Genomic DNA, 130,357 nt, shown 5'->3' with positions numbered 1-130,357 from the left:
AGCTGTCAAAGTCAGACTGTCCTTCACACAAAAACCGGTGGTAATATCGATTTCCAAAATATGTAGCATTGATCTATGCATCACATTTGTAGAAGGTGTGTTCACGCTAGGATATTATTTATCATAATATGGTAACACATCTATTCAAATCAAACCATTCCCTGTGTGAACACGACAGACGCGTCAGTATAAGCACTCTATAGAACAATGACAGTTCATACATAGACAACAACAGGAGAGGCGGAAAAAGTAGGACCAGTCATTGTGACGAATGGCCCCGTACATAATACACTATACGAATTTATAATACGATTCTGTATGCTTTGCGGAGAATCGCGAGGGTCATGCAATATATTAAATTCGTCAACCTTAGATGACACGCCAATGTAAAAAGAAATGAGTCACAATTGACAAAAACTTGAAGCCGGAAAGCAAATGGAAACTCGGATAATCTCATACTTGATGGAGGGGAATAGTAAATTGGACTTGACCTTGGGCGTACTAAACTGGAAAAAGAAGTATTTATACAGATATAGATGGACGCGATCTAGGGAAGGCAAAGCCGAAGAAAAGCGGATGCGCGCTAGAGCGACCAAGTGAAAGAGCTGACTGTGGGCACCATTCATTCTGCCCTGAGAGAAGCGGAAGATCGAAAAGGATGGAAAGTCTTGGTCGCTCAAAGAATGGCAAAATTGAAAAGTGGTCACGATCCTCAGGCCTGAGTGTACGGCCAAGAAGAGAAGAGAGATGGAAGGAGACGCCGAAGGAATCCAATATCCACTTATGACTGCAGCCCTAGAATGAAGAAGATTAAGAGTATATTATAGTATTACGTATGTATTTATATATGTCCTTTGTCCATCTTCACATCATATTTTCTGTTTTGTGACACTTCTACCGATGAATGACAAACATATTATGTAGAAACAATGTCCTGATTTGATGTTAAGATTAGTTCAATTCATACTTTTAAAATTTAAATTTACTTAGGTACTATTAAAAATTTCTGGCATATGGATGGGTTAAAAACATTAAAATAAGATTCCATCCATAAACTGAAACCGTATGGTTCGGTTCAGAACGGTTCAGAACCATGTACCATACTAAATTTATGATTTCTGTTCATGAAAATATATTTTCACTAAGTTTGTGAATGTAAGTGAAAGTACAAACAGATAGGATCAGATGCTTATAATATTATACTTTGTGAAAATATATTTCCATGAACAGACATCATAAGGTTAGTATGGACACACGGTTCTAAGCCGCACACGGTTTCAGTCTATGAATGGCCTCTAAACCAGCATTTTCTTGTAATTCCTCCGCATCTATTTTATACACAAGACTGCTATTAGCCGCTATCGGCAGCTAACGAGGGTAGTTTTTATTGCACTTATTGTAACAATTATTACAATAAGTGCTATGTTTTAACAGCACCTCTCTTGGCTGTGTTAAATTTAATAGCGAGGTAGAGAGTTTTGACTGCTTAGACAGCTTACTTATTGTAATTGTTACAATAAGTGCTAATCTTCGATAAAAAAAATTAAAAACTCCTCTCGATAGCTGCCAATAACAGGCTTGTGTATACAATAGATTCGCTGGTAGATTATTGTTAAGAAGAGAGACCACATTAAATTAAAAAGTAATTGTTAATAAATTACAGTATTACAAATTTGTAGAATGTTTTCCGCGGAGAACTAAATAATTGAATTTCAGACCACTAAGTAGCCCAAAGACTAGATGACAATGACTTTTCCGACTTTTTTATTTTCTTTATTAGATGGAAATCATACATTTTTTTATTAAAAAAGATGCCAAATTGTTTCATAGTAATATGAGTGATTACATTTTGTTTCAGGAAATATTAAAAGTAAATACAGCGCATTTGTAAAGTATCTATCCTAATGTCCAGCTGACTTTGTCTAAGATCCCATTGCTCCATATTTAATCCGAGATTTTACATAATAAACTATAATTGTATGTAGATACCTATATCGTAGGTAACAATATAATGTAAAAAAAAACACTTAGTAATATTATGAAAGGCAAACTACAAGACGTATAATTTATTTAAGACCTTTCTAAAAAACAGTCAATGCATTTATGTTATGTATTATGGATACTTGAACTTTTTTATTCTTTTTTAATAAATATATTGTTACATTTCCAAATAGTCCCCATTTGGGGATGTCTCTGTGAATCTTTGTGAGGCCGAAATCGGTATCAAACCAACAAATAGTAAGGGTTGATCACGAAAATAAATAATAATAAAGCCGGCAATGCTGTAAATCGCGGCCGTTTAAAAATATCTGCAACGTCGCCATTGACACCGTTTTTCGACAGCGCTTTCCGTTGAAAGCGAAACAAAAATGGCGGACAATACGCGGCAGACGGCCAGACAGTAAACATTGTTAATTCGCGGTACGCATAAAATAAAATATAAAAAGAAAACCATTAGTAGATATTAACCTAAATAAAACTCGTCATTTTCCACCACAATTCCGGAGTGTTATTTGTCCACCTCCAAGTCCTGAATCCAGAGGAAAACCATAAAAGAATAAAAGTGACAGCGTGCTTTCCACTTTCGAAAATGGATGGAAGTGACAATAACCATACCTCTTGCTTCTTAAGCGTCAATAATATTGAGATACTTTACAAGCCGTTTGTTGCCGAATTAAAAACGGGCGATTCAGCTACTGCGATTGTAATGATGACACACAAAACTTTCCATTCGCTGAGAAGCCAAGAAGCTAGCGACTATTTTGACAGAACGTAGTTCGCTTTTTTAGCGGGAGGTCGCTACTACGCTCTACTGCGCAGACGCAGTAGGCCCACACGCCGGCGTGTACCGTGTAAAGTTGATCGGCTTTCAACTTTTCTCGGTAGATTGCTTACAATCTGCTTTTTAGCTTGTTCTATGATGATACTGGGCGACTTTACAGGCAGATTGCAAATTCGCCAACAAGCAGCTCGTAAAGTAGCTCAATGTCATTGACAGTTTAGTTAAGCTTCAAGTTTCAAACCCAGATGGTGAATAATAGTACCTAAGTACCTACCTATGTCGTAAAATTGATAACACTGCATCATTTAAATGGTAATCAGAAGCACAGAACTGATTATTAAATAAAATGCAGATAGGCTAAACCCCAATACACTACATTTTGAAGCAGGGTTTTGAAAGTGTGAGTGCCCTACGAAAATGAGACACATTATATACGTGCAATAGTGTATGTACCAATCGTGGCCCCTACATCCTGAAGCGGGCACCCAGGCTAGGATCTTTGACGGCCCCCTTACCTATCGCTAAAGATAAAGGCAGTGTGACGCTCTACAGTAGCGTTTTCCAAATGGTGTATGCGGTATATTAATGTCTATATTTAGTGTTTTTTGTATATTTGAATTCATCTATTTAAATTATGGAGTTGTCGAGTATCGATACACGATTAAAAATTGTATCGTACAACCACATAATTAAGATCAATAACTTTTTTACTATTCCAGAGAATTTGTGATGTGTGTTTATACCACTTATCTGGTCGATTCGCCACGCCGGGCCCTTCCTGAGCTCGGGCCCCCAGGCTAGAGCCATCTCAGCCGCCCTTTGTGGGGGCCATGGTACCAATATTAATTGATCGTCAGTGCATAAGCCGACAGCAGTTTTCAGAACGAAGGACAAGCTTAGAATGTAAGTATTTTTGACACGTGTTTAAGTTTATCCCACATTCTTCCACACTCGATATCGGTTGCCTGTTATTCCACACCTGTAAGGTATTTCAGTTTCCATTAATTCTGTGTTTTCTCATTGGAAGTTTTAATACGTCGTGGGTACATGGATTTCTCCTTTTGTTTAATAACTGTAATTTCCAATAAATAAATCATATACCTAACCCGCAAATGACGCACTTATATGCTAGCGTACGGGGTGTTTGGATGGGTAGTTTTTACAAGCAAAATGTCGTCTATTGTACCAAATTGATCACCATCACATTCTAGCTTCTCCTTTACCTGAAAAACTCGGCCGTGTGCTGTACAGCTATAAAACAAACCTTCCAAGAACTTCGACCCGGTGTCGCCTATAAATACTGCGCACATCTACCTAGCGAAAGTTGCACGTAACCTACGAAACGTATAGATATATTTTGGATTCTGCGATCGGCGATTCAGTATAGGAATGACCAATGCGTAGGTGTTTGTATGCGTCCTGGCGTTCTTGACTCCCAGCCCGAGAAGCATGCAACTTGTCGATTACATCAGCAGATGTGTTTTTCAAACTAAATAGTCGCATTCAACTTATCTGCAGACTTCCATTTGGCAACGCAAAATTTTTGTGAATAACGGTGACGTCACATCGACTTGTTCGACACGCTGCAGGTGTACAGCACCGCGATTTCCTAACTCTCGTCTCGTGTGGCACCAGACGAGATGACGTAATTGTGACGTCACGCTCGAGGCATGCCGACCGCGCACAGAATAACCATAGAAAATTTTATTATGATACACCTATATGTGTATGGTGACAATGAATAGCGCCGCTGTCTGACCACTCGCTATTTTCTCGAATGCTATTATCACTCCGGTAGTACGTCATAATGATGTCATATGACGTCATCTCGACCAGGAAGCTTGCACTCGCAAGTTCTAACATAGAGCCCCAGGGGCTCGATTTCCAAACTATCGTCTCGTGTGGCACCAGGGGCCCGATTTCCTAACTATCGTCTCGTGTGCCATGCCGTCCTGCCGTCATGCCGCCCGCTCGAGCGAGTATTGGCTGACGTCACAATTACGTCATGTCGTCTGGTGCCACACGAGACGATAGTTAGGAAATCGGGCCCCAGGACGAGTGTTGATCCCGCCTTAGATCCATATTATGCTAAATATGCCAGAAAAATTATATTCACGGTTATGATATAATATTCCGAGTAAAAGAATATTATTCATTTTAACCATCGTATTATATTGAGTAAACTGAGGTTTCACGCATTGTACGCAAATGCTAGGAAGATAGGTACTACGTATTTGTAATTATCATTTTTATACACCTAGTTAACTCTTCAATATTGGTTGTAAAATAATAATTATTTATTTGGTAGGTATTCAACAAACTGGCTAGTCAACATGAGTTTTTATCGTTGGCTTGGTGTAGGTTGTCCACACAATTTAAGAAAACACTAGAAAAGATTGACATTAAGTTGTCTGGCTACCTATCATGTCGTGAATGTAACATAACGATAACTAAAAAAACACTTTTTTGTTGATAACGTTGTTTGCACTCGGTATTATTCTTCTCTTCTTGGTCGTGCACTCATGGCTGAGGATCGTGACCACATTTAAATTTCGCCATCCTTTGAGCGACCAAGACTTTCCATCCTTCTCGATCTTCCGCTTCTCTCAGGGCAGAATGGATGCTGCCCCCAGTCAGCGATTTCACTTGGTCGCTCCATCGCGCAGACGCTCTTCCTCTACTTCGCCTTCCCTGGAGGCTACACAAAACTACCAGTCTCTCCAGGTTGTCCGGTCCGCGCCTGACAATATGTCCAAAAAACTGTAGAATTATTCTCAGACATATTAACGTCGAGAGCCGTTCCTTTATACTATTATATTTTATTATAATAATATGAATACGTGTATTAAATAAGGCTCTAAGTACCAAAAAGTAGTATTGCCTGTAGTTACAAAATACCGAGTCATTGCAGTAAAATTTCATGAAGCAGACCTTATGAAAAATGTAGTTTTACAGTGTGAAGCAATCACGGCAGCTTCTATAATTTTAGGTATAAGAACCCGCAAGTGTCAACACACCATCGTCAGCTATTATATATTGAATACCGTTGACCACTGCAGTGCTACTTGCACCATTATAAATAAAACACGCCAACGGACTTACAACGTCGACAGTTTTAATTATTTTGCTGTATTTTTTTGACTTGCTTGAGGCACTTAGACTATAGTTGAAGTTATTGGCGTTGGTATGTAGAACATTTTTCTATACAAATTTTTTTGGTACTTAGCGCCTTAATTAATACACGTACCTATTCAATATGCACTATTTAAGTCGGATAAGCCTACCTCCACCCTTCATCACAGGTACATCATAATAATATGCAAATACACCAGGCACCAGCGATGAGGGCTGTACGGATGGCTATGCACTCCCTAGAGATGTAGAAATTTTTAGCGATGCATTGTGTACCTATTCTGTTCTTAAAATTCTATTTAATTTGTGTTTTTTTTAATTATTGTTGTTTTTTTTATTTGTACCTATTTCTTTTCTATAAAATTATTTTTTGCTTTGTTTTTTCTTTATTTGATTTCTTACTTGGATGTACTTTTTATTCAAAATGTCATGTTGTGAATGTCTTGAATCGATATTTTGTTTTGTGCTCAACGTGTCTTTTTTAAATAAATAAATACCTACGCAATTACTTCTGTTACTTAATATATTAATAGAGTCTACTAACTAATTAAATTTGACCATTGATTAAAATAAAAATAATTAGGTACAAGATAAAAAGAACTTTTTATATACAACGTTTTTAAATTTTCTGTTGAGTCATATAAACTTAACTTGGCTAGCTTAAACGATCAAAAAAAATGTACTTGACATATCATATTGATTTCCATAGTAACGCACGTATATATTAATAATTTAATTGCTAGGACCCCAGACCCCTAGCAACCAATAATGGTGTCGAAATAACGTTTCGTACAAAACAGAATTAACTGAAAATAAATTCAATCTACTTAAAGATGGCTAAAAGTATTAAACAAATGGATTGGCATCGTGTTCTGATATATTCTAAAAGTTTCAAATGACTAGCTAGTCGGGAAGTTAGTTAAAAATCGATTGCAAGATTTGTCCTGGACAAAGAACCACCGGACAAATAAGAATACGAGCTAGTAAGAAAAACGTTGTAAATAATAACTTTGTCACGTCGAATTTATTATTAAGTGTAGGTACTTAATTTATTTGAGTAACTGTTGTGAATTTCAGAAACGGAGAAAAGGCCGTTTGCTTTGCAATTCTTTGAAATCTTCGAAATTCTAAATAATTTTTGCTGTTATTTGGGTGATAAAAAAAAACTGGCAACACTGTTAAACCATCACTAGACGTCAGCGGGATTTGTCTATGTACGGCGCAACGAGAACCTTTCCTTTGACGTACCATACGCTGACAAACGCGAAATGGACATTAAACGAGAGCCAAACGAAGACGAGATTGACATGGATAGAAATCCTTCTGATCCTTTTTGGGTTATTGTACCCATTAAGCGTTCAAAAAGCCCGGACGGCCTTACTTATGTGAAGCAAGAGAATGATGTCAATGTCATCAAAGAGGTTAGTTATACCGTATACCACTACAGACCTACAAACTTATCTGGAGAATGAGATGTGGGAGCCACTATCAAAAACTACCCAATCACGACTCGTAACTGGAAAAATCTGACATTAGAATGACGTTTTTAATACGTCCTATGGTAGTTCGTACCTAGTTCCATTATTGGCCATTCTCCAGGTAAAGTTGTAGGTCTGTAATAGCGCCTGTGCATGGGTTTACTTGCATCAATAGTGTGTATTTTAAACTATCGCGATAATAGCTGCTTACACGTAAAAGTGATGACTGTCTCTCCAATCTCAAGCGAAACGCGATGTTGTCATTTAATGGTGCCTACTATTTGACAGTCGTGAAAATCGGATAACCTCAAAATGAGTGTGCGGTGTGGTTCGTCTTTTTCAGGCAGTTTCGACAAATATTTGACTCCATTGTGACTAGTAAACAAGACGGTTTTTAATGTACCTATTTATAAATACATTGTAAAATACGGGCCTATGCAATTAGTAATAGTTAATTAGTCATGGGCGTCTGCTCCTGAAACATTCCCAGGTCTTAACAAATGCTGATTCATCACACTAAACGTAGGGTCTCGTAATGACGAGTGGTGCGTGTGGGAATAGTTTAGACTTTAGAGCGAGTCTATTTGTTTGTGTTGCTGAACATATTATTATGTCAATACTCTGGTCAAAACACACATTGGAAAATTATATAAAAAAACAATCTAATATTTACTTTTGCATTCGGTAGTTTTTTATTTAGCATTTCTTCAGTATGTCCTGCATTGGACACATCGCAAGACGTAGAAATTTAATGTGAACACAATTAGTAGGTATGTATTGTTTGTTTGTCCCTAGCCACCGCCATCTTTAGATTATGATGCTTGACATATTGAGTCGCCCTTTCTTGTTTCAAATTGAATTATAAAAAAATTCTCAAATCAAATAAATTAACTATCATTGTTATTCATAAATAATGTACATTCCTGTTATTCATCAGCTGGCAAAGTCAGACTAGTCCTTCACACAAAAACAGGTGGTGAAATCGATTTCCAAAAAATATGTAGCGTTGATCTATATTCTATGCATTACATTTGTAGAAGGTGTCTTAATGCTAATGTATTCTATAGAACAATGACAGGTCATCCATAGACAACAACGGGAGGACCAGTCGTTGTGATTGCATCGGCTTTCTACTTGAGCCGGCAATGTCCTAGCTTGTTATACCACACTCAGTAGTGTAAGCCAGTTCCCATTAATTTTGTGTTCCCTGATAGTGATTCAGTAATATTATAAATAAATAAAAAAGTGATTTTTATACGTATAACTGATATTATTTTACACCATTCAAAAATAAACTTTGATAATGCGGTTTATTTCAGCACCCTGACATGTCTGAAACTGGCCACCAGTTAGTTAATGTCAAGCGCGAATTTGTTGATGATACAAATCACCCATTCGATGATGTAGACCCTCAACCAGGAAACTCATATTCGGACTATATGCCAACAGATCAGGTATGGTCACTTCTAATGTGTCGTCTTTTCCTGGTAGGTATCGTCCGTTTGGTTTCTGAGAAAATTGAAAGATATCTGCTAGGGACCAGTTGTATTTTATTTTCCAATATTTAATTTATTCACGATATCTTGCATTGATGATGAATAATTATTGATCTTTTCTATCAGAGATGCTGTTAAATTCACCATTTTGTTTTTTTTATTATTATTTTTAATTACTAGGTATTACACCACTTTGTGTGACTATTTATCACGAATTATGAATTATATTTGAATTATGATTTTGAGATGTGGCTGTATAGACGCATCCTCAAAATTCCTTGGACTGACCTGGTGACAAATCTTCAAGTTCTCAATCGAATAGGGAAGAACCGAGAAGTTCTACGTAGTATCAAAACCAGGAAACTACAGTTGTACCTCGGCCACATTATGAGAGGACAAAAGTACAGCATTCCCCAACTTGTCATTCAAGGAAAGATCAATGGGAAGTGTAGCAGAGGACGGCGCCGCATTTCGTGGCTTAAGAACCTCCGTCATATGTACGAGTGCAGCTCCACTGAAATGTTCCGGGTAGCAGACGACAAAGATAAGATCGCCTTGATGGTGGCCGACCTCCGCTAGGGGATGGCACAATAAGAAAAGGAATGAATTATGCAGAATACGTACATGTTCTTCTTCTTCTTCTTTGCCCATATCCGCCCCTTAACTGGAGCATATGGACACCACGCGGCGCCTCCAAGAATCCCTGTCGCTCGCCAGTCTTCTTGCTTCGTTCCAGGTCAAACCAGCATCCCGTAGCTCCGCCGTATACACTCTGTAGATTGTATTTAGCGGCCTTCCAGGACGCCGGAATCCGGTCGGCTTGAAGAACAGGCAAGCCAGGTTAAAGTTCTCTTCTGGCATCCGCAGCACGTGGCCGAGCCAGGTCCAACGTCGCCTCTTCACTTTCAGCGTGATGAGAGGCTGCTTGGTACGTTCTCTTATCTCCTCGTTGCTCCTAAAGTCATACCACCGCACACCCAGTATTCGTCGCAAACATCTATTTTCGAAGCTCAGTATACGGTTGCTCTGAGCCTTCGTAAGGTGCCATGATTCGCTACCGTAAAGCAGCACCGTCAGAATGCAAGCGTCGAATAGGCGGCATTTGGTTTTGACCGAGTACAATCGTGAGTCCCAGACATTTCGCATCGAGTTGAATGTTGCTCCAGCCATTCCCATTCGGATAGCGAGCTCTTTCTGCAAAATGCCATCTCCCGTGATGTGTACCCCCAGGTACTTGAAGCTGTCGACGCTCTCGATGCTCTGTCCATCGCTAATCAGAGGGAAATCTGGATCAGGACAGGTGCTATTGCACAAGACGTTGGTTTTCTTCGCGTTGATTTTCAAACCAACGCGAGAGGAGTTGTTATGCAACCTGTCGATTGTCTCTTGAATGCCCTCGATTGAGTTGTCGAATAGGACAGCATCATCGGCGTATTCCAGGTCGCATAGCTTCACCGTGGGGGTAACAGGTATGCCTCGGTCGGGTGGTATTGACTTCCGTAGTATGAAGTCAAAGAGAATGATAAAGAGAAACGGTGCAAGGACACAACCCTGTCTGACTCCGGTCGTGACCCCGAACCATTCCGTGACAGTGTCTCCAATTCTGACACAGCATTCGCTATTCTCGTGCAGGCTTTTGATTATGGCAATGATCTTGGGAGGGATCCCGTATGCTCCCAGTATCATCCAGAGGAAGGGGCGGTGCGGACTGTCGAAAGCCTTCTCATAATCCACAAAACAGCAGGCCATCGGACTGTTCAACTCATGGCTCTGCTGGAGAAGACATCGAAGGTTGTGGATTTGGTCTGCACACGCTCGACCAGGTAGAAACCCGGCTTGGTTTTTCCTGAGGACGTGCATTATTGGGTCCCTTATTCTCATCAAAATGATGTTTGCCAAAATCTTTCCCGGAACACTGAGTAGCGTAATGCCTCGGTAATTGTCGCAGCTTAGAGGGTCACCTTTTTTAAGAAGTGTGATGATTTCACCGTTCACCCAGTCCCTTGGGCAGCGCTCTTCTTCCCACACCTTTGTCATCAGATGAAACATAGGGTGCAGGATTGCGCTCAAGCTGTACTTGAGGAATTCAGGATGAATCCCGTCTCCCCCCGGTGCCTTTCCGTTCTTGAGCCTTTTCACAGCCGATTTTATCTCGGTGTGCGTGGGCGGGCAATCGGAAATGTCGGTCGCTCGGGGAATGTCCAAAAGTAAAGCTTCCGCAGATATGTCAAAGGGATCCAAGGGGGGTGGGCGGTTCAGCACTCCGCAGAAATGATTCTTCCAAATCTTCTTGACGCATTCTGCGTCAGACTCGATTGCTCCACTGGGACCACGAATGGCTCCGGGAGTCGGTGGTCGCCTGCCGCAGACTTCACGGGTGATTCGGAAGAGTTTCCTGGTGTCATTTCTGCTTGCTGCCTCCTCTGCCGCTTCAATTTGCCGGTTCATAAAATTGCGCTTGTCCAACCGCACGGATCGTTTGACTACCCTGTCTTGGGTCTGGTAGTCAGTCCGGCGGTCCTCGGTTCGGTCGGGGTCTCTCTCCTCGTCTCTCAGGGCTTTCAGCCTGGCTCGTTCACCAATTTCAACCCACGTTTCGTCAGACATCCACTTTGGCTGCTCACTCCTTCTGGTACCAAGGACGGTACGAGCCGACGACACAATCGCACTCTTTATGAGGCTCCAGTCCGCCTCAATGAGGTCGGATTCAGATTTGTGCCGCTCGTAGATACAATCTACACTATCTCGTACAGCAGTTTCGAAGTCGGTCCGAATTCTTCGGCGTCGGAGCTTCTCAACGTCAATTCGTTCGCACTTTGGAGGCCTCGCCTGGCGACTGAGTTTTACTCGGATGTTTCCAATAAGTAACTCATGATCGCTATGGATATCGGCGCCTCTGTAAGTACGCACGTCGAGAAGTTCCTTTCGGTGCTTCAAGCTGTATAAGAAGTGGTCAATCTGCGTCCTCGTGCGTCCATCAGGAGACGTCCACGTATATTTGTGAATGTCTTTGTGGGGAAAAACAGTGCCTCCGATTGCAAGCTCGTTCAGAGTGGCGAATTCTACGAGCCGCTCACCATTATCGTTGGGGTCACCGAGGCCGTGTCGTCCCATCACCGTGGGGCCAAGCACCGGGTCTGCTCCTACTCTCGCATTATAATCCCCCATTACAATCACGCGGTCTCTACGGGGGATGGCGGAGACTGCCGCGTGGAGAGAATCGTAAAAAGCATCCTTTGTCTGCGCGTCGGCATCCTCAGTGGGGGCGTAGCACTGAAAGACGGTCAATGAGCTACCAGGCGTCTTGAAGGAGGCACGTATCAGTCTCTCTGAGATTGGTTCCCATTTCACGAGGCAACGGGCCGCTCTCTTTGACATCAACACTGCCACTCCCTGGCGATGGTATTGCTCCTGACCTGAGTAGACAATAGAGTAACCCTCAATCAACTTTCTCCCGGCTCCTTTCCAGCGCACTTCGCTCAGCCCTAGGATGTCCACACCATAGGTGTGCATGATGCGTGTGGCGTGCAGGTCCTTTCCGGGGGTACGCAGGGTGCGAACATTATATGTCCCAATGCGCATACTCGAGTTGTTAGAGAGGATTACTCTACCTGTTTCATTGTCCATTTCCATGCAAGGTCGTCGTTTTACAGAGCCGGTTGTCGTCCGAGGCTGCTGTGTAGGTGTTATGTTAATCTGTTTCGTTTAAGGAGGCAAGGTGATTAGCCCAGCGCTCCCGAGGCCTGAGCCACGAGGGCCCTGAAGGTCGGCTCGACCAGGTTTTTCTGTCGGGGATTTCCTTCCCTTAGCCAGAAGGCCAGTTTTATGGCGCCGGTCACTCGCCCTTCGCCCCCTGCTGTTAGCTACAGCATACGCTGCATTGCCCGGAGGTCGCCACGGGGAGGCCAGCAGATGGGACTTGCTGGCAGTTTGGCATTTCCCAACTTTTGCTATGAACACATCTACTGGCGTCAATGTGTCCACTTGGGGCCGACCAGCCGTTGACCACCAAATTTTTTCAATTTCAATAAACATTTTATTTATCGCAAGATTTAAAAAATGTTACGATGTTGGACAAGACTCCTTTTTAATTTCCACGAAATTAACTAGGTACTATTTATTAGTCGTGCAATTAAAGCAGTTAACAAATCACGCTAACACTGAACATAGCTTTTGTGGGTTGAATCAAGGTACCTATTACAAGTACCTCATTTTACTTTGAGCAACGTTTGAGAATGGCATCCCTCCTAGTCCAGTCCTCTGAATTCGATTCCTGGTGAGCTCACTGTATATTTTTTACGTGATTTTCTCAGTGTTATTGTTTCACTTATTATTGTTGCATTACACTACTGTTATTAGGCTGTTGTACTTAGACTATAAATACATCTAGACGCCACCCATTGCATTGCTAAATGAAGCTGCGTGCCGTGCGTTTGGTTTGTGGGCGAGCGAACGCATTCGTACACAAATGTTTGAGACCATAGACCTTTTCGCTAGTGCTCGCCCAAAGTGCTCGCACTAGACGCTCAGAATTATATTATAATTTTCTATTTTTTTTACGTTCTATAGTATTTTTAAGCGGTCAAAATACAACTATTAAGTAAAGATATCCAAAATTTAAGTTATTTTAAAGAAACACTAGGTCACTGATATTAAAATATATAATAATATACAAATAAATTATCACGAACATGTATCAAATTAAATTACCTATGAAACGTAATACCATCTTCTTGCTTATCAGTACGGCTACCACATTTTAATACAACACACAGAACCATCTTTTCTATATAATCAACTTAAAATATTTACAACTGACTTTATGTTTAACACAAAAATATCAATTTTAGCAACACGCGCTCGCAGGTTATCGACGCTTAGTTAAGCAACAAACTAAGATTTGGCAGCGACACCACATTAAATCTTTTCACACATCTGTAAACCTTTTATCTTACTCTAGCGCGTGTCGCAGAGATTATAAGGGTGCCGAATACTTTCTCACTCGCACTTATGCATCGTTTTTGTTCAGGCCTTGCTGTTGTATTATTTTTTATACTTAGTCTTCAACGATCCCAAAACGTCTATTACGATTCGCTTATTAAATAATTCTTGTGACGTTATTTTCAGAGCTCAGCTACACGTCTAACCGAAGTTAAAACAGAGATTGATTACGAGGAACTCGATATCAAAGACGAATTCTATGAAGACAGTAATGAAAACCCTAAAGCTGGTTCTTCTAACCTAGAAACAATGCCAGTTGATCAGGTAACTACATATCATTCTGTTTACTTTATTGATGGGCTTGGTAAAAACTATCTTTTTCTTCTTCGGCCATATCAGCCCCTTAGTTGTAGCATATGGATATCACATGGCGCCCCCAAAAATCCCAGTCGCATTTTCTTGCATCATATATAGATAATATTTAGCGGCCTTTCATGACGCCGGAATCGCTTTGAATTCTGAAAACTATAGCGTACGATTAAATTAATATGGATTTCATAACTGACATGTGTACTTACATTGATTATTATATACTTTTTGTGTCTATAGATGTACCAGTCTGATTCTAAGATTATATTATGTGCTTCCACAGATTGGAGTGTGTACTGTCATTTATTTTATTAGGTATCAAATATTTCGCGTGTATTTTTGACACCGTCAGTTGAACGTCTACAATTTAACACAATGGCTCGTTAGACAGACTATTACAATCTGTGAAAGCTACTCTGTGCCAGTGTTGCCATCTTTCCAAAGTGGAATTATAGTTCAGAGCCTTAAAAATTATAGTATTTGAGGAAAAAGTATAGTATGCGTTGTCATCTGTTGAAAATATATGGGGTTTTTGTTTCTTAAAAAAAAAAAACGGAGAATTTTAGAAACTCCGAGACCCCTTTTTATTTAGGTACCTCTTCCAACCAAAAATGTTTATCGAAGAATTCAAGAAATTTCATTTGAATCCAAAGTCAAGGGATTTTTTTTACGTTTTTTGAGCAAATATTCTTTTTCCAGGTTCTCCAAATCTTCTTATATTGCGACATTATAGTACTTTGCACCAATTTATCGACCAGAAATGTCGAAATTTTAGTACTTACATATTTTTGCCGATATTCAAAATTATAGTATTTTGGGCGTACTATAGCTGTTTTATATAGTACGCAGACCAAAATTATAGTACAGTTGGCAACACTGAATACTTTGCACCAAATTATCGAACGAAATAATCGAATTTTTTGTACTATTCACACTAATTTACATATTTTTTATAGTAATAGTATTTTGGGCGTACTATATCTGTTTTATATCGTACATAGTAAGCAGACCAAAATTATAGTACAAATACTATAATTATAGTACGGTTGGCAAAGCTGCTATGTGCTGCATTTTATAGCTGTGTATGTCATCGGGCCATACTTCGAGAATAATGAAAGAGCGACCGTTAGAATCAATGACGTCCGCTATAGGCAAATAATAACTGACTTTTTGAGGTCGGTATTGAAATAATATGTTGATTTGGTCCCAAGTGAATAAAGTCACATACCATACAGACCTTCGAAAACAAACTCGTATCAGAATATAGATACCCCTTTACATTAATAAATATAAATCTAAGAATATATTTAATAATGTGGACAGCAGCGGGAAAATCGTGGCGTTGCACCTGCTCGTGTAGGGCCCTTTATCTTCTTTGTAATTATAGCTAGGTATTAGACCTTGTTACTGTTCATATTGTTAAGTATATAAAATTAAATATTGCCATATATTGCCATATATTTAAGATACCTACTGTAACTCTCAAAATGGGTATCGGTACCTACTACATATTATGGATTAGTGAACAATGCATTATATTTTGATATTGTCATATAATTGAATACAACAGATTCAATATGTTTCTAGATTTCTCCACAGCAATGTGTCACAGGACTTCACGGGGCACATGACAGTCAACTAGCCGCAGTGACATCCGATAATCCCACCAAAGATGAACTAGGAAAACCCAGCTCGCAGCGTGATTTACCCAAAATAAACATAATGACAGAAACGGACGAAAAACCATATCATTGCGATGTTTGTGTGTTTAAATGTGCGCGTCCCGATCATCTCAAACGACATAAAATGACACATACTGGAGAAAAACCACATCAATGCGCTGTGTGCCCTTTCAAATTCGCGCAACCTGATCATCTAAAAAAACATGAAATGACTCACACTGGTGAAAAACCATATGCATGTGACGTTTGCTCATTTAAGTGCAGACGGGCCAATCGTCTGAAATCACATAAAATGTCACATACTGGAGATAAACCACATCAATGCGATATTTGCTTGCGAAAATTTTCGGAGCTCGCTTATCTTAAAAATCATAAAATGACACATACTGGTGAAAAACCTTACGAATGCGACATGTGCCCTTATAAGTGTTCACAGCATGCTCATTTAAAAAGGCATAAAATGACACATACTGGAGAAAAACCATATGAATGTAATATCTGCGCATTTAAATGTGCGCAGTATGCTTCCCTTAAGGCGCATATAATGACACATACGGGTGAAAAACCACATCAATGCAAGATTTGTTCATATAAATGCTCACAACCCCGTGATCTCAAAGCGCATAATAAGACACACACCGGTGAGAAACCCTACAAATGCAATGTATGCTCATATGCTTCATCAAAATTGAATACAATGAAGATACATAAAATGACGCATACTGGTGAAAAACCTTTCAAATGTGACGTTTGTTCTGTTTCAAAGATCACTCTATCCGACTTAAAAATACATAAAATGGCGCATACGGGTGAAAACCCTTTTGCTTGTAATATATGCTCGTATAAATGCAAACGGGTCAATAGTCTCAAGCGACATAAAATGATTCACACTGGCGAAAAACCATTTCAATGCGACGTTTGCTCGTATAAAAGTAGCCGGCTAAGTAATCTGAAAACACATAGAATGACGCATAGCAGTGAGAAAACTGTTTAAATACCAGCTTTGCCCTTACGTAGGTTCACACTCATGGTACAGAGACCTTCATCGCGATTTCCTAACTATCGACTCGTGTGTCACCCGACTACATGACGTAATTGTGACGTCAGCCAATACACGCTCGAGGCATGCCGCCCAACACACAGTGCTCACCGTAGATATTAATATGATGAAACACCTATTTGTGTATGGTGACAATGAATAACGCCACTGTTTGACTAGCATTATTTTCTCGAATGCTATTATCACTCCGGTAGTACGTCACAATGATGTCATATGACGTCATGTCGACCGGGCGGCTTGGACTCGCAAGTTCTAACATAAGGCCCCTTATGTTATAACTTGTGACATGAAGTCACCCGACGACATGACGTAATTGTGACGTAACCTCAATACAAGCATCGAGGCGAGCCGCCCAAGCACACGGCTCACCATAGATATTATTATGCTGAAACACCTATTTGTGTATGGGGACAATGAATAACGCCAGTATTTGAGTAGCGTTAATTTCTCGAATGCTATTATCACTCCGGTAGTACGTCTCAATGATGTCATATGACGTCATGTCGACCGGGCGACTTCAACTCGCAAGTTACAATATAAGGCCCCCGGCTGTTTACCCAGGGTTACTGACATTATGTCACCATGGTCTGTAGTTGTATTTGAAAGAATTTATATATTTTCTGTAACAATGACATTAATATGGACGAAGTAGCTGGAAAAAAATGACACTCACTTTTTTGTCGGGTCTGTCGAATGGCATAATTTGTTCTAACGCCATTACAATAAAGGTGATATTGCTATAAATTCCCGATGCTTTTTGTCGGGTCTGCCGAATGGTTCGGTTCGAACGGGTTCGCTCAAATGAAGATTGACACTAGAAACACTGTTCTAACGCCATTACAATAAAGGTGATATTGCTGTAAATTACCGATGCGTGATATCGCATAATGGAAATTGCGAAATTTTGTCACTTGACGTCTATCTATACATGTGCGAATGTCGCTATGCGTGAATCTACTTGCTAGCTACTGTACTGAGTGCGTTGTCCATTAATAATGTCATTGATCTGTAATATATTAAATGTTTATGTTAAATGTTAAAATACATCTGTACAGCAGCTGACATACAAATGAATAAATGTGTAGGAGTGAACACCCACCTAGCAACATAATTTTGTATAACATACCTAAAAAAAATTTACAATGTTCCTAATATGTATCATTGGCGAAGGGTGGAGGTACACCAAAACTATAACCAATGGCTTGAGTTTCTCAGGGTTAAATTTAATTTTAAAAACTAACTAACACCATCTGTAAATTATTGTAGTCATATATCAATAAGAACAAATACGTATGACTGACAAAATTTAGTGTGCACTATTTATGGCGGATCTTAATAGCCTACATCCACCCTTCGCCATTGGCGTGGTCCTATTATTAATATCAAATGTAATTATTGTAATGTTGATGATAGTTTAACACGTGAATAATTCAGGATAAATATTTAATATCTAGAATCATTTTTTGTCATTCTTATAACATAACAATCAATATTTGTAAATTATAACTGTTAATGAATTATATACGTATTGAATTAAGTATAGTTTTCAATAAAATTTTCCTTTTACTTTATTATAATAGTTTTGATTTATTCGTGTTTATTCCTCTTATTTACTTTGTTAAGCGTCAATTACATTGAGCTACTTTACGAGCTGTTTGTTGGCGAATTTAAAAGCGAGCGATTCAGCTACTGCGATTGTGATGATGACACACAAAACTTTCCATTCGCTGAGAAGCCACAAGTCAGCGACTATTTTGACAGAACGTAGCTCGTTTTTTTACCGGGAGGTTGCTACTACGCTCTAATGCGCAGACGCAGTAGGCCCACACGTTGGCGTGTAGCGCAGTGTTGCCAAGTCAAAATTTAAAATTTCAGTAGATTTTGACAAAAAATTCAGTAGATTTCATAAAATTTCAGTAGATTTTTGAAAATGTATATTAGATATGATTTAAGACTAATAAGAATAAAAATAACTAATAATATTAATTTATTTTAAACAATTATGATATTAATGGGAAAAATGGCGCTCTTGGGTAGAGTTACAATGCTTTCTTCGTCAATTTAGAAGTGTAGCACATTAAAAAAGGTCGTGCGTAAATCATTTCAAGTTTATTATTAAAATAATCATCAGTCAACTTACAATTATGGAGAAACACAAATATCAGTAGATTTCTTGAATTTCGAAAAAAAAATAAAAATTCAGTATATTGGCAAAAAATATCAGTAGATCTACTGAAATTTCAGTAGACATGGCAACACTGGTGTAGCGTGTAAAGTTTACCGGCTTTCAACTTTTCTCGGTAGATTGTTTACAATCTGCGTGTTAGCTTCTTCGATGATGACACTGGGTGACTTTACAGGCAGATTGTAAATTCGTCAACAAGCAGGTAGGTAAATAAATCCTAGACAGAAGGATTGCAAGTTTACTGCCTATACTGGCATATTATGTGGGTTAATCACATGACTATCTAAAATCGAAACTGTATCCGCCCGAGGGTAGCGTTACTTTTATCACCGCTGAGCTGTCATACACAGGGAACGGGACACCTGGACGCCGCACTGTCGTAGACACGTATACAGAACGTAGACGAGGATTTTTAACCAGTTTCTGTCTACTTCTTAGTAGTTTTAATTGTATTCATTTTACTCTTAACATAACGATTTTTTTTATTGCGGATTGAGATTTACCATCCATAAGCTTTATATACAAATAAAAATAACTCTGTTTTCGTTGGAACTTATACACAATATGCACGATTAAATCATTATTTACGTGTGCATATTTAAATTCTCACCAACCTCACAACTATTAAATCATAATATAATTAAGAATATTAAATATTTTTTTTTAAAGTACCTACGTATAAGTAAGTACCTGACGTGTATTAATTTTAGAATTACGTGGCGCCCAGTTGTCCTGGCGCTAAATCGTCCTAGATCCCATACACAGGGTGTTTGCCGGAAAGCTTTACTTACCTATTACTTTGTTTGGACGCCATTTTGGTCAAAATGAATTTTGGCAGTTCGTATTTGGAAATCATGAAGTATATGTACGTAACAAATTTATTATAGAAAAATAATCGATAAACCAATGTGTTTTATTTGTAAAAGATCGTACATGGTTAAAAAAATAATGACCTTAGTGGGTGCCTACTGCGGGGATTGCATGTTTTTGACCATTGCCGACTGAAGAGGATCAACAGCGATCATGAACAAGAACCATTTTTTTTATTCAACGATTAGTTCACAAGATTGGGATAATGTAACATTCCATTATAAGTATGTTGAAGAACAAACATAATTTGAAAACACCTCAGATACCTATATAACAGAAAACCGATAGTCAATAATAACGCAATTTGGTAAGCATTTCACGTAATATGACCAACTAGTTTAAAATTGTCGCAATTAGATAGGAGGCCCGTAGCATAATTGGTTAATGCACAGTTGGCGCGATACTACTGATTATACGGGTCCAAACCCGTCGAGTATCATATTTTTTTTTCAAATATGATTTTTTTTAGTGGGTAGGTATATTAAATCTGAGATGATTTCAAGTTATGTAGGTACTTGAAGAATATGACTAAGTTTAATAGTTACGGCTGTATCGTATTAATATATAATATGTATTTGTAATATTTGAGAAAATTAAGTCTTGCATTGTATTCCTTGCGTTTTATGGCCGGGTCGTCATGAATTCATAAACCAAATTGGTCCTTAGCGACTGGCTTTTGAATTTCTATCTAATTTATCTGTTCAACATCAACAACGGCTGTCACAGTGTATTCGATAATAATATTATGTTAATTACCATATAAATAATATTATTAATTAACGGACAACGAATTGAGAATAGGATAGAATAGAATAGAATAGTCTTGTAACTCGACATTATGATATTACAGAGGAAATCAACAAGAGAATCATCTCTGCGAATAAAAATGATACTTTGGACTGTCAAGACATTTTAAGTCCCGCATACTATCTCGTCGAACTAAAAGCATTCTTCAAAAGTCACTAATTGTAAAGCCAGTGCTCATCTACGCATCGGAAACCTGGACATTAACACTGCGAAATGAACGAACCCATAACATTTTTGAAAGAAAAATTCTCCGCCGTATATATGGACCGATCAGGGACGGCACCAATTGGAGGAGAAGATATAATGCTGAGCTCTACTGGCTGTACGAAGATTACAGACTGCGATGGCTAGGTCATGCGCACCGTATGAATGACAATGAACCGGCAAAGAGAGTGATGTCCAGCAATCCAATAGGACGTAGAAGAAGAGGGAGGCCAAAGTTCGCTGATTGGATGGAGCTGCCATTCACTGCCGTATTATTCTGGGGGTACCGAATTGGAAAGCGGCCACACTGGATAGGGACAGGTGGAGGGAGCTGTTGAAGGAGGCCAAGACCCACACCGGGTTGTCGCGCCCCTGATGATGATAAACAGAGAATAAGTACCTATTTAAAAAAAAAACTCTATATAATTTGACATCTATCTAGAGCACAAAATAAACTTAAAATATTTGATAAATATTGCAAACAAATTAGGTATTATAATCGCCAATAAGCATTAATTAAATAGGTAGGTAATCAAAGAAGGGAAAAAGTCTCGAATTAATCAATACCTATTGAAAAAAAAGTAACGAAGCCAAAGTATTGAAGTATCTGTCAAAACGGCTCAAAGTATTGATACACTTAACATCACTAATGGCTGTCAGAAACCCATGAAGGTTGCGTGTTTACGACATAATAACCCAAAAATGGATGGAAAAAGCGAAACAGGCTGTTTGAATTCCAACTCAGAAAAACGGCACTGGTTTGATGTACCCATAGAGCATGTAACTACCCAGGGTTCTGACGTATATATAAAGCAAGAAGTCGTTGATGACACCAGTTGTATTTTTGAGGTTAGTTTTTAATAATTACATTTATTTAACTGGTCATATTACCTACTATATTACCTATGTAAGATGTTGGTTCATTGATTTTTTTTATGTTTTAATACCGAATCATTTAAACCTATTGTACACAATGACATTGTCATTGGGGTAAACCCTCCCCTCCTTATGTGCGTGTCTGATGTAGATAATTGATAATAATATGTAGTATGTACCTAGGTAAATTATAACTAATTTCCTCACGAGTGGTCTGACAATTAATTGGTGTAATATTGTTTTGGTTTTCAGACCCCTACCGTTGACCTGAACAAATTAAAATCGGAAATTGATATCCAACAAACTGACTTTAAGAGCGAATTTGTTAATGATAAAGTACGCCCATCATACGCCGGACATGAGAATCGCGTTACCGTATGTATTTATTCTATAACTATTACATTCATTTGGTTTAAAATAATTACATATAAAACTAACTAACTTACAAGGCCGAATTGTAATTTGTTTATTATTTTAACAAGAATTACGAATGTAACATTCGTTATTGAATATACGTTATTAGAAAACCAGCGCCATCTTTAGATTAACCCATTCCAGACAGAATTAATTTTTCAGGATCACTTAAAAAGGTACACCGATTACTAAAATTGATATAACTCATGTATTATTCATTCAATTCAAATAAATCTTTTAAATATTTATAGGTTTTGAATTTTTTTTAAGTGTTTACATTTTAAGTAAACTCTGTGTATAAGTGGAATGAAAAAAACAGGTCAAATATAGTTTTTTAGGTTTTTTTAGCCGTTTTTTACACAAAATGACATAGATAAAAAGTCCATGATAGAAGTAAATAATAAAAGGAAGATATAATGAAACTGGAGCTAAATATAATACTCTTCAAGATATTTAGAAGATGGAGGGCCATTTTATGTTTTTTACTGTCTCAAACACCTCATACCTAGCGAACTGATTATTATTTTGACAAATTTAAATAAAACTAGATTTTATAAATCAAATATTTCTAAAAAAATATATTGGACTGTATATAACTAACATCATAAAATGATAGCTATATATTATTAACTAATTTTAACTTTAAAAAAAATTATTGGCGCCGGTAGGGCGCGATGGGTAAAGCATGAGCATATCTTTTTGCAAAGCAACGAGTGGTCCAATGTTCAACTGTCAAAATCAGATCCAAGATTGCTTGACATATTGATTTGCCCTTTCTCGTTTCAAATTGAATTATAATAAATTCTCAAATAAAATATATTAACTATCAGTGTTATTCATACTTAAATAATATACATTCCTGTTATTCATCAGCTGTCAAGTCAGACTTGTCCTTCACACAAAAACCGGTGGTAACAAAGTGGGAGGTGTCCAATCTCTTTTGGTGGTAATAACGATTTCCAAAAAATATGTAGCATTGATCTAACATTGCATTTGTAGAAGGTGTGTTAATGCTAGTGTATTATTTATCATGTAACTCATCCATTCAAATCAAACCATTCCCTTTGTGAACATAACAGACGCGTCATTATGAGCACTATATAGAACAATCACAAGCAATGACAGGTCATCCATAGACAACAACAGGAGGGGCGGGAAAAGTAGGACCAGTCGTTGTGAATATATCAGCTTTCTACTTGAGTCGGCAATCTAGAAAACACATGTGTGAAATATAATTACAAGAAAAATAACCTTTTTGAAAAAAAATACGACACCTAGCGTCATTCGAAGTTCCTGACCGCTTTGTTCGTCCCGTCTTATTGTGACGAAATTGACTAACTAACGAAGCACTTTTTAAATTGCGTTATTGTTTTGGCTATCGGCCTTTGTATTTTAAATAATCAGTACCTACCTAAAAGAGATGTTTCCCTTTTTTTATAAGTGCTTGCCATCTGAACCCTCGACTTAATGTAATTTTCTGGGCTTCAGTCTTATAGACAGCAGCAGAGGTATTTTGCAATGTGGAAGTGAACATCTTCATCTGTCTTTTACCGGCATCCAAAAAAATATTTTTTTTAATATCCTGTAAGACTGTAAGTGAAGATTATTCGACCATGTCCGATCCTAATAGAGTAGAGGTTTGTATAAACAGATTTTGTTTTTTACCAGAAATGGATGGTAGCCACTTCGTCAGCTGAATGCAGAACTATTCTAACTCACATTTGCAATATTTTGTAGAAGAGTTTTTTGAAATAGCCTACTTCAGTTATTCATTATTTATATGGACAAGTGTATGCACCATTTTTTTTAAATCAATAAACCTACTAAAATATTATGATGCATCCATTTATCCATAAAGATAATAAATAATTTCAGTAAGTTGTTTCAAAAAACTCTCTCCTCAAAAATTTCAAATGTAAGTTAGAATAGTTCTACATTCAGCTGACGACTTGCTCAACCTATTAGGTCCACACCCTGACTCACACACAAATTGAAAAACAATATGTGTACTTGCCAGACCCAGGATTCGAACCTGGGACCCACGGCGTTATAGTCCAACGCTTAAGTTGCGTAGCCACCGTGGGTGTTATCGTTAAGAGAGTCCAAAAGAAATTTTTGAGACTCCTTTACTTTCGGCTGTAATGATATTATCCGTGGCTCTATCCGACTGACTATCTCTTAGGTATGGTTACATACTGTAGCTCACAATTTAGAAGGGATCTTTATTTAGCTATATATTTTTTAGACTTATACGCGGCATAAATGTGAACTCTGAAATTCTTGGTGGTGTTGGTTTGAGTGTCTCTGATAATTACCTTATGAATCGAGGGCATCCGTTGTTTGAGTTTTCCCAAGGTGCAGAACTAACCTGCCATTAGTAATGCCAATTGGGAGGGCAATAACCATGTTTAATAAAATCGCTACGGATATTGATATATTCCACTTACGTGAGGGTGAATTTAGGTGGACGTTGTTTTATCAGTTTTTAAGATAGGGTCTATCAAAGTTCACTCTGTGTGCTTCCATCTACTTTTATTTTTGTTATTTTATTTTATTTCTTATTTTATTACTTATTGTATTAATAACACACATTTCTCTGTATTTTTATTTAAAAAATTGTTAACACTTATTTTATGTCATGTCGTGAACGCTTTAAATTTATAATTTGTAAATATAATGTTCATTATATGTAAAATAAATAAATTTGATTTGATTGATTCATGAAGCTTCTTGTCAAATTGATTGGGTTTTTTGAATTATTGTTTACAGGTTAGTACGACTGACTTCATCAACATCAAGACTGAACGAGTTTACCAGTCGGATAATTCCAATGGAGATTCCGGTGATGATACAAAGCATCCCTTTGGAAATGATGATCCTGTAGCCGGATGCTCTTATTCTGAATGCCCTCCAGTAAATGAGGTATACTTATTAATATTTGATCTATCTCTTACTGATTCTAATATATTATGACTCTACGTAAGCGAAAGAAATAATTTGTGTAGTTTTATTGTTTTTGAAGTTATACTTCTTTTGGCGCGCTCAGATCATCAGCGAAATCAGATCAGAGTGTATTGTTGGCGAGTCACATGTATAATTTATTTTTTCACACGAAAAATAACGAACTCGATTGGATTCGAACCACCAATTGTTCGGTTATCACCCGAACGCATTACCTTTACCCCACGGTATAGCACTGCAATGGTGACGATTATACAGTATAAAATTATATTTTAGAATTGTTCCGTTGCCTAAGCTGCTAAATTATTGTTGTCGGCTATTTGCAATTCCTTACGTAAACAAACTATTAAACGTCATAGTGGCAGTTGGTACTTTAAAAATAAAAACAACGGAAAACCATTATATAATTTAGTAATATTAGTTAGAGTGTATAGAAATAAACAAACGGCGTCCCAGTAAGCGGTCTTTTTTCTTGAGTGTGTAATTTAACAAGATAATTTAGAGCTAGTCAAAGAATCTAGTTAATCACAAGTTTTGTTTTGTTACGTCAAAGAAGTATAACTTCTAACGCGCGTACATAAGTACAAACACCGATTTTTTTAAATATTGTATTAAGTATTATTTAATCATAAATTGTTCACCATAGATAAAACTTATGATCAGTAAATTTTCTGCAAGCAATGCAAAGTAAAAAGAAATTCAAATAATCAGCAGTTATATTTGATAATTATAATTTTCCAAATGTAATGTAGGTACAGTAGAGCCTCGATTATCCGGATTAATTGGTGATGAAGATAGTCTGGATAAGGAAAAATCAGGATAATCGACAAAAAACCATAATTGAATGGAAAGACATGTATATTCAGTATGAATATTTTTTATTTGTCTAGACTTATATATACATACACAAATATTGTATAATTTATTATTTTTTAATACAAAACTCAATTATCAATTTTTGCTTAAGGGGGTACATGCTCAGCGTAGGTCAAAATGGAGCTTTTTTTCTATTTTCAAAGGTTGATCCTGGATATACATTAAACATTGTAGATAATCTATTTATATAATTTTTAAGCCTTATTATCCTTTATATTTATTTTAAACATTTGATGACTGCATAAAGTATTTTTATTACATTAAATAGTATTCTTTTAAACCTCTCGCTCTAATTTTTTAGAATATAGTCATATTTCAATACATGAATGTGCAGTGGTGTTAAGATTTTTTAAATTTATTAATTTTTAAACGCATTTATAAAACCATTAGTATAATTTATGACGAGATGACAAGTAAAATATTTACGATAAAAAATTATATTGATAATCTCTGTGATCCCAAATTTGACCAGAATTAGGCATTTTATTATTCAGAGCACGTCCACCCTTGAGGCTTAAAGCAGGTTCTACCGCGTTACTGGAACTTACTAATGGTCTTTTCAAAATTTGTTTCATGATTTTTTCAAAGTTGACACATCTAAAGAATTCCAACTATCTGCTGCCATGTAGCAACAATCTTTTAAATTTATTTTCTTGTAGAAGCTGATAACTGTTTCCTCGTTATTTTCGTCTGCTAGCAATAATCGTCGAAATATATGTTTTCTATATAAACGTTTGAGTATTTCTATTACACCCTGATCCATCGGCTGTATTACAGACGTGACTCATTCGTCTTTAGATGAACCACATAAAATCACACTCTTAAACTTCTTTATTTCCTGATTTTTTCATAACTCTCCGCTCTGAGCTTCCATCTTCTGACATTAAACTATTAGTAAACTTCATAATAGTTTCACTTTGTCTTTTAATATCCGAGATAGTTGACGTTCCAACACCATTATTAGATAGTTAACGCCCCGAGTCAACGCGTTTCAAATCATCGATTAGTTATATCCAGTTTGTCCTTTAATGATAATACGAAATGTTTTCTTTTTGATGGCATATCGGTAATATTAAAAATATTCCGGATAGTCGAGGTTCTACTGTACATATTAATATTATGTGTGTCGAATAAGGATGTTTTTCTTCTTTTAGATTACTGTCCTGCCGTGTATCACAGAACCTCACGACAAAGATGATATTCCTCTGACTAGTACTAGCTTCAGTGATTGTAGTAATCTGGAAGATGCTAAAAATGATGAAGTTCAAATCGAGATTCCACTGATATCAGAAGAATTTCCTCACAATGATGAGATTGCTCATAACAGTAAACGCTGTCAGAATGTCTCAGATGATTGTAATTTGAAAAAGCGTTCTAACAAAAAAAAACAGGCGGAGTTTAGCTGTGATATTTGTCCATTTAAATCTTTGAAGTCCAATCGTTTTAAAATCCATACAATGAGACATAAAGGTGAAAAACCACACAAATGCGATATGTGTTCGTTTTCATGTCTAGTGTCTCAAAATTTGACCAGGCATAAAATGACACATTTTGGAGAAAAACCATTTAAATGCGACGTATGCTCTTTTTCATACATTGCCCAAGCTGACTTAAGAATTCATAAAATGACACATACGGGTGAAACCCCGTTTGAATGCGACGTGTGTCCATATAAATGTACACGGATTTACAGTCTGAAAAGACACAAAATGAGACACACTGGTGAGAAACCGTATGAATGCAATGAATGCTCATATAAATGCACGCGGCTTAGTCATCTTAAACTACATAATATGACTCACCATTCTAATGAAAAACCATTAAAATGCGATAGTTGCTCGTACAAATGCACTACAACCGAAATGTTAAAACTTCATAAAAGAAAACATACTGGTGAAAACGCATATGAATGCGATGCATGCTCATATAAGTGCAACCGGTTTGGTGATCTGAAAAGACATAAAATGACGCACACTGGTGAAAAGTTATTTGAATGCGATGAATGCTCTTATAAATGCACGCGTCGTTGTCATCTCGCTAAACATAAACTGACTCACACTGGTGAAAAACCATTCAAATGCGATGTGTGCTCTTATTCGTGCACAACTTCTGACATTTTAAAAACTCATATTATAAAATCACACACTAGTCTAAACCCGTACCATTGCGATACTTGCCCGTATGAATGCATGCGTATTTATGACCTAAAAAGACATCAAATGACGCATTCTGAAGAAAAACCGTTTGCATGTGACGTTTGCTCATATACATGTAAGCGTATAAGTCATCTCAAATTACATGAATTGACACACACCGGAGAAAAACCATTTAAATGTGATAATTGTGACTACGCATGCACCACCGCTGAAATCCTAAAGCTACATAAAAGGACGCATACTGGAGAAAATGAGTATCAATGTGATGTTTGTTCTTATAAGTGCAACCGACTTGGTGATCTTAAAAGGCATACAATGACACACACTGGTGAAAAACCTTTTAAATGCGACGTTTGCTCATACACATGCAGGCGGCTTTGCTATCTTAGAAAACATAAACTGACGCATACCAGTGAAAAACTATTTAAATGCGATATATGCTCCTACACGTGCACGACTTTTGCATTGTTAAAATCACATAATTTAAAGGAACATACTGATAACAACTAGTGTTATGATAAGGAGCTCATTTAAATTGTTTTGGGAAATTATGGCATCTATTATTAATGCAAACACATCGAAAGTGTGTGGTTGGCTTGTATATAAATACCTATATGAATCGACCCACGACGGCCGCACAGCTCAAGCGTCGGCCTCAAAATCTGTTGATACAAACCTCTACTCTGTGGAGGCCCGAATGATCTTAGGATCAGACATGGTCGAAAAAAAGAGAATCAATAGTAATTTTTTTATCATTAAATAATTTTTTAGGCATGTCTTCTAGGAATGTATGCAGCGCTCGAAATGGAAAATTTTACGAACCGGAGCGCTCGATAATTTTACGAAAATATAAACTATATTATACTATACTACAATAATTGTAAATGTGATTTATAAGAATAAGTGTGTTATTTTTTTAATTATATGAAATATCTAGCTCAGACGGTCAAATTAATGTTTCCACCAGACGGAGCGATAATTTTGTGGATTTTATGAACCGGAACGGCGCTCCGGTGCGTTCCGGTCCATTTCGAGCCCTGAATGTATGTACCTAGATCAGATTTATATTGGATTACCCATTGGTATATAAGTAGCAGTTATAAATAGCTTGTACGTAGTTTTATTGAAAAGTTTTGTGATTTCTACTTATTTTAAACATATTGATATGTTAAGCTACAAAATAATCCTTATCGAAGAAAACATACTTGTGCAAGCGTTTCTGGGTAGTATATGGTATAGAAAAGAATGGCCTGATGGTGGCCGACCTGTGTTTGCACGATAAGACTTTCACGGCATGACATTTAAAATATGGAAATAGTATTAAAACAGTGCAAAAAAGAAAGAAATATATTATGAAGTATCACAAAACCAGTATAAAAAACAGATTACGAAAAATCATTTATCTCCGCGTGCGGATGCAAAGTCGAAGCCACAGAGTAAAGGTTGTCCGTATGTCTCTAATAAATGTATTTTGTGGCATTCTTTGCATTATTAAATTAAATAAATGCATCAGTAGCCTGATGCTGAGTACCTCTGTTACACGGAAGTACATCGCAAAATGTACATGTTTAAAAGCGATTGTTTTTCCTAAACAGAAAAAAAATATTGGTGTGCTGACGCGAACAAAAAATCAAAGAGCTTACGTGGGGTAGCCTTCAATCTGCCCTGTGAGAAGCAAAGGAAATTGAGGTGTAAGTCATTGTCGCCTAAATATTGACTGCATTTTATGATAATCACGACCGTCAGGTATGAGGTAATGACCGAGAAGACGACAAGTTACGAAGTTTTTTCTTCATATCTAGGCTGCCGCGGCCAACAAGCCGTGATCCGTATGGAAAATGTATTTTTTTGGTTTTATGGTGATTAGTTTAACGATTGCTTGTGTGACGATATGTATCACACGAATGCCCAATAATAAGCACAAGGGCTTCTGTCAATTTTTAAATTGTTCTGATTAGACCAAATTTTTAATTTTAATAATTAATTGTCATAATGGTTTAGTACACTCTGGTAATTATATGTAAGACTTAATGTAACTAAAAACGGTGTCAATATTAATTCTATACCCATATGTCAATATTTTATTAGCAATGACATTAATATGGACGAAGCATCTGGAAAAAAATGACACTCACTTTTTTCTCGGGTCTGTCGAATGGCATAATCTGTTCGAACGCCATTACAATAAAGGTGATATTGCTATTAATTCCCAATGCTTTTTGTCGGGTCTGCCGAATGGTTCGGTTTCGTTCAAATGAACATTGACACTAGAAACACTGTTCTAATGCCATTACAATGATTGCTATAAATTACCGATGCGTGATATCGCATATTGGAAATTGCGTGACGTCTACCTGTTCATGTGCCAATGTCACTATGCACGAATTTACTTGCTAGCTACTGTATTGAGTGCGTTGTCCATTAATAATGTCATTGGTTATTAGTGATGGAGAGAAACCTTTTGGCTATCATATGATTATGTATTAATCTTAAATTTTGTATAAAAAGTATGCCTCGTAATTTTATTTGACGGTTTGATATTCTTGTCTTGTAATCTTAATGTTTAAATTAAACAACCCAATTTGCCAAACAAAACCTTTTGTGTGATTTGAATGACAGTCGTACAAAACACGTGGACAAAAATGTATGAGTACCAATGCAAATCTTCTTCTTTCTTCGACCATATCCGCTCCTCAATTAAACTATTGGCGCCTCCAAAAATTCCTGCCACTAGTAAGTATTCTTGCATTTTAATTGCTCACGCAAGCACCCGTATATCAGTGGCGAAGGGTGGAGGTAGGCTGTCAAGATCCGCTATAAATAGTGCACACTAAACTTTCCAAGATACGTATTGGTTTTCATTGAAATAAGACTGCAATTTTTACTAAGGGTGTTGATTAGTTTTTAAAAATCAATTAAGGCTATATCTCAGTTGAGGCATGGTCTAAAAAGATCGCGGCTAGGCGATGCGCGGATTGCGGGTCGCGGGTGCAAATGACGCATGCCAAACGAAATATAATTTGTCATATAAATCCAACATGCGTCCATTTAATGTTCTATCAGTAACAATAATAATATATTAATTGACATGTTTTCTTTTTAAAGTAAATGGGTAACGTTTTTAGTCATCTTTACACGATTTAAGAATGAATACCCGCGTCGCAATCACGAAACAAATTGACGTTCTCTCCGAATGGCAGCGAGTCCAAAATTTCGTCGCACCTATAGTTGAAAATTATTTGCCGTTTCACTGATGTATCGCCTTAAACCTTGCAAAACTAAGCCATAAGAGAAATTAGTCAAAATATACTAGTTTATCTGTCAAATATCCAAATTTATGAAATTAAATCATTCATAACTTTGGATGTTTTATAGATAGAATAATATTTTTTGTCTCTTAGGTATAGTTTGGTTCAGGCCTTAATCAATTTAAAAAAATGAACTTACAACACATTGTGTAATAATATGTCATTTTTAATTCAACGAAAAAAAAATAATATTACTGAAAAAGTGAGCACAATTTTGTCATAATGCCCAAAATATACCAAAACTAGTATGACTTGGCTTAGGCATGGTTTAATTGAATTTAATAATAGCAAATACGTTTGACTTACAAAGTATAATGTGCACTGTTTAAGCTGATCCAGCCTACCTCCACCCTCTCGCTACTGCCGTATACACTCAGTACACCATACAGTATTAAGCGGTCTTCCAGGACTTCCAGGAAATCCGTAGTTTGTAAAAGCAAGGTTGATATTCTCTTAAGCCATCAGAAGCAAGTTGCCGAGACAGGTCAAATGCCGTGATATGTAAAGTTATACCATTTCACACAAATAATCTGTTACATACAATGGGCGTACAGGCAGAAGTCACTAACTCCAAATACACAGTTCTAAGATAATCAATGTGTTGTGTTTTTGGTGTTCTTAAAATGGTTGTAAAATCTTTATTTTTCTGAGTTCTTCATTATTTTATTTTTTTATATGTTCAATAATCTTAAATCGTGACTTATGCCAGTCAAGCAGCATTACTTTTTCTATATCGTCACTGTTCTGGCAGAAGACACTAATTCGAAAAAATGACATATTGAGTTACTTATACCAAAATGTTCCTTATTTCAAACTTTACCGTCTGGAAAACTTCTTAATAAATAAACAGTTTTTATTTTAAAGTCATCTTTTTTACGATTACTTAATAAACTCACATGATAGACCATTTCAAACATTTTAACAACTTCAAAGTCAAATTACTCAAAACTAGTATTCTCCAGTTAGTGTGTTCTGCCAGAACAGAGACGATATTATAATGACATTAAAATCTCAATTTCGTCAAAACTGGAGTTCGTGACTTCTGCCTGTACAACGACAATGCAAAGTATCGCTCTTAATCAGAGTCCGTATGTCGGTCTTTATATCTTTTGCTTCATATTGTCTGAAAGTTTGTTAGGTAGGTAAGTACATACCTACATACTAACCTATTTTATTATTAATTTTTGACTATTCTAAACAGACAAATACTTTTAAAAAAATCTTAAATTAAGATAGGTACATACCATCTAATCATAATTAGAGGACACAGGAAATGAATTTTCGTACGCGGAAATCTGCGGCGCTTACAGGATTGGAGGCACCCTAGTAAATATCTAAAGCCGGGGGCAACTTTACATAAGTCAATATTCCATGTTTTTCAGGATAGTCTGGTGACATTTTTTCAACGAAATCTTTCCCTTATTTATAAAATTTATTTCAAAAATTGTAATTAATAATTTATACAACATTAATTATTTTAGAAAAATAGATAATAATACAATAAAACATCTTATGATTCGACTTATATAATTTTTCCCCTGGCCATCGATATGTTACCTATTTTTTTAATGGGTTCCCCCCAAACCAATTTTTTATAATGTGCGCCTGACTGAAACTGAAAGAGATTTCAGTAAGCAAGAGAAACAGTTGATATAAACAAAAAATTAAACTAAGTGGGTAAGTATATTATGATAATATAATTAAAATAATATTACAAAATATATTATAAACTTTATAATCATCAGTCATACAAATCGAGCGAGAAATGAGCTATAGAGAGCAGCGGTGAATCGACTTCGATTGACACCTAGCTTTTGATTTTGTCATTTGGAATTATTATTGTTCAACTAAAATGTTATTGGGTTAAACAACTAAATCAGTATCAGCATATTGATCGGCGATATTAAATACATTACCGCAATTACAAATTCTTAAATAATATTGATTTCCCGGAGTGTCCAATTACTTCTTCTTATTGTGCCATCCCCAAGTGGAGGTCGGCCACCATCAAGGCGATCTTATCTTTGTCGTCTGCTACCCGGAAAAGTTCAGTGGAGCTGCACTCGTACCAATCACGGAGGTTCTTAAGACACAAAATGCGGCGCCGTCCTCTTCTATGCTTACCGTTGATCTTTCCTTGAATGACAAGTTGGGGAATGCTGTACTCTCATAATGTGACCGAGGTACTGTAGTTTTCTGGTTTTGATACTACGTAGAACTTCTCGGTCCTTCCTCATTCAATTGAGAACTGCAACATTTGTCACCCGGTCAGTACAAGGAATTTTTAGAATGCGTCTATACAGCCACATTTTGAAAGCTTCAATAATTCATAATTCGTGATATATAGTCCCACAAGTATTGTAATACTAAGTAGTAATTAAAAATAATAAAAAAACAAAATGGTGAATTTAACAGCATCTCTGATAGAAAAGATCAATAATTATTCATCATCAATGCAAGATATCGTGTATAAATACTGGAAGATAAAATACAACTGGTCCTTAGCAGATATCTTTCAATTTTCTCAGCATTAAACGAAAGTTACCTACCAGGAAAATACGACACATTAGAAGCGACCATACCTGACCCGGTCACCCGGTTTACTGCAAAATTACTGCAAAGTTAGTAAATAGCTTACTGCAGTTATATTTTCCGCGATATCCATTTTTCCACAGAGTCAGCTATTATATCCGATGACGAAAACTCCATACAGTAGCTGACTAAATTATAATAATTATTTCATAATATTCTTTTGAAGGTATTATTTTGACTGTGAGTGCGTCAATAAATAGCCGATCATAATAATTCATTGAACCGGTCTGTTAGTAGGTAACTCAGTCTCCTTATTGTTCTGTACAATATCTCATTCAACCGAAATTCGGACCTCGGAACAATATCATAAGTATTGTAACATACTCCTGTACCGACTGTTTACGCTGCAAATCAAACTCGCTCCTCCATCCATCGGAGCAACCACCAAATTTCGACTTCTTCATCCATCACATCATGGCTCCCATAATGTTGTGTACCAATCGAATGTTACATGAAGAGAAGGGAGCATTTATACGATTATTTACTAGCATGCGTTCTTTTATGTATTTTCAGGTATTGCGACGTTTTACATCTATAAAAACAAACATCGCACCCAAATGGCCTTTCACCTGTATGTGACATTTTATGTAATTTTAAATCGTTCGATTGTTTACAAACAAAAGAACATATATCACATTTGAATGGGTTCTCACCAGTATGTATCATTTTATGCCCTTTTAAGATATGAGACGTTTTAAATTTAAGAGAGCACACATCGCATTCGAATGGTTTTTCACCAGTATGTGTCATTTTATGTAATTTCAAGCCACTCAGATGCGAGCATGTATAAGAGCATTCACCGCATTTATATGGTTTGTCTTCAGCGTGCGTCATCTTATGCATCTTCAAGATTTGCGATGTTTTGCATCTAAAAGTACATGCATCGCATTCAAATGGTTTTTCACCAGTATGTGTCATTTTATGTAGCTTTAAACCATTCAGATGAGAGCATGTATAAGAGCAATAATTGCATGCAAGTGGTTTCTCACCGGTATGGGTCATTTTATGTTTTTTCAAATCGCTCGGCTGTGTGCAAACATAAGAACATGCATCGCATTTATATGGCTTTTCGCCAGTATGTGGCATTTGATGCCTTGTTAAATGTTGAAATGTTCTGCATTTAAAAGAACATTTGTTGCACATAAATGGTTTTTCACCAGAATGTATCATTTTATGTAATTTTAGGCCACTCAGTTTCGCACAGGTAAATAAACAGTTATTGCATTTATGTGGTCTTTTACCGGTATGTGTAATTTTATGTTTTTTTAAGTTATAAGCCGTGTTGCATCTAAAAGAACACATGTTGCATTCAAATGGTTTTTCACTAGTATGTATTATCATATCCACTTTCAAGTGTTGAGACGTTTTATGTGTAAAGGAACTATCAGAGATCATATTGTCATTGTGAGCTAGTATGTGAGTGTTCAGAGTTTTTATGCATCCAAAGACTGTACTACAGATACTGCAAATAAAATTATTTTGAAAATGTGTTATTTTTCTCAACTTAATTTGAACCACTTTCAGGGAATTGAGTAATAATTGGACTTCCTTTTTAACGTTTTGTTCTTCTACAATCATCGCAGAATATTCATCTTTGACGTCATCGGTTATGGGTTGAGTGTTTTCATCCATAGTATCACGCCTATGGTTACTTCGCTGGGTAGAGATCTAAAAAATATCAGATTTAAGTTAGTAAATAATTCAGAAATCCTTTTTATTGGCACACGTATTTAAATTACGCTGAGCTATCTGTCAATTCTTGATGGGTAAATAATAAACTAATTAAATTTAAAGGTTCGGTAGAAATAGTGTAGTAAGTGCACCCACGGTAGCCACGCGGCTTAAGTGTTAGGCTATCACGCCGTGGGCCCCAGGTTCGAATCCTGGGTCTGGCAAATACACATATTGTTTTTCAATTTGTGTGTGAGTCAGGGTATGAACCTAATAGGTTGAGCAAGTGGCTGACATCATTTCTCGTAAAAACAAAATCTGTTAATACAAACCTCTACTTGTGGAGGCCCATATGATCCTATAAGGATCAGACATGGTGGGAAGAAATACATCTCGGTACATCTTTGACCTTGCCAAAAGTACATTAACTCAAAACAATGTTCCACTTTCATATTACATATTATACTTATTTATAATTTATATACTATTATCATACTTAAAAGTCCCACGACGGCCGCACGGCTTAAGCGTCGGCCGATAGCGTCGTGGATCACAGGTTCGAATCATGGGTCTGGCAAGTACACATATTGTTTTTTAAATAATTGTTTAAGATTCAGAATATGGTGAGCAAGTGGCTAACATCCATATCATATCCATAGCATATCATCCATATGGTAAGGATAGGATATGGTCGGATATATTATCATGGGGTTAAAGCAAAATGTTTGTGGCTCAAAAAACAAGTTATAGATAGTAAACCTTTTACTGTATGAACATTCATTACAGGTGCAACATTTGAACCCAAATAAATAAGAAAGTGTCAAATTACAGACTATACCCTATGCATTGTAATATCATTTTTGTCTGTTCGGAAAATTCTAGAAGTTAAGACGTCAAGAAAAAGCTCTTTAAGCTTGGACATGTCCATAAGCAGGGGGAAATTCAGGATGGCAACCACATCCTCTTGGAATGTCTAAGAATAAACTCCGAACGGAAGGAGATGCTCGGGTCGGTCCAACCAGCTGTTGGGCCTAACAGGTCGTCCGACTCGGTTGCTACTAAGGTCAATTATCTTTAAAAAATTGCGGCGTCTTACTGCGGGCGTGAAGATTTCTTCACGTAATTTTTGTTGCCCGTATGATTAGCTTCATTATTTTTGTTAAATATACACTAGAATCATTTTTATTTTTATAATTCCCTGTGCTCTTCTCTCCCCGGCACTTTGCATTAGAAAGTAACTTTAACCCGTTCAGACCTGAATTAATTCTGAGAGGTAAAAAAATTATCTCTATGTTGATTCCGTGTGATATGGACCAAAAATAAGACAAAAATATTTTTATTTTATTTTTTTCGTTGAATTTTCCTAGTTTTCCAGCATGGGCATAATTATGCACATTTGGTCTCAAGCGTTGCAAAATTGGTACTCGAAAGTATTGCAACACCAATCAAAATTTTGCCTGTTTTGTTAATTTTAAGGCTATTTATTAATATATTCAAGAAATAAAAAGTACAGTAAATACTTAACATATTATATTTTATTGAAATTTAAGATCTAGAGACATAAATGTTGACAATTAATTATGTTTTTCTGTGATATGTTTCTAAACAATTTCTCTCCTTCTTTATGCATAAATGAATATTACTCTTATCATAGTAAAAATGTGTTTTTTTTTTCTATTATATAGGTATAGGTATATTATTTTTACATCTTTTCGCTTCTTTACTCTGGTCCAGGTGTGGCATATGATCAATGCGGTCATACTGGACTTCAGGAATCGGTTTTACCTCTTCGTTTGGTTTCCTAGCCTTTTTTCGAGGCTCACTTAACTAATATCACTAGAGCAACCAGGTTTTTTTTATTTATAGTTTTATTGGCCTTTACCATTGACCCTGATAGCCTCATGCGGAAGCGGTACAAATCCATCTCATCTTCGCCATCGTTTTCTAATGTCATTATATATCGGCCAAACCTTGAAAACTCTATCGGCTTGTACACGACTTCTCAACGGTACCACAGTTGTTGGGATATCTGCCAGTTCATCATGAGACAAATCAAGCAGTCTCTCATCACACCGAGAGTGAAGAGGCGACGCTGGACCTGGCTCGGCTACGTGCTGCGGATGCCAGAAGAGAACCTCAACCTGACTTGCCTGTTCTCCAAACCGACCGGATTCCAGCATCCTGGAAGGCCGCTAAATACTATCTATAGAGTGTATATGGCGGAGCTACGGGATGCTGGTTTGACATGGAATGAAGCAAGAAGAATGGCAAGCGATAGGGCTTCTTGGAGGCACCGCGTGGTGTCCATTTGCTCCAACTAAGGGGCGGATATGGCCGAAGAAGAAAAACTTTTGTCCAACATCTCCAAAAGCTTCTCCATATCTTCTTCATTGGTAGGATCATACATTTTTGCTGATTGTTGTTGCATGTTGAATTTTTCATAAAAATTCAACATGCGTTGCAACATGTTTTATGTTATGTTTATTATTACATTCGAAATAATAATAGTATATTCATTGACATGTTTTCTTTTTCAAGTACATGCGGAACGGTTTTAAGTCATCTTTACACGATTTAAGAATATATACTTTATTCATCCGACTCCATCACAAAAGAAATTGACGTGCAAACAGGTCGACTAATCTCTCCGAATGGCAACGCGCCACAACGTAGCCGAAATTTCGTTCCATAAGCCTCAATTACATTGAGCTTCTTTACGAGCTGTTCATTGGCGAATTTACAATCTGCCGGTAAAGTCGCCCAGTGTAATCATCGAATAAGCTAATAAGCAGGTTGTAAACACTCTACCGAGAAAAATTGAAAGCCGGTCAACTTTACACGCTACACGCCGGCGTGTGGGCCTACTGCGTCTGCGCAGTAGAGCGCAGTACCAACCTCCCGGTAAAAAAACGAACTACGTTTCGTCAAAATAGTCACTGGCTTGTGGCTTCACAGCGAATGGAAAGTTTTGTGTGTAATCATAAAACCGCAGTAGCTGAATCGCCCGCTTTTAAATTCGCCAATAAACAGCTCGCAAAGAAGCTCAATGTAATTGAGGCTATAGTGTTGAAAATTATTTGCCGTTTCACTTATGTACACTCTTAACTGTACTGTGGCCCACACAGAACAGATTGACCTAAGCTATAGACGCCATATTGTGTCTGGAAATTTGCATTTATGCAGTTCGCCGTATTACACTTATCGTAAAATAATGTTGTATCGGAAATATATGGTCGTATATTAAAAACCAACCATCTCTTTGGGTCGTATAGTAATGAGATAATATCCATGTATAAATAAAACACGGTTCTTGTCGGCTTACTTACAGGAAGTCAGCGGCAAACAAATTTTGAAAATAGTAGATTATGTGGATTATTTGTTAGGTTAGGTTTTCATCCTTGAATTATTCATGAATTTTGCCAAAATCGACTATGAAAATTGAAATAATGTTTATATTGAATCTAATAAAATTGGAGACCTATATTACTTATACGATCTTCTCTTTCCAATAGAAAGCCCACGGCAAACTGTGCTACGGTGAAATGTTTTCTGTACAATTTACATTTAACCACGGTATACCTATAGGTACCTACTAAGATTGACAGCAGTTTTGGTGGTTGATAAGCCAATAAATGCAATATAATAGATAGGTAACAGCATGGCCCCCACAAGGAAGGGGGGGGGGCTGACAGGGCTCTAGCCTGGGGGCCCGGCGTAGCGAGTTAACCAGATAAGTGAGATAAACACATATTATCATAAATTTGCTATAATAGTAAAAAAAGTCGCCTGCTGCGTATTATCTTTCAATTATATTTTACACAGTTTCTGTATAACGTTTAATTGTGTATGGATACTCGACAACTCCATAATAATTAAAATGGATGTAAGTATGTATTAAAATATAAAAAAAAACACTAAATATACACATTCATTTTACTGCGTACACCATTTGGAAAACGCTAGGTACTGTAGAAACACTGCCTTTATCCTTAGAGATAGGTAGGGGGCCCGCCAAAGATCCTAGCCTGGGGGTGCGCTTCAGGATGTGTGGGCCATAGGTAACAGTAATCATTTTATGTTGGTGGCCTTCTTTGGGTTGAACTAGTCCTGTTTTTATTTTTATAAGTAGATTATTATAAACGACCACATTAGGAAGAAACATGTGGTACCTAACGGAAAAAGGCTTTGATGGGGTAGGTACAGCATGGCCCCCACAAGAGGGGGGCTGACAGGGCTCTAGTCTGAGGGCCCGGGCTCAGGAGGGGCCCGGCGAGTCGAGTCGACCAAATAAGTGAGATAAACACAGATCACAAATTTACATTAATAGTAAAAAAGTCGCCAGCGGGACTATTTTCCTTCCGATAACATTATTATTTAAAATTATGTGATTGTACAGTACAACTCCATAATTCAAATAGATATATTAAATTATACAAAAAAAACACTTAATAAGTAGGTACCTATAGGTACACATTAATTTTACCGCGTACCTACACGATTTCGAAAACGCTACTGTAGATAGTCACACTGCCTTTATCCATATCGAATTGTCTAGGCCCCCCCCCAAAGATCCTAGCCTGGGGGCCCGCTTCAGGATATGGGGGGCATAAGGTACAGATTCTGTCAATCTGTTGAATTTACCATAAACAGTCCATACAACTAAATTATTACGTTTGAATCGTTCGAAAATACTGTCAATTTGGAGCTTTCGTTATCTGTATGCATATTAAATTTGTCACTTCAGGTTTGATGTCAACCTATAAATAAATAAATGTCATTACCTAGGACCTATGTCATTGCCGACTGAAGAGAAAGCCGATTCATTCACGACAGGTCCTACCTTTTCGCCCCTCCCGTTGTCTATGGATAACCTTTAATAGCCTGTCATTGTCTATAGAGTACTCATACTGACGCGTCTGTCGTGTTCACTTGCTGTAGTATTCTTTCAGATTGTTTGAACGTATCTTGGAGACCTTGGAGTTTATTGGATTTAGTGTTAGGGAATGGTTTGATTTGGATAGATGAGTTAAATGATAAATAATAAATAATACACTAGCAATAATACACTTTCTACAAATGTAATGCACAGATCAATGCTACATATTTTTTGGAAATCGATATTACCACCGGTTTTTGTTTGAAGGGCTTGTCTGACTTTAACAGCTGATGAATAACAGGAATGCATATTATTTATAAATAACACTGATAGTTTATATTTTTGATTTGAGAATTTTTTTATAATTCAATTTGGAACGAGAAAGGGCGAATCAATATGTCAAGCAATCTGGTATCTGATTTTGACAGATTAAAAGTGGACCATTCATTGCTTGTGCAAAAAGTTATGCTCAGCCTTTATCAATCTAAAGATGGCGGTGCCTAGGTAGGTACGTCATATCTAAAGAAGTTATGAGATGTCAGCTCAATTTATCCGAAATTATTTAGTAAGTACAATACTTTACTTGTTGATTTTAATATAGGTAGGTATTACATGTCCAATTCATGAAACTATTTCCTACCTAGGTATAGGTAAATCATTCTACAGTGGCACCATAGGCGTTTCGCGTATGTATTGGAATTGCTTGCTGCAATGCCTGATTTAATGCTAACAAACAATACCAATACAACCGCAAGTCGCTTTTTCCGTACCCATGGTGCCACTGTAGAATGATTTACCTATACATATTTAAAGAAAAATCTCACCTTAAAACTGTCATCGTCTACATATTCATTTTGATGGTTGTTCGGGCTGTTTGGCTGCTTTATTGAAACATTCAACCATTGCCCGTAATCATTTTCCTGTGTTTGGTCATATTCATCGGCATCTGGTTCCGGTTTAATGTCCATTTTGCGTTTTACGACTGTCGACTTGTGTCCACAATCTACGATAACAAGGAATTACCTATACTGACACTCTTGACTCTAGTAAAAAATAAATGAACGTTTGACACTTGTCATGTTATTTTATAACATAACACACTAAGCCAAGGAAGTCTTTACGAGGGCAACACTACGCAAAAGTACGACCGGATCGCGCCTGCGCACGGGATAGTTTGTACGGAGTTCGTGACACTATTTCCGGCGCTATAGGAGAGCGGGCTTTTTACACGAAGGCGAAGCGGGAGTCGATCTCTCAGTCTTGATCGTTCGAAGGAAGCAGACGTCTTGGCCAGTTCCGAGCCTCGGGCCCTGGGCACAGGGCTTTCGATTTCCTGACGTTTTGGAGACGTGGACGATGATCATCTGAAGGACGTCCCCCCCACGCCAGGAGATCGGAGTAACTCAACGGTCCCCACACGTTTGAAGACGCACTCCTCGATTCCGTCCTGGAAGGAATCGAGGGCAGCGAAAAGGCTGGAGAGCCTTTTGTGTAATCGGTATTTATTGTTATTTTATGTTACGGTCCACCGACCGAACTAGTCTTTGTTTCGAATTAGCTTTTGGGTTTTTGTTCTTATTTAATTAAATATTGTATCGCTTTAGGTGCTCGTGATTCACTTAAGTAATTATACATTTTTATACACTGTAGCCCGCAAGTTATCTTATTTATTAATATACAATTGTTGAAATTTCTCTACTTGCTTTTCATTTAATTATCCTTCACTATTGTCTCTATGCATCATCATAGAGTGGCGCTCAATCCGAGATACTTATATTTATTCCATATTCATTATGCTTTTTATTAATCTAGGAACCTACACGAATGAGTGTAGTAACCGGACGGGTAACTGAGGTCTTAGAGGTAATTGTCAAACCATCCACGACCCTGCCTCCTATTTCCCCGAGTCTCATGCTTATCCCTATCCTATATCTCTATCCTATATCCCCAACCCATCCCATCCTTCCTTACACCCCCAGTCAAAATCATTCCATGATACACTAACTGAACATAGACAATAGATCAAATTAAATCAAATCAAATATTATTTATTATACATATAATGAACATAACAAATTATAAATTCAAAGCGTTCACGACATGATATAAAATAAGTGTTAATAATTTTTAAAAATAAAAATACAGAGAATAAGTAATAAAATAAGAAATAAAATAAGTAACAAAATAAAAGTAGATGGAAGCACACAGAGTGAACTTTGATAGACCCTATCATAAAAACTTTAAAACAACGTCCAACTAAATTCACCTTACGTAAGTGGAATATATCAATATCTGAAGTGATTTCATTAAACATGGTTATTGCCCTCCAAATTGGCATTACTAATGGCAGGTTAGTTCTGCACCATGGGAGAACAAACAACGGATGTCCTCGATTCCTAAGCTAATTATTATCAGAGACACACAAGCCAACACCACCAAGAATGGCAGAGTTCACATTTACGCCGCGTATAAGTCTGAAAAAATATGTAGCTAAAATAAAGATCCTTCTAAATTTTAAGCCACAGTATACAAGATAGATAGGTTAGTAGAATTCCGTGATTCCTCGTATTTATAGGTAGCACACCAAGAGTTGAGGCGACAAGAATACTTACACAGAAGCATTGTTTACAAATATGTTGTTCCAAATTTTTAAATCGACTCTGAAAAAAAGGAAATTAGTTGTTTTGATATAGGAAAAAAAACAAACTAAAAGGAACAGCCTGTAGGTAGGTACCCAAGTAAAATAATATTATATTAGGTATATTAAAATACACCAATAAACACAATTTTTCGTATCTGTGATCGCCTCAACTTTCGGTAACAGACCTATTCCTGTTGATTTTTTTCAAATATGACGATAAGTATAAATGTGTCGCTATATTCCAAAATCAGCCAAGTCCACCTTTAGGTATTTTTGGCTTTTTTGTGAATTGCTGAAGAACTACTGCTTTCTAAGATTTCTGCATTATCAAAATGTGGAATTTATTAATTTTAAATATTCTATACTCTAAATAATATAAACTTTCACCCTTGTGACTGTGTGTTCGAGAAAACGAAAAGCTGTTTTTCTTTTATTCATATATAATGGACTTGGCTGATTTTGAAATCTAGCGACACAAATAACAATTAATTTTCCTCATAATATCCTTATTAAAAATAGGTACCTAGGTTCCTATTATCTTGAAGCAAGGAATAAAATATTGGGAGGTGGGTTGTCCTAATGTGAGGCTGTCACAACGTTGAATTCTCGATCGTGGAGAATAATATGTTGATAACAGGGTTAAAGTTTATTGTTCTATTCAATAGTTGCACATCCTTAGGATTGGTTTGTCAAAAGCGACAATAATGTGAAATGTTCAGGAGACGAAACACAAAGTTTATTATGTACCTACCTTATTTTTCAATTCTTGAAGATCTTTCATATTTATTAATTTTACACAGGTAGGTAGGTACCTAGTAAGAGATAGGTACCTACCTTATATATAATAATTTTGCTAAAAATGGAAAAAAATCAATATTACGAAGGGAACGGCATGTAAATAATACTAATACCATCCCAATAAAGTAGAAGACTAGCTCAGTCAGATTATTGGGTGTAATATCAAACTTAATTGTTTTTTTAATTGAAATTTTTATGTGTTTGTAGGTGCATAATAAGTGGATTCATTTGTAAATTAAAAAATGTCTGTAATTCCTTTCTCTGTGTGAGTACGGGCACACAGATGAACAGTAAATTATATCAAAAACACTTATATTGACTGGTATTATATTTATTTGGTTTCACTTTTATTTTTAAATTACAATTTAAAATACCTAATCGTCACTATAGGATTGGTTTCCCGAATATCCGTTTTTGTCGAAATCGACCTCTTAATGCAGAATGTTTTTTTTTGTATCTAATTGGACTAGAACCATCCCTTTCTTTAAATTACTTTGTAATGGTAATGAATACATCATTAATATGCTGTAAAATAACAATTTAAATATCTCCATCTATTTAAATATAGGATTATGAAATTTGTTTTTCGTCTCCTGAACATTTGGTCTATTCGGGAAACCAATCCTACAGCGACGTAATGTTTCTTATTATTTATTATCAATGACATTATTCACTTAGGTATATAAATTAACTGTGTTGAGAGGCCATCCAGGGAAGTTTCAACCCTTGGACGACCCCTAAGTTCAAACCCCGACTCCGAACGCGCTTTCAAGTTGACAGGTAACTTGGACTATTAGGAGAGGCCCGATAATCAAGGATGTAACAGTAGGTACAACCCATTAATAGTGTGCATTAAAGAACATCGCGTAAACGAAACAGGCATTCAATATTGATGAACATATTAAATGTTAGACAAGCTTTGTCCATTTTCCCAAATTTGTTTGGGGCTTTGCGATTATTACAATATATTTGTTTTCCAATCATTATAATAAATTTTGTGAATTATGTAGGTAGGTACCTACCTACCAAAAAAAGTGTAATGAGATATATATTTTTTTAATTATTAATAACCATGTCCTTGCTTTTTCGTACAAGATAGTTGTTAGTCATTTTTGAATAATCACAAACACTCAAACTTTGAGAAAATTACAAAATATACATATTGTGTCCTCACCGGATTGAATCAGCTTCCAGATAAAATGCCAGTGCCGTACAGTGGCACACCCAGAAGGGGAGCCAAGGGGCCCTGGCACCCCCCAAACATGAAAATTATCAGAATGATTTTAAACATTGAAATTGAAAGCCAATAAACTATACCTTAGGCTTAGACAAATAACACGGCAAAAAAATGATTTGTAATTCTCCAGCACCCTTTTTAGAAAAAATTCTTAGATTTTAATTTCTAACACAAAAATTTCGAAACACTAATGTCAGGTTTTTTTAGAAACCAAATCCCTAATGGAACTGTCAGAAAATTCTCGGTGTCCACCCGAATGCCGGGGTGGTGTAGGTCATGGCTGGGGAGGGCTGACAGGGCTCTAGCCTGGGGGCTCGGGCTGTGGGGGGCCCGGCGTGTCGGGTTGACCAGATAAATGAGATAAACACACACCATAAACTAGCTTTAATAGTAAAAAAAAAACTAAGCGCTATTATGCTTCATGACCATGAACATTTTCAATTATATAATTATTGTGCAATATATTTTGTTAATTATTATTATGTGTCAATACTCGACAGCTCCATTATTAAAGTAGATGTAATAAAAATCGCCAATAATTCACTGTATAAGTACCTACCTTAAAACACAATTTGAAAAACGTTAATGTAGTGTTTCACACTGCCTTTAATCTTAGCGGTAGGTAGGGGGGCCGCCAAATATCCTAGCCTGAAGGCCCGTTTCAGGATTTGGGGACCATGGTGTAGGTACACCGAGCGCAATAGACAAAAGACCGATAATCGAGAAATTAGGCTCTGATGAAGAAAAGGAGCCTATGCGACTAATTTACATTCTCCTCCTTGCCCCCCCCCCCCAATATTAAATCCTGGGTGCGCCACTGGTGCCGTACACACTGAAACATGAAAGCTGCCTCTAATGAGATAGTAGGTATGTGAAATGACACATTCTGGTTAAAAAATCTTGATAATAATATATGTATAATGTATAAATAATATAAAAAAAGCACTCTATGTCCATATCTATATCATGACGCAAGTTTCTTAAAAGACATGTACTGAGACCTTTCAGTGAATATTTTTTTTAATGCAATATTTTTCTCGACAATGTCCGATCCTATTAAGATCATGTGGGCCTCCACAGACCTCCACTCTGTATAGTTTTCTGTATTAACAGATTTAGTTTATACGAGATATGATGTCAGCGAGGATTCGAACCTGGGACCCACGCCACTATAGTTCGACGCTTTTGCCGCGACCATCGTACCTATATGATTTATATCCATAATTTGCACGTTCGGGACGTCCTTTACATAAACGACAAGATTCATACTGTGTGTACCCTTATAAATCTAAGATAGGTTCATATTATACTCTCTTGACCAGCGACCTTAGGGGTAGTGCATATTAAGAGTAGGTATTTGCATGAAATTGTTGTTCTCTCAGTCGCCGTCTTGAACGACTACCTTTATATTGCAATCTGATTTAAACCAACTGATCTTGCCGCCTTTGTATGAAGTTGCCTCTGACTATTTATTGATAAAACTATCGAACATCTGGAGAATAGAAACATGTATGTTTATTTAATATACACCCGAATTGTTCTTTTTAAATTATTAGTACCCAGTTGGAATTAACCAACACCAATTTATCGGGTCATGCATGCATATTTTAATAATTACCCACTAAAAAAATATGCTGACACGTAATTATTTATGATTATTTTAGTTTTATGTTATACCTAGATATTTTATTATTTTTGAAGCGCTCATAATATGATATAATATAATTTGCTACCTATGCTTACTGATTATTGTTGTTTTATTCGTACTTCACCCTGTCATTTATTACCCAGTGTTGGGGCATAGTGCAAGAACAAGGTCGTATGACATACCTAGGTCCATCGCTACGTCTCGCGACATGTGAAACAAGCTGTGTAAATTAATTCTAAAAGCAAGCTAAGTAAAACCTAGTGTAACGATCATTGTCCTAAACTCTAAAGCTTTATTAAATGCATACTTAATATTTACCAAGCAGTATGTATATTAAATTCATTTGCATAATAAATAAATATAAATAATTCATTCATCTCAAGCCATACAATATACCTAATCGTATTTAGTATTGTTTCACTCAAAACTGTTACATATTATTTTGTAAAAATATGTCTGATCGAATTTGCCCAGCAATAATTATTCACCAGCCGCCGGCGATGTACTTAGCAAATAAATATTTATAATTATACCTACTAGCCTACTAGGTAGTTACCTACCTACCTAACTACCTAAGTAATAATTTTGAATAATGCCAACAGACGCGCAGCGAAGGGTCTACTTCGGCTTCGAAACCCAGGTACCTAACTACCTATAAGATTCGAGTATGTTGCGAAGCGTGCCTTTTGTCATTTTTAGTGAAGAAATTTGTGGTAGGTATTATTTCTTTCTTGCCTGGAGCCGACTGGGTCCCAAAATGTTGAGTCATTCGGTTTTCGTATTCTCGAGCGAGACGTCGGCCGCGTCCGGCGTCGACGTCTCCGCCAGTTTAAATCTATATTTTTTTATAAATATTCTTGTTAAATGTACATATTATTCGCTGTAATCAATGTATTCTTGTCTAATAAAATACGCCGTTGTTCTTGAAATCCATGTTGTCACCAACAAGCATGTCCCCGAAAGACGAAGAAGACGAAATCTACCGACATCTACCTCCTGCAACACTATCAAAGCCCGGGAGGGGTACCAGATCCTCCGTCAGACCCTCCCTCCTTATCCTTTCGGAGATGACACTACCTATCTGAAAAAGGTGTTGTATACATTACTAATAAAATAATATATACCTACCACTAAATCTATTAATTGAAATGCCATCTCTACCTCAATGGTCAATTTCAGATACATCAGGTACTTACATTAAAAAATACTACACCTGACAACTTTCAAAACTCGCGAGTGAATGGCAAAAATATTTTGGTAAATTAAATACGTAACCATGTACCAACCTATAATTCAAATATAATTAAAAAATGTACACATGTCATTGCGCAGCTTGCTTGCACAACGAAAGTTAACTAGACAACGCGAACCCGTCAAAAAAATTAAAGCCTTGATAAACCTTTTATGTGAATTAATACATTTTGTTTCCAACCACTGAAATGAATTTTTCTTTTCTCTCCTCGTTCTCTTCCTGATTCTTCTCGATTTGCCGCAGTATTGAATCAAAAATCATTTTTGACCATTATTAGTAACTTGCATTAGCGCATATAGAATCGTAAAATTTCAAACGATTTCGGATTAGTTACTTGGCATGCAAGGCCAGTCAGAATATTTTCGTAGGGAGGTACTGTAGAAAGTTATAAAGAAAATGTGTGCAAGCCGAGAGAATAATATCTCGAAAGAGATAAAAAAGCCCTTGACTTTGATTTAAAATGGATTTTATTGAATTCGCCAGTGAGCATTTTTGGTCGGAAGTGATCCATTAATGCCCTCGGAATTTCTCAAAAGCTCAGTTTTTGTGTGCGAGAAACTAAAAAAAACCATTTTGTAAATTTTCAACAAAAATGGAAACGCGCACTATAATAATAATTGCCGAAATACTATAATTTCTTTGACCGCTTAATAAATTTCGGTGATAAAAAGATGGCAACACTGCGCGAAAGTATCTATGTTTTAGAAAACGTTGATACGAAGGTGTATGTCGTATGTATCCTAGCAAACATGGATGTAAAGCGAGAATTTTGTGATGGAGACCAGTATAATGCAGAGGATAAACCTTGGATTGATGCAACGATGATTAAGCATCCAAATAATCCTGACGCTAGCATTTATGTAAAGCAAGAGAATAGAGACGATCCCATTTGCAATTTCGAGGTTAGTTTTTTACTATTAAAAATAATTAGCTTTATACCCGTTTACACGTACATTGATTTACTGCTGACAGTACGTATTATCGCGGCCATAAACAGAAAATGCACATGTAAACATGTATTATCGTGCAAGATGCAAGATTCCTTGCATGAATAAAGTTCGCTTCTGAATTTTCACGTGACAGATGGAATTTGTTTTATATATTCGCCTGCGCAGTAGAGCGACAGTGGCAAACCTGCAGGAAATAAAACAAAATACACCGCGCAGTCTCATTTTGAGGTTAACCGATTATGGCGACATGTCAAAAAGTAGCGTAAAATGACAACATCGCGTCTCGCTTACGGCCGTTTGTGTCGTTGTTCGGTGTATATAATAAGGAGGCTTTTGTATTCGAATAAAGGGGCTTTTGTATTATGTTTATGAACGCCCCAGAGATAAACAGTACTTATTGACAACATGTTATATGAAACGTTGTTTATTTCAGTTCGCTGCGACGGGTGTCACTGGTATCAAAGCTGAGACTGACATAAAGCGCGAATTTACTGAAGATAAAATGCCACCATTTTCTGATGAAGATCCTCAACCCGGATGTTCGCATTCAGATTACACACCAGGACATGGGGTACATTCAAGTTTATATATTGTAACGTTTTCTTCTCTATTTGCCGATTTTTATCGAAGGTTGATGTTTAAAATTTCAATAAATCTCCGTACTATTCCTAGCCAGTCGTATTGGATATGAATATATCAGTGGCGAAAGGTGGAGGCAGGCAGTTAAGATCCGCCATAAATAGTGGACATTAAACTTTGTTAGTCATAGGTACGTATTATTTGTTTTAATTAAACTAAAACTACGATTTACAGGTGGTGTTGGTTAGTTTTTGAAAATCAATCAAACTCTGCCTGAACCAAACCATAATAGTTTTGGTGGGCAATACAACAAAATTGTACACACTTTTTCAATCATACTTATTTTTTTTCGTTGGATTAAGAATACATATTACAAATATTGCCGGTTCATTTATTTAAATGCATAGTCCTGCCTAAACCAAACTATAACAGATATAAAAATATCATTGTCCCTATAAAATATTCAAAGTTATGTGTGTACTTACTGTTAACTATCATGGCTTGGTTTCGCAGGGTTTAATTGAATTTTAAAAACTAAGCAACATCCTCTATAAATTGTAGTCTTATTTCAATGAAAAAACATACGTTTGTCTTTCAAAGTTTAGTGTGCATATTTATGGGGGATCGTAACAGCCTACCTCCACCCTTCGACACTGTAATTGTCATCTTATACCTATGATATTATTAGTAATGTACACTATCATCTTCATTCCTTGTATATACACGAAGAACTAGTGTGGCTATGTATATATATTGAACATTAAGTGACGTCCCTTGAGACAGTGCCGCTTTTGATATACAGAGCAAAAACAACCCCATATTATTCTAGATATTGCCGCCGATAAGTGTTTATTTTTTTCACTGGCCTTAAAATCACAAATATTATGCAACGAAAAATGTAGGTACTTTTCATTGATTTAGTAAACATTTAGCAATAATATTAATCAGTAGGTCTATTCTATACACAAGGCTGCTATCGACGGTGGTTTATCATATTGATGTGTTGAGTAATACAATTGTTGGAATAGATTAGCCGTCTTTTATCTCCCTCTAAAAGTTAACATAGCTATAGGCCATAACAGGCTGTTAAAACACAGCACTTTTTGACATTTTATACGATTTACTTATGGTAACAAAATTACCCGCATCAATACATAAATATGATGAACTACCTTCGATAGCAGCCGATAGCCGTTTTGTGTATAGAATAGACCCACTGAAAACACATTTTTTTATGTTTTGTGATAACACTAAAATAGGTACCTACTTACTAATATTTTCTTGAATTAATCTAAGATCTTGAAGCTTTCCTAATCTAAGCCCGTGAAAGATTATTGGACCAACGTAATAAATCACTTTTGCTAAACTGCCCCTAATACTCCGTTTACACGTGCATGGACTTACTGCTGACAGTACCCACGTATTATTGCGGGGGTAACAAGAAAATGCAAGCGTAAACACGTATTATCTATCGTGCAAATTGTAAGATTGTATGTATGTATCAAAAACAATCGGAAGCTTCTGATTTTTCACGCAATAATTGGTAGGTACTTGCATACCGATGCGCATGTGAAATGGAACGATAGTGGCGACCCTCATCGCGTCTTTTTTCTTATTATAAAAATAGGTGTCTTTGATTTTTTGTTATATGGCCATTCTAGCTCAAACGGTAAAATTATTTTTTCCGCGAGACGGAACGACAATGCTGCCTGATAATTTATAGTGTGCACTATTTATGTCGGATCTCAACAGCCTACTTCCACCTTGATAATAACATTTTAATTTTTTATATTAATAATATGTAAATATTGACAACATGTTATATGGAACGTTGTTTATTTCAGTTCGCTGCGACGGGAGTCACTGGTATCAAAGCTGACACTGACAAAAAGCGCGAATTCACTGAAGATAAAATGCTACCATTTTCTGATGAAGATCCTCAACCCGGATGTTCGCATTCAGATTACACATCAGGACATGGGGTACATTCAATTTTATATATTGTAACATTTGCTTCTCTATTCGCCGATTTTTATCGAGGGTTGACGTTTAAAATTTCAATAAATCTCCGTACTATTTCTAGCCAGTCGTATTGAAAAAAGTAATTGAAGTAATCAATAGGTACCTACCTACTTTGATTTAAAATACAAAAAATTGCCGATTGCCTATGGTAACTCAATTTGGAAAGCGCGTCAGAGAGTATTGTAAGAGCCATTAGTTAAAGTCTTGACTTATTAATTATTATGATAGGTAGGTTAATTAATACTGGGTAATTATTTTGTTTTGAAGAAAACACTCATTAAGGCCACATTAACTGATTTTATTGCTGCAGATATGGATTTATTAAATTATTAGGAGAACACAAATTATGAATTAAGTAGTAGAAGTGATTAGTATACATATTAATATATCGATGACTCATTCACATTTTTTTTATAATTTTCAAATAATGTCTATCGGTGTTTTAAGTAAAGCTGTTATAAAACGGAAACTGTGAAAATCATCAACCTATCATACAATTGTAATGTTTTTTCATCACTTTTAAATATTCGGTCAAATTTAAAACAGTTACTTCTCGTGCTTGTCTTTGCAAAGGATTTTTGTCATACCCCGATAGAGATGAGATTTTCATTGTAGACTGTGAATATACTATTGTATCGTGTAAAACATACTTTTCACACTAGGACACAGCGTTTATACACCTACTATATCGGGGGTAGGGTGTTCTCCCACGTAGTTTTTTTATAATTTAAAAACATTTTTTCTACATTATAAAGACTAACCTTTATGGCAAACACAATATACGACATGGTACAAGTCCTGAATTTTGTATACGCAGAACGCATTAGGTAATTACCGTAGTTTTTTTATAATTTAAAAACATTTTTTCTACATTATAAAGACTAACCTTTATGGCAAACACAATATACGACATGGTACAAGTCCTGAATTTTGTATACGCAGAACGCATTAGGTCATTACCATGCTTTCTATTAGAATAAAAAAATAACAATATGATTTAATAATGTTTCTATTTTCTCACCATTATATCCTATGCCTTTGTGCGTTTTACCAGGACGTGGAACGTAAAATTGTATACATTTTGGCATTTAAAACAGAAAAACAGCAAAAACTGAGTTAATGTGTTCTGTCAGTATACCCTCGATATGCGCACGAAAGTAAGTGTGCTTCTGCGCAGGTCCATGTTTAAGTTGTTTAGCTATAATACGACTTGCTGTTTTGCTCAGATCATTATTTAAATATCAGATGTGCTCAACGGGTAAACTTTATTAATTCGAAAAATAAGTATACTATAACATTTTATATTATGTAAAAAATATATAAACCGAGTCATTCCTTCTCGAGAGTGTCGCTCTTTGGATAACTGCCATCCCTAAGCGACGCTTAGTATGCGTGCCCTCACGAATTCAGAAGTATGGTATATTAAAATATTTGTTAAACTGTTGATCGAAGTCGCTTGATGAAATTTGAATATAATTTCGTTCCCACACTTTCAGGTATAAATCTACGTCCCCAATATAGTCTGTAACACTGCACAGACCACCTAATAATCGTAGCAAAGATAACATGGTTTTTCTTTTTTTTCTTTCCACCATCCGATCCTGATTGATTTCTGTTTTTTTTTTTTTTTTAAATGGATGTCAGTCACTTGCTCAACATATTAGGTCCATTCTCTGACTCATACCTGGTACCCACGACGCAATACGCCAACGCTTAAGCCGCGCGGCCATCGTGGGTGTTCTAGTGCTTCAAGATGGTTCTAGTATAATATATTGAATAATTTTTTAAACTGTTAATCGAGATTACTTGAAAATTTTTGAATATAAATTCTCTCAATTTGAATATTGTTTGTGACACTGGTTTCGCCTTTAGGCATCTTCCTACACTATGAACTTTCTCCAATAACACACTGACACATAAATTACTAGTTACTACACGAAGCTTACGATGTTTTTAATCGAACAGGGTGCAAAACTGCTTCATAGTATATACGTTATTTGGTGATCTTAAATTATTTTATCAAGAAATATTAGAAATAAACAGAGTAAAGTGAAACTATCTTATTCACATCAAACTAAAATTTTGCATTCGAAACTATTATAGATCCATACCACGAGTAGTACCACAATTGTGTCATAGTGTTTGTGCATTTCGTCGTTTCCATTGCAAAATTGTATATCTGCAAAATATACGTTTTTGACATTTTTGTATAATTAAAACCGCAAAAATCACCTTTACACACATGCAAAATAACACAATTTACAAAAATTGCATTATCGATTAAATTATGAAAACCTTTTTTGAATTGATTCAAGTGCCATACATTTTGTAAACTGTTTTTATGCTCCCCTGAAAACTTGAGATTTTGCAGATATTCAATTTTGCAATGGAAACGACGATTTACTTTTCGATGTTACATGTAGGTGATTTTTTTAAAAACTATTTATGTGTCATTCCGTAACATTATTTATATTTAATATCTATGTTGGTACTATTACCATTTCTTATTTCATTTTCACTCTCCCTACACTTATAATGTCAGAAGATGCTGAAAGGCATATGCTTAGATTTTTTTTTAAATGGAACAGTTTAAAATTTAAATTAGAATAAAATTGACTGATTATTTTTGTTTTTTCTAGGTTTCTACTAAAAGCTTTTTCACAACGCATCACGATATAGACGGGTGTCAACAATCCTCGCCTGATGAAATCAAAGATATAATGATACAGTATTCAAAAGTGACGATAGATGAACAAAATATTAAAAGAGAAATCTCAGAACGAGAGACTCCGAAGGAACTTCGACTTATTTTGAGAAGAGTAGTGCATTTCTCACGTAATTTGATTTGCAGTTTTTGTAATGCAGTTTTTGGATGTGAAAGTGCTCTAAAAAGTCACAAAGTAATTCACACGAACGTGATTGCTGATCAATATCAAGAAAATATATTCTCGCAACTAAATCATCTCAAAACACATAGAATGACACATCCTGGTGAAAAACCTCATAAATGCAAGGAATGCCCTTATAGATGCTCGCGACTTGGTAATCTTAAAAACCATGAAATGACACACACAGGTGAAAAACCTCATAAATGCAAGGAATGTACATATAGATGCTCGCGACTCAGTCGTCTTAAAAGACATAAAATGACACACACAGGTGAAAAACCTCATAAGTGCAAGGTATGCTCTTATAGATGTTCGCAACTGAGTCATCTTAAAATCCATGAAATGACACACACAGGTGAAAAACCTCATAAGTGCAAGGTATGCTCTTATAGATGTTCGCAACTGAGTCATCTTAAAATCCATGAAATGACACACACAGGTGAAAAACCTCTTAAATGCAAGGTATGCCGGTATAAATCCTGGAATCTAGGTAATCTTAAAAGACATGAAATGACACACACAGGTGAAAAACCACATAAATGCAAGGAATGCTCTTATAGATGCTCAAGACTGAGTTATCTTAAAATCCATGAAAGACACACAGATGAAAAACCTCATAAATGCAAGGAATGTACATATAGATGCTCGCAACTTAGTCATCTTAAAAGACATAAAATGACACACAGGTGAAAAACCTCATAAATGCAAGGCATGCTCTCACAGATGTTCGCAACTGAGTTATCCTTAAATCCATGAAATGACAAACACGGGTGAAAAACCTCATAAATGCAATAAAAGTCCTTATAGATGCTCGCAACTTAGTAGTCTTCAAAATCATGAAATGACACACAGGTAAAAAACCTCATAAATGCAAGGTATGCCCATATAGATGCTCGCAACTTGGTAGTCTTAAAAAAATGAAATGACACACACGGGTGAAAAACCTCTTAGGCATAAAGCCCACCAAAAAAGCGCTCGACGCGCTTACTACTGAGTAGACCCCTTCCCACCCGCGCATTACCCTTCACCATGTAATAAGGGGCTCAAGCAGCACAAAATAATTATAATTATCAGCGTCTCTCATAACAGTCATAACAAAGCAATAAAAATATTATTAAATTTCTCGGGGCTTGTAATTAAAATCGGACACGCTATAAAATTAAACAATGAGTTCTCTGTTATTAAATAATGACATCTCGCCCGTCGATCGACGACGCTTCCAGAGCGTGATTTTGCTCGCTGCGTTCAATGAATGGACTGCATTGTATTTTCGTTCATTCGTATCGCCGAGAAGCCAAAAAACGACGATGGGCGCGCGCGCATAATGCGTCGTCAAATCCAGTGGGCGCTGGCGTATTTGATTACGTTGTATTTTCGTTGATTTACGCGCCACTTGTGAAATTTTTCGAGAGCCACACTTGCTGCGTTAAGTGGGTTTTACGCCTTATATGCAAGGTATGCTCATATAGATGCTCGCAACTGATTTATTTTAAAAGACAGGAACTGACACATACTGGTAAATAATCTTATTAATTCACCGTATGCTCATATAGATGTTCGCAAAGTAGTACTCTTAAAACACATACAATGAAGACGTATACTGGTGAAGACCTTTTAACTTCAATATACCTATGCTTATGTAGTTATTTTGGAAGATGAGTAGGTACTTTTCTGACGTATTTTTATTTGCAGCATATGTAGTGCAGTATTTGAATGCGGAAATGCTCGAAAAAGCCTAAAAATGATTCACACCTGCGTTTTTGCTTATCAATGTAAGGGCAATGTGTTCTCGCGTAAATCCAATAAAAGGACATATCGGTTAAACACCTTATAAATGTCATGTATGCTTTTATAGTTGCTTGCGTCTTTCTCATTTTAGAGTACATATGTCAAATATTTTTTTGTAATATTTAGGAATTGGTTAAAATAATAAAATCAGAATCAATATATTTTTATAATTTAATAGATAAGAATTTGTGCAAACCATTATAGGTAGGGTACCTAGGCTAGGTCTTCACTATCTGTGAATACATAATTAAATAAGTCAGTAAAGTAGTTGAAGTATCCACTAATTCATAACTTTGCATTCCGGCTCTAGGATGAATATGATGTTATATTTTCTAACAATATTTTTTTATATATATATCGAGCGGTCAATGACTTAGGTTCTTGTTAGCATTATTTCAACTATATAAGAATAAGCAAGTCATTTAACTATCGAATAATTATTGTCGAATCTACAGTTAGAATATTCTATACTTGTGACATTATTCGATGGAAACGCTCGAAGTTGCAATGATGCAGTGGCTAGTAGATTTCAATTACCCGCAATTTACTGAATATTCATCTAAAAATATTATATAATTACAAGATAAAAAGAAATTTGTATATGTTAACCACGTTTTTAAATTTTCTGTTGAATCACATAAACTTGACAATTTTATGTATTAATAATTTAGGTCAAATAAGGCAATTGTCAACAAATCATTTTTTTCTTATTTTGCAACAAACAAACAAATATAGAATAGGTACTGAAATGTCACTTTGATTTCCATAGTAACGCACGTATATATTAATAATTTAGTTGCTAGGACCACTCTTTTAGCAACGAATAATAGTGGATTGGATTACGGATTTCTTCCGAAATAACTTTTCATACAAAACAGAATTAACTGAAAATGAATTCAATTCTACTTAAAGATGGCTAAAATATTAAAAGAATGCATTGGCATCGTATTCTGTGTAATACTATAGATAATCACACCTACAATAACATTATACATATCGCTCCGGGTTTGGGCGATATTAAAATACAAGTGTGTACCTATAATGTTATCACATCCGGTCTAGCTCAATAAATAACAGAAATGGCGGTATAGCATAAGAATTCCCATCCCTGTTAGAAATAATACCTACTTAACCGAGGGTCGTGAATACCATGATGTCTGTTCGAAGTTGTTCCTCCAGGTTCCAGCACTTCGGGTTAATAATGTTAAATTAATTATTGTGTAAATGTATAAAGGGGCACCATTTTGGCCAGATTCCTCCTACGGCATAATTCAATACACGGGACATATCAGGACAAGAAATAAATAATAAAACCGTTTAAGTACGTTCCAAAATGGACACTATGAAATTTATTAAAACGGTAGAATCAACAGTTCACACGCGGATAAACCGCCAAAGTACAGAAATAAAGAGTTACAATTTGAAATGAACAAATGCCAATGCCTAACACGATAAAGCTAGAGTTTCTATGGGTGGTTATTACAAAGTTAAGAATAAGGAATCTAATCCACCAAACAAGTGATACAATAAATACCGGTAGATCAACGGCGTCCATTTTGATCGGCCAGTCGGCCGGGCGGGGCCCGCACGTTCAACCGTCTTCGCTTGTTCGCATTCAGATCAAGACTGCCGTTTCCTGCAACGCGCACGGAACTTGCGAGCCACGCGCAGGAAATACCAACTTAAAAATTGTTCCGCGCAGACTGCCACGCTAACGATGTAAAAATATCTCAAGCGAAAGATTGCCAGTGTTAAATAACCTTTTATTCCAAAGTTCGGGAATAAATTACGTTACATCTGATTTATGTTCTAAAAGTTTCAAATGTCTAGTTAGTCGGGAAGTTAGTTAAAAATCGATTGCCAGATTTGTACTGGTTAAACCACCAGACAAACAAGAATACGAGTTAAGGAAAACGGGGTAAAATAGCGGGTCATAGTTAATGGATTAGTCTAAGTATCACTCATAATCTCAGTCCAATTAGTAGGTAATCTTCCTATCAGTCTACACACAGCATCTCTTCCATCGTTCCTCGCATCAGCGCAATCTCTTGTCACAGCACTCGTCCAGAAGAATCACTTCCACCAAACCTCGGTTCAGCAACATAACTCTTGTACCGACTGTTTACGAAGAAATAAAAACTCGCTCCTCCATTCATCGGGAGCAACCACCAATCTGAACTTCATCTCAACTCCAGAACACCTCCTAAGGCAGTCCCGTCTATTTACAACAAGACCTCCAGACATGTTAAAATTATATATTATCTAAAGTCTAGGTACCTACCAATTATTACTACAACCCTAAGGTTGTTGCCCAGTGGTTTCACTGAGAAACCACCCACTATTTTTTGTGTGCTGCCATTGCCATCTAGTTTTGAGTAGCCACATGTTTTATAATGATGAACTATACAGTCATATATGTATTAAAAATAAAGAACACGACCTAAAAACCGTTACAACAGATTTATACCTAATTGATTGTACCGAAGATAGATATTTTGAGTGCTGTCACATGAAGAGATTTCAATCAAAATTACACTTAAAAAATCAAAATATCGTCTGGTGAGTCTTTCTATGTATTGTTTATATTATGTAGTCGTAATATAAAGTTTAATATATACATCATTAAAACTCCTTTCAGTTTATAATATTATGTTAAATTATATACATATAGTTTCTATTTTCTATGTGTTCTTTTATTCGAGTTGCCCAGTGGTTAATACGTATAACCACCCTAAAAGCGAAACTATTATTTTTTTCGACCATGTCCGATCCTAATAGGATCATATAGCCCTCAACTAACAGAGTAGAGGTTTCAATTGATAGATTTTGTTTTTTACGAGAAATGGATGTCATCCACTTGCTCAAACTATTAGATCCATACCCTGACACCCACAAATTGAAAAAACAATTTGTATACTTGCCAGAGCCAGGATTCGAGCCTGGGACCCACGGTGTTATAGTCCAACGCTTAAGCCGCGCGGCCACCGTGGGCGTTAGAAGCAAAACTATACTTACGTAAAAAAAAATATTTTTTTAATAATAAATACATGTAATTATAAAACCGTTTTTAATTTTGGTTGATTTGAACAATTTAAGGTCTTGGGTCGCAAGACATGAACCAATAGGTAGTATGTTAATAACTGACCAGAATTCCTACAATAATAATATTATGTTATGTGTGAAACATAGACTCTAAATAAAGGAGAGATCCAGAAACTTAAGAGCCGAGTAGAGGTTTGTATTGACAGATTATGTTTTTTACGAGAAATGGATGTCAGCACTTGCTCAACCTATTAGGTCCATACCCTGACTCACACACAAAAATATCGGCATGGTGGACCTAGAGGCCGCTGGATCGATAAAATGGTTAGTTCTACGGAAGTAGGTGGCAACGCACAGAACTTAGAGAAGTGGAATCAGCTACGAAAGACCTTCATCTAGCAGTGGATAGATTCTGATGGTGAACATTTCGTTCACCCACGGTGGCAGCGCAGCTTAAGCGTTGGACTATCACGCCGTGGGTCCCAGGTTCGAATCCTGGGTCTGAAATATTTTGTAAGGAATGTTTTTATATCAATAAAATAATAAGAGATACATTTAGAATACCTAAGTAGTCAATAGACTAAGTGAAGATTTATTATGTAAATGTAAGAACTAGCTTATATATTATAATATTATATTATTATTATTGATGAATTGTAACATCATTGTATAAGGAATGTTTTCAAATCAATAAATCAGAAATTCTTTTAGAAATAAATATCGTATAGAGTAGTGGAGAAGGGTGGAAGTAGACTGTTAAGATCCAATATAAATAGTACACTTATCAAATTTAATTATCTGACATGCCAAAACATTGCATTTAGCGATTTGGAGTTGATGACAATCGTCCACTGAAAATTATTATCATTGAGAGTTTCAAGTCAAACGGTCACCTGTTTATTCAAGTATTGAGATATTATGTAAACATATGAAAAGTTAAGGTTATATTACGATTAATCACCAGCATGTTGTTTCAGCACTAGAAGCCTCTGCCAAAAGAATGGGCTTACAAATAAACGACGCAAAAAACTAAATACATGCCTGTCTATGTCACACCACGAGAAAGCGCACCAAAGCTAGATATCGGTGCATACAAGTTTGACACGGTCGACAGTTTCATATACCTTGGATCTCTTGTAACTCGACATAATGATATTACAGAAGAAATCAACAAGAGAATCATGTCTGCGAATAAATGCTACTTTGGCCTGTTAAAACATTTTAAGTCCCGCATACTACGAGGGTGGGTCAATAATTCCTTAGAAAAAAGCATTAAAACAGTTTTTATTTTTGTATTTTTTTTTATTTCTCAACATAATCTCCTTGGAGCTCAATACACTTTTCTCAATTTTTTTTAAACCGTCAGAAAAATAAGTTTTCGGAAGGTCCTCAAAATAAGCATTTGTCCGATCGATGACTTCTTCATTTGAAAAAAAACGTTGTCCACTTAGCCATTTTTTTAAGTTTGGGAAAAGGAAAAAGTCACTGGGAGCTAAATCTGGCGAATACGGTGAGTGGTCGACCAATTCGAACTTCAATTCTTCAATTTTAGCCATTAATCGTAAACATGTGTGAACACGGGCATTGTCCTGATGAAAGAGGATTTTTTTCCTGTTTAAATGAGGCCGTTTTTCTTCAATTTCGTTTTTTAGCTGGTCCAATAAAAATGCATAATAATCCCCTGTTATTGTTTTTCCTTTTTCCAAATAGTCAACGAAAATAATTTCACGTGCATCCCAAAATACAGTAGCCATAACCTTACCAGCTGATTTTACGGTTTTCGCCTTCTTTGGACATGGTTCGCCTTTCGCAATCCACTGCTTTGACTGTTCTTACGTCTCGGGAGTATAGTGGTGTATCCATGTTTCATCTACAGTCACAAAGCGACGAAAAAATTCATCCGGATTGCGTTGCATGAGCGACAACAGGGCTTTAGAGGCCACCACCCTATTGCGTTTATTGTCGACTGTGAGCAAACGCGGCACACATCTTGCAGAAACTTTTTTCATGCCCAATTTGTCATGTAAAATAGAAATGACGCTACCTTTTGAGATCCCTGTAACCTCAATTATCTCACTCAACTTTAATCTTCGGTCACTTAACACCATATCGTGGATTTTATTGATCATTTCTGGTGTAGTCACCTCTACAGGACGTCCTGAGCGTGGTTCATCCTTTGTTGATGTACGACCACGTTTAAATTCATTTAACCAGTTATAAATAGTTGCAAGTGAAGGAGCAGATATGCCGTGAACTAAATCCAACTCATTTTTTTATTTCCTTTGCTGTTAACTCTTTTATATTAAAATGTTTAATAACAGCTCTAAACTCAATTTTCTCCATTTTTGTAAACAAGCATTTTTTTTTTTAAATGTACGAAAATAAAAAACAACAACCCGACCAATCTGATTGAAACTTCGCAGCATACTGAATCGGTAGTGCCGCTGCATGAAAACAAACCGCTTACAGTACTAGTCGCGCCACCTGTCGGCTTTTCTAAGGACTTATTGACCCACCCTCGTATCTCGCCGAACTAAAAGCACTCTTTACAAGACACTTGTAAAGCCAGTGCTCACCTACGCATCGGAAACCTGGACATTAACTCTGCGAAATGAACGAGCCTTGAACATCTTTGAAAGAAAAATTCTCCGTTGTATAGGTAGGTATATGGACCGATCAGGGACGGCAACAATTGGAGGAAAAGATAATATAATGCTGAGCTCTACGGGCTGCACGAAGATTGCAGCGCAGTTCAATCAATTAAGATTGGGAGACTACGATGGCTAGGTCATGTGCACCGTATGAATGGCAATGAAAAGGCAAAGAGAGTGATGTCCAGCAATCCAATAGGACGTAGAAGAAGAGGGAGGCCAAAGATTCGCTGGTTGGATGGAGCTGCCAGTGACTGCCGTATTCTGGGGGTACAGAATTGGAAAGCGGGCACACTGGATAGGGACAGGTGGAGGGAGCTGTTGGAGGAGGCCAGGACCCACACCAGGTTGTCGCGCCCCTGATGATGATGTTGTTTAAGAGATCGCATCCAAATAGTTGTCTTATAGTATGCAGTCATTTTATGTCGTTATAATGCTTGCAAATACACGTATTTTATATTACCTATTGATGTGTTTCATTAGTATAATATGTCATTTAAAATACATACACGCATCTTTATTATGTTTTTACAGTAGAATGCGTCGTCATCTTATGTTTTTTCAAGTTTTGAGATGTTTTGCATCTAACAGAACACACATCGCATTCAAAAGGTTTTTCAGCAGTATGTTTCATTTTGTGTTTTTTCAAATCGCTCGGTTGTACGCAAACATAAGCGCATGCATCGCATTTGAATGGTTTTTCACCAGTGTGCGTCATTTGATGTCTTTGTAAGTGTTGGGCCGTTTTACATCTATAAGAACAAGTGTTACAATTTAATGGTTTTTCACCAGTGTGTGTCATTTGATGCCTTTTTAAGTGTTGAGCCATTCTACATGTATAAGAACATTCAGTGCATTTAAATGGTTTTTCACCAGTGTGTGTCATTTTATGTAATTTTAAGATACTCTGTTTCTTACACGTGTACGAGCAATCATTGCATTTATGTATTTTTTTCTCACTGTGGATCACTTTATGTTGTTTTAATCTATGAGAAGTACTGCATTTAAAAGAACATATATCACATTCAAATGGTTTCTCACTAGTATAAGTTATCATATTATTATCCACTTTTAGGTGTTCAGGCGTTTTACATGTGAAGGAACTGTCAGATATCAAGCCATTGTGAAGCAGTTTGTGACTTTTTAAAGTATTTATAGATCCGAACACTGAGTTACAGACACTGCAAATAAAATTATGTGGATAATGTGTTACTCTAATTAACTTAATTTCAACCACTTTCAGAGAATTAAGTAATTGGACTTCCTTCTTAATGTTTTTTTCATGTATAGTGTTCTGTGAATATTGTATAGTTCCATCTTGGATATCATCGGTTGTGTGCTGAGGGTTTTCATCCATGTTATCACGCCTAGAGTAACATTGCTGGGAAGAGATCTACAAAATTATCATGTTTTAGTCACTTAAATAACATTGGGGCTACCTGTGTCAATTCTTTTCGCAATTGGTATTTACATGAAAAGACAACACATAGTTAGGTGCGTTAGAAATACATGTAGGTAGGTGATGTAGGTATGTAAAATAAGTCTTAACTAGAATGCTGTTAAAGTGTATATATGCACAAGAGGAGTTTTTGAATGTGATAGTTACCTAGTAGAGATTATAATGTATACATATAAGTTTACACTTATAATCCGTGAATTAAATTACATTCAAATAATATCACAGTGGCCGCGCGGCTTAAGGCTATACCTCAGCTGAGGCATGGTCTAAAAAGATCGTGACTAGGCGATGCGCGGATTGTGCAAATGACGCGAGCCAAACGAAATATAATTTGTCATAAAAATCCAACATGTGTCCATTTAATGTTTATTGTTATATTACTTATAATAATAGTAAATTCATTGACATATTTTCTTTTTCAAGTACATGAGGAACGTTTTTTCGTCATCTTTACACGGTTTAAGAAAATATTCCTCCGACGCCATCACGAAACAAATTGACGTGCTCACAATCGCTCTCCGAATGGCAACGCAGCCGAAATTACGTCCGACATAGTATTGAAAATTATTTGCTGTTTCACTTATGGACGCACGTAAGCGTTAGACTATAACGCCGTGGGTCCCAGGTTCGAATCCTGGGTCTGGCAAGTACACGTATTGTTTTTTCAATTTGTGTGTGAGTCAGGGTATGGACTTAATAGGCTGAGGAAGTGGCTGACGTCAATTTCTCGTAAAAAACAAAATCTGTTAATGCAAACCTCTACTCTATGGAGGCCCATATGATTCTATTAGGATCGGACATGGTCGGAAGAAAATATAGAGGTAGTTCGCGTCAAATATTTTATTTTTTATTAAAGGTAGGTACCTGATTTTCTGGCCTGGACTGAGAATACGAACACCCAGCTGAAGGATCATCATACGATTGTTTAAATTGTCTCATTGGATCTTCTTCATATTCATCATTGTAGTTATCCGATTCAGGAATACATTCAACCTTTATATTGGCGGTGTTTATTGTGCCATTCTGAAGAAAATACACAAATCGTCTAAATTCTAAAACAGCGGTTTTCTTCTGCAGCCCTGGTGGCCGCATGCTGCCACCAGCGCTTTACAGATTAATATTTCAAAAAAATATTTAAAAAAATTATGAAATTGGTTGAATACTTGTCTTCAATTCGTTCCACGCTCAAATGATTACATCACCTTTTCAGATGACAAATGAAAATTTAAACAACTTAACATCATTTTCAGTATTTAATTTAATTAACTGTGCTAACGTTAAATAGGTATGCGTTATTGGAAATGAGTCATGACCAAGTACCTACTTAAAAACTATTTAATAAAACCACGGTTGAAAAATTTTGGTCAAAGTTATACGTTGATAATGAATCAAATCAATTAAAAAAATTGGCAACAATTGCTTTATAAATATTGTCGATTTTTCCTACTACTGTATACTGTGAATGATTATTCAGTTAAGACACTTAATAAAAAACAAATATCGAAGCCAGTTGACAGATGTAAACTTAAAGCAGCAATGCAGCTCGCATTGGAAAAAAGGAGTAAGTATTTAAGAATTTCCATTAGCATTATTTTTATATAAGTACATATATATGTCTGTAAGTACTAAATTGTTCAAATTTTTTAGTACTTAAATAAAATTTAGCTTTAATTTTTTCAATCACAACAAAAGTGAAATTTGGTGCGGCCACCAGCCGTTTCCATAGAACCGTCAAATGACAATTGTGCGGCCACAGTTAAATTTCCCGTGAGAACCACTGTTCTAAAATATCTAAATAATGCGTTGGTCACAAAGAACAAGTTAATAAGATATATTATATGGGAATACTAGTCATCATAGACAAAGATAATAAACATAATAATATTATGTTATATTATAATAGATACTTCAAGTTGATAGCCCACTGTGACACAAATTCTGGCTAACACTTTGAGAGATATGTACTTAGAAGAAACGGGACGTAAGTAACATGAAAGGCCAAGATATTCTAGTCGCTACAGAAAAATTTCTAGACCACTAATTAGTTAATCTAGCAGTACCAGTTATATTATAATATATATTCATTGGATGATCATGATCATGTTCAATTTATGGTAAACAGTGATAAGTAAGTACAACTAAATCAATATACTTAATATAATTATTACCTTTGTATCGTTCCTAAACGATGACGAATTTGAGCTTTCGTTGTATGTGTGCATAGTTAAATGATTGTTTTCCGATTTCATTGGCATTTCAGGTTTGATGTCAACCTAGGTAGGTATAAATAAAGATGTCATTACATAACTAAAATAGTTTTTGAAGTTATACTTATTTAGCGGCGTTTTGGAAAATCAGATCAGAGTGTATTTTTGGCGTGAGACATGGACACATTATCGGATATCAGCCGAAAGCACAACCATTACGCCACAGAATGATACTGCAATCGTGACGATTATACAGTACAACATTATAGTTTAGAATTGTTCCGTTGCCTAGGCAGCGAATTTATTAATGTTGGCCATTTGCAATTCCTTACGTAAACAAACTATTAAACGCCATAGTGGCAGTTGTTACTTTAAAAATAAAAACAACGATAAATAATTATATAATTTAGTAATACCTATAAGTTAAAGTGTATAGAAATAAACCAACGGCGTTCCAATAAGCGGTCCTTTTTCTTGAGTGTGTAATTTAACAAGATAGGTACCTAATCAAGAGCTAGTCGAAGAATCTAGTTTATCACAAGTTTTGTTTTTGTTTTGTTACCCCAAAGAAGCATAACTTCTGACGCGCGTACATAAGTACACACGCTGATTTTTTTTGTTTAATTATTAATAACAATGTCCTTGCTTTTTCGTACAAGGTGGCCTTCCTCACTTCACCACGGGAGCAGCTAATATAATGGTTGGTTATGAAATGTCAGGTCAATTTGCCTGTAAATATTTACTATGTACATGATCTACTTTATACGTATAATATTGATATAACATAATTTTATTGTGTGTAATCAATGTCATTATATTGCAGTCTAACCTCAAAATTAAAATTGTCATCGTCAACATGTTCATTTTGAAGGTTGTCCGGGCTGTTTGGCTGCTTTATTGGGACATCCCACCATTGTTTGTCATCGTTCCCATGTGTTTCGTCGGATTCAATGTCATCTGGTTCCCTTTTAATGTCCATTTTGCATGAAATATCAATTTGTGTCATAGAAAGAAATTAATCCAAGTGTAAAATTATATTGGGACGTTTTGACCATAGACAATACGTTGTGTCTTGATTGTCTCATCTACCTATGAAAAGTAAGTAAATATAGCACGCCTTGCGGAGATCTATCGAACTACTGTGAGAAATGGTGATGCAAGATAGTTTAAAGTTTTTCGCGTGCATAGTTTTTAACATAGTGGGCTTTTAGATAAGACTTGATGAAGGGAAGGTTTAAAATTAGTAGGTAGGTACCTAGTAATAATAAGCATTATCTTGTTGTTATATATTAGACATACCTATTATGTTTGATGGATTTCGGTTACGTTATAACTACCTACCTACGCACCGTAAACATATTCATAAAAAACGACAATTGAGTTACCTACTTAAGTGTTGAGTTCTCAATATTGGACACCTACTAGGTGTGTCCTAATACCCATTGGATATCCAGTACCTATTGGGATATAGCTTTATCGGGATTTTATTATTGGTCTGTCTGCTAATTTTTTGTTGTTTGTTTCAGTTTAAACGTGACTCCAAACCAAAGGAAAAATAAAATTGAAGCGGTGAGGAAATTGAAAACAATCACACAACAATGCCATAAAATAGAAAAAATGGGCTATCTAAAAGCAACTTAGATGTATGGTGCTTCTACTTCGCTCGACAATAGAATGTTATATTATTAAAAATAACACGACTCTTTAATATATCGATAACGCAAAGTTGGACATAAACCAACGTTTAATACAGAGCGAGAGGCGAATTGTTTTTATGACTTACATTCTTCAGCTATTCGGTCCCTGGAATTTCAATTATTGGCAATTAAAAATGGCATACCTAATCAATTTTTGGGGGCAAATGCAGGAAGACCATTATTGTTAAAAGCATTTATTTTCTCGGTCGAAATCCTCAATTCTGTACCTACCGAATTTAGAACTCCACAAGAAATACTCGCAGGACATGCAAAAGGTTTCACCAGGGAAAAGGTTAACGCTCTCTATAACATATTGTAGTAAATGCTGCCAAAAATTCATATCGATCCTACAAGGTTAATATCTAATGTTGAAACTGTTCAAGTCAAATTTATTTATTTTATATATAATGAACATAACATAATTATAAATTCAAATCGTTCACGACATGACATAAAATAAGTGTTAGGTACTTACTCAATGATTTTTAAAAATAAAAATATAGAGAATAAGTAATAAAATAAGAAATAAAATAAGTAACAAAATAAAAGTAGATGGAAGCACACAGAGTGAACTTTGATAGACCCTATCTTAAAAACTTATAAAACAACGTCCACCTAAATTCACCCTCACGTTAAGTGGAATATATCAATATCCGAAGCGATTTCATTAAACATGGTTACTGGCCTCCCAATTGACATTACTAATGGCAGGTTAGTTCTGCACCGTGGGAGAACAAACAACGGATTCCCTCGATTCCTAATGTAATTATCAGAGACACACAAGCTAACACCACCAAGAATGGCAGAGTTCACATTTACGCCGCGTATAAGTCTGAAAAAATATGTAGATAATATCCATACAGCCGAAAGTAAAAGAGTCTTAAAAATTCTTTTGGACTCTTCTCTCTCCACCATAAGGCCGCACTTCAACTGATGCGGGGCCCAAACGATAGACCCACTCTCAAGTCTGCTTCATAGTCTTACTCTCAAGTCTTAAAAAATTCTTAATAATTTTGTGTAATGTCCTCAATGATATAGTATGAATACTATTAATACCTATCCAATCTCATTAATTTTAATTTAATTGTTAGTGACAAAGTACTATTGGACTACGGCTCTCGTGGTGCAGAGCGCAAGGCGCTTTCCTTCCATCACGGAGTTCTGGGTTCGATTTCCAGTGAGGTGAAAATATATTTACCAAATCTAATATGTAAATTCCTCAAGCCTGGGAGATTTACAATTATTATTGGGCTTCACGGCCTGTCGTGGTGTTTAATAAAGAAACAAATAATAAAAAAAAAAAATGTGTGTATTGGTAAATTATTTGTGTCCCTTTTTATAATTTTCTATGGTAAATACTTGATTTATAAAATATTATTCAGTTGAAAATGTCTCTTTGAGGCGGACGAAACCGCTCCAGATTTAATAAATAATAAAAGTGAAATAAGTACTAACAAATTTGCGTTTTATTAAATGTAGGTATCAATAATACAATGTAGTTTCACCATGAATTGACAGTTAATAGAATAAAAGATATTTTAAGTATAAAATTAATTACTTATTTATAACAGTGTGGTGCATTTTAAAAAAAATGACAAATTTTCAATGCGGCTATAACTTCACTCTATAATCACTTCTACTGCTCTGCGTGCAAGCAATATTCTAGGATTCATCACGAGAAAAATTAAGCCGTTCATGAATCCAAATAATTTACGTCCTACTCTGTGTCGTTAGCGCGGAGTATTCTTGAATATGGGTACATTATCTGGGGTCCTCATGAGCTTCCTATAAGTTTGTTTATGAGCGTATCCAAAAGAATTTTATTCGACATCTTTATTTCAATGTATATTTTCTTGATAATTTTTCAATCGAGTATTTTTTGACCAGCCTCCTTCAAGGCATACTCGCCTTTTAAATTTTGAATCTCGTAGGTTACTAAGCAGATGTCTTTTGCTCTTAAAGCATGTCTCCCTTCTCTCACATGGTATAAGTAGTTTCCAATCCTGATATTCTAGTTAATTTGATTTTATATGCACCCGTCAAATAGATGCGTGATCGCTTCCATGATCTATTTTGGATGAAAACTTTCCTCGTGTCACACTTATCAGGCATTAAGATCGAGGGCTGTGCGGCTGGTCAATGCATTCTATAGAGACGTAGACATTTTCATTGTATATTGCGAGGAAAAAAATTCTCTTCCACCAGGATAATTCACAGTTACATAGGTTTCTTATGTTGTTTTAGGTGATGCGATATTTACGAGATCGCAACCAAAAGTTTTTTACCAGTGACTATATATTATATCCACCGCCATCTTTGCATAAAGCCTGAGCATAACTTTTTGCACAAGCAACGAGTGGTCCACTGCCGAACTATTTATTGATAACGTACTTGCAAGCAGAGTTAGGTACCTATTCTATAATGACTGAAGAGTATAAATAATTTATTGTCGTTTAGAATAGACTGTCGCATTGCCAAACGTCCTAGTGTATTATGATATTATTAAACACAGAAGAAATTTACTTACTTTGATCGTCACTTACAATTATTATTAATAACACATAACCACTAAATCAGTTGAACTCCAAGGTGTCTAAGACATGTTAAAATAATCTGACAGAAATCTGAAAGTAAGAATACTCCGACAAGTGAACACGACAGACGCGTCAGTATGACACTCTATAGACAATGACAGGTCATCCATAGACAAAGGGAGAGGCGAAAAGTAGGACAAGTCGTGTAATATATTGGCTTCCTTCTTCAGTAGGCAATGCTATATCTCATTTAATTGGGGTTTTTCCCGTATGTTTAATTTTATGCCTTTTTAACATGTAAGGGATTTTAAATGTACGAGAGCACATATCACATGCAAATGGTTTTTCATTTGTATGAGTCAGTTTATGTAATTTTAACCTCTGCCGGTAGGTGCATGTGTACGAACATTCATCGCATTCAAAAGGTTTTACACCAGTATGCATCATTTTATGTAATTTTAACCTATTTGGATGCGAGCATGTATATGGGCATTCACCGCATTTGTATGGTTTCTCAGCAGAATGCGTTATTTTATGTGACCTTAAGTTTTGAGATGTTTTGCATTTAATATAGCACACATCGCATTCAAATGGTTTTTCATCAGAATGTTTCATTTTATGTTTTTGCAAATCGCACAGTTGTATGCACACATAAGAACAAGCATCGCATTTGAATGGTTTAACACCAGTGTGTAACATCTGATGTCTTTTTAAGTGTTGAGCTGTTTTAGATCCATAAGAACAAACATCGCAGTTGAATGGTTTTTCACCAGTGTGTGTCATTTTATGTAATTTTAAGTAACTCAGTTTTTTACACGTGTATGAGCAATCATTGCATTTATGTGGTCGTTTCACAGTATGGATTACATTATGTTTTTTTAAGTTTTCATACGTATTGCATTGAAATGAGCAAACATCGCATTCAAATGTTTTTTCATTAGTATCAGCTATCATATTATCCACTTTCAGGTGTTGAGACGTTTTACATGTAAAATGACTGTCGGATATCAAGCTACTATGAAGCAGTTTGTGGCTTTTTAGAGAATTTATGCATCCAAAGACTGTATTACACGTACTGCAAACAAAATTATGTAAATAATGTTTTACTCTTATTAAATTAATTTCAAGCACTTTCAGGGACTCAAGAACTTGGACTTCCTGCTTTATGTTTTGTTCATGTATAGTGGTCTCTGAATATTGTATTATTCCTTCTTGGATGTCATCAGTTGTGGGTTGAGGGTTTTCAATCATGTTATCACGCCTACAGGAACCATGTTGGGTAGAGCTCTGCAAAATTAAAACGCTTTGGTCATTTTAATAACTTTTGACTATCTGTGAATTCTTGGGGAGAGGGGGGATAATATTATATTAGTTAAATGTAAAGACAATACATCACTATGTAGAAATATATCTTACAAGGACGTTAATTTTTGTGAAAAGCATTTCGAATTTGCACTTTTACATTCAAATTATTTATTTATAATATGTCTAGGTCATGTCACCCATATCCTAAAGCGGGCCCTCAAGCTTGGATCTTTGGCGGGCCTCCCTACCTATCATTAAGGTTAAAGATAATGTGACGCTCTAGAGTGGCGTTTTCTAAATGGTGTTCGAGGTCAATAAAAATTCAGTGTATTTTTAGCGATTTTTAACACATCGAATTATGGAGTTGTCAAGTATCAACACACAATAACCAAAATTGCATCGCAAAGCCATACTCAAAGGTATTTTAAAATAGTAATAACCCTGAAGGAAAATAGCGCCGCAGGCGACTTCTATTGACTATTAGAGCAAATTTAAGAGGTGTTTATCTCAATTGTGTGGTCGACCCGCCTCGCCGGGCCCCAAGGCTAGAGTCCTGTCAGCCCTCTCTTTGTGGGGGCCATGGTCTAGGTATTACATAGAAAACACTATAGGTACTTACAAACGTTTGACATAGGTAACATTTTGTGAATCAATGTTATATGAATACCGTAGGTAATTCATTTTACAAACTTTTTGCTGCAAAATTTTTACATGTGAACCTAAAGATATCGATAAGTGTGTCGACTTACAAACTTTTCCCTGGCACATATAAAAAAAACAACAGCTACAATTTTTTATCAATAGTATGACTACCAACATGAAAAAGTACTTCCTTATGGTCGGATTACATCTAATTTCTTTCAGGCAATGACATTTAAGTACCTGAATTAACTTAAAATATCTAAAATGTCGACTTACTAACATTTGGCACGAATCATACGAAAAATTATATTCTTTTTAACACAAAAATAGGCTAACTTTATGACCCAGTGACAGGAGTAGGTAGACATTTAGGGGAATGGAAAAACCCAGAGTATAAGAAAATCACATACATTAATGTATTGTGAGTTTACCTGGAGTTTTTAACCCGTTCTAGGAAGTAGCATACATGTGGTGAAGATAGGTACTATGAAAAAGTCAAGAGTGTTTGAGTGAAATAACATATTCTTAAACGGGCAGGAAGACTTAATGTGGTTAATTTGGCAATCGGATAACTGTGCGCCAGGACAATTGGGCGCCAAACTGTCAAATGAAATAAATAGACGTTCGATACGATTTTATACAGAACGCATACAAGGAATTTTAATCAGTTTATTAATTTACTACTTAGTAGTTTTAATTCATTTAGCTCTTAACATGTGTTTTTGTTTTTGATTGAGAATTATCATGCATGAGGCTTTATATACAAATAAAAAAAACTCTCTTCTCGTTTGAACTTAAACATATGCACAATTAAATCATTATTTACGTGTGCATGTTTAAATTCCCACCAACTATTTAATAATAATATAATTCATGGACGTTTATTTATTTTCGAATTTCATTCGATTGCGTGGCGCCCGGTTGTCCCGGCGCCAAATCGCCCTAGACCTGTATAAAATTTCTTCGAAGTTGCCAACAATGCGTTAATATCGCAGTGCGCTCACTGCTGACTAAATAACTTAAACATATAATTTATTGTTTTTATTATCTAACTTTATTATTTCCATAAGAACTCATTTTCTCATTGTTCATATTATTTTATATACCTGGTATTTACTATTTGGCATTGTACTTTATTATGCATTATGTCGCATTGACCATTAGTTGCAATGTCATTTTAATACTCTTTTCTAAATACATAAACAAATAAGAGATAACCCAATTAGATCATCCTGAAATTAGCGCCTTATGATTTATGTTAGTCTTACGGAGAGTTAGTACTGAGGCCTGCTTGCAAAAATGGGAACGCCGATAAAGTCAGTGAACACAATATAGGCGTACCTAGAAGGCGATTTTAGCCAATATAAGTTATGTAATATAGTGAAATGACCTACACACGTTTATTTTAAGCGAATTTAGGAATTAAATTTATATTAAAATAATATGGAGAAATTCGTCAAATAAAAATTATTTTTTTGTTACTTTTTTATTACTTTCTGGGTTATATTGGGAATACGAACATCCAACCGGAGGATCATGAGACGAGTCTTTAAATTGACGTATTGTTTCTTCAAATCCTTTATTAGAGTCATCCGATTGGGGAATAGTATCAACTTTTATGTTGGTAATATATTTTGTATCACTCTGAAAATAAAATATAAATCATCCATATCTATCAACGATTATATCAGTACGTTGCTGGCCTACACATGACAGGTTTATTAGATAGAACTAGGATAGTCAGTCACTATAGACAAAGAGTTTGATGGTAGTTTCGGTTTTTCAATTAAAGGGGGCAAGTCTAAAACAGGCGAGCACACAGTTAAGAGGTATGGAGAGGTCCACCTCAAAAACATATTGCGGTGTTTACAAAATCGAGTAGGTGCTACTGACATCCGTATTGTGTCATTTTAAAAATCAGCCAAGTCCACCTTTAGGTATTTTTTACTTTTTTGCGAATTGCTGAAGAACTACTGCTTTCTAACATTTCTGCATTATCAAAATGTGGAATTTATTAATTTTAAATATTCTATACTCGAAATAATATAAACTTTCACTCTTGTGATTGTGTATTTGAGAAAACTAAAAGCTGTTTTTCTCCTATTCATCTATTATTGACTTGGCTGATTTTGAAACCTAGCGACACATTTAACCCTGCCTAATAGTTACAGCCATTTTCGTTTTAAATGCGGATCCTCGTATCCTCCGAATATATTCTCCATACCCTTTCAGTCTAACGATAAACACCGATCGAGAATATAATATAACGTTAATCTAATAAAAATAACACTTTTTTATAGATAACATTGTTTGGCTTTAAACACTCGACGGTCTTCTTGTTATAGCTATAGGTACACACTTACGATCGGATGTTTATTGAATTGATGTTAATCGAATGCGCGTTCCCTATACTCATTACTAGAATCGTTAGTGTCCCTTTGCGTTGTCCAAGGTATGGTGTCTACTAGACATCCCAAGATGTTTATCACATTTGAATGGTCAAAGACAGCTTATAATGAGTATCTTTAGAATTATCTTCAAATGTGTTAATCTTGCCCATTTTTTGAATAATAAAATGCCTAATTCTTGTCAAATTTGGGATCACAGAGATTATCAATATAATGTTTTATCGTAAATATTTCACTATAAAAATGTCGATATAAATTATACTGATGGTTTTATAAATGCGTTTAAAAATTAATAAATGTAAAAAATCTTAACACCACTGCACATTTATGTACTGAAATATGACTATATTCTAAAACATTAGAGCGAGAGGTTTAAAAGAATACTACCTAGTTTATGTAATAAAAATACTTTATGCAGTCATCAAATGTTTAGAATAAATATAAAGTATATTAAGACTTCAATATTATATAAATAGATTATCTACAACGTTTAAGGAATGTCCAGGATCATGCTTTGAAAATAGCATAAAAGCTCCATTTTGACGTACGCTGAGCATGTCCCCCAGTCTAATTAAGCTAGCAGTAGGTACCAGTGAATTCCTTGACTGATAATGTTATATTCATGTCATACAACTAAATCAATACCTATATAATTAATATTACCTGTATTTCGTTGTGAAACAGTGACAATTTGGAGCCTTCGTTATCTGTTGGCATAATTAAATGATTCTTTTCGGATTCCATTTCAGATTTGATGTCAACCTATAAATAAAAATATAAATGACATTAACTAAAATTGTCATGAGATATATTTCAGGTTAATTTACCCGTTCATATTTAGGATTAACATGATGCATTTTAGGTATAATATAGATACTATGATTATGTCCAACTAAACAAAACAACCTAACCTCAAAACTGAAACTATCATCACCAAATTCTGCATTTTGATGGTTTTCAGGTCTGTTTGACTGCTTTATTGGAACATCCAACCATTGCTTGTCATCGTTCTCATGTGTTTGATCAAATTCGTTGCCATCTGGTTCCTGTTTAATGTCCATTTTGCGTCTTGGATCGATTTATATTAGAAAATATTAGACAAAGTATAGTGTTGCAGAACATCTGTGTTGCCATCTTTTTGCCACCGGAATAATAGAATAGTAGGTACCTACGAGGTCGAAGAAATTATTGTATTTTATATAAATGGATTATAAATGTCTTTTATTTGTCATAAAAGAATAACGAGAATTTGAGAAATTCCGAAATTCAATTCCGAATTAGAGAAAATCTGTTTTGTTTCGATGACTTTTATAATATTACCTTCCTAATTACCTATCAAGCCACTTTTTCTCAGCTTTCGAAATTTTCTTCTATTACAAAAATTGTAGTATTTCGCACATTTTTAATAAATAAAAAATACCTACCCAAGCACATTTATTTTTTAATAAACCAATAATTATTATTAGGGAAAACCGACCGGGAAGTGGTTAATTGTTGTGATGTTCTGTGGGGTCATATTTTATACAATCCCGCTCCCCCCTTCCGATCATCAAACATCATTGATTTTATATCAGCCCCCACCCCTCCGTCACAGCGAATTTTTTTCATTCCAGAACGACACAACACTCAATCAGGGTCGCTGGAATTTTGTTAACGAAATATTGGTAGAGTCCTGAGGCACAAAATTAAATAATTAGTGTAATAAATTTACATTAAAAAAATGTACACTGATCGTAATAGACGGCGTTTGGATCCTGCTATTGGCAGATTCACCAGTTTGGAAGGCGAAACATCACGAGCATTGAATTTGGGTCAAGGAAATAATCTACGATGTACATGTCGTACAGTATGTGAGACCGATCCTGAGGTAATTTAAAAAAAATATTCATAAACTTAATACTGAGTGATTTATTTATAATAATTGTGTCGCTACTTTCAAAATCAGCCAAGTCCACCTTTAGGTATTTTTTACTTTTTTGTGAATTGCTGTATAACCAGCGTTCGAAATGGAAAATTTTACGAACAGGAGCGCTTGATAATTTTACGAAAATATTAACACAGGTAGTTATCTAATTTTATGTGCATTTAAAAAAAAAAGTGTTATAAGTGTTTTTTTATATGGGCTATCCAGGTCAAAGGGTCAAACTATTTTTTCGCGAGACGGAGCAATAATTATCGGAATTTCATGTACCGGAACAGCGCTTCGGTGTACTCCGACCCATTTCAAGCGCTGATGTTTCTGTAAATCGAGATTGAACGAACAACTGAGCTGACGTCTAAAAGGACATTAGTAATTACACTTTTACGAGACTATTTCTATCCTATGCGATTGAACAAAATTCATCTAGCGATCGACGCGTTAAAACATCCCTGCTGCAGACATAATATCAATGATCACAATCATAAATAAATTGGTGACCCCTGAATAATTCTATCATAAGATACCTATAAGCGGAAGATATTTTGTGTTGTAGCTACACATTTTAATGACATCCTTATTGTTCTAAATATAATAAAATAATATTGTGTTGTTGACATTTATTACAGATCGTCATTGACAAGGAAATAGAAGCTGAAGTCAAACCACCAAACGCACCAAAAGCACCAAAATTGAAAGAAATCTGTACTTGTCCTGAATATGTTAAACGAAGGTTGGCTAATGCTCAACAGGTATATTTTACTTTTGCTCTTATTATTGGGTAGGTACGCTCGTTCATAATATAATCTAATCACTGCTTAGCTTATACCTAACATTTTTGTACAATAGGTAGGTATTGTAAGTTTACATTTGACTTAAAATAAAAAAGTATTTTTTCTTTTAATGTTTTCTGATAAGAGGGGTCTAATTCCAAAAAGCGATAAGTCCACATTTGGTCAAAATCGAGAAAAAAATACGCCAAGTCCGTGTTTCATATTATTTAAAGCTTGGTTGACTTCACGCGTGTTTAATTCAACCAATAAGGGAACGTTCATTATTGAAAATATCGTTCCCATGCTGTAGCATCTGGTACACTCATGACAGTGTCACGGAAATATGCGCCTTATGTGGAGTAAATTTAAAAGTGAGTTAGAAATAGCGGTAGGTCCAATTTTATTTTGCCTATATTTATTATATTTAAGAGTTTGTCGGCTGAAACAAATTGCCATATGGTTCTAATTTCGACATAGAATACAACGGAAAAAATAATCTCAGGTTAAAACAAATAATTGAAGTAAATTATCAAAAAAATGTCTCAAATTGCAAGCTTCGTATTTTTCCACTAGGTGCCTCTGGTAGGTAAAGACATAGCCTTAAGCGTCGGCCTGTAACGTCGTGGGTCCCATGTTCGAATTCTGGGCCTGGCAAATACACATTATTGTTTTACTTTGAGTCAGAGTATGGACCTAATAGGTTGGCAAGTGGCTTACATCCATTTCTCGCAAAGCAAAAATCTGTCAATACAAACTTCCACCCTGTGGGAGGCCATATTATGATATTCTTATTAGGATTATTTTGTAGGTCGTCATCGAAGACGACATGGAAATAAAAGCTGAAGTCAAACCACCAAACGCACCAAAATTGAAGAAAATTTGTACTTGTGCTGAATATTTAAAACGAAGGATGGAAAATACTCAACAGGTATGTTTTATTATAAGTATATTATATTAAGTATGCTCATTCATAATAATATTATTAATATTAATAATATAATAATATATTAATAATAAGTGTAATATTAATATTTTATTAACTGAGCGTAGTTATATGCAAAGCAGCCATTCCACACAAACCTCAATCAGAGATAGAAGCACTTTTATATAAAGTGTGTTTCTTTAAATCCACAAAACCTGTGTAGGTATACTGTTTATACATTTTGAATGATAGATATTATAATATATAGATATATGTGTCGCTAAATTTCAAAATCAGCCAAGTCCACAATAGATGATTAGGAGAAAAACAGCTTTTTGTTTTCTCAAATACATAGTCACAAGGGTGAAAGTTTATATTATTTCGAGTATAGAATATTTAAAATTAATACATTCCACATTTTGGTAATGCAGAAATTTTAGAAAGTAGTAGTTTTTCAGCAATTCATAAAAAAGTCAAAAATACCTAAAGGTGGACTTGGCTGATTTTGAAATGTAGCGACACATATATATGATTTTGTGTAACTTTTCAAAAGATAAAAGCATAAAATCTATGAAATTATGGTGTTTTACCTGTCCAGGCTGTTTTGTGCAAAACCGTTTTTTTAATGAATGTTCATTCTGGAATGCAGCCAACTTTTATTTTTGTAAGAAAAATCATTATTTTTGCAACTATTTTCTTTAAAAAAAACCTTCCAGGTTACTCAAGTATTATGGGAATTTTAAAGTTCTGAAAATAATTCGAAAAACTTAAAAAAATATTAATAAATATTTAGCTGCCTGGCAATAATTTTTACATGAAAAATCTATAAGTATATTAAATTATATTATATATATAATAAAATTAAAAACATATAATGAAATTGAGAAAATAATGTTTATTAATTGAATGTAGAAAAACACACCTTTACACAATTAGGATTTTAATAATTAGGTAAGTACATAATATTATCATAATATGGTTGCTTTATGCAGATCGAAAATGGCATATTTTTAAAACGCATTTATATGACATTTTTGTATGACAGCAGCTTGGTTGATTTATGCAGATCGAAAAAGTCATATTCTGCGATTTGTTAAATCTTTAAAACGCATTTATATGAGATTTTTGTATGAGAGCAGCTTGGCTGATTTGTGCAGAACGTAAAACAAACGTGTGAGATTATGGAAATCACAATAACTCATTTTTTTCAAAATTGTGGCTTGGCTGCTTTGTGTATAACTACGCTCAACTAATCACTACTTAGCTTATATTTTTTTTTACAATATAATAATATATTGTAAGTTTACTTTTGGCTTAAAATAAAAAAATATTTTTCCTTTCAATGTTTTCTGATATACAATTTTATCACAGTTGAAATTATTGTAAATTATCAAAAAAAATTCTCAACTTGCAAGCTTCGTATTTTTCCGCTAGGTGCTTCTGTGGGTCTATTCTATACTTATCGAACACTAAATTGATAAATAGTATCAAACTTAGGGTAGGTTTGTATCAAAATATTAGCACTTATTGTAACAATTACACGAAGCCGGTTTTTATTGTTGCAATAAGTGCGATATTTTAACAGCAGCAAGATAGGTGCTGTTGAAATATAGCACTTATTGCAACAATAAAAACCGGCTTCGTGTAATTGTTACAATAAGTGCTAATATTTTGATACAAACCTACCCTAAGTTTGATAATATTTTTCACTTTATCACTTTAGCGGTCGATAAGCATAGAATAGACCCACTGGTAGGTAAAGACATCGCCTTAAGCGTCGGCCTGTAACGTCGTGGGTCCCTTGTTCGAAACCTGGGTCTGGCAAATACAGATCATTGTTTAAATTTGAGTCAGAGTATGGATGTAATGCCAGCGCTCCATTGGCGAGCCAAAAGTCCGAGGACAACAAATCGTCCGATGTGTCTTTGCTCTGCTACTGATCAACGAACGAACAAAAAAGTCGAGCTGTCAAAAGTTGCGATTATCGTAATATCTTCTGATAATCCTATAATTTTGTGTTATTTATATGAAGGCTTGCATAAAATAATATAGCAATGAAAACATCACAAGTTTTATGTTTTCTTCTATGAATTTCATAAATACAAAGTGTAAATTAACAAATTAATCAATGAAATGTTTAAAACAATTAGATTTTTTTTCGGTCCGAATGATTGCGTATTAATGTCAAATCGAATTTGCATAGTGATCGACGGACGAAGTCTGGCAACTCGGAAAGTAAAATATCGAACATGTTTGAAATCCAACGAGCTTGGTCTGTGGATTAAAAAGTCCGCAGATCTTGGGTGCTCCACGCGAAAAAAAAAGTCCGAATTCTGTAAATCGTCTGACTTGCGTGCCAATGGAGCGCCGGCATAATAGGTTGGCAAGTGGCTGACATCCATTTCTCGTAAAAAGAAAAATCTGTGGGGGGGGTATTATTATGATATTAATAGGATTATTTTACAGATCGTCATCGAAGTCGATGATAATATGGAAATAGAAGCTGAAGTCAAACCACCAAACGCACCAAAATTGAAAGAAATCTGTACCTGTCCTGAACATATAAAACGAAGGTTGGATTATATTCAGGTATGTTTTATTATTGGTCTTATTATTAAGTACGTACGCTCCTTTATAATGTTAACTAATCACTGCTTAGATTACAAATCGATTAAAAGTGGTAGTAGGTAGTACGCATAGTTACGCCATGGTCACATATCGAGGGTATACTGACAGAAAGCATTAAGTCATTAAAACAAGTTCTGAGATAATCGCATTAATAGCTTATTTTTTTTTTCAAAGCTTTCTCCCATGTAGAATGTTTTATGTTTTATATATTTTTTTTCTACATTATAAAGAATAACCTTTTTGGCATACAAAACATAAGATTTGATGTTGATAAGTTGTATGGATATTTTTTTTTAAATGTAAATGTGATGTGACCGCTGACATAATGCATTCTGTCAGTAACTATTCGCTAACTTTGACATATTATTAGATAAATGACAATGCATTATTGTTATATTTTTTTATGTTAATGATTAGATTGGTACATAATAATACAAATAAAAATAATATTTTTAATGAAAATAACATTATTTATTTCAAATTAGAGAAATATAGAAAATATACAATGAAATAATAATAAATCACAATAATTTTTAAACAGATTTTTTTAAAATTAAATTATTTACCGTAAACTACAATAACATTTCTCTGAAGGGTGTGCAGATTGGATAGTATGCTACATATTACGACTAGCCTTAATTCTGATTGACATTCTTTGCATTTCCTTGCACTTGCACATTGCACTTATTCATGAAAACAATTAGATTAGTATCAGTATTAATATTTAAAAAAAGAACGTCGTTTTCGGCATCGGAATCATTTATATCGGGCTCCGGAAGTAAGTCTGGATAGCTGTTATTCTCGGCAGATAATTGTTGAAACCACCAATGAAAAATGTCCAGTATTACACTTTTTTCACACAAATCCTTTTTTTGGCACAACTTGTTTTTAATGGATTTTTATATTACAATTGTGGAATGTTTTCGATTTCTACAAAACAAATTTGGTTGATACGCGAAGCATTTCTAATGTTTAAAACGTTTATTGTTTCGTACACATCACTAAAACTATATTTATATTGAATGGTAAATGGTAAATGGTTTTTCCTTTTCATATTTAAGACATTTCATTTTTAGCCAATTTACGCCAAGTTTTTATTTTTTATTAACTGATTCGATAAAAATTTGAGGTCATAAAAGTCAGTATATTTTAGCTCGCTTGTTTCGTATGGTTTCTTTTTCGAAATGAAACGAGACATTCAAAAATCATTTAGTCATTGGCACAATAAATCGACGCAAACTTTTGCCTGTTTTCTATGGCACTATGCATAGAATCGCATTCCATAGATTCAAGAAAAGAGCAGATACTTGCAAATTTCTATTATAGCCTCCGCATGTATCGGAGAAGAAAGATATTTCAGTTACACTCGATGGAAGCTGCTTGAGATACCACATGAGACAACTTCCTATTTCGCAACTACCTCGCTTTCCATTTATTTCGGTCCAAGCCAAACAAAATCCTTTATTCGGCTTTGGACCTTCGTAAATAGTTAAGTTAAACATATTTAATTTTCTTTTATAATAGAGCAGTGAAACCTCTGTCGATGGTATATGTAACACACTCTGAAGATCGTATGTTACAGTCATGAATAAGGAATCATTATTGGACATATTTCTTTTTCAGAATGACATTCATTTTTCCTTTTCAAATGACTCTGAAAATCCTCTTCCATTATGATGTTGTCTTCGGGGCAACTTACTTTGTATTTATTACAAAATGTGCACTGGTCCTTTTTTGGTTTGAAAAACGATAAATTATAATTTTTGCAGAACACTCTATGATAGGTTTTCTGTGTCAATGGTGATACGCCTTTTTCTGTGCAATAGTCTTTACACAGGTTATACATTTTGCAAATTGTTAATTTACTGTCTAAATATTACCTTATATATATGTCCTTTCTCGTGTAGTGACTCTCCATAAACGGGAAGGATTCTATGTGAGACTTTATATGGATTAAATTCTCATTGCTTGTTTTGTGAATAGGGGGATGTTTACCTCTACGATCGTGTAACGTAAACTGTACTCCCACGTCTTCTTGTCCTTTAAATGCGTGAATTACTGATCTATTTGAAATGTGTAAAGTAACTACTTTAAAAAAAAAATTCAGACTCTGACTTTTTGTCCACTCTTGAAAAAGAAATAACTCTTTAGTTTTGTCTGGATTTCCTTTTTTCATTCCTTGGTTTTCTATCAACGGGAATTTCAATCTCAACATTTTTTAGAATGTAATCTTTTTTGCGATCATAAGAACAACTCCAACACATCTTTAATATATTATGTTTTGCTCTTTGAGACGAAGTCATTCTAATAAATTCTTCAAATGGTTCAATGTATTGTTTCACTAATCACTAAAGACATATGAATTAAAATTGCAAAGGTATGGCCTATGCCCTATGGTGACATCTATTGACAAAATTTGTACTGACAGAATGCATTATGTCACACTTAATGCATATGCCATGTTACAAGTCCCGTATTTTGTACACACAGAACGCATTATAGGTCATATAATGCTTTCTGTCAGTATAAAAAAATAACAATATGACTTAATGCAGTTTCTATTTTCTTACCAGTATATCCTATGACTAAGTGCGTTTTACCAGAACGTAGAGCGTAAAATTCTAAGAATTTTGGCATTTAAAACAGAAAAACAGCAAAAACTCACTTAATGCGTTCTGCAAGTATACCCTCGATATTATAATAATATTATGGCACTAACCTTTAACCTTTAATCGCGAACCTCAGATTTTGATCGATTTACAATGCATGAGACCACTGTATGGAGAGAATGTCTCATCTGATCGATGCAATGCTGGTGTCAATTTGTGCGTAAAGAACCATCATAAGTACCTAATGTAGTTACAAAAAAAATCATTAATTCCCACAAAAAAATAAGAAAAAAAACCTTGGTGGAGTTTGTAGTAGTAATTCTGGCAGACAGTTTCAAAATTGGTGGACCGAAATGTAGGTATGGCGTAATTGAAAAAGGTGATAAAGCTATATGTGTGTATGTTCTGCAATAATATCTAGAACATCACCATTTTTAAAAGAATTCTTAAAAACCATTTTTTCTTCATGAAAAGATGCTTGGCACGTCAGGCAGTTGAAAAATAATATTTTGGGAAATTTTGACACGCGCAGTGGCGGCTCTACCTTAAGGGTTTGGGGGGCCCATCCCCACTTCGTTATCATGTCAAAAATACACGTCCGATATTTTGATCATTGTCATAATATACCTACTTAATTACATGATTAAAGGAACTATTTAATTTATTTTATCATACTACGGAGCGAATCAAATGCCCCATGGTGAGTAAAAACACTCGCTGTATGTCGTTGTTTAAAATTGATAATGGTAAGTCTGTAATTATTATTATTTGGGTATTAATTTAGTTAATATTTTTGAACATGCATTTTAGATGTGGTTAAGTATGTAACGATTAAGATAATGATAATATTTATTCTGATGTGCATAATGTTTAATTTTTATTATGAGAAAGTAGGTAGGTATGTTTATTGAATAATTAATGGCTAAACCCCACCAGCTAGAAAGTCATCGAGCCGCCACTGGACAAGCGTACGTAAAAAGGTTCGCTAACCCTGTCCTAGGTGATATCCAAACTGGGTACATACGGTATTATAATATTAGGTATAATAATTATGTATGTCTTATTTAGAAAACTATCTTGTTTTCTGTAATATTCAGTGACCAAATTAACGGTAAACCTTATTTTTTTGTAGAAGTATTGTACCTGTATAAATAACAAGGGATTTCGTGAGGATCAAAAGACAAGAAGGGATCCTGAAGAACTTGTAATAAGGATGTACGGAACCATTCAAATGAAACTCTCAAATAAGCAAATACTGGTAATGACGTATTCCTTATCTATTATTGCCGGTTTGTTTTTATTATTTTTCTTGGGCGCATACACAGTAGGTAGGTAGTTATTAGTGATATAATATTTAATTAGGTTTAAAGAAAAAGGACTTATCTCCTTTTCTGAAATGCTCAACAGTTAATTTTTCAATTTTTCAAATTAGACCAAATGATCAGGGCTGCGAACCGGAACTGAACTAAAAAAATATCGGTTTATTGGTTTTATACACGTTTAACCACGCGTGTTAACATTATCTCCATACTTTAGTTGTCGTAGGCGCAACATGTTTTACGTATTGGGCATTAGAAACATTTAAAAATTAATCGCTCGGAGCTGAACCGAAAACAGGAAAAACGGTTATTTTTTTTAAGTACTTGAAACAAACAAAAATAACGGTTGATGCCCTGAAAATGAATATTTTATTATTTTTAATTTAAACAATTGCTTATAATTATTGTAAAAGTAGTTTAGTACAATAAATTAATATTTATTCTTCTTCTTACCCTCATGGCTGAGGATCGTGACCATCTTTGATTTTTGCCATCCTTTAAGCGACCTAGACTTTCCATTAAGAGCTTACATAAGTGAAACGGCAAATAATTTTCAACAATAGGTGGGACGAAATTTCGCATTAGTCACCAATCGCCGAGCGGCATTCGAGGTGGGAGTACGTTGATTTTTTTTTGTAATGGTCTCGTAAGAATATATGTTTATATCGTGTAAAGATTACAATAAAACGTTATGCCTGCACTCAAAAAAGAAAACATGTCAATGATTATATTATTAATATTACTATAACTAACACTAAATGGACGCATGTTGAATTTTTATGACAAATTATATTCCGTTCGGTACGCGTCATTAGCACAATCCGCACGTCGCATAGTTAGGTACAATCTTTTTAGACCATGCCTCAGCTGAGGTAGTATAGCAATAATACTTGTAATGTAATTTAAAACGTATTCTAAATTTTTATGTGCAAACCACAATATTGTGTAAGTTATGGAGATAACCCTTTTTGCTTATCTTACTAACTTATCAAAGGCTACTCAGCGTTCGAAATGGAAGATATTACGAACCGGAGCGCTCGACAATTATTTTCCGAAAATATTTACATAATTAAGTATGTAGCTATTATATAGAAATGTCGTCAGACCGTCAAATGGAGTAACTGTCTTTAAACTTGTTGCATGCGGCATAATATTGTCGGTGACGCTGACGAAAATCGAGACTTAGGTACCTACGTCACGTTATATATATATATATATATTATATTATATATTTTTTTTTCTATTGTTCCATTTTATAAAGTTTCGTGTTTTAGTATCTACTTTTAATGATTCACAAACCATAATGCAATATTTAATTATTCCACGAGACGGAGCGATACTCTCCGGGATTTTATGAGCAGGAGCTGCGCTCCGGTGCGTTCCGGTCCATTTCGAGCGCTGAATCTACTCCAAAATCTAGAAAATAGTGGAGGATTTAGAGTTTTTTTTATCTGGGTTCAATCAATACATAGTGGAAAGGGCTGATATGAAGCAGTTATATAAAAAGGCGCACACAGATTGCGATGTAATTGTACGTCTTACCATTTATTAGATATTTGCTTTTATGGATGAATTGAGGAATTTAAATTTCCACTAAAATTATGCTTTTGCAAACATATTACCTATATTGTGTTCTCCACATTTTTGTACGGTGTCGCGTCAAGGAGCGAAAGGCAATTTATTGATGTACATATTCTAAATGTGATTTTGGTACCGGATTCTTCATATTTCTTACTGGCGTATGCATATAACAGCAAACTGCATTCAAGCTATTTACTGCAAATTTTCCTGCATAAACCTAATTTGAATCTGGCGAATAGTGACGTCACGTCACTGACGTAATACGTGTCATGCCGTGGCTAATGTTACCAACTTTTAAATTTAAATTTGCCGATAATTATTTTTAAATTTTTAAATTATGAATATGTGTAAAAATGTGCAATCGGTACCATATAAATTTACTAATTATTAATCAATAATTATCATGAAGTTTAAATAATACATTTTTTATAAAATCATATTTATTGCATACTTCTTAATGCACAAAATGATAAAGTATACCCAGTAAATATTTCCATCATATGGCAATACAACTTCGCGGGCTCATTGATACATCTCCATCGATTCACGATCTGTATACATTTTTACAAGCATTTAGCATCATCGTGAATTCGATTATTGCACAACGACGACGGGCAGTTTCTTCTCCTTTCTGTTTCACACACATTTTCACAATAATCTATAAAACCTACGAAGGTTTCAAGTCTCCTACTAAACGCTTGTTGTGATGTACTCATTTGAGACGTATATTAAAGTGACACTGACAGCTCGCGCAGATCGCCGCCATTTTAAGTTTGGTGCGCTTTCCTGTACGCATCTTCGTGACGTATGCATTTTTTATAGTTTTCTTATTTGGCCTATAAACCGCTTACTGCATTGAATGCGGTTCAAAAGTGTATGAATACGGCAGTGACAGTACGATCCAGTCAATCATCCAGAGACAATAGATACTTTAACATGTTTTGATTTATTGTTCATCGCGGACTTAACCGGAAGACTGGTCGTTTTGTGTAGCATTCAAGGAAGGCTAACAGAGGTACAACATCGCCACGCTGAAGCGACAGTGAAGAAGCTGACTGCTGACAGCCTTTACTCTGCCCTGAGAGTCATCAGCAACCAAGAAGAGACACTTGAAGAGGTGTTTTAACCGCTATTTGAGATCTGACGGCAAACAATGCGCTTGTTATAATACATATCTAATTTAATTTGCCTGTAATGTCAATTCGTGTGTTAAAAGATGTAATTAAGTTTTTTTTTGCCACGGGTGGCAATGCCTAATAAATGCAAAGCATCCCAGCAGCCACCCCATTGAAATGTTGTAACTGTGTTTTATGGTGTAAATCTGTGTACGTAAAATTCATGTATTTAAATTTAATGTATTCTGGTGTATGTAATCTGTGTACAAAAAAATCATGTATTTAAATTTAATGTATTCTGGTGTATGTAATCTGTGTACGTAAAATTCATGTAAGTATTTAAATTGAATGTATTCTGGTGTACCTACAATGTAAATTTCTCTGTGTGAATAAAAATCATGTGACCTACTGATAAATGTTTTAAAAATACTTACATTATATTCACCCCTGTAATTCCTAAGAACGTACTTAAAGTCAGGCGTGCACATATTATAACATGGTTTAGAGGGGTAATTTTCAAAAATAAATTCATAATAATATTGATTTTAAAGGCAGAGGGGATAAGAAAGTCTAACACTGAACACTGACTTCTACATTTACTGATAGCTTATCATCGCTTCGACCGCAGGATTTCGAACTATTCCACACACATTCTTCACACCCAAACACTCTACACTTTGAGTCTCGCAATAAACACATAGTCTGCAAGTATAGGTAATAAAGTGAATACGTGTATTAAATAAGGTTCTAAGTACCAAAAAGTAGTATTGCCTGAAGTTACAAAATACCGAGTCATTGCAATAAAATTTCATGAAGCAGACCTTTTGAAAAATGTAGTTTTACAGTGTGAAGAAATCACGGCAGCTTCTATAATTTTAGGTATTAAGAACTCGGAAGTGTCAACACACCATCGTCAGCTATTTTATATTGAATGCCGTTGACCACTGCAGTGCTACTTACACCATTATAAATAAAACACGACAACGTCGACAGGTTTAATTATTTTGCTGTATTTTTTTGACTTGCTTGAGGCACTTAGACTATAGTTGAAGTTATTGGCGTTGGTATGTAGAACATTTTTTTATAAAAATGTCAGTTTTTTTTTTATTTTGGTACTTAGCGCCTTAATTAATACACAAATTCAAGTTATTACGAGGTGTCAGATCCACAAGTAGATATCGAATGCACATGGCTTAACGGTCATAAGTATTTGGAACGTTAGAGCCGTTTCACATGGGACACTTGTGTCCAGCCACCGGTTACACCGTCCCATCGGCGCCTCACTCCTCGAGCCGCCGATACACTTTTTACTACCGCAGCCAGTTTTTATGTCTCCATTGTTTGGACTCATTTGGAAGCGTTGACTCATTCGCTACTGAAGGGTTCATATAAATAAAACAATACAGGAATGTGACACGTGCAAAAACGTGGACTTGTAATTTTGGATTAAACGCCAGAGACAAATTAGTTATTCGGTGGCTGTAATAGCTACTGTAGTTTCGAGTGGCTGGATACCTACTGCGTGTCTAGATAGTATCCGTACTGTGTCTGAGACATGCCACATAGGATTAAAGTAAACATTGGATGCCACATATACCTAGTATAACCATAGTTTGATCGACACTAAAAGAATTGAAGGAAGATCGCTCAAGATGGCAAATTAAATAAAACAAATAGTTACATAAACAATTTTAAAACTTATGAAGTAGTTTATTAAAAGCTTTTAAATTTTATAACCTACAAAATATAAGATACCAATAAACTAATAATAATTATAAAACAAGTGACAGCAATATAGATTTATTTGGAGAAAGCTTCAAACTTCTGCTGTGACAATTATTAGCCTAGTACATAAGTGGCCAGTATTTATTACACTTCGGCATTACTATTTAGTTGAAACCTTAGACTATAGATACATCATCATCTGTAAACCTTTTACCTTACTCTAGAGCGTGTCGCAGAGATTATAAGGGTGCCGAATACTTTCTCACTCGCACTTATGCATCGTTTTGTTCAGGACTTGGTTGAAACCGTTTATAACTGCACTCGAGTAGGTAAGTAATCACAATGAACATAAAAACGGCCGCCTTACTGTGTGAGTATGAAAATTAAAATGGCAACTGAGCAATGTTCACATTTTTTGTGGAGTTGCAAACCTGCTAGCTAAATAATTTAAAATGTTATAGGTAACAGAAATAACTCTGTATATTGTATAGTCCAATTTTTTTAGCAGCTGCATAGTAATTTCTACGGTTACCTATGTCAAAGGCGACCAGGCCCTTTCTACCATCTCTCAGTAAACATCCATTTAATTTGATTTTAAGATATAAACATATATGTACACTGATTTAAAATAACAATAAGGTTAGTATATTTTGAAAACCATAAGAAATTACTTTATAAGTATATAATAATAGGTAGATTATGAAGGGTTTTACTGCAAGACCGTTCAATGTCACAAAATATGTTTTTTAGTTAGGTACCTATGTATGTCATTCGATAGCTTTGTTCATAGAGCAACTTTCTCCATTTTTTTTACTAGAAAATATCGCTTAAAGCCGCGTTGACACGGTCCAAGTACGATCCAAGTACACTTGAATCGAATGCCATCCAAGTGACAGCTTCATACTAATTATTCCTATCCATGTTAACTTGGATGAGTAGGACGCAGTCAAAGTAGCTTGGATAGGAATAATTAGTATGAAGATGTCTCATGCGAGTGCACTTGGATGGCACTCGGTCCAAGTGTACTTGGATCGTACTTGGACCGTGTCAACGCGGCTTTACAGTCTTGAGAAAAAGCGACCTTCGGCAAGATTGCTGAGAGTCATGTAGCTACATAGCAATAACACCGAATTTCTCATACAAAAAGTTCCTCACCATTGATTAAGCTGTCAGGATTGTCGACTTATTAAACTGTCGACAGCTTTATTACGGTTAGGTTAAATGCAGATGAATTCCAACTACCTTGTCCAGCAAACAACAACAGACTACCGATATAGACTGCAAAATAAAATTAGCTGCAGTTCCTGAAGAAATTTTGCCTGCATAAAATAAAGGAATATTTTGATGAACTTGCTCATGCTGGAAAGTTAAGAGACGCAGATGAATAAACAAAAATAACAGAATTAAAATAGACAATCATCGTTCTTAAATGGGCCTCAGTATGGACAATCGCCATTTTTGCAGTGGTAATTTCAGACTTGAATGACAACATCTTAATAGATTTTTGGGTTTCCACCATGTGTACTTATTCCTTCTTTCCTCAACGTTTCGGGCTCGTTGCAGAGGCCATTATCAACAGATGATATTATGTTTTATGATGAAGTGTAGTGTAGGTATATGAATGTAAACTTTGCTCTAAGAATGTCAAAAGGAATCCGATTAGCTAAGAGCAAACATTGCTCAGAGTAATGTGTCAATCGTCACGACATTTGACGTTGGATTATTTGTTTTCTCGACACCTGTATTTTTTTGCAAGCGTTTTAAACCATTAAATGCACATATCGCTACCTTACTTTGAAAAGGTTCTAACTGACATTTTGGCCTAAAATGACTTTTTGGTGTGAAAACGTTCCATTCATTTCAGAGTCATCTATTGTCAAATATGGGAATTAGCAGTATGCCGGAGTTCTATCTAGGTACATGTCTTTTTATATTGAAAATATGACGATTCCAAATTTCAAACGCTCATAGCTCAAAACATGGTCAAGTGCAATTAGAACCTTTTCAAAGTAAGGCAACGATATCTCAAAATCACTTTACTTGGACATTCACCGGTCTTGCAGTGGACCCTTTACATGTTAATAAAAAATAGACAAAACATATTATGATAGTTACCGTATGACATCCATAATTTTATTAACCTTTGAGTACACTAAAGAATAAACGTCTAAAAACCTAAAGATAAACGTCTCAAAGACAAAAGTGATGAGGAAGTGTTTTTCGGACCCTGCGATTATCTGTATTAATGGCACCCAACTCGAGCAAGTAAGCAGCTACGTCTATCTCGGACAGCAGGTGTCCATAGACGGAAGCATGCACGATGAAATTTCTCGAAGAACAAGGCTGGGATGGAGTGCTTTCGGACGTCTGAATAGTATCTTCAAGAGTGACCTACCATTGTGTCTTAAGAGTAGGGTGTTCGACCAATGTGTTCTACTCGTGCTCACGTATGGCTGCCAGACGTGGACCCTCAACACGAGAGATGTCCAAAGGCTAAGAGTCGCACAGCGAGGCATGGAGAGGTGTATGTTGGGCATCACGCGAAACGACCGTAAGATAAACGAATGGGTTAGGAAGCAGACAGGAGTACGCGATGTAATATACGTTGTCAAACAGCTGAAATGGAGATGGGCGGGGCACATTGCTCTAAAACTCACATTGCACAAAACGGCCACAGGGTCGCCCTAAAAGCCGCTGGATTGAGGAACTGGTAAAGTTCGGCGGAAATGCGTGGCAGTGAACGACACAGTATCGAGAGAGTTGGAAGAAGCTTCAGGAGGCCTTCATTTAGCAGTGGATTGACCCCGGCTGATGATGATGATGGCACTAAAGAATCTCAGTATTATGTGTTTTCATATGTTTTTTGAGGTAACGTAAACCAGTGCATTTATAAGGGCAAACTTTGCACACGAATGGCTTTTCGCCCGTGTGTTTCATTTTGTGTCTTTTCAGTCGGTTAGTATGCGAGCATTTATAAGAGCACAAATCACACTCATATGGTTTTTCACCTGTATGTCTTTTTTTATGTTCCTTCAATGTACTAATCCGTGAACATTTATAACTACACTCATTACATTGGTATGGTTTTTCGCCACTATGCATCATTTGATGTATTTTTAAATGCTGAGCTTTAATGCATGTGAAAGAACATAAATTACATTTTAACGGTTTCTGGTTACTGTGTGTCATTTTATGTATTTTAAGACTACCAGGCATGGTGCATTTATATGAACATACATCGCAGGTATATGGTTTTTCGCCAGTATGTTTCATTTCATGTGTTTTTAGTTGTTGAGAGGTGATACATTCAAACGAACAATCAAGACATTTAAATGGTTTTTCGCCAGTATGTAAAATTTTGTGCAATTTTATCCGTTGAGCCGTAATGCATGCGAAAGAGCAAATATCGCATTTAAATGGTTTTTCACCAGAATGAATCATCTTATGTCTTTTCAAATTACTGATAAGCTTGCATTTATATGAGCATTCATCACAATAATGTAGTTTTCTATCAAAACGATTAATTTCATATGTTTTTAGGTTATCTAATGTAGTGCATAAAACTTTGTGACTTTTTAAAGCAGTTGGGCTTCCATATACCGTGAAACAAACACAGCATATATAGTTTCGGATGAAATGTGGCACTCTTGTCAACTTGATTTGGACCTCTTTTGGAGAATTTAATGATAGGATTTCTCGTTTGATGTTTTTTTCGTCTATGGTTATTTCAGAAGACTTTGAAGTGATGCCAACCAGCGAATGTATACTATCAGTTTTGTGATGCATTACGTCACGACGCTGAGTCATCTGCCAAAAAGATAAAAGTGTTTTTATAATAATTAATAACTTTTAAACATCTATAGAATATTAAGTAGATCATGATAATAACTGTCGCTACAGAACGAGTCATGGCTGATAGATAACAGGGTGACCATAATGTAGTTATAAGAAATCGATAGCTTAGAAGAAAAAACATCACCGTAGTGTGAAAAAGTTTCACTCGGACTAATATTTTTTTTCTAGAATATTTCTGTAGTGTACTTTTTTAATAAACATTTATGCTACCATATCGTCGCTGTAGGATTGGTTTGTCGAATAGACCAAATGTCAAATGTTCAGGAAACGAAAAACAAATATAATTATCCTATATTTAAATACATGGAGGTATTGTTTTTACAGCATATGAATGCTGTTTTCATTACAAAGCAATTTAAAGAAAAGGATAGTACTGGTCCATTTAGATACAAATTGCATTGAAAGGTCGATTTCGACAAAAACGGATATTCGACAAACCAATCCTATAGTGACGATGAATTCTTTTCGGTCCTCATTGCAGTAGCGAAAGGTGGAGGTAGGCTGTTAAGTTCAACCATAAATAGTGTACATTAAACTTTGTTAGTCATTTGTATTTGTTTTAATTGAACTACAATTTCCATATATTGGTTAGTTTTTAAAAATCAAATAAACCCTATCAAACCAAACCATAATAGTTATGGTATATTTCGGGCGATGTGACAAAATTAAGCTCACTTTTTCATTCATAGTTATTTGTTTTCGTTTGATTAAGAATACATACCTATTACACATATTGTTGGTTTACTTTTTTAAAAGTCATAAAGCCTTGCCTCGACCAAACTATAATAGTTAAGTTATGTATGATTTAATTATTTACATAATTTTAGATATTTTATAGAATATATTTTATGACTATTACCTGTTATTGGTTTTCGCAGGGCTTAATTGAATTTTAAAAACTAACCATCACCATTTGTAAATTGTTGTCTTATTTCAATGTAAACAAATACATATTATGACTGACTGAGTTTAGTGTAAACTATTTATGGCGGATTTTAACAGCCCACGTCCACCCTTCGCCTCTGCCTCCTTGTATATAGTATATACAATGGAGACAATAACGAATCAAACTTGTATTAGATACATTTTTAATAATACAGGTGAATGGTAAAAGATTGTAGGGTTTTTTGAATGATAAGTTACTATAAAGGTAATTCATTTAAATACCTGGTCCGCTGCGTCATGATGATCAGCGCTTTCAGTGGCAGAATCGATATACTCTTCCAGTGGACGTTTTATGGTATCAACTTTAGATTCTATTTTGATACTTTTCTGTGTATTAAAAGATTCATATTTAATATTATTTGTAATCTGTAAACAAAACATAATAAAATGTATCTCATATAATATTATTATTTATAACAAATCAACCCACCCTAAATTATAATGCCTTAATTTTTCATCGCATATTTAAAAGAATCAAAATGTAAAATAGGTACCGTAAAACCCCCTAACTTCGCCGATTGTCCCTAACTTCACCTAAATTAATAAAACACTAAAAACTCATGTTTTTACTATCGCACCACTTTAAGCCACTAAGGCGATTTTAAAGATAATATTCGTCCTGTCACCACACAATTTTCAAACTGCCATTATTTTCGCCGTGTTTGTGTTAGTACCGTTTTTTCGAGTCCGGTTTGTAGAGATTTTTTCGGAATACCTCTGAACTTCTGCTGATTTCTACGAATCTTGTAGAGGTAGGTTCTTCATATTTTTAATATAATATAGTGATATAGCCTGCTTGCCAAATGTACCGTGCGATTTCCGATATTTATAATAAAACATCAATTATTTGAGTATGCAATGTCAGGCTATGTTTTGTGAACTACTTGTTCCTACACTTCCCCTGGCTTTAGGGTTGTCACAAAAAAACGATTTTCTTGAAATAAATGTGTTTTTTTTTTAATTTTATGGTTTTTAGACTAAAAACTATTCATCACTTTGAATCACCAGTTAACAATTTTTCTCATATTTCCTTTATTAAAAATTTACTATGTAAATCAATACATAAAAATGACACTATAATGATTTGGGTTTTGGCAGCCCGAGCGTAAATTGGTAGGTTGTATGAAAGAGTCATTGAAGTAATTCCTATCTTCGCCTACGTAGATATTTCTTTAAAATATGTCAAATTGTCTCTAGCATAAGACATAAATTTGCTTAAGGTCATTTTTTAATAGATTTCGTGAGTATCCATAGACAATATTTTTTTAGTGGATCTACTAAAACACATCAGGCGAAGTTAGGCGATCGTGCCGTAACTTCGTCTTTATAAAAAAAAGTGATGTATTGTATTATTTAGTATGAAAAGGGTATTATTTCAATATAAATAAAAATAAACACTATCATTGTGCATTATATAAGATCTATAAGACTTCATATTGGTGGATATTTTGGTGGCAAAACGACTTTCTGTTAAAAAACCAGGTACCACCACCCTACTATCCATCGGGTTAAATGAAAACCTAATAATATATACCTGCAGGACGATTCTAACATATCACTTAACATAAAAAAGAGGTAATTGTGATAAATAAATCACACTTATCAATTTACGTAGGTATTCTGGCGGGTTATGTAAAAAAAAGCAGTCTGAACTGTCAAAAGATGACATAGGTAACCGGACAAAACAGAACAGTGACAAAACAGAACCGCCAGGGGAAAAATGAAACATTAATTTTTGTGGAATCTATTTAGGTTAGGTTAGGTCATCATTTCATTGTAACTAGTCACTCAATCATTTTGATAATATTATATTGATTAAGATGAGATATCCTAAGCTTGCTGGCAACACTATATATACTGTACGGCAACATTATATATAATTTCATTTATTATGGCGTATTAAAAACCTACAACATAATAGAGATAGGACAATTTCAATATTAAATTTATATTTTTCCTGAAAGGTCATAGTTATATTTATCATTGTTCTGTTTTGTCATTTCCCGTTTTGTAGTGTTCTGTTTTGAAAGACAGAGTAATATGTCAATTTTACATATTGAGAATTGAGACGCAAGGTCCGACTGTTTTGCTGCAATCACAATGATATGACTAGGAAACTTGAAGGTGTGACGTGTCAATACAAAATTCTTGTTCGGCTCATTGCCAACTAGATGGCGCTCGTTCGGCTTTATCCGCTTGTGTTCGGTCTTATAAGCTTGGGTTCGGCATTACGAACATATCCGAATTTGACCGACCTACAAACCTAAATTTGTGAAAGTTTACCACCTTTGATATTATTATCGCTGTTAGACGGACAAAAATGCAACGGTAGAGCGGCTATTTGTAGGTACGCTTGGCGTTCTGTCGTAAATCAGATTAAAAATATAAGTACCTATTATGTATTTAGATGTTTTTAAATTTAAATAAAAAATATGTAAATTCTCAACAATATAAAATTCAAAAACATTCCTGTTTTACCACAGAAAGTGGTAAAAAACAAACACATAGCTGCTCTGAGAATTGATGTTTTTAGACTTATCAACATATTCATGCCATACACGGATATTATGAACACGGCTTAGGCCCGTTTCAGACGGGACACCAAAGTCGCGCTCGATATAATATAGGAGGCCTCTGTATTCGAAAAAAGGGGTCTCTGTAATATGCTTATGAACACCCCAGAGCCAATGAGTCAACGCATAATTTCGCGTGATAAATTAGAACATAAAACTGGCTGCGGTAATAAAAACAAGTGTATCGGTGGCTTGAGAACCTAGCGGCCGACGGACAAGTGTACCGGACACGTGTTGACTCATTAGCTCTGGGGCGTTCATAAACATAATACAAATACTCTTTTATTCGAATACGAAGGCCTCCTATATTATGAAACTGAAATCTGAAACGGGCCTTAATTTACAGAATTGATAATAAACCTGTTATACATCTGACATAATTATTATGAAATTAATAAAGTCTGACAGTTATAATTATAACTTGAAGGACGGCGGGTTTGAGAAATTATTCGACCATGTCCGATTCTAATAAGATTATATGGGCTCCAAAGAGTGGAGGTTTATATTCACAGATTTTGCTTTTACTCGAAATGGGTGTCAGCAACTTGCTCAACCTATAAGGTCCATACTCTGACTCTTACACAAATTAAAAAACAATATGTGTACCTACTTGCCAGACCCAGGATTCGAACCTGGGACCCACAGCATAATAAACTGACGTTTAAGTCGCGTAGCCATCGTGGGTGAAATAATAGCGAGCAATATACCGACATTAAACACACTAACACCAACATCGCCTCAAGTTATATAGTTGTCGGTTTATGGAGTATCTACCTGATCTTTTGCCCTCGGTTGAGAATAGGAGCATCCGGCTATAGGTATTTCATACTTAAATGGTGTCATTTCATCTTCAACGAATTCTCTTTTGCACTTGTCCGGTTGGCAATGTGTTTCGGTCTTTACTTTAGTGATGTCTGTGGTACTATTCTGAAAAAAAAAACAATATAACAAAATATTTTAATCAAATCTTATTTTGCCACGGGTTTTGCCAAGATTATGGCAGTGCAACAAAACTTAGGTACAGTACCTACCTAGGATCTAGTACCTACCATACAGTACCTGCATTGAGAGAATGCCTGATGACAGGACTCTGATTCTGATAAAATAGGAACTTCAGGAGAAGCGAAATAGAGATAGGACAAGAATGAGGTGGAGTGACTGTGCAGAATAAGGAGGCAATACCTGGAAACTGCAGAGGACTAGCGACGTATAGAAGTCGATGAAGACGGTTTTGGTGAGACCTTATACAACCCTAGGGTACAGCGCCGAAGAATGAAGAAGGTAATAATATAGAATCAACATTTAAATTAATAACGTTGAGTCAGTAAAGCAAACACAAGAGTAAACATATTAATTCTGAACTTAGGTTAGTTAGTATAATGTCTATAATAGTCGGCTCGCACATTAGAACTCGTCTCGCCTAAAAACGTGTCGAATACAACATATCACGTGTTGCCAAATGGAGATTTGCAGATAGATCGAATGCAACTGTTTCGTCTGAAAAAAACATCTGGCTCAAGGCCTGAACAAAAACGATGCATGAGTGCGAGTGAGAAAGAATTCGGCACCCTTACAATCTCTGCGACACGTGCTAGAGTAAGATAAAAGGTCTACATATTTGTGAGCTAGTTTCCAAAAGTATCGCCATCAAATCGGGGCGAAACGCTTCACAAAGCGTCGATAACTTGCGAGCTCGAGTTGCTAAAATTGATATTTTTTGTGTTAAACATAAAGTCAATGGTAAATATTTTTAGTTAATTAAGTAGAAAAGATGGTTCTGCGTGTTGTCTTAAAATGTGGTAGCCATACTGATAAGCAAAAAGATGGAATTACGTTTCATAGGTAAGTTGATACAAGTTCGTGATAATTTATTTGTATTTTATTATATATTTTAATATCAGTGACCTAGTGTTTCTTTAAAATAACTTAAATTATGGATATCTTTACCTAATGGTTGCATTTTGACCGCTTAAAAATACTATATAACGTAAAAAAATAGAAAATTATATTTTAATTCTGAGCGTCTAGTGCGAGCACTTTGGGCGAGCACTAGCGAAATGGTCTATGATCTCTAACATTTGTAGACGAATGCGTTCGCTCGCCCACAAACCAAACGCAAGGCACGCGGCTTCATTTAGCAATGCAACGGGTGGCGTCTAGATGTATCTATAGTCTAAGATCTGGCTGTTGCATTCGACATGTTGCATCCTTCTCGGGCTCCGAGTCGGAGGGTCGAACTCACAAAGAAACACCTACGAATTGGTCATTCCTATACCGACTCGCCGATCACCGCATGAAATATCAATACGTTTCGAAGGCTACGCGCGACTGTCGCTAGATAGATGTGCGAGGTTGTGTCATGCAATACTGGCCGCCCTTTCTCGGAAGTTTTGATTTATGGTGGTCAGGCACACGAGGCGAGTTGTGATGTGCGAGCCGGTATAAAATTCAGAGTACAATAAAAGTTATCATCGTTAAAAGGCGATTATACACACTAAAACAAATTAAGCCAAAGCGATTGTCCTGAAAAAAATACCGATTCTGACATAAGAACATAATATTCAATTTTGTACTAGATAGGATTTGGGTTTAGTAGCCCAGGATTCGCCTACCGCAGTGATGTCCCAAAGCAAAGTGTCCCATTTATTTTCGGCTACCATAAACAGACAAATCTTTGAATTGATAAACACACCATTTATTGATGAGTCATTTTCTCGAAACCTACTCTCAAACAGTGATGGTTACGGTTGGTACGATTGTTAAAAAAAATCGTGTGCCATTATAATGTATACTTTTTTTTTTTCGACCATGTCCGATCCTAATATGATCATATGGGCCTCCACAGAGTAGAGGTTTGTATTAAGAGATTTTGTTTTTTACTAGAAATGGATGTCAGCAACTTGCTCAACCTATTAGGTCCATACTCTGACAGACACAAATTGAAAAACAATATGACGTGTACTTGTCAGACCCAGGATTCGAACTTGGGACCCATGGCGTGATAGTCCAACGTTTAAGCCGCGCGGCCACAGTGGGCGTTATAGGTTACCCTAATAGGTAGATAATGACACGAACAAAAACGCCGACCTTCAGTTAGTGTTTGTGGCAGAGTATGGTTTAACGACATAACTATACAAATCTAGCCTTGTAGTCAATTCTACTTCTCAATAGCCTTGCGACAACCTCACGACACGGTTCAGACAGGATATATAAGTCCCATGGTTCTAAACTATGGAAGAAGCAGGGATGAAATGGTCAAAAAGACCATGAACAGGTAACCAGTAGCGTAATCGTTTAGTAATAGGAAGTAAAATGTATGTTGTTAACCTTTTCTTTGTAAATGTAATAAAATTTTACGTAAAAAAATTTTCGCCTCCGAAAATCAAGAGTGCTCCAGTGTAATTGGAACGCTGTGACCACAGACCTCGAAATGTCACGTCGTTTAATATTAGCGCGATGTATTTTTTAATATAAATTTCCGGGAAATCTCCATTAAACTTAGAAAATAAGTTATGGAAGAGATTGTTTACGTAAAATTTAGCAAGTACATGCTTCAATAACTTTTATAGCAATAATGGAAATGTATGAAAATTGAAAAAGAAAATTGAATATTTATGAATTTATATATTGTATAATTGTGAATAAAGAATTTTTATACTAATTTTATCAATACAAGGTAGAAGCTAACTACCGTTATAAAAATACTGTAAACGCGTAACTATATTTATAGACGCGTAATTATAATTATAAATTTTGTTAATGCCATAACTTGCTGACTATAATGAATATTGTAAAAGTAACAATTGGGAAAACTTAAGATTCTGGTATAGATGGGTTTCTACCCATAAACAATAATAAATCTTAATCACATCCTAAGTAATAAAAGAATCAAATATTACAACTAAAATTACGAATTCTCGCTCAACCTTGAACTTTAAAGAAAATCTATTTCAGTCAAAAGTACCGACCAGCTGGTTCACGTCGCGAGACAAAAATAGATTCAAGGTTACATTCAGATTACTATGTAAAAGTCACTATGCAAGATTAAATAAGTTAGTAACTGTTCGGGTATAACATCTTGTTAGGATTAAGCATTTATATATTTAAGTTGAAATGTTAAGTATAATATTATAGTATTTTCTCGTAATAATATTCGTCCGAAAAGTAAATATCGAATGAGAAAGTTTTTGCGGCTCCAAACAGTTTTATTAAAACTTAGTAAAATTCTATTGGCCTAAAAAGGCCAAGAGTGGTGGAAAGGACTAGTACGTGGGTGTCAACCTTTCATTTTGACATTTTAAATTTAAAGACTGCCATTCCCTTATTTAGTACCCGAATACTTATTCCGATACCTCGATGGAAAGCTAGAAACTTTCCCCTTCGTTTGAACACGAAAAATCATATAAAATCAACTATTTTGCTTACGTCATCCCAACTGCGCATTTAAGGGACATGTTCTAGAGGGTGCTTAAAACACCCCTATTAAGTCTTAATTTTGCGAAAATAAAGTAGAGTAAATTTAACCCGACTAAATTAGAAGATATCTCTATTAGAAAGTTGCCAGGAACGGGAGATATACGTAAATTCATCCCGTGAGAGAAAGATATACATCTGCTATCCCTTACGGACTGTTTCCTGTTAAACCTCTATCCGAAGGGTATAAAAGGCGACCACTTTTTCCCGTAAAATCATTAGTTTCTACACTCTTCACCAGCGATCTTCAACAAAGCAGCAGTCCTACCGCGGATATGAGACATGGTTCTCAGTAGTTTTCGTGAATTTTACATACAGTAAGTCCCCATCGACGGGCAAAAAGTAACGCGAATAACTCGTATCTGCCGGTAGTGACGAGCTCGCGGAGTAATCACTTTTTCATTACGCATCGTACGAGGTGACGTAATCGGGATAAATTACGTGATCGGATTTGTTTTATAAAAACAAATTAATAAATTCAGATTATAATAATAAATTTTACAAATCATTTCGGAATTTTAAAATAAACTTTTGAAACTTTATTAAGTAAACATAATTATAAAAACAAATTTTAGTAAATAAATTTGTAAACATAAAAATAAATTTTAGTAAATAAATTTGTAAACATTAACAAACCTTTTGTAAACAAGTTTGTAAACACAAATAAATATTTGTAAACATACTGTGAACATAAATAAACGTTATAAACAACAATAAAATAAATTTTATTCTTTTATAAACCCGATACTATGTGACCGAAGAATAAATTATAATTTTTCTTACAAAAAAAAAAAATATTTTGTGAAATAAAAATATTCAAAGAATATTTACGTATACATTCTCTGAATTAGGTGTGACTTTTTGGGAACTTGTGGAAGATTTCACAGAGATCCTATAGTGAACAAATAAATAGTTTGCTGATACTTTAATGAGATTTAATTACGGGAACAATGACAGTTAACCTTATTGTGTGACCGTGAACTCTAGTACTTGAATAAATTCGGCACCACACCAGCTGAGAGTTTTATTCGGGAATTCAAAAGTTGTGATACTACAAAGGAGATCCACCTCTCCTAGTTCATCACTAGTCTCCTCAGTGACGGCCCGGTAGCATTATTGAGCTAGCCGTGAGCCGGGTCATGTCAATAACCCAATATGTTGTCAGTATTTTTATGCTTCTATTTTTTATGCTTTAAGAGTTTAAAGTTCATGAAAAACCATCATCGCTTTTAAATGGTGTGATATTTATATTAGTTCCTTCATTCGCCGCTTTTAATAATGTTTTGCCCAAGTGCAACGCATGTCATGCCTACATCCACGGGACATCACCGACGTTCCGACATCACTTAAAATGTTATACGGCAGATAAAGAAGGGAATAAAATAAGACAAAATTAGGTTTTTATTTTCGCTTGCGGTGCTAAAATACATTGCGTACCATGTTTTTAGTAGTAGTGCGTATTATAAGTCTAAAGGCTTTTATTGCATTTGTCAGTGTAAGGTGCACATCAGGGTACTCAGAAATAATGGGAACTGAAATACCAAACGGGTGTGGAGAAGCAGGCAACCGATCTCGAGTGTGGAAGAATGCGAGATAAACTTAAACATGTGTCAAGATACGTCATACGTCGAATACTAACAACTACTCTCGGTTTATGCATTGACGCTCTTTTTTTTTTTTTTTTTTTTTATTAAAAGCCATGAAGCCTCAATGGAGGCTTATTCAGCTGTTACATTATATACATGTTTATAACAGATTTTTTCAATATATTACAGTAAGATAAATAATAACAATAATAATATTTAAACATCAATAGAACATTTGGTAAGGAACAATTTTATAATAAAAAAGACCTCAATATTGGGCTCGGTCAAAAACAACTCGATATCCAGAGGCAACTGATACCCCTTCTTTGTCAACCTTGGAACTAGCTCTTTTCTTTGTATGTCATAGAGTGGACATTGCCAAATAACGTGATTGAGGTCTTCATTGGCATTTCCACATAGACATTTTGGACTGTTAACTATCCCTATGCGATAAAGGGATGATGCAAGACTGTAGTGATCCGCTCTGCAGCGATTCACGGTAACAATGATTTCTCTATCAAGCCCTTTATTGGCATACCAAGGTTTTGCTTTACCACTGTAATATTCGGTAAAATACTTTTTACCTTTTGTTTGGCCTTGTTGTTTGACGCTCATTTATTATTGGTATATTACACGTGCATAATGCGTATCGTAGGACACATTTTCGTAGGACACGTAAAAAATAGAAAATTATATTTTAATTCTGAGCGTCTGGTCTAGCGAAATGGTCTATGGTCTCAAACATTTGTATACGAATGCGTTCGCTCGCCCACGAACCAAACGCACGGCACGCAGCTTCATTTAGCAATGCAATGGGTGGCGTCTAGATATATCTATAGTCTAGGACACACCCGAAAACCTAACACGAGCACCTACTTATGTTTGTGTAACAGTTGCTTGCGTTACGTTTTTGGTCTCAAAAGACCTCGATCATTAAAAAAGATTCGGAGTCAGTGGCGAAGGGTGGACGTAGGCTGTTAAAATCTGCCATAAATAGTTCACACTAAGCTTTGTCAGTCATACGTATTTGTTTTCATTAACATAAGACTACAATGTACAAACGGTGTTGGTTAGTTTTTAAAATTCAATTATACCCTGCAAAACCAAGCCATAATAAATAATAGTCAAAACAGATTCGTATATCTATAAAACATCTAAAATTATACAATTAAATCATACATAACTTTGGATATTTTATAGATGGAATAATAATATGTTTTATCTATTATAGTTTGGTAAGGCAGAGCCTCATTATTAATTTAAAAAAAAATTCAAACAATATGTGTACCTACATAATCCAACGAAAACAAATAAGCATGTATGAAAAAGTGTGTACAATTCTGTCATATCGCCAAAAATAAGCCACAACTATTATGGTATGATTAGGCAGGGTTTAATAAATTGATTTTAAAAAACTAACCAACACCATAATATGTAAATTATTGTACCTAGTCTAAGTTCAATACAAACAAAAATGCATGACTAACAATGTTTAATGTGCACTATTTATGGCGGATCTTAACAGCCTACCTTCACCCTTCGCTACTGTTCCGAGTAATAGGTATAGCTTTACCAAACCCTACCTAACCTAACCTAACCTAACCTAACCAAAACATAATAGATATAAAGCATTATTCTTTCTATTAAATAGGTAGCCATCTAAAATAATGCATGCTTTAAGGTCATAATTTTAGATATTTATAGGTATAAGAACATTGTTGTTAAATAACTATTATACCTACCTAAATAGTGTGCTTTAGGCATAGTATTGCATTTTAAAGAAATACTGTAGTGTATAATGTACACCCATTTGATTAACGCAATTAGATTTACGTCGTGTCAAATGACATTTAAAAGTCACAAAAAACTAACCTCAAAACTAAAGTAGAAATCGTTCGGGCTATTTGATCGCTTGATTGGAGCATTAAACCAAGGCTTGTCATCGTTCCTGTGGGTTTGATCGACATTATTGTCTTCAGGTTCCTGTTTTATGTCCATTTTTCTTCTGGTATTAATTTTATTATATCAAGTCAAATATTATGTAGTGTTTTGAAAAGAGTATTATTATACTACGACCATACTACGACAGACTGGACGTCAGTGACCACTGACCATAGACAATAATTTTGTTAATATATTTAAGGCAATACCTAACTTGTTTTTTGCTAAATGGAATTGTTTATTTTATAAATTATTAACACATCTACCTAAATGACCTAATTTTCTATCAATCATGGCGTTAAAGCGAAAACAACAATGTGACGATTAAAACATTATTGCATAGATAACATCAATTCCGTGTTCAAAAGGAGAAGAGGTATTATGTCAAAAAAGTGTTATTTTGCAGAAGAATTATTTTAAACTTAAAAGTTGAATACATATCAAATCAGATATTTATATTTTTAATGGAATTTTTATTTTATACATATTATAAAAAAATAATGTTTATGTAATCTGCATTTTTTTGCATTTTTATTAGTAATTTGTCTAAAGATTGATATATACCTATTCTCCTGAATGAAATGCGAGCACTTAGCTGACAATACTATTATTATCAAGTTTTTTTCATAATTTGGTATGGACTAGGACAAATAAAATGTGGAATAGATAGTTTATAAGAAGATACTTATGTGTCATTGAAGTTTTAATTTATTCGTGAAGTAACAATGCAATATCCTAAGTAAAACAAACAAATAAGATTATTACATCTTACAGTTAGGTACAGTTTTTTATGACTAAAAATAATGAAACTTGAAATGATATTATATAATATTTTACTGTTTTACACATTTGAAATATTCAGAAGAAATATAAAATTGAACACTATAACCTACGTAGTACCTACGTATCCACTATATAATATCCATCCGTTTTACCTTAATTTTAACGTAAAATTAAATCTTATTAATCTTGTCACTAGTGGCTTCTTTTCAAAATCTGAGTCGAATATAACTCATTTTTCTAAAATCAGTTTCCGTATTCTTATTTTTTTTGAAATAAATCATTCCAAATTCGTTTCTGTACCTATTGAAACCATTTCGTTGGCTGAATGGGAACTATTTTTTCTCACATTTGAAATATTTTACAGGAGTAGTTTCAGGGCTCGAAATGGACCGGAGCGCACCGGAGCGCCGTTCCGGTTCGTGGAATCTGTAAAGTTATCGCTCCGTCTCGTGGTTACAATATTTTGACCGTCTGAGCTAGATATGCCATATAACAAAAAAATCTAGTACATTCATGTTTTTAAAATACCCATAAAATTTGATAACTATGTTAATATCTTCAGAAAATTTTCGAGCGCTCCGGTTCGTAAATTTTTCCATTTTAAGCGCTGAGTAGTTTGAAACATCATATTTATGTCATTTATTATTTACCTATATAGACACATTTATACATCATTATTTTCATCAAAAGTCCTACTAAAATAAGATGTATAGATACATTTATCTATACAAGTGATAAGTAAGTAAGTAGGTTGTTTCAAAAAACTCCCTTCTAAATTAATTCAAATGTGAGAGTTATAATAGTTCTGCATTCAGTTGACGATTTTATTTCAAACCATGAATATTTCTATCCTTCCGTATCAACTTTGCGGTTTTGGAAAGGTACCTTTCAATAAATCAGAAATTTCATTAAATTGATGTCGATCCATAACATAAACATGGATGTTTTCCCCCGCTGATTTTACTAGTTGACACCATTCTCGTGGGTGTTATGTCAGTATGCCTTCTTTGTTGTTTCGTTCATTTATTCTCTCTATTATTGAGTGAACACTGTTACACTCCATGTGACTGTGCCCAGGTACCTATCAAAAATCTGTGGTCAATTGATTTGACTGTTGCTTATTGAGACATAAAATATAAAATCATGGAAGTGACATGGCTATTCCTGTTTTGTCCCCAGTAAGTGTCAGTAAGGCCGGTACGGACTGGGCGAGTGATATAGTAGAGTGGCGAGTGAATTAGTGAATTAGTAACTGAAAAGTGTCCGAACACAGTTCATTAGTGAGTGACGCGTCAAAATGAACAGAGCGTCGAGAGCGACGGATATTTCAAACGGACACCATTCGCGCGACACGAGAGTGCTGCCGTCTGTCGTAACTTCAAAAATAATTCAAATTACACTATGCAAAAACGGCGTTGTTGAATTAAATCGATTTATGCTCAAAATTCCTATTGATACTAATGATGAATACTAATTTACATAGGATACCTACCTATTATATTTTTGTGGTTGCATAAATTGTTGTATGCTTACCTATGTATTTTTGTAGTTTGTTTAGGTAATAAATAGGTACTTTATGCACAATATTAAAACCACACCAGCCATCTATCGAACCGCCAAAGAAATGTCTTACACATTCCCAAATGTAGAAATATTTTTTTAACAATCCCCTTATCTAACGCATCAGGTGAAAGATCGTTTCTGTTTTAAAGCGTGCAAAAAATTATTTGAGAAGTACTATGGGAGAAAAAGATTTAATTTTGTATATAGAGCAAGAAATTTTAAACCGAATTGACACTGCCAAAATAATTGACGAATTTGCAAGACGAAAATTTATTTAAAACATGTTTTTTTTATTTTATTTCTATTACCTTTGTTATATTTTATGTTAATAAATTAATGAGTGTTTCTACGCATAAAACTTTTTTTCTAACTTGAATTTGGGGGCCCCGAAATTTTTACCGCTCAGGGCGTCCGCTTGACTTGATCCGCCCCTGATTTTATGCTCCATTGTCCTTACTGACTATAAAAAATATAAACAGATGATAAATGAATATAACTTATAATTATTATTCTTATGAACACTACGATAATGTGTACCTACCTACCTACGTCTTTACCTACTTTCAATAACAACAAGTTTTCTGTGAAATATTTCCATTATTTATCAAAGTTTTAATCAACAAATTATCCACACTACCTACTGACATGACATAATATCCTTCATACTGAGTGTACAATGTACCTAAACGGAATAATAAATGAATATAATATATCGAGGGTATACTGACAGAACGCATTATTTCAGTTTTTGCCGTTTTTCTGTTTTAAATGCCAAAATGTATACAATTTTACGTTCTACATCCGGGTAAAACGCACAAAGGCATAGGATATAATGGCGAGAAAATAGAAACATTATTAAATTATATTGTTATTTTTTTATTCTGATAGAAAGCATGATAATGACCTAATGCGTTCTGTGTATACAAAATACAGGACTTGTAACATGTCGTATATTGTGTTTTCCATAAAGGGTAGTCTTTATAATGTAGAAAAAATGTTTTTAAATCATAAAAAAAACTACGTGGGAGAACGCTTTGAAAAAAAAATTAAAGTCCGTTTTGCAATTATCTCAGAACTTGTTTTAATGAGTTAATGCTTTCTGTCAGTATACCCTCGATAATTATAATAATCATAAGATAATGTGTACCTCTTTACCTATCCTCAATAACAACAAGCTTTCTGTGAAATATCGCCATTTATCTACGGGTCTATCAACACACGTTCGCGACTTTTTGTCGCATTGAAGTATAATAATAATATAAGTTATGTTTTTTCGAGTACATAGTAATCTTTGTTTCAACGCTGTGCCCATAGATGTTATAAATATAGCTGTGCCATTCCTACGGCAGCCGACAACTAATGCACTCGCCTGTTCAGACTTGGTTTGTGGCTTGTTTAGTATATAGTGAGAGGTGGTGGGGATCGCTACTCGCCAGAAATAATAGAATAAAATGGATCGGATTGACTGACCATTTTACTAAACTACTGGACTAAATTTGTCTGTTCAGACACGGTTTTTTACCAAATCACTCGCTACTTCACTAAATCACTGGCTCAGTCCGATCAGCTAATACAAATTTAATGTAGAGGTATAGTACTGTTTAAAAAATTAAACAAACAGGTGCAATTTACCCACCATGTAACTCCATGAATGGCTATCATCACAATCGTAGATGGTTAATTTGAATGAACAAAGTAGGCGTTTATAGAAGGCAACATTAAATGCTAACATCAGGGTTGGTAGGCACAGCCGAAGATCTAATGAAAAAACCCCTTCGGTTGGATCCAAGTTGGCTTCCTCTTTATCTAACCTTTTTGTATAATAATCATTGCAATAACTTACTATTACAAACGTCAATAACATGTCAACGTAAAGTAGAATGCACGCTTATTATAATACGTTTTATGTGTTAAAACATCACTCATAATAACAGTCATAACTTAAGATTTTACCGGAAAAAAACATTGACGTCACAAAGAAAGAGAATAATAGGTCCTAGTGTATATAATTTCATTGTAATATAGTTTTCTTTGACAAAAGTGCATCAGACTGGCATTTTTATGCATTCTCTATAGGCACTGTCCAACCTATTTTGGTTTATGTCGCTGATTCAAATCACTGCAGTATTAATTCACGCCACAGCGAATTGGGAGTAGAGATATAAGTCATATAACACTGTTTTCTTAACAGTCTGCTTTATGTATATTTCTGTACTTATACCATAATTAAAATATCGAAAACGGGTATAAACAATTTTTTTTCATGACTTGTGATTGTTCTCCTGCATAAAATGATTACAATTTTAGACATCTGCATACCTACTTAACTCATTTTCAGATTTTTGATGACATATACCACTTCTGCTTGCCACGGAATTAATATTGTCTTATCCATTTCCACATAACAGTACTATTAAGACCTCGTAAATCCGATATTATGGAAAAATTAAGTTTGTTCGACAAAATTTAAACAAAAAAAACATTTTATATCATATCAAAACCTTGATTCTTTAGATTAGCCCTTTCAGGGGAAAATTAAAATAAAATACTTAATGTTGGTAGGTACCTTATTATTTTTAATAGGCTACTAGGTCGGGAAGATTATCTGAGATAGTTGTTGAAGTAATCTTATTATAGTGAATACCACATACTATCGTCGAAAAGAGCCGATGAAAAAACTCTTGACTTTACTAAATAAATTATTTATAATGAAATTAATGTGTTGAATTATTCGTCGGTTTGTGTTTATGGTCAGAGAGCTAGTGCCTAAATAAAAAGGGGTCTCGGTATTTCTCATATTCTTCGTTGTTTTTTTTGTAAGTAGCAAAAACATTATACATTTTCAACGTATGACACGTAGGTATTTTAAATCGGTCACAAAAAGATAGCAACACTGACTGCGATTTACAATAATTCTCTCTCTTTCGTAGCGGGCCTTCAGCGTGTGCGGTCGGGTTGTTGCGCTTACATCTAGAAGCCGTGCCAGACTGTCAAAGTTCTAACGTCTGTGGTTGAAGCCAAATTATATTACGTACCTACCTACCTATGTAGACAATGAAGCGACGACCAAGATTGTGACGTTATTTGACAGATGTTGATATTAAATACCGCATAAAATGGAAGTTAAAACCGAAAGGATGGATGAAGACGTATTGCCTGACGAAACAGCAGAGGTGATTGGCGATGGTGCATATCAATGGATTGACAAAAATCACTTCAACAGCAAGGGTCGATTTGACGTTTTGGTCAAACAGGAAAATATCGATGACAGCAAAAGTATCCACGTAAATGAGGTAAGTTGATTCCCAAATTGTTTAGGCGTGAGTATTCATACTTTTGTTTACAAGTGCACAATCGATTTCTAAACGAAAGTAGCCACGACTATTCTTCAAGGTGAACAATTGCTGGACCATATTGCTTTAAAATCGGAAGTAACAAAAGGATTTATACAGTGGAATTTCCTTTCAATTTACGAAGTCAGTAGGTAATCTATATTAATATATAAAAATTGATGTTTGTTTGTCTATTTGTCCCGTATGCGTTCCTATACCATTCCTCCCGTTGCGATGACATTTTGGTGAATTGTTGTGTGCACACCCGCGGAGGTTACTGAATTCGAAAAACCACCTTCTTCTTCTTCATTCTATCTTATTTTAATCGTTTGGTTCGTATATCATCCATCTGATTGCGATGAAACTTTGGTGAGTTATTGTGTGCATGCCCGAAAAGGTTTCTGAATTAGTACAACCATCTTCTTCTTCATTACCTATATCTTCTTTTATTCGTATTGTTCCTAAACCATACATCCGATTGCGATGAAACTTTGGTGAGTTGTCGTGTCATATAGTGATTTTGACAGGCGGATTTAGGAAGGATGGGATGGGGATGTAGGGAATAGGTGGGAATTGTGACAATTGATCGGATTGTCACGTAGGGAAAAGAGGAGTGGATATGGGATATGGAATGGGATAGGATGGGGATGAGCATGAGACTCGGGGAAAGGATGCAGGGTCGTGGGTAGATTGACTTTTACCTCTAGGACCTCAGTTACCCGTCCGGTTACTTCACTCATTCGATGGTGTTCCTGTATAATAATAAAGTACATAAAGATGGAATAAATATAAATATCTCGGATTGAGCGCCACTCTATGATGATGCATAGAGACAATAGTGATAAGGATAATTAAATGAAAAGCAAGTAGAGAAATTTCAACAATTGTATAATTAATAAATGAGATAACTTGCGGGCTACAGTGTATAAAGTTGTATAATTACTCAAGTGAATCACGAGCACCTAATGCGATATAATATTTAAACAAATTAGAACAAAAACCCAAAAGCTAGTTCGAAACAAAGACTAATTCGGTGGACCGTAACATAAAAGAACAATAAATACCAATTACACAAAAGGTTCTTCAGCCTCTTCGCTGCCCTCGATTCCTTCCGGGACGGAATCGAGGGGTCCGTCTTCAAACGTGTGGGGACCGTGGAGTTCCTCCGATCTCCTGGCGTGGGGGGGACGTCCTTCGGATGGCCATCGTCCTCGTCTCCAAAACGTCAGGAAATCGAAAGCCCTGTGCCCCCGGGTCCGAGGCTCGGAACGGGCCAAGACGTCTGCTTCCTTCGAACGATCAAGACTGAGGGATCGACTCCTGCTTCACCTTCATGTACAAAGCCCGCTATCTCGTTTAGCGCCGGAAATCGTATCACGAACTCCGTACCAACTATCCCGTGCGCAGGCGTGATCCGGTCGATCTTTTGCGTAGTGTTGCCGTCGTAAAGACTTCGCTTGGCTTAGTGTGTTATGTTATAAAATAACATGACAGTCGTCCGCACACCCGCGGAGGTTTCTGAACTAGTACAACCATATTCTTCTACTTCTATTCGTATACGTTCCTATACTATTCATCCGATTGTAATGAAACTTTGGTCAGTTGTTGCACGCACCCCTGCGAAGGTTTCTGAATTAGTACAACTATCTTCTTCTATTCGTATGCGTTCCTATACTAAATTTGGAAAATCCATGCTTCTCACATGGACAGCTGTATGTGGCCTGCTCACGCGTTGGAAAACCTTCTGATTTATCGTGTATGCACCAGACAAAAAATATTGTGTATCCAAAAGCACTTCAATAAACATAATTAAAACACAAACACTTTATTACTTTGAGTGGCATTGCAACGCATGCCGGGTACTCGCTAGTGTAAAAATAATTATTCACCTACTAAACACGCTACCAGAATACTTTAGTAAAACAGTCTGTTGAGTGACAGCTAAGTGACACAGCGCATTGTATTAACACTATTAACCATAGTCAATTGATTAGGTATTATGTTTGTAAGTTGTACGTAGGGTTGCAGTTTACAGTAAAGCCTCAATGACATTGAGCGACCTACTTTACAAGCTGCTTGCTGGCGAATTTACAATCTGCTTATCAATTTACAATGCGGTGTATGTTTTAAAAGATTTACTCGACTCGGTCATCTTAAAACACATAAAATGACACATACTGGTATAAAACCACATCAATGCGATGTATGTTGTAAAAAATTCCCACAAATTAGTAATCTCAAAATACATCAAATGACCCACACTGGTGAAAAACCACATCAATGATATGTATGTTTTAAAAGATTCACTCGACTAGGTCATCTTATAACACATAAAATGACACATACTGGTATAAAACCACATCAATGCGATGTATGTTATAAAAAAATCGCAAAAAAATTTTATCTTAAAAAACATAAAATGACACACAAGTGAAAAACCACATCAATGCAATGTGTGTTTTTTTTTAACATTCTTGCTACTAAGTACTCTCCAAAAACAAAATAACACTGGTGAAATTTAACATCGATGCGATGTTTGTTTTAAAAAATTCCGTCGTATTGGTGATCACTTGTAAAAAGCGACATCAATTTAATTTATGTTTTAAAAAATGCCTACAAATTAGTTATCATGAAAAACATTAAATTACACACACTGGTAAAAAAACACAGCAATGCGATGTATAATTTCAAATAAATGTAATTATTAGCGAACTCAAAATACATAAAATGATACACACTGGTGAAAAACAACAACATTATTGCAATGTATGTTTTTATAATCGTATGAAATAGTCATTTCAAAAGACATTAAATTACCTTGGGACCTATTTGTTAAGGTTGAATACATACAGGTCTAACACAATACAAATGTACTGCACTGCTTGCATTGTCTTGAAACATCGTGAATCTTATTTATGTTCATAGATTTTCATTATTATCTCTCAGTTGTATGAAGCCATGCAACATAATATAATGCACTGAAATATTCATCTACTAATGTAAAATAATTACGACCAATTTTGTACTGTGAATTACTTTGCATACATTTTTATATGACAATAGTAAGACCCTATAATTATGAAAGGGTAAGATATTCTAAAATTATATATGCTAATGTCATGTTACTACATGGCCACACTTTTATAATTCCACGCTGGCAACTTTACGCAAAACGGAGTATAAGGACGCACGCGCGCGTCAATAAAAGTTCGATAAAGATTCATTTGAAGATTTCCGGCGCGAAGCGGAGCAGACTATTTACCGTGAAGACGGAGCCAAGATCGCTCTCTCAGTCCTTGACGTCCGACAGACGAACATCTCCCGCGGACCCTGACGTCCCGCCGATGAACATGGCTCGCTCAGTCCCTGACGTTCAACAGAAGAGCATCTCTGGGAGTGCCCGATGACTCCTGAAGGCCCCTCTCCGTGCCTGATGGATCATTTTGGAATTGTGAGGCCCTTTCGCCGCTTCAGACGGAAAATGATCCGAAGCGAAATCGTTGACGTCTAACTCTAGGAGGTTTTTATTTTAATATGTATTTTGTCCATTCTACTCATCTATGAAACGGTCCACCGAACCAACTTATTTATTTGAATTATCATTAACTAATCATTTTATAGCATGCTCTCGTTATTAACTAATTATACACCCATTTTATACTTTATTTCTCACCTGCTTGTTAAATGAATACGTGTATTAATTAAGGCGCTAAGTACCAAAAAAATAAAATCTAGGATTTTTATTGAAAAATGTTCTACATACCAACTCCAATAACTTCAACTATAGTCTAAGTGCCTCAAGCAAGTCAATAATTAAACCTGTCGACGTTGTAAGTCCGTTGACGTGTTTTATTTATAATGGTGTAAGTAGCACTGCAGTGCTCAACGGCATTCAATATTAAATAGCTGACGATGGTGTGTTGACACTTGCGAGTTCTTAATACCTAAAATTATAGAAGCTGCCGTGATTGCGTCACACTGTAAAACTACATTTTTCAAAAGATCTGCTTCATGAAATTTTATTGAAATGACTCGGTATTTTGTAACAACAGGCAATACTTTTTGGTACTTAGAGCCTTATTTAATACACGTATTCAAATATTCTTATCTTAAATTATACACCTGTTAAAATCTAATACACGAGTTTTTATTTATTATTCATTTATTGTCTCTATGCATACATAGAGTGGCGTCCAAATAATCTTCTTGCAATATAATTATAGTGGATACCGATTGACAAATACAGTCCGATAGGTTTGGAGGTATTTCAAGTCCCCACGATCCTGTCCCGCGTCTCATGCTCTGCCGCATCCTTTCCAATCCATCCTTCTTCCAATATCCACATTTTCCCATACCCAGGCGCACTTTCTTTCCCATTTCCTTCATAAATCCATGCCTAATCATACATTCCTACCCACACCACACACCCCAATCCTCATTTCTATTCGTTACACTATGTGTGTTAGAGAGAGACCACGAATGTATAATAAGAAGTGTGCGCAAGAGATAGCACTCATTTTTATAATATGTTGTCCTTTATGCAAATAAGCGAGATAACTGGACCCTCAACACGAGAGATGTCCAAAGGCTAAGAGTCACACAGCGAGGTATGGAGAGGTGCATGTTGGGCATCACGCAAAAGGACCGTAAGAGAAACGAATGGGTTAGGAAGCAGACAAGAGTACGCGATGTAATAGACATTGCCAAACAGCTGAAATGGAGATGGGCGGGGCACGTTGCTCGCCGAAAGGACGGCCGCTGGACAAATGCCGTCATCCAATGGTACCCAAGGGGTACGAAACGGCCTCAGGGTCGCCTTAAAAGCCGCTGGATTGACGAACTGGTAAAGTTCGGCGGAAATACGTGGCAGCGAACGACACAGGACCGAGAGAGTTGGAGAAGGCTTGGGGAGGCCTTCATCCAGCAGTGGATTGACCCCGGCTGATGATGGTGCAAATAAGCGAGATAACGTCATGTTTTCATTCAAGAAAATCTATCGAAACATTTTCCTAAATATTGTAATGTTTGAGTTGTAAGACTCAAATGAAAAGAGAGCATATCGCACACTGAGATCTATAGAAAAAGATCTCTTTTTTAATGCTATTTGGCATTTAATATTTATTGTGTTAGACCGCCATATTTTTCAGCAGTCTGCTGCAATTGATTAAATTGTAGGTAATTATTTAACATTCAAACCACGGCCTGAACAAAAACGATGCATGAGTGCGAGTGAGAAAGTATTCGGCACCCTTATAATCTGTGACACGCGCTAGAGTAAGATAAAAGGTTTACAGATGTTTGAGATGATTTGCTGTGGTGTCGCCGCCAAATCTTAGTTTGTTGCTTAACTTAGCGTCGATAACCTGTGAGCGCGTGTTGCTAAAATTGATATTTTTTGTGTTAAACATAGGGTAGTGGTAAATATTTTTAGTTAATTAAGTAGAAAGATGTTTCTGTGTGTTGTATTAAAATCTGGTGGCCGTACTGATAAGCAAGAAGATGGTATTATGTTTCATAGGTCAGTTGATACATGTTCGTGATAATTTATTTGTAATATTATATATCCTAATATCAGTGACCTAGTGTTTCTTTAAAATAACTTAAATTGTGAATATCTTTACCTAATGGTTGCATTTTGACCGCTTTAAAATACTATATAACGTAAAAAAATAGAAAATTATATTTTAATTCTGAGCGTCTAGTGCGAGCATTTTGGGCGAGCACTAGTGAAATGGTCTATGGTCTCAAACATTTGTGTACGAATGCGTTCGCTCGCCCACAAACCAAATGCACGGCACGCAGCTTCTTTTAGCAATGCAATGGGTGGCGTCTAGATGTATCTATAGTCTAAGATTCAAACTCAAATTACCTACTTAATCGTGTTATTTGCAGTTATTAAGAAAGGTAATGTTAAGTTATCTGTATCACATACTTACCTGTAAAACAAACATGTACATCCGAGTCTATTAGGTGCAAAATCATAACTAATCATGTTTTAAAAAATAGTCTGTAAAAACGATAAAATCGATAAGTATGCGATATCGAAAATAGTTCGAATATCGTGAATTGAATTCATTCACAAATAACGTATCATGATGTAAATCACCTTGAAAACAAAATACTTAGTAAATTTCAAATTATTACTATCTAACAACAGCGAAACGTCATAAACCTCTAAACATGCTTTAACAATTAGAATTAGAATAATGCTATACTTATATAAAAAATTGAAAGTATAGTAGAATGATAATAGAAATGAGTTTAAAAATTGTAATGAACAATAGTTAAACATGAAGTGCTAACTAATTTAATCGATAGAACACGAAATAGAGTACTAGTTAATCTCAAGGAGTATAGGCTCGGCTTTCTGCCAACTTAACTTTCTGCAAGGAATGTTTATATCATTATCTTCCTCAAATAAACTGTCATCGGATACCTCGTTTGAAATAAGAATTATAGTTTTGGGCGCCTCAAGAAGTCTGTGTATTTTACAAATTAAATAAACAAAGACAAAAATAAAAACATAGCGTAGTTTATTAAGAGTTATTTAATTACACACAACACAATTAAGTATGTACAACAAGCGTACAACATTGAAATTTAGAATAGATACAAAAAATTATAGAAATTTAATACAAATTCGAGGTGTATTTGTTTGGTACGGGTCATAGAGTATTTAAATGGTTATAATTGTACTTAACTTTATTTTAAATGATGGCTGCATTACAACTTGGCTGGAACTGTTGTTAAAAAATACTTCCCATCCGAAAAGGATGGCGAACTGTTTCTTACGTTAACCGGCTCACGTCCGTACTGTATTGATTCTAATCTCGGAGTGATGATATCTTGCGGGCGAAAATAAGTTTGTTTCTTATTTCCCCTTCCCCTTGTGACATTATTGCATCATGCTTTAAAAAGCGGGAAGACTTTTTATCGGTTGATTTTTAACGGTTTATTGTTTTAAGGTGAAGGGTTGACACACAGTGTCAACAAGGTTGTGCCAAATTTATTTGTTAATTAATTAACGGTATTTATTTAGTTTGCGTTTAAGATGTAGACATGTCACATGAAATGTAACATGACAATAAGCAATTAAAATAAGCAAAATTATTGTTTGAAAGCCACACTGAATTATTACTTACATGTCTTCCAAGATTGAATGCCAGCGGTGGAATAGATGCAGAGCACCAATCCGTGGCTGGTTTGAAGTGTTTGAACCCACCTTTTGAAAAATTCACATATTGTTTTTTCAGGGCATGTTCAATGTAGAACATTTGAGCAGGTACTCATTTAGTTTCAATTTCACACGGTGCAGCAAGTTGACGCGGGTCGTTTCAAATGTCGCAAAAAGACTGCTTATTATTTTATACAACTTGCAGCGTCATGTGTTTGAGGGCTTCTTTACACGGTCTATTACTAGTATTATCATTATTACTCACATTAATACCGACACCATGTGGTAACAGGTCGAATACCAATCATTTAGCCTGTTTGCACGTAGTAGTGATACTAAATTAGCACTAAGCCCGTATAAAAAGCCTTTGGCTCTAGCTTGATTTTGTTGAATGATTACGTATAGATATTATTGTATTTGTTTTTATTTACTTTGAATTTGTTATCTTCTGTGTATAGGTATATAGTAGTCTCATTGTAACAATAATATCTCAGCTGATTTCTGATCAGCCTGTGCCAGTATCACAAGTCAACACAACCTTGCCATAACCATAACCTTGAACTTAAACGGCGCGCACAGAAGTAATGTAACTTTGAACTTTAAAATGTAAATATAATGGTGAATGTGTTCGCACGAGAAAAACATCGCATATTCAATTAGACATACTTCGCGTAATACATTTCAAATAACACACAAGTTTGTATAATACGAAATTCAATATGGATGAATTACTGCGACGGCCGATTTTTCCAATGTAAAAAGAAAAACGATCTATTTCTCCGATCAACTGCGATTGGTCAAAGTAATCTTAGCAGGCTTGATCATTTTCACCAATCAAATGCGATTGGTCGGAATAATCCGAGAGGAAGGGTCATTTCGAATGCGATTGGCTAGAATAATAATTGACAGGCGAAATGTGACACTTTGAGTTTTCTCATTTTCAGAAGTGTAAAATGTTGTGATATATCATTTTAGAGGTAAAAATTAAATCAGATCATCTGGCAATGTCTCATATGATATCATTTGATTACACAAACTGCGCAGTTAGGTTTTTCATAATCTTTGTTCGACCCGCTACAAGAACGTACGTAAAAACCCGTATCCGGAAATTTGTACGTAAACAGTTCCCCGCAGGACACTTATTCGTGCGCCGCAGTCGGTGAAACATGAGTTCGTGTAACATTAAAAATCAAATGACGAGTTCTTCGTTAAACATTTCACCGTGGAGTATTTTTTATTATTATAAATTTGTACGTATGCTACAACATGTGGCAAATTTTATGAGATGTCTTCACTAGGTTAGGTTAGGTTAGATACGTACAAATATATTTCACGGTGAAATGTTCAACGAAGGACTCGTGTTATATGAACTTTACTCAAGTTTCACGTACTTCGGCGCACGAATGTGTCCTACGATGAACTGCATACTTACAACTTACATGTAACCGTAAAAACCATCAAGTTACTGAAAGTAGATTAACTTGCATACATTTAACTATGATACTTGTAGAAAGTTATCACCTGTCCGAATGCCACACTATTTTGGTTTTGTGAAACAGGAACAAAATAATCTTCTGTCTTCCAGAAACTATTTCCCATAAGTTCACCAGCTTACTAACTATATAAGCTCCAAATTCCCCATACACATCAGTATCAGTTTATAATATCTTCCCTGCAAAGTATTTATAGTCTTCGACTCCGCGAATCGATCTCTCAAGATCGAGTAATGTATCTAATCAGCGCCATCTTTAGTTGAGTCGGCAATGATCTAATCTAATGCATTTTCGCGTACAAAGCCCTCGCAATACCTAATGGGGTTAGAGGCACTCTAGGGATGTCCGATTCCCTCTGAGTCCGAACCGTGTATAAATACATCATATAATATTACGTTGACATCATGATCAGCAGCCCATAGTAACTGGACTTATTGAATACGTGTATTAATTAAGGCGCTAAGTACCAAAAACATAAAAACTGATATTTTTATAGTAAAATGTTCTACATACCAACGCCAATAACTTCAACTATAGTCTAAGTGCTTCAAGCAAGTCAAAAAAATACAGCAAAACAATTAAACCTGACGACGTTGTAAGTCCGTTGGCGTGTTTTATTTATAATGGTGTAAGTAGCACTGCAGTGGTCAACGGCATTCAATATAAAATAGCTGACGATGGTGTGTTGACACTTGCGAGTTCTTAATACCTAAAATTATAGAAGTTGCCGTGATTGCTTCACACTGTAAAACTACATTTTTCAAAAGGTCTACTTCATGAAATTTCACTGCAATGACTCGGTATTTTGTAACTACAGGCAACTTTTTTTTGGCTTAATACACGTATTCAATTATGTTCCCAACCTTTGTAAAAGTGACTTATACCTCTCATGGATTCGTGTGATTTGTAAATGAATAAATGTTTTTTTATAAATATGTCTTAATTAAATTAATAAACTTTAAAATTTTCATCAAGTTTCGATAAATAAACTTTAAAAACTGCTTTATAATTTACTTTATAAATTAAGTTCTATACAAATAAATAAACTTTTAGGTTTTTATTATAAGTGATTGATTCTAACAATTATAAATATAACTATATAGACGTTATAAACATTCATTAAGAACTATATATACTTAAAGTAACCTTCAGTGAATATAATTATACTTAAAACTTTTTCTTCAATCAAAAGATGAACATTAAACACCGTGAAATAAAATCTTGAGTTTTATTCTTGAAGTTACCTACAAAAAAGATAGTGATGCTACTGTACTATTCTACTTTCTCTCCAGGTCCAGGGATGGAGCTAGTCAGGACCTGGCTTCGTCAATAGTACAATACTTGCAATTCAATTTAGTAGTTGAGGTTCGGGACAGGTTCAAGCATTAAATGAAATAAAACCCTTTGGAAAATATTTTTTTTTTCTTTTAACTTCTTCCCACAGTTTCACTTATATAGTACCTATTCGTATATGTTTATAATGCTCTTGTAGTTATTGGTAATTAAAATTAACTCATACAATACCTATAATAAAGGGCCTTAGTTGAAAGCCGCTGGTTAATATTTAGTAGCTTATTTATTAGTGTATTTTAATATTTATTTACTTACATATATCGAAAGTGGTTTGTTTAGTTTAGAGGCCATCCATGGACTGAAACGGTATGCGGTATAGATCCGTGTGCCATACTACACTTATGATTTTTGTTCATGAAAATATATATAAATTTGTAAGTGTTACTTGTAATTAAGTAACGACTTAGATAATTATTATATATGTAGCTACTAGCTTGGTACATAATATATAATATGAAAAAGTAGGTATGAAATGGCTAAATCCCACCACCTACAAAGTCGTCGAGCCGCTACTGCACTCCGGTATTCAAAATGGTTCCTCAACTTATTATGCCCATGGTCCCCTTCTTAAAGCACAATCCTGACCATAAACCCCCATGTGAAATAACTCTACATAAAAGTATAAATTTAATTTTCATGTCTTGAATGGTAAATGGTCATTTAAAAATAAATTATAAATAAAACATTTTTATATTTAAAGTACGTAGGTACTTAAAATTTATTGAAATTATAACTTTTGTTTAAATCAAAAACACATTTTTTTTCTATGAGATGAGTTAACTTGGTGGATTATGAGTTTATTATGTATGTGAGTAACATTCATAAGTGTCCGCAAGCACTTCCAGTCGGCTTCTTTTTTTCGTGATCAGGATTATAACTGCACTAAATCCACGTTCTACTATATAGGAAGACAGGAAAGCAATCAACAGCATCTGGACAGTGACCCATAATGCTGGGTATAAAATTGGTATCTGTTTTTATAACCAAAATTTGTGGTATCCTTCATTAAACATTGGTTTCAGCTCCTTATTTGTGGATAATTCAATAAGTTGCTCCTGCATTAGTATGGATTCATCTAAGTTTGTGGTTGTGCTTGCAAAAGGGTCCAACACCCAATCAGGGATAACCAAGTGTAGAATGACTTGAATCTTTTGCTGAGTGAATCATAGGTATCGATAATTGTTTGGGATCCCGGGATCCCTGATCACGAGGCACTAGGTCGTGTAGTGTTAGATATAATACCTACTATGATGCACTATGTTCTCGGGTGGTTTAATGATGAATTATTAACACAGTTTAACACTAAGGGGTACACCTGTAAGAGCAACTAATTCCTATTATGACTATTAGAGAAGTCGATATTAATACACGTGGCTATGATCAGCTGTGAGTGATTCAATTTTAAATGTTTCTAAGACCAGAAGCGTGTGACGTGTTGCGCTTACGACAACTGAAGCTGGGACTGGCGAGTACGGTCTTGTAAACGAGCGTTTTTGAACATATACCGAACCGAAAAAAACTAACATTTTTTTCCGCTTTCGTTCCGACAAAAATAACGGTTATTCTTGTTTAGTTCCGTTTCGAAGCCCTGGTTATGATGCGGATTTGAATTTCCGACTAACTCAAAATATTCAATAACCCGTCATAATAATAATATTTTAAATGGGGCAAGACGCCAAGGGCAGCATTGCCCACTGAAGAAGGAAGCCGATACATTACACGACTGGTCCTACTTTTCGCCCCTCCCATTGTTGTCTATGGATGGCTTGTCATCGTCTATAGAGTGATCACCTGTCGGAGTATTCTTAGTTTCAGATTATTTTAACGTATCATGGAGACTTGGAGTTCATCTGATTTAGTGGTTCATATGTGTTATTAATAATTGGAAGTGACAATCAAAGTAAGTAAAGTTCTTCTGTGTATAATAATATCAATGTGACAGTCGATTCTAAACGACAATAATTAATAACTTATTTATACTCTTCAGTCATTATAGAATACCAAACTCTGCTTGCAAGTACGTAATCAATAAATAGTATAGCAGTGGACCACTCTCAGCGAAACCTATACTAGAGATGAAGTCCCAGAGATGAAGGGGATCAGCTACGTAATGTGTGGGAACCCCATAACCTAGGAATATCCAAAGTCAATTCAAGTGGACCACTCGTTGCTTGTGCAAAAAGTTATTCTCAGCTTTATTAATAATCTAAAGATGACGGTGGCCGGGTTGACTGGCCTTGAGGGAGATAAGTTTGGCAGCAGGTATTTTTTGTTTTAAACCCAAGGGACGTGTTTGCTTTCGAGATAATATTTATTTATGATAATATAGATAATAATCATTACAATTTTAAATTATTTAGATATTTGTTACCATTTCTATTTTGGACGGTGTATTGGGGCGTTTTTGTGTGGTATATACATAGGGCGGAGTTAGTTTGGTGTTTTCACGTAGCAATAGTATACTAAGCCAAGTAAGCGATATATTTCCAGCTTATTATTATTGTCACAATAATCGTTTTCGATACAATTCCAAGAATATTTTATTATAGTCAGTGTACATGTGCAGTAATCTTTGTAAAATAACTAATTAAAATAACACTTTTTTTAGCAAACAATTTATTATTGTATCTATAGCCGGGAGTATATTTGTTTTCTAAGACGGTTGATTTGACCAAATTTGTTAAAAAAAAAACACAACGCATTGATGTTTTTTTTCACCGGTATGTGTCATTTTATGTGTTTTTAGATTACCAATTTGACTATTTTTTTTTAAATTACACATCGCATTTATATGGTTTTATACCGCTACCTATGTGTCTTTTTATGTGTTTTGAGATTTATGATTTGCCGAATTGTTTAAATACACTCAACGCATTGGTGTAAGTTTTTATTAGTATGTGACATTTTATGTTTTTTTATATTACCAATTTCAATTTTTTTTTTTAAACACATCGCATTGATGTTGTGTTTATTTGGTATGTGTCATTTTATGTCTGTTTAGAACACCAATTCGAGTGAATTTCTTAAAACATACATCACATTCGTGTGGTTTATCAACAGTGTGTATCATTTTATGTATTTTGAGATAATTAATTTGTACGAATTTCTTAAAACATACATCGCATTCTTGTGGTTTTTCACCAGTGTGTGTCATTTTGTGTGTGTTTAGATTACTAATTTGCGAGAATTGCTTAAAACATACATCGCATTCATGTGGTTTTTCACCAGTGTGTGTCATTTTGTGTGTGTTTAGATTACCAATTTGCGAGAATTGCTTAAAACATACATCGCATTCATGTGGTTTTTCACCAGTGTGTGTCATTTTGTGTGTGTTTAGATTACCAATTCGCGAGAATTTCTTAAAACATACATCGCATTCATGTGGTTTTTCACCAGTGTGTGTCATTTTATGCGTGTTTAGATCACTAATTCGAGTGAATTTCTTAAAACATACATCGCATTCATGTGGTTTTTCACCAGTGTGTGTCATTTTATGTGTGTTTAGATCACCAATTCGAGTGAATTTCTTAAAACATACATCGCATTCATGTGGTTTTTCACCAGTGTGTGTCATTTTATGTATTTTGAGATTATTTTTTTGTACAAATTTCTTAAAACATACATCGCATTGATTTGGGTTTACACCGGTATGTATCATTTTATGTGTTTTTAAATTACCAAATTGACCAAATTTTTTAAAACACACATCGCATTGATGTTGTTTTTCACCACTATGTGTAATTTTATGTGTTTTTAGACACCCGATTTGCCGAAATTTTTTAAAACACACATCGCATTGATGTGGTTTTTCAACAGTATGTGTCTTTTTATGTTCTTTAAGGTGGTTGATTCGACCAAATGTTTTAAAACACACATTGCATTCATGTGGTTTTTCACCACTCTCCTGCCTACGACGCTGCGAGAGTTTATATGAGCGTTCATTGCAGTCAGATAGATTTTGACCAGTATACGTCTTGTTTGCCATAATAATATTCTGAGACTTCGTGCATGAAATGTGGTGACTATTTAGATGACGCTTGGATTCAAAAACTCCACAACAATCATTGCAAATAAAGTTACGTGAAAAATATACAACTCTTGTCAACTTAATTCGAACCACCTTTGGCAAGTATAATTTCTGAACTTCCCGTTTGACGTTCTGTTCGTCGATAGTTATTTCCGAAAGCTGTATCATCATTTCGTTGTTTTTATTGATTGCATGTGCTATTTTGTTGTCAGCCAGGTTATTGTTAACCGTATCTTTTCTAACGATGTCCTGTGGTTCACTCTGATGTGCTGCGAAACTTTGCTGGGTAGAAATCTGCAAAAGTAATAGTGATGTTATATTCAAATCAATAATTATATAAATAAATGAAATATGATAGTGTTCACAGTAAATTTTTATAAATATAGAAATTGGAGCAGTAGGTTTTATGCTGAAAGTAACAGTTACAGTAATTGAAGTGTAATGCTAGCAGTTATAGTTTCAAAACTGAATTTAATTTTTACCAACTATATTAGTCTAAGTTTTATCTGTGAAGACAATATTAATATATAAGTAGATACGTTGATATGAGAATAAATTCACATTATCAAATCATTATAGAGAACTCAACGGAGTAGTAGGTAAGTATTAAGACAAGGTTTTACGACAAATAATGAATGAATTAGTTCTACGTGATTCAGCAGCAATGAACTAAATCATAATAATATTAAAAAAAAAAATACTACGCCATTGTTGTACATGAGAAGAACATATATTAAGATCATAAGGTAAACTATTGTAACTCCAAAATTCGTGAAACTATTTTTATATATTGTTACTTCATTACTTATCCTGCATACGTGGTAAATAGCTGTAACTCATATTACCCTTATTATAAAAGTTAAAAATTAAAAATGTCATTATAACTCCATAACTATTAGAGGTAAACAACAGTAAGAAAACATACAATTCTTTTGATGAAACTTTTAATCCAACTACAGCGGTAAACAAGGGTAAGTACATGTTACAATTGTTTAAACCTCGGAGCTTATTTGCACGAAGTATCTGTATACCAGAGGTAAACTATTGTAACTCCAAACTCCAAAATTCGTGAAATGGAGTTATTGTTATATTGTTACTTCATTACTTATCCTGCATACGTGGTAAACAGCTGTAACTCATATTACCCTTATTATAAAAGTTAAAAATTAAAAATGTCATTATAACTCCATAACTATTAGAGGTAAACAACAGTAAGAAAACATACAATTCTTTTGATGAAACTTATAATCCAACTACAGCGGTAAACAATGGTAAGTACATGTTACAATTGTTTAAACCTCGGAGTTTATTTGCACGAAGCATCTGTATACCAGAGGTAAACTACGGTATATCCAAATTCAACTTTACAGGATAGACAAATTTGTGATTTTTGTTACTTTCAACTTCTGGCATTCGTGAATGGAAAAAAATCTAATTTATTTATTTATCAAAACGAGCATATTTTCTCGTCTTCTATTATAATATGTATATATTTTATTATAACTATTATTTTGGTATAGTTTGTTGAGGCCATGATGTACACCATTGATTTACCATATTATCTAAGCGACTCTCTATTTATTTATCAAAACAAGCATATTTTCTCGTGTTCTATTATATTATATATATATTTTTATTATTATTATTATTTAACGCTCATAACGGAGATACATTTGTTAACCTCGAAATTTGTTGGTGGTACACAATAAAATATGCTAAGTGATAAACAACTGTAAGTCCAAGGGTTTTTTTAAATTGAAATTAGAACATACCCTTTTATTTAAAAAAACATGTGTATTTGTTGCATTGCTTACCATTTGTTCCCAATCCCAAGGAGTCAATTAAAAAAAAACCCTTGGACTTACAGTTGTTTATTACTTAGCATATTTTATTGTGTACCACCAACAGATTTCCAGGTAAACAAATGTATCTCCATAATGAGCGTTAAATAATAATAATAATAAAAATATATATATAATATAATAGAACACGAGAAAATATGCTTGTTTTGATAAATAAATAGAGAGTCGCTTAGATAATATGGTAAATCAATGGTGTACATCATGGCCTCAACAAACTATAGATTGAAGTAAACTAATCGATTATCATACTCATAGTTAGTGTTTCACATATCCGTTACGTGTCCGATCATAATACCTAATATCATCATATGAGCATCCGCAGAGTGAGGGTTTGTATTAACAGTTTTTTTTTTACGTCAGCCACCTCAACCTTTTCGGCCCATATATTAGGTGACTCATTTAATTGAAAGACAATATGTGTAATATTCTGACACAGAATTCGAACCTCGGACCCACGACGCAATAGGCCGAGGCTTAAGCCACGCGACCATCGTGGGTCTGTAGGAATACTATTATATTTATCGCAGACATAAATGTGATCAAAATAAATGAGACATAAATGTGATCGAAGTTAATGGCCAGAACAATCCACCACGCACCCGCACCGCAGCACCCACAGACACCATCGGACTTATCACGGGACCCCACGTTTATTTTGAAGAATCACTTTTTATGACTGGCAAAGTCTCATGAACGGTTACCCATATTCGCCAAAGATCGCCATGACCTCAAATGTGCTTTGACTGAATTTACATGGCTAAGTTAAAATTACTTATAGGAGAGATTGTAGTGTAGCTGTCAGTATATTAGCGATCAAATATCTATTTTTAATGTATCCAATTATTCGACCGCAATAATAATGTCTCAGCGACTCATATAACGGTAAACAAGATTACTGTTTAGCTGGATCAGCAGATTGATTGGCGATTTGAGATACGGTATCGCAATGAAAAATTAGTCGAATAATTCTATCCCATAGTATCATATTATATTATGACTGTAATAATAAATAAAATTCACAAACTACTCGTATTTAAACCGCTGACTCGTTCAATATAATTATGTACGGGAATATAATGTTTATGTATTACTTTTGACTGTATAAATAACGAATAATGATCAAAATGTCACTCGAATCTAAGTATCTCAGTAGATAATATGTACTGTCATTGTATTTATACTATTGTACCGATCGTTACGCTGCAAATAAAACTCGCTCCTGCTTACATCCTCGACTTCTTCATCATCATCCTCAACACCATAACCCACACATCGAACACTACAGTGGTGACACCAACAGTAGTAAGTAACAAAAGCAAATACAAGACTGCCGACCAATCTTAGTGAAGACACCTTGACGGTGACAATATGACGCCACACATTTTTTAAATGCAACAATTTTTTTGACGTTTGTGGTGACCACAGCCGACGCTATTACAAGCCGAAACATTTGGAAACTTCTCAACAACGAGTAGTCCTACCTTTCCTTCCCCTCCCGTTACTCTCTATGGATGACCTATCATTGTTCTATAGACTCTACAGGCTCAGGGGGGCGGCGAGGCAGGTCAATTTATTATATTATATATTATATTTCCATTTTACTTGGCTGCTATTAATATTTTAAAACATGCGATTGTAGATTACAATTTAATATTATTGAGTCAATACTCGACAAATAATTATTCTTAACCCTACAAACTAACCATAATTCAAGTGGATGTATTAATAAATACAAAAATCGCTAAACATACAACAACAACAATACCATTAATTTTACATCGAACACCATTTAAAAAACGCTGTTTTAGAGCATGTGGGGTCCGGTGTGCGAGGAATTCTGGAAAGACCTTTAGTGTGCCTTGGGTGAAAAAAGGTTACTGCTATACAGTCCTCATACTGGCACGTGTGTTGTGTTCACTTATCAGAGCATTTTTCGTTTCAGATTTCGTTAAAAACTAAAAACTTAAACGTATCTTGGAGAGTTCATCTTATTTAGTGGTTCTGTGTTATTAATAATTGGAAGTGACGATCAAAGTAAATAAACGTCTTCTGTATATAATATCATAATACAGTAGAACCACAGAACAGATAATAAATAGAATACCAATAGGCTATATTCAATACGCCACATGGTGAAGCAGGCTTTTGAATGTGTGAGTGTCCTACGAAAATGAAGCACGCATTATGCACGTGCAATAGTGTGTGTAATATACCAACATTAAATGATCGTAAATGCATAAACCGAGAGCAGTTTTCAGTATTCGACGTTAAACGTATTCTAGACACATGTGTAAGTTTAACCCGGATTCATCCTTACTCGAGTCGGTTACCTGCTATCGCCTTACCCGTTGTGTATTTCAGTTCCCATTATTTCTGAGTTCCCTGAGTAGAACACTTGCTAAATTGACAGTCGGTTCAAAACAACAATAACTAATAGCTTATTATTATATTCTTCAGCCATTATGAAATACCATACTCTGCTTTCAAGTAGGTTATCAATAGTGAGATAAACAGAATAGATTATATTATTTTCATGTTGGAACTTTGTGACAAATAATAGTATTGAATCATTATGAGAGGACAAAAATACGGCATTCCCCAACTTGTCATTCAAGGAAAGATCAATGGGAAGCGTAGCAGAGGACGGCGCCGCATTTTGTAGCTTAAAAACCTCCGTAATTGGTACGAGTGCAGCTCCACTGAATGGTTCGGGGTAGCAGACGACAAATATAAGACCGCCTTGATGGTAAACGACCTCCGCTAGGGGATGGCACAATAAGAAGAAGATCAAAATGACAAACTACCTATGTCACGCAGATTGGATTGTCAAACAAACATTCAAACAGTGGTAGTGGTACCACTTGGTTTGAGAAATATGCTTATGCAAAAAGATATGCTTAGGCTTTGTATCTAAAGTTAGCGCTGGGCGACCAGGTCGAAAGGTCCGATGGGCCCAACCACCGCCATCTTACAAAACAGCTTTTTGAACCGACTTAAGCGGCTTTTTCCTTTCCGTACACATTCTAGGACATATTTAGGACATTTCTCCGTCACATGGACATGTTGACCAGGTAACAAGACCTAATTCAAAAAGCCTGCCAGCGAAGCCACCATACCCAGTCAAGAATTAACAGGTGTAATGGAGCGTTACAATATAATATTGTCCTTTTCGTGTTACGAGAATACTGGCAGATTCTAATAGGTACATAATATGCGCATACCTATATTCCATATACAAGGCTACTAACGGCGGCTATCGACGGTAGTTAATCATATTTATGCATTGAGTATTATAATAAGTCAAAACAGTTTATCTCGCTCTAAAAGTTAACACAGTAAAGATAGGTGCTGTTAAGACATGGCACTTTTTGACAGTTCAGACGGTAATACATAAATATGATAAACTATCCACGATAGCCGCCGATAGCATCCTTAGGGAAAGGGAGGGTGACATGATCCCCTGAGACTTGTTCACCCACCAAGAACTCGTTATTGTGTAAAAAAAATCTTTCAATATTGGTAACACTGGCTGCCCGCCATATACCATAGACGTCAGAGTATATTCAGAGCTGTATAAATCAATGGAGTAAAGAACACGTCTGACCGAATTCTTTTTGACAATTTAGACAAGTTTTTTCTAAATCTTTGGACTTCAATATCTGCTTTTTACATAACGGTGTGTGATTGCTATATTTATTCAGTCTATATGTATGTATTCAAGATTTATTTGCTGCTAGTAGTTAATTTCGTTTGTAATTACCATTTTAAATAAATAATTTTGATTTTACTAGTATTGGTAACACTTGATCACGTTTACTATAGAACACTAGATCCCTAGGGATCACATCTCCCATAGTTAGTTTCTAGGCTATTGTGGCAGAATATATGGCCAGGGAACATAAAGGGGACAAAGAAAATAGAATGGAAATCAGAAAAGCAAAAATAAGTTTAAAAACAAGGACAAATTTGAAACAAATTCAAAATTCTTCGAGTTCATAAGAAGACGATGTTCCTGTTCCTCCATCGCCTGATTCTCTTTACAACCTAAGTGACGAGTCCTCAAAGCTGATTTTTAAACAGAGTGCGAATCAGACGGCGATGATAACTTTGAGCTTACGGTAGATGATTGGATAATTAATTGTCAACTTTATTTCACATAAAAAGTAGCTACATCGTTACGTTGGGCAGATTCAGCAGCAGACAGCAAAGAGATTTAAAGTGAAACTTGCCAGAAAACGTGACCACAAGATATTTAAATGGCTTGCAGTCGAAGACAAAGGTGATGTAGCGAGATATCAGATTGCAAATAATCTACTTTAACCA

General features: G+C 35.2%; 5 protein-coding genes and 1 long non-coding RNA gene across 6 annotated transcripts; 4 read left to right on the top strand and 2 right to left on the bottom strand.

Moving 5' to 3' along the window:
- Positions 1-7,138: 7,138 nt before the first annotated feature.
- Positions 7,139-18,511, top strand: LOC147077048 (uncharacterized). Its single transcript, XM_085941423.1, has 4 exons — positions 7,139-7,335; positions 8,712-8,846; positions 14,016-14,153; positions 15,786-18,511. The coding sequence occupies exons 1-4, from the start codon at positions 7,183-7,185 to the stop codon at positions 16,872-16,874; spliced, it is 1,515 nt and encodes a 504-aa protein (XP_085797549.1). The 5' UTR covers positions 7,139-7,182; the 3' UTR covers positions 16,875-18,511.
- A 3,141-nt stretch (positions 18,512-21,652) lies between these two features.
- LOC147077047 (uncharacterized) lies at positions 21,653-29,010 on the top strand. The gene is made up of 4 exons (XM_085941422.1): positions 21,653-21,855; positions 22,135-22,257; positions 25,066-25,218; positions 27,288-29,010. The coding sequence occupies exons 1-4, from the start codon at positions 21,673-21,675 to the stop codon at positions 28,797-28,799; spliced, it is 1,971 nt and encodes a 656-aa protein (XP_085797548.1). The 5' UTR covers positions 21,653-21,672; the 3' UTR covers positions 28,800-29,010.
- A 20,013-nt stretch (positions 29,011-49,023) lies between these two features.
- On the top strand, positions 49,024-53,365 carry LOC147077046 (uncharacterized). Its single transcript, XM_085940976.1, has 4 exons — positions 49,024-49,214; positions 49,696-49,833; positions 51,686-51,823; positions 53,360-53,365. The coding sequence occupies exons 1-4, from the start codon at positions 49,062-49,064 to the stop codon at positions 53,363-53,365; spliced, it is 435 nt and encodes a 144-aa protein (XP_085797102.1). The 5' UTR covers positions 49,024-49,061.
- Positions 53,366-69,968: 16,603 nt separating this feature from the next.
- Positions 69,969-75,607, bottom strand: LOC147077045 (uncharacterized). The gene is made up of 4 exons (XM_085940884.1): positions 75,396-75,607; positions 75,148-75,246; positions 73,570-73,720; positions 69,969-71,416 (listed from the first exon to the last, which is right to left on the bottom strand). Exons 1-4 carry the CDS (start codon positions 75,543-75,545, stop codon positions 71,391-71,393), a joined length of 426 nt encoding a protein of 141 aa, XP_085797010.1. The 5' UTR covers positions 75,546-75,607; the 3' UTR covers positions 69,969-71,390.
- Positions 75,608-76,090: 483 nt separating this feature from the next.
- On the top strand, positions 76,091-87,760 carry LOC147077044 (uncharacterized). The gene is made up of 6 exons (XM_085940670.1): positions 76,091-76,351; positions 77,032-77,154; positions 77,984-78,103; positions 80,564-80,686; positions 84,467-84,592; positions 87,228-87,760. The coding sequence occupies exons 1-6, from the start codon at positions 76,205-76,207 to the stop codon at positions 87,267-87,269; spliced, it is 681 nt and encodes a 226-aa protein (XP_085796796.1). The 5' UTR covers positions 76,091-76,204; the 3' UTR covers positions 87,270-87,760.
- Positions 87,761-91,916: 4,156 nt separating this feature from the next.
- On the bottom strand, positions 91,917-104,500 carry LOC147077043 (uncharacterized). Its single transcript, XR_015069760.1, has 4 exons — positions 104,379-104,500; positions 97,222-97,374; positions 94,097-94,240; positions 91,917-92,881 (listed from the first exon to the last, which is right to left on the bottom strand). It is a non-coding gene; the product is annotated as an uncharacterized LOC147077043 (long non-coding RNA).
- Positions 104,501-130,357: the final 25,857 nt, after the last annotated feature.

The sequence above is a fragment of the Rhyacophila brunnea genome, unplaced genomic scaffold (genome assembly GCF_057557595.1).
Source record: "Rhyacophila brunnea isolate RB1 unplaced genomic scaffold, BYU_Rbru_1.0 scaffold_13, whole genome shotgun sequence".
Classification (NCBI taxonomy): Eukaryota; Metazoa; Arthropoda; class Insecta; order Trichoptera; family Rhyacophilidae; genus Rhyacophila; species Rhyacophila brunnea.
This window is presented reverse-complemented; position numbering and strand designations above follow the sequence as displayed.

Coding starts and splice junctions, on each gene's coding strand:
- LOC147077048 (XM_085941423.1), top strand. CDS start 7,183: ATGGACATTAAACGAGAGCCAAACGAAGACGAGATTGACATGGATAGA. Junction 7,336..8,711: donor ATGTCAATGTCATCAAAGAG/GTTAGTTATACC, acceptor GGTTTATTTCAG/CACCCTGACATGTCTGAAAC. Junction 14,154..15,785: donor AAACAATGCCAGTTGATCAG/GTAACTACATAT, acceptor ATATGTTTCTAG/ATTTCTCCACAGCAATGTGT.
- LOC147077047 (XM_085941422.1), top strand. CDS start 21,673: ATGAAGGTTGCGTGTTTACGACATAATAACCCAAAAATGGATGGAAAA. Junction 21,856..22,134: donor ACACCAGTTGTATTTTTGAG/GTTAGTTTTTAA, acceptor TTTGGTTTTCAG/ACCCCTACCGTTGACCTGAA. Junction 25,219..27,287: donor AATGCCCTCCAGTAAATGAG/GTATACTTATTA, acceptor TTCTTCTTTTAG/ATTACTGTCCTGCCGTGTAT.
- LOC147077046 (XM_085940976.1), top strand. CDS start 49,062: ATGGATGTAAAGCGAGAATTTTGTGATGGAGACCAGTATAATGCAGAG. Junction 49,215..49,695: donor ATCCCATTTGCAATTTCGAG/GTTAGTTTTTTA, acceptor TGTTTATTTCAG/TTCGCTGCGACGGGTGTCAC. Junction 49,834..51,685: donor ATTACACACCAGGACATGGG/GTACATTCAAGT, acceptor TGTTTATTTCAG/TTCGCTGCGACGGGAGTCAC.
- LOC147077045 (XM_085940884.1), bottom strand. CDS start 75,545: ATGGACATTAAACAGGAACCAGATGGCAACGAATTTGATCAAACACAT. Junction 73,721..75,147: donor TGTTTCACAACGAAATACAG/GTAATATTAATT, acceptor TTTTATTTTCAG/AGTGATACAAAATATATTAC. Junction 71,417..73,569: donor TTCCCAATATAACCCAGAAA/GTAATAAAAAAG, acceptor TTAATTTTGCAG/AGCTCTACCCAACATGGTTC.
- LOC147077044 (XM_085940670.1), top strand. CDS start 76,205: ATGTACACTGATCGTAATAGACGGCGTTTGGATCCTGCTATTGGCAGA. Junction 78,104..80,563: donor GGATGGAAAATACTCAACAG/GTATGTTTTATT, acceptor ATTATTTTACAG/ATCGTCATCGAAGTCGATGA. Junction 80,687..84,466: donor GAAGGTTGGATTATATTCAG/GTATGTTTTATT, acceptor ATTTTTTTGTAG/AAGTATTGTACCTGTATAAA.